The sequence below is a fragment of the Ranitomeya imitator genome, chromosome 4 (assembly GCF_032444005.1).
Source record: "Ranitomeya imitator isolate aRanImi1 chromosome 4, aRanImi1.pri, whole genome shotgun sequence".
Taxonomy (NCBI): domain Eukaryota; kingdom Metazoa; phylum Chordata; class Amphibia; order Anura; family Dendrobatidae; genus Ranitomeya; species Ranitomeya imitator.
In genome coordinates this window covers 581,842,949-581,987,127 of record NC_091285.1, presented here as the reverse complement: position 1 = coordinate 581,987,127, position 144,179 = coordinate 581,842,949, and the positions used below count along the sequence as shown (strand labels likewise).

At 44.0% G+C, this 144,179-nt stretch overlaps 1 protein-coding gene across 1 annotated transcript; it reads right to left on the bottom strand.

The window, feature by feature from the left end:
• Positions 1 to 43,443: 43,443 nt before the first annotated feature.
• NOX5 (NADPH oxidase 5) lies at positions 43,444 to 105,645 on the bottom strand. The gene is made up of 16 exons (XM_069762420.1): positions 105,526 to 105,645; positions 100,214 to 100,364; positions 90,507 to 90,717; positions 84,666 to 84,900; positions 84,408 to 84,561; positions 84,152 to 84,327; positions 80,922 to 81,104; positions 80,701 to 80,833; positions 78,468 to 78,607; positions 71,295 to 71,438; positions 68,600 to 68,680; positions 63,570 to 63,694; positions 49,756 to 49,840; positions 48,700 to 48,799; positions 43,665 to 43,831; positions 43,444 to 43,588 (listed from the first exon to the last, which is right to left on the bottom strand). Exons 1-16 carry the CDS (start codon positions 105,643 to 105,645, stop codon positions 43,457 to 43,459), a joined length of 2,337 nt encoding a protein of 778 aa, XP_069618521.1. The 3' UTR covers positions 43,444 to 43,456.
• Between the last annotated feature and the right edge of the window lie 38,534 nt (positions 105,646 to 144,179).

The following is a 144,179-nucleotide window of genomic DNA, read 5'->3' as shown; positions in this document are numbered from 1 at the left end:
CCGCTGACATCAAGCCCATGGGTTAGTAATGGAGAGGCATCTATAAGACGTCCCCATTATTAACACCATAGTCAAATTGTAAAAAAAAAACCAGCCTGAATAAAGTCCTTTATTTGAAATAAATGCTTCCCCACTATTTTACCCATTTAATTAAAAAAAATAAAAAGGCAGATTTAGGCCTGTCCATGAGAAGATAATCCACTGATGCCCATGTCTCCTGTGTAATGACTCTGTTGTCGGGTGACTCTGTTGTCGGTGACCAGTGGCTTCTTCCCTGTCTCTAACGCTAGGGGGCGTGTTGTGAATTCTGCTTTTGGGCTCCCTCCGGTGGTTGTAGGTGGTAATGCAGTTGTCTCTGGACTGCAGTCCTGGACAGGTGTATCTGCTGATTGCAGTTCTGACTGGAGTATTTAGGTTTGCAGGACTCATTAGTCCTTGCCAGTTGTCAATGTTTCTTGGGAAGTATTTGATCTGTCTGGCTTCTCCTGCTTAGCTGCCAATTCAGCAAAGATAAGTGTCTGTTTCTTTTTCTATGGCACACAAGCTGTGTGCTTGTTTTTTTATTGTATTCCTGCTGTGAGTTTGGTAGTCTCTGGAGTTGCAGATATACATTCCACGTCTTTAGTTAGATGAAGGAATTTTTGTATAATCTGCTGTGGATATTTTTGGAAGGGTTTTAATACTGACCGCACAGAACTCTGTCCTATCCTTTCCTATTTTAGCTAGAGCGGCCTCTTGTGCTAAATCCTGTTTTCTGACTGTGTGTGTCTTTCCTCTCCTACTCACAGCCAATTTTTGTGGGGGGCTGCCTATCCTTTGGGGTTCTGCTCTGAGGCAAGATAGTATTCCTATTTCCATCTTTAGGGGTATTTAGTCCTCCGGCTGTAACGAAGTGTCTAGGGCTTGTTAGGTACACCCCACGGCTACTTCTAGTTGCGGTGTTAAGATCAGGATTTGCGGTCAGTATAGTTACCACCTACTCCAGTGAGAGTTTTCATGCTGCTCCAAGGTCACCGGATCATAACAGGGGCGCCCTAGCTCACCCTGTTCCCCGGGTCACTTCTGAAACTGAAGATGTCGAGGGCATGTACCTTGCCTTAGTGCCTAAATTCACCCTCAGTCTGTACCCTTCCCCCAATCAGGGAAGAGAAGAGTAGTAGTGTACCGTAATACAGCAACCAGACTAACAGGGTAATACGAACAGGGTAACGAAAAATACCAAGCATACAAATATACTCATACAAATAACAGAGGAATGCACCAGGGAGTGGAGGATGAGGTTAAACCAAAGTAGGAGAAGAAAGGGTATTATCACACTCACAAAGCCAAGCAACTGTCACAGATAAATCAACCAACCGGCTGCTAAAATAGCCACCAACATCTGTCCTCCTAGCCATGCAGCATAAGCTAGCTCAGACGATGTGTGTTAGTCAGGACCCAGATTATATAGGGTATGGAAGTGACTAACAGTGCACAGCTGAGAGCCTTAGCTCCAAGAGCTCTCAACAGAGCAGATTAACCCCTGCACTGCCTAAAGAAATTTACACCATTTAATAAGAAGGTGAAGTGCTTCTATTCAGCACAGGAATAGGAGAAATCAGACACTTCGTTCTTCTGGCTGCACTCTGTCGCGGTAAACCCATGACACCCTGTAAAAGGCAAAAAAATAATAAACCACCATATTCCTCACCGGTCCGACAGGAAGATAATCCATGTTGTCCCGCGACGAGTCTAGCTCTGCAACATCTAGATGTCATGCTGAACATTGACATGATGCGAATATTCAGCTGGACATCCAGCAGAGACACTGAATTGCGCGTGATAGCGCTACATCAGTGTCTCACAGTGATGTTAATAAGGTGAGCAGAGTTCATTGGCTATGAACTCGTCAGTGAGGTAAAAGGATGCTAAGAGGAAGTAGAAATTAGGATTGAATAATATGGTTTACTTTCCAGTAGGTTTCCTTGAAGGGATACATTTTGAAGGATGGTTGACAGTCTTATGATGTGGAGGATATTAACCCCTTCATGACCTTGGGATTTGCCGTTTTTCCGTGTTCGTTTTTCGCTCCCCTCCTTCCCAGAGCCATAACTTTTTTATTTTTCTGTCAATATGGCCATGTGAGGGCTTATTTTTTGCGAAACAAGTTGTACTTTTGAACGACATCATTGGTTTTAGCATGTCGTGTACTAGAAAATGGGAAAAAAAAAACAAGTGCGGTGAAATTGCAATAAAAGTGCAATCCCACACTTGTTTTTTTGATTGGCTTTTTTGCTAGCTTCACTAAATGCTAAAACTGACCTGCCATTATGATTATAAAGGTCATTACGAGTTCATAGACACCAAACATTTCTAGGTTCTCTTTTATCTAAGTGGTGAAAAAAATACCAAACTTTGCTAAAAAAATAAAATAAAATTGCGCCAGTTTCCCCTACCCACAGCATCTACATTTTTCATGATCTGGGGTTGGTTGAGGGCTTATTTTTTGCGTGCCGAGCTGGCATTTTTATTACTACTATTTTGGTGCAGATACGTTCTTTTAATTGCCCGTTATTGCATTTTAATGCAATGTCACGGCGACCAAACAAACATAATTCTAGCATTTCAATTTTTTTTCGCTACGCCGTTTAGCGATCAGGTTAATCCTTTTTTTATTGATAGATCGGGCAATTCTGAACGCAGCAATACCAAATATGTGTAGGTTTCATTTTTTTTTATTGATTTATTTTGGATGGGGCGAAAGGGGGGTGATTTGAACATTTATATTTTTTTATTTTTTTTTTACATTTTTTTTTACTTTTCTTTTTACTTTTGCCATGCTTCAATAGCCTCCATGGGAGTCTAGAAGCTGGCACAACTCGATCGCCTCTGCTACATAGTAGCGATCATCAGATCGCTGCTATGCAGCTGAATTGCAGGTGTGCTATGAGCGCCGACCACAGAGTGGCGCTCACAGCAAGCCGGGATCAGTAACCATAGAGGTCTCAAGGACCTCTATGGTTACCATTCTGATGCATCGCTGACCCCCGATCATGTGACGGGGGTCAGCGGTGCACTTGTTTCCGTCCGGAAGCGCCGCTGTCAGCGCTTGACAGCGGCATTTAACTAGTTAATAGCGGCGGGTGAATTGCGATTTCACCCGCTGCTATTGCGGGCACATGTCAGCTGTTCAAAACAGCTGACATGTCCCGGCTTTGATGCGGGCTCACCGCCGAAGCCCTGCATCAAAGGGGGGGGATCTGACCTCGGACGTACTATCCCGTCTGAGGTCAGAAAGGGGTTAAAAAAAATGGAGCAGTACGGGTAAAGTACGAGGACGAGGAGTGGGAGTTAGTTACCATAAATGAAGACAGCAGTGGATCCAATCTTAGTGTATTTTTAGGCACATGAGGAGATGTTAGAGGCAACAGATTCATAGTTGTTAGCAGAGATGGGCTAAACCCAAAAGTTAAAGTTCAGGGTTCGCACTTGACATCAAGTGTCTGTGCGCGGACCCCAAACAAGGACTTTTCATGGAAGTCCATGTTACTGTTCGGATCGACAGCCAATCAACAAGCTTTTCCTGTGTGGGTATTTCTGGCCCCATCACAGCCATGTCAAGTATTGGCATGGCTGAGATTGGCCGGAGAGCCATGTAAAAATAAAAGTAATAAAAAAAAAAAAAAGATGTGGGATCTCCTCTCTCTTTGATAACCAGTGCAGGTTAAGCAGACAGCTGCGGGGTGCAGCGCTCAGCTGTCTGCCTTATTTCGGCTGGTTATCAAAAATAGAGGGGTCCCACACCGTTTTTTAAAATTATTGAAATAAACAATAAAAGCAGCTTGGGGTCCCCCCATTTTTTTAACCAGTCAAGCTAAAGCAGACAGCAGGGAGCTGGTATTCTCAGTCCAGGAATGCCCATGGTTATTGGACCCTTCCTAGCCTAAAAATATCAGACTGCAGCCCCCCCAGAAAAGGCACATGCATTAGATGCGACCCATCATCAGTCCAGCACTCCTGCTGCCCCGTGAGAACCAACATCTGTGAACTCAGATAACTTTAATGACGTCACCTCAGTTCACAGCAGCCGAGTTCTTGCAGAGCACAGCACGAGACCTGGAGTAGCTGCTGCTCCAGTATATGGAGCTGCGCTCTCTAGATGAAGTTCCATAGGCTGGATGATGAAAACTGGGACCAGTGTGTTTTTTTTGTTTATTTATCTATATATTTAAAAAAAAATTGGGGAAAGAGGGAAATTGTTAGAGAGATTTTTTTTTCAAATAAGGATTTTTTCCTCTGTTTTTTTCCTGATAGACGCCACCCCATTACTAACCTCTGGGCTTGATGTCAGTGGACATTACACAGCTGACATCAACCCCAAAATATTACCTGGCTTGCCAACGCACCAGGGCAAGCCAGAAGAGCAGAGTCTAAGGTCCAGAATTGGGGCATCTAATGTATGTGCCATTTCTGGGGCAGCTGGCGGCTGGTCTTATTAGCCTGGGAAGGGGCCAATATCCATGGTCCTTCGCTGCCTATTAAAATCAGGCCTTAGCTGGTTATTAAAATAGGGAGGACACCATGTCATTTTCTTTTAAAGGTTCCCCACTATTTGTAACAACCAGTAAAGGCAGACAGCTGGGGTCTGATATTAATAAGCTGGGAAGGGCCATGGATAATGACCTTTTCCCAGCATAATAAGACTGGATCACAGCTGTCTGCTCTCCCTTGGCTAGTTATTGAATATAAGGGGGACCAAAATGTTTTTTAAATGTATTTATTTATTAGTATCATTTATTAGTAATAAATAAATGGAAAAAAAACCAACAAAGTGGGGTCCCCCTTATTTTTAATAACCAGCTAAGGAAAGCAGAGAGCTGTGGGCTAATATTAATAGGCTGAAAATATCCATGTTTATTAGGCCATTCCCAGCCTACAAATATCAACCTGCAGCCACCCCAGAAGTGGTGCATCATACTTGATGCTCCAATTCTGATGCTTACCCTCAACTCTTCCCAATTGCCCTAGTACTGTGGCAATCGGGGTAATTGTTTTTGGGGTTAGGAATGGAGAGGTGTCAGTCAGACACCACTATTACTAACCCAGTAGTAAAAAGAAATAAACACACACAGAAGAAAAAACTTTATTTGAATAAAGACTCCCCCACACTAGCCCTCGTTCACCCATTTATTAATTAAATGATCCCACAAAGTAATTCACATTCATCTTCTTCTTTGTCTATGGTACCAGCACATGGCAGTAGAGCTCCACTATGCACAGGCACTTGCTGATAAGTACTCTCATCAGCATAGCCTGCTCTCACTGCTATCAGCGAGACCAGGCGTTGGCTGATAAGAGTAATAGTCATCAGCCGTCGCTTGACTGGGGGTAAACTTGTCACCACCAGCGCGGGAACCGTGATACCCAGTGGCTGTGACCAACTGTGACTTCAGTAAGGTTACCGCCAGTCAAAACCGCCGTTTCCCACTCTCACACAACCATCGGATGTTTGGACCTCCGGTTCTTTTGAATGGGGTTCGGATTCAAGTTTGGGTATTAATCTGGTAAGGATGGACCGGAACATCCACAGGTTCGCCCATCCCTATTTGTTAGACAATGGTGGAAAAGCAGGGCATATGATAAAATATATAAAATATCGTAACTTAAAGGGGTTGTCCCACATGCATAGCCCACTTTAATCTACAGAGTTTGGACTAAAGGTACCGTCACACTAGACGATATCGCTAGCGATCCGTGACGTTGCAGCGTCCTCGCTAGCGATATCGTCCAGTGTGACAGGCAGCAGCGATCAGGCCCCTGCTGTGCTGTCGCTGGTCGGGGAAGAAAGTCCAGAACTTTATTTCGTCGCTGGATCTCCCGTGGACATCGTTGGATCGGCGTGTGTGACACCGATCCAGCGATGTCTTCACTGGTAACCAGGGTAAACATCGGGTAACTAAACGCAGGGCCGCGCTTAGTAACCCGATGTTTACCCTGGTTACCATCCTAAAAGTAAAAAAAACAACCACTACATACTTACCTACAGCCGTCTGTCCTCCAGCGCTGTGCTCTGCACTCCTCCTGTACTGGCTGTGAGCGTCGGTCAGCCGGAAAGCAGAGCGGTGACGTCACCGCTCTGCTTTCCGGCCGCTGTGCTCACACAGACAGTACAGGAGGAGTGCAGAGCACAGCGCTGGAGGACAGACGGCTGTAGGTAAGTATGTAGTGGTTGTTTTTTTTACTTTTAGGATGGTAACCAGGGTAAACATCGGGTTACTAAGCGCGGTGTTGTGAATTCTGTGGCTGAGTTCACTTCTGTGGTCACAAGTGGTATTGCAGTCTCTGGGCTTCCTCCCTCAGGTGTTTTGGTGAGCTCGTTGGCTGCCTTGCTATTTAGCTCCACCTGAGTCTGTCTTCCTTGCTCCTTGTCAATGTTCCAGTGTTGGATCTGAGCTACTGCATCTTTCCTTGGGCCTGCTGCTCTGCTAGATAAGTGCTTCTAGTTTGTTTTCTGTTTTTTCTGTCCAGCTTGCTATTAACTTTTGCTGGAAGCTCTGAGAAGCAAAGGGGTGCACCGCCGTGCTGTTAGTTCGGCACGGTGGGTCTTTTTGCCCCTTTGCGTGGTTTTCGTTTTAGGGTTTTTTGTAGACTGCATAGTTCTCTTTGCTATCCTCGCTCTGTCTAGAATATCGGGCCTCACTTTGCTGAATCTATTTCATTCCTACGTTTGTCTTTTCATCTTGCTAACAGTCATTATATGTGGGGGGCTGCCTATTCCTTTGGGGTATTTCTCTGAGGTAAGTCAGGCTTGTATTTCTATCTTCAGGCTAGTCAGCTCCTCAGGCAGTGTCGAGTTGCATAGGTAGTGATAGGCGCAATCCACTGCTGCTTATAGTTGTGTGAGGATAGATCAGGTACTGCAGTCTACAGAGATTCCACGTCTCAGAGCTCGTCCTATTGTTTTTGGTTATTGCCAGATCTCTGTATGTGCGCTGATTACTGCACGCTGTGTTGCCTGATTGCCAGCCATAACAGTACAAGGAGCCACACCAATGATTCCCAATAGAGGGAAAAAAGAAATCCTGACATCATTTTTTTTTCTTAGCTCTGTCTTCAGTCTTTTTTTTCCCCTAGACATTAGAGTGCTTCAGGACACAGCTGTGGACATGGATATTCAGGCTCTGTGCTCCTCAATGGATAATCTCGTTGTAAATGTACAAAAGATTCAAGATACTATTGATCAGAAATCGATGCTAGAACCAAGAATTCCGATTCCTGATTTGTTTTTTGGTGACAGAACTAAGTTCCTGAGCTTCAGAAATAATTGTAAGCTATTTTTGGCCTTGAAACCTCATTCTTCTGGTAATCCTATTCAACAGGTTTTGATTATTATTTCTTTTTTGCGCGGCGACCCACAGGACTGGGCGTTTTCTCTTGCACCAGGAGATTCTGCATTGAGTAATGTTGATGCATTTTTCCAGGCGCTGGGATTGCTTTACGATGAGCCTAATTCAGTGGATCAGGCTGAGAAAAATCTGCTGGCTTTATGCCAGGGTCAGGATGATGTAGAAGTATATTGTCAGAAATTTAGGAAGTGGTCAGTACTCACTCTGTGGAATGAATCTGCACTAGCGGCTTTGTTCAGAAAGGGTCTCTCTGAAGCTCTTAAGGATGTAATGGTGGGATTTCCTATGCCTGCTGGTTTGAATGAGTCTATGTCCTTGGCCATTCAGATCGGTCGTCGCTTGCGCGAGCGTAAATCTGTGCACCATCTGGCGGTATTGTCTGAGAGTAAACCTGAGCCTATGCAGTGCGACAGGACTATGACTAAAGTTGAACGGCAAGAACACAGACGTCTGAACAGACTGTGTTTCTATTGTGGTGATTCTACTCATGCTATTTCTAATTGTCCTAAACGCACTAGGCGGTTCGATAGCTCTGCCGTTATTGGTACTGTACAGTCCAAATTCCTTTTGTCCATTACCTTAATGTGCTCTTTGTCATCGTATTCTGTCATGGCGTTTGTGGATTCAGGCGCTGCCCTGAATCTGATGGATTTGGATTATGCTAAACGTTGTGGATTTTTCTTGGAGCCTTTGCGGTGTCCTATTCCGTTGAGAGGAATTGATGCTACACCTTTGGCCAAGAATAAGCCTCAGTACTGGGCCCAGCTGACCATGTGCATGGCTCCTGCACATCAGGAAGTTATTCGCTTTCTGGTACTGCATAATTTGCATGATGTGGTCGTGTTGGGGTTGCCATGGCTACAAACCCATAATCCAGTATTGGATTGGAACTCTATGTCGGTAACCAGCTGGGGTTGTCAGGGAGTACATGGTGATGTTCCATTTTTGTCTATTTCGTCATCCATTCCTTCTGACATCCCAGAGTTCTTGTCTGACTTTCAGGATGTATTTGAAGAGTCCAAGTCTGATGCCCTACCTCCGCATAGGAATTGTGATTGTGCTATCGATTTGATTCCTGGTAGTAAATTCCCTAAGGGTCGTTTATTTAATTTGTCCGTACCTGAACACACCGCTATGCGCAGTTATGTGAAGGAGTCCCTGGAGAAGGGACATATTCGCCCATCGTCGTCACCATTGGGAGCAGGGTTCTTTTTTGTAGCCAAGAAGGATGGTTCGCTAAGACCGTGTATTGATTACCGCCTTCTTAATAAGATCACTGTTAAGTTTCAGTATCCCTTGCCATTGATTTCTGACTTGTTTGCTCGGATTAAGGGGGCTAGTTGGTTTACTAAGATTGATCTTCGTGGTGCGTATAATCTGGTGAGAATCAGGCAGGGAGATGAATGGAAAACGGCATTTAATACGCCCGAGGGTCATTTTGAGTATCTGGTGATGCCGTTCGGACTTGCCAATGCTCCATCTGTTTTTCAGTCTTTTATGCATGACATTTTCCGTGAGTATCTGGATAAGTTCTTGATTGTTTACTTGGATGACATTTTGATCTTCTCAGATGATTGGGAGTCTCATGTGAAGCAAGTCAGAATGGTTTTCCAGGTACTGCGGGCTAATTCCTTGTTCGTGAAGGGATCAAAGTGTCTCTTCGGTGTGCAGAAAGTTTCATTTTTGGGGTTCATCTTTTCCCCTTCTACTATCGAGATGGATCCGGTTAAGGTTCAGGCCATCCAGGATTGGACTCAGCCGACATCTCTAAAAAGTCTGCAGAAATTCCTGGGCTTTGCTAATTTTTATCGTCGCTTCATCTGTAATTTTTCTAGCATTGCCAGACCATTGACCGATTTGACCAAGAAGGGTGCTGATTTGGTTAATTGGTCTTCTGCTGCCGTGGAAGCTTTTCAGGAGTTGAAGCGTCGTTTTTGCTGTGCCCCTGTGTTGTGTCAACCTGATGTTTCTCTTCCGTTCCAGGTCGAGGTTGATGCTTCTGAGATTGGTGCAGGGGCGGTTTTGTCACAGAGAGGTTCTGGTTGCTCAGTGTTCAAACCATGTGCTTTCTTTTCCAGGAAATTTTCTGCTGCTGAGCGTAATTATGATGTGGGCAACCGAGAGTTGCTGGCCATGAAGTGGGCATTCGAGGAGTGGCGTCATTGGCTTGAGGGAGCTAAGCATCGCGTGGTGGTATTGACTGATCATAAGAATCTTACTTATCTCGAGTCTGCCAAGCGCTTGAATCCTAGACAGGCCCGTTGGTCGTTATTTTTTGCTCGTTTTGATTTTGTGATTTCATACCTTCCGGGCTCTAAAAATGTGAAGGCGGATGCTCTGTCTAGGAGTTTTGTGCCCGACTCTCCGGGGTTATCTGAGCCGGCGAGTATCCTCAAGGAAGGAGTCATTGTGTCTGCCATCTCCCCTGATTTGCGGAGAGTGTTGCAGAAATTTCAGGCTAATAAACCTGATCGTTGTCCGGCCGAGAAACTGTTCGTCCCTGATAGGTGGACTAGTAAAGTTATCTCTGAACTTCATTGTTCGGTGCTGGCCGGTCATCCAGGAATCTTTGGTACCAGGGAGTTGGTTGCTAGATCCTTCTGGTGGCCATCTCTGTCACGGGATGTGCGTGCTTTTGTGCAGTCCTGTGGAATTTGTGCTAGGGCTAAGCCCTGCTGTTCACGTGCCAGTGGGTTGCTTTTGCCCTTGCCGGTCCCGAAGAGGCCTTGGACACATATTTCGATGGATTTCATTTCTGACCTTCCCGTTTCTCAAAAAATGTCGGTCATTTGGGTGGTCTGTGATCGCTTTTCTAAAATGGTCCATCTGGTGCCCTTGGTTAAATTGCCTTCCTCCTCTGATTTGGTGCCTTTGTTCTTCCAGCATGTGGTTCGTTTACATGGCATTCCTGAGAATATTGTTTCTGACAGAGGTTCCCAGTTTGTCTCGAGGTTCTGGCGAGCCTTTTGTGGTAGGATGGGCATTGACCTATCTTTCTCCTCGGCCTTCCATCCTCAGACTAATGGCCAGACCGAACGAACCAATCAGACCTTGGAAACATATCTGAGATGTTTTGTTTCCGCTGACCAGGATGATTGGGTGTCATTTTTGCCGTTGGCTGAGTTCGCCCTTAATAATCGGGCCAGCTCGGCTACCTTAGTCTCTCCATTTTTCTGCAATTCTGGGTTCCATCCTCGTTTCTCTTCAGGACAGGTTGAGTCTTCGGACTGTCCTGGTGTGGATTCTGTGGTGGACAGGTTGCAGCAGATCTGGACTCAGGTAGTGGACAATTTGACCTTGTCCCAGGAGAAGGCTCAGCTTTTCGCTAATCGCAGACGCCGTGTGGGACCCCGACTTCGTGTTGGGGATCTGGTTTGGTTATCTTCTCGTCATATTCCTATGAAGGTTTCCTCTCCTAAATTTAAACCTCGTTTTATTGGTCCGTATAGGATTTCTGAGATTCTCAATCCGGTGTCTTTTCGTCTGACCCTCCCAGACTCCTTTTCCATACATAATGTATTCCATAGGTCGTTGTTGAGGAGATACGTGGCACCTATGGTTCCATCTGTGGAGCCTCCTGCCCCTGTTTTGGTGGAGGGGGAATTGGAGTATATTGTGGAGAAGATTTTGGATTCTCGTGTCTCTAGACGGAAACTCCAGTATCTGGTCAAATGGAAGGGTTATGCTCAGGAAGATAATTCCTGGGTTTTTGCCTCTGATGTCCATGCCCCAGATCTTGTTCGTGCCTTTCATGTGGCTCATCCTGGTCGGCCTGGGGGTTCTGGTGAGGGTTCGGTGACCCCTCCTCAAGGGGGGGGTACTGTTGTGAATTCTGTGGCTGAGTTCACTTCTGTGGTCACAAGTGGTATTGCAGTCTCTGGGCTTCCTCCCTCAGGTGTTTTGGTGAGCTCGTTGGCTGCCTTGCTATTTAGCTCCACCTGAGTCTGTCTTCCTTGCTCCTTGTCAATGTTCCAGTGTTGGATCTGAGCTACTGCATCTTTCCTTGGGCCTGCTGCTCTGCTAGATAAGTGCTTCTAGTTTGTTTTCTGTTTTTTCTGTCCAGCTTGCTATTAACTTTTGCTGGAAGCTCTGAGAAGCAAAGGGGTGCACCGCCGTGCTGTTAGTTCGGCACGGTGGGTCTTTTTGCCCCTTTGCATGGTTTTCGTTTTAGGGTTTTTTGTAGACTGCATAGTTCTCTTTGCTATCCTCGCTCTGTCTAGAATATCGGGCCTCACTTTGCTGAATCTATTTCATTCCTACGTTTGTCTTTTCATCTTGCTAACAGTCATTATATGTGGGGGGCTGCCTATTCCTTTGGGGTATTTCTCTGAGGTAAGTCAGGCTTGTATTTCTATCTTCAGGCTAGTCAGCTCCTCAGGCAGTGTCGAGTTGCATAGGTAGTGATAGGCGCAATCCACTGCTGCTTATAGTTGTGTGAGGATAGATCAGGTACTGCAGTCTACAGAGATTCCACGTCTCAGAGCTCGTCCTATTGTTTTTGGTTATTGCCAGATCTCTGTATGTGCGCTGATTACTGCACGCTGTGTTGCCTGATTGCCAGCCATAACAGCGCGGCCCTGCGCTTAGTTACCCGATGTTTACCCTGGTTACCGGCATCGTTGGTCGCTGGAGAGCGGTCTGTGTGACAGCTCTCCAGCGACCAAACAGCGACGCTGCAGCGATCCGGATCGTTGTCGGTATCGCTGCAGCGTCGCTAAGTGTGACGGTACCTTTACAATATGTTTCACAACTGGATGTGTTAAAAGATAATGTTCCTGTGCTGAGATAATCTTATAAATGTGTCCCTGCTGTGTACTGTGTAATGGCAGTGTCTGACCGTACAGGAACATGGTCTCATCATACCACATCTCCTGGGCAGGGAGGAAGCAAAAGAGTATAAAGATCGTACAGCAGGGGATCACAGCTGCTGATTTATACGAGGTAAAAAATTTCCCATTTTGTTTAAAAACTTGTTTTACTTCACCGAAAGAATGAGCTGTGATCTCGTGCTGTAATGTCTGTATATGCTCTTTTGCATCCTCCCCTGCCCAGGAGCTGTGGTATATCCGACCATGTTCCTGCATGAGTGGACAGATCCATTACACAGTACACAGCAGGGACACATTTATAAGATTATCTCAGGACAGGAACATTTTTTCTTAACACATCCAATTGTGAAACTTACTTTTATTCTAAGATGTATTAATTAAATACTAAAATGAACTTTGTTCACGGGACAACCCCATTAAGGCCTATTTACATTGGCCAATGATAATGAACTGTTTGTCTGATTATCACCTGACGAATGAGGTCATTTGTTTGATGAAATTATTTTTAAAGTTCTTTGTATCTTCTGAATCTTTGTATCCAACATATTCTCAATAATAAGACATCTTCATTACTTGAAATCTCCAAAGATATCATCCCATACATAACCACTAACCTTCCATATCTTCCGGAGCCCCATTTTCAATAAGACACTTATTAATAATAATAATAATAATAATCTTTATTTTTATATAGCGCTAACTTATTACGCAGTGCTTTACAGTTTTGCACACATTATCATCGCTGTCCCTGATAGGGCTCACAATCTATTTTCCCTATCAGTATGTCTTCGGAATGTGGGAGGAAACAGGAGTATCCGGAGGAAACCCACGCAAACACGGGGAGAACATACAAATTTCTTGCAGATGTTGTCCAAGGTGGGATTATAACCCAGGACTCCAGCGCTGCAAGGCTGCAGTGCTATCCACTGAGCCACCGTGCTGCCCTTCATCTTCTTCCATTTTCCTAATCACTTGTGAAAAATATGTTGGATAGAATAGAATACTACCTTTCTTACTAGTCCATGTGTAATAGTATGCAGGTACTGAGTATGTCACCATGGAACAGACAGACCAACAGTTGAGGGGTTTAATAACAGGAATCAGGTTAGCAATAAAACAGTGCAAAAATATGGGAGTCAAACAGTGTAACAGAAGTAAGCAGGATTTCTTGAGAAAAGAACATCAGTCTGCTGAGGACCTGCTTGAAGGGTCATCTTCTCCAACGTCGGCGCCGAAAAACAGCGGCACTTGTCATCCCTCTGTTGTCCGTGGGCTCAGTAGTCTCTAGGAGCCCGCTGCCTGGGGTTTCGAGAGTTTATGTGATATGTACACGTTCTGAGTCTTTAGCTTTTACAGCACAGCCTATCCCAGGAAAACGATGGTCAGTCTATTATTAAGTCTCTCACCAGGAATCAGGGGCTCTGCACTTTTACCGTGGGTACCAGGGGTCACAGTCTCTGTACTGATACCGCGGGTACCAGGAGATCGCAGTCTCTATACGGGCCAATGTCTCTACACGGGTCTCAAAGCGCCCCTCTCCAGTCACCGCAGAGTCCGCTTTCATGTACTCACAAGATGCAGTCTTTCTGGGGAATTTCCCTGTATTTCTCCTCTGACCGGGAGCTCTCTCTCTCTCTCCCGGAGCGCAGCTGCACCCTGCTCTGACCGCTGCTCACGCTGCTCTGTTCCTTGCGCGCGTGCCTTTCCCGTTCCATACCCGGCTTCCTTCCTGTCCCAGTCTCTAAGTCTGCCTCCTGGGGAACCTGTAGCACAGCTCAATGGTTCCAGGCACAGAGCCGAGAAGGTACCCGCCCCCGGACTCTTCTTGTGCTTCACCTCCTTACACATGGATGAAGGCCATACAATAGCCTAAAAAGATTTCTAAAGGAGTGGCCACTTGGGAAACTGAAGAAAAAAAAATAGTTTCATTGTTTTGCTGATTTCTTACTCCACCATATAGTCATAAATCAGGCCCTTCCTTACTCTGACTCCTCTTGCAGAAATTTTGGAAAAAGAAGCTCCCTGCTTCATATGTGGTGGCTATGTGCATGCTCTTGACAAAGCCGGATGGGCGAAACTTTGGGTCGGAAAAGATGCATGAAGTGTACTTTTTTTTAGGACTTGTAGATAATCTTAAAGTGCTGTTTTATCTACATTACACTTAATAAATCAGTCCTTACTGTTTTACACTGTGGTTGGATGTCTGTTGGTTCTACAGAAGTAGCGCTGGATTCACCTGGATGCGTTGTATTCTGAAGGAGCTGACACCAATCCATGGTGGTTTAAATGGAGACATATATCTTATGAGACCTCTGAACAGACGATCGGAAAACCTAACTGTGGTTGTGAGTGAATACTGAATCTGTATTACCTTATGTGGTCCAACATTATATTTACGGTGAATTCTCTTCTAGGCCTTTTAATGACTTTCTGCCTTGTTGTTGCGTATATGTTGCACAAGAAACTATTTTGAATGAGGTTAATTTTACACTCTCTTGGGATATTAATTGTTTATCGTCTAAGCATTTAAAATTTTGTGTTAGCTGAAAACCATAGTAGTTTTTCTGTAGGTACCGGGTCAGCTCCAGGTTTATCTGGGCCTTGTGGTAATTGCATTCCCAGCGATTATTTACCTTTAGAAAACACGTTGATACAGCAGGGGTCCTGAGAACCCGAGATGGGTCTCATACAGGTACAGTTTCAGTGCATAATTAACAGGAGCAAATGTTCCTAGTATCTTAGGATAATAATGTTGTGTAATTAGGCTTCCATTCACAGAATAACAAGCAAAGTGGTTGTTCGTCGGGTGAAATTATCTTTTACTTTGCATAAAGATCTTCATTCTCGGCAGCACATCGTCTTGTGTAGACAGAACATGTGCTGCCCAGAACAATGAGAGCCTATGAGCCCAGAATGATCAATTTTTGTTTGAACTATATATTAATTGTGGCCTGTCTAAACAGACTAATAAATGACTGAAGAACGGTAACATAGGCGGTTGTGGAGTAAACCTACTCTCCACGTCCGGGAGACTGTCTGGGTGTGTAGATCTGCAAAGATCAGGAATCTGTGAAGAAATCATTAAGACGTATAGATAAGATACAGAAGATAGCAGACTTTATCATAGTATAAGTGGTCACGGATTTGTAGGCATTTTTTAATTGTCTCCTTGTCTGTAAATGAATGCTCAGCGTTATCTCTCCGTACGCTGGAGCTGATGGCAGAATACCTGAGCAATGTTTAGGTCACGTCTCCATGGAAACATGTACATGTCTTCTCACTTGCACTCTCAGACCTGACAGATTAATAAGCAGGCCTTCTGCACCAGCACATGGGTTATAATTACTATGTCTGCCTATGCTGGAAGTGGCAGCTTCCCAAGCTGCTGGGACCCTGAGAGTCATCGAGATCATCCGCCTGCACAGCTGTCATGTAGTGTATCACTGCAGCCAAGCTTGGGGCGGGTTAAGCTCCCGCCATCTATAGTGTTCATTTGGAAGATGACATAAAAGTCCTAGTACGACCTTTCTAAGAATAACACATATTGAAGCTGCTCTGTTACTTTTTTTTTTAATTAAGTATAACTTTGTGATGGATAAAATATCTGTTCTCTTTGGGGGTATATATTTTTTGTGCCAAGAGAAGTATTTGTTGTGGGTTACAAGAATATCTTAATTTCTGGGATCATTCTGTGTGCAGCGGGTAGCCAAATTGTTTTTAAGTGCAATTGCTCCCCCTTTTTACAAGCTCTGCCCTCACAACTTAATTATTGTCCCTTTAATTTGCAATGGAAGCCAAGGCTCCAGCTCATGACAAGCCATCCTACCATAACGCAGAAGACGCCTTCTAGTAGTGCTGCTTTTCTCTCAGTTTTGGGAGCATTTGGTGGCGTGTGAAAAATTTGCCAACTTTTCCGCAGATCCAGGAGGCATCCCCCTTTTTCTGGACATTCCAGACATACAGGAGTTAAACATGGATGTAGCATGCCCTTCTACATGAGATTTTAGCAAACAATGAGCAGAGCTTGGTCCCTATTAACTATGTTCTCTGATCTAGCGAAAACTACAGTACTACCACTGTGAATTGTGGACTGTTGTGAAGGAGTACGAGGAGACGTACCAAGTCTCCTGGCATCATGGCTGTAAAAAATGTCTCTTGCCCGTATCACATCTCATCCTACACCACCTGTGGTGATGATACCTTAATTGTACAGACTATGCATTTTGAGATACAATTAACCACTTCAGACTACACATTTTGGTTGAATTAATCCCTTCATCATCATCCTAATGGCCCATTTTTTAATGAGCCGATCCAGGCCAACAAAAGACAAGCCAATCAGTGGTGTCCACCAAGCTATGTACGCAGACTGGCGAACATTCTCCATGCACAGGACAATCACTAAGGCTGGTTTCACATTTGCGTTTAAATCTGCAGCATTTAAAACGCATCCGCAAGTGGTGAAAAAAACGCATGTAAACGCGTACAAATGCTGCGTTTTTTAGACGCATGCATTGTCGCATGCGGTTAAAAAAATGCCGCTTTTGTACGCGTTTACATGTGTTTTTTCCTGCGTTTGCGCTTTTGGTACGCATGATGAGAAATTTCACAAGCTGGTTTTTGTTCATTCTGCTTCACAAAAATCGGAAAAGCAATCAAAAATGTCACGTGCCCGAAAATGTTACCAATAAAAATGTCAACTCGTCCCGCAAAAAACAAGACCTCACATGACTCTGTGGACCAAAATATGGAAAAATTGTAGCTCTCAAAATGTGGTAACGCAAGAAATATTTTTTGGAATAAAAAGCGTCTTTCAGTGTGTGACAGCTGCCAATCATAAAAATCCACTAGAAAACCCCTTATAAATAGAAATCAAACCCCCTTCATAAACTCCTTAGTTAGGGAAAAATTAAATTTTTTAAAAAATGTATGTATTTCCATTTTCCCATTAGGGTTAGGGCTAGGGTTAGGGTTTGGATCCCTTTATCACCTTGATGGTGGCTTAGGGTTAGGGTTAGGGTTAGGGCTAGGGTTAGGGTTTGGATCCCTTTATCACCTTGATGGTGGGAGGTGGCTTATCAGTGTCTAGACTTGTTTTTCTCTATTGAAACGCATGCGTTCAAAAACGCAACCAAACGCATGTGCTTAAAAACGCATGCGTTTACATAGACAGCAATGCTTTTTTTTACGCAAACCGTGCGCAATCGAACGCATGCGTTTCCTGGCGGCAAATAGACGCCTCTAAAAATACTTACTACATGTTGCATTTCCGCGCCAAGCCGCAAGCGACAAAAAGACGCATGCGTCGTCAAACGCGGCAAAACGTTCTGGGTCCGAAACGCGCGTTGGGGTGCACTTCCTCATACATTTGGCGGTCCTGGTGATATCCCCCCAGTCTTTGATAGTAAGTAGCAGCTGTCCATTCATATATTTATCACTGTCCTGGATGGATAGTGCTCGGTGTATCTGGCATATTTCATTATTACTGGCACATTATAACTAGCACACTGCACTTTCCTTTACAACATTGGCCTTATGTGAATCTTCACACTATATTGTTTACCAGCACATTGCACTTTTTTATAGGGTTTTCCTATATATGTTTACACCTAGCACTTTGTAGCCAGTTAGACCAGGTAAGGATATATATTTTTTTACCATCTATACCTTTTAATACACTTTTTATATATATTACTTACTATTCTTTTACTGGGTATCCAGAGTATATATAATTTTTACTATTATTTTGTGACCTGCCCATTTGATTCATATATTGAGGTTTTTATGTGCCCATAAATTAATACGAATACACATGTACTATATACATATATATATATATATATATATATATGTATGTATGGTTATATATATCTATGTAATATTTTAATTTCTATTTTTTGTCTTGGCTGCTATTGCACAATAATAAAATAATATATTTTAATATTCCCGGTTATCCTTTGTATCCTTTGGTCTTATCCATATTTGGTATATGCTTTTTCTGTTCATGTAGTGGTGTCACTACATTTTTTGACACAGGTGGCACTGGGTATAGCAGTGATACTATACATAGGGTATACATACTACTGGTAATAATCTGTATATATATATATACCTGGTATTTACTCCTGTGTTTCTTTTATAAATGTGAAACCAGCCTAATACCTTCCTTCTGTATAAACAGAATATCATGTTATCAGCAGCACATCACCTACTCACCCAGGGCGATGCACTGCGGAGAATGTTGGTTTTTCTGGCATAAAATTCATCATACTCAAAAAACTAGCATATAATAATAATAATAATAATTATTATTATTATTTTTATATAGCGCTAACATATTAAGCAGCACTTTACAGATTGCACACATTATCATCGCTGTCCCCGATGGGGCTCACAATCTAAATTCCCTATCAGTATGTCTTTGGAATGTGGAAGGAAACCGGAGAACCTGGAGGAAACACACGCAAACACGGAGAGAACATACAAACCGTAGTTCGTTGTTTTATTGCTGGCTTGCTTAGATGGGATGATGGTCAGGAACAAGCGATCCTACAAATGCTTCAACGATTGGCCTATCTAAATCTGCCGTAGTTCTGCAGGCATGTGTAAGGACCTTTTTAGGTGGGGGTGAGAAATTGGTCAAACTTGTTCAGATTGACGTTACTGGTTCCAATATGTGAATTTCGGTGTTGCAAAGGTCAGATTTTTTTTTCATTGTTTTGATCTATTCTTTGATGATTTGTGCCCCTTCTGTGATGCTTTCTCCAAGACTAATTATTCACATAGTTTTTCCTGGGAGGGTCTGGGCTGGGTCTCGACCACCTGGTAGCTGCCATGTCTGTTGCTACCCTTATTACTCAAGTGCGCAGATGATGACTTATTCTGAAAACACACTTGGACTGAGAGGGACTTTAATTTGATAGCTTTAGCCGCTGCTGCAATTCTCTATGTGATATGTGCTGTATAAGTGCAGATGTACAATGTTTCCACAATCCTATCTGTGTTTATGTATATAGCCACAACGCATTTTATACATAGAAATTATCCTAAATACCGTGCATAAATACACCTCTGTTGTATCGAGAATTATACAGCAGGCTCTGCCATAAATTGATAGTTTTCACACCTAAATGATAGATTCATATGTTACGAGAATTCAGAAGAAACAAACAGATGGGAGAGATATTACTCATTATTTTGTTGTCTTACTTCCAAAACGGCTCCTGGTGACAGATTACGGCATTGTCTCACATGTGCCTGTGTCAGTGCACGTCCCGAATGCCAATCTTGTAGAAAATGTGTTATTACTATCATAGAAGCAAAGCTCTGTGCAAAAATAGTCACTAATTTGATATAGATCTGTGACCTGTTTAGTAAAATGTCATGTGTAGGTCATTATAAATATTTATAATAATAATAAAATCCCCCTATATACATTTCGCTGGGTTCACATAGTGTTTAATCAGAGCTTACATCCAAACCCCCATAAATCGTGATCCGTACGTTATTTTGGGCTGTATACACCTATTGGAGGAGGGCAGCAGGTCGTAGTCGACCATATCTTGCTGTTCACCTTAAGTAGGAATTTACAGCTGAAAATGATGCACGACAGAGCATATTGTGATTCCATCAGCATCATTATAGAGTTGTGTAGACAAGACACCTACTTGAATGGATATTTCAGTTTTTGAATCTATTCACCAAGAATGCCATTGGATCATGTTTGAAGAAAACAGAGAAATACTTCAGAAAGCAATCCCTGATTTGCTCTGATGGCATCTGACTTTGTTCTTGCCACAAATGTCTTACTTTGGTCTCTTTAGCCTTTTAGATAGTGTCCAATAAAGTGGGTTAAAGAAGTGTTTTTGTAAAATACATCAGATTTGCTAAAGGAGTACTCCAGATTTTATTTTTGCTTACACAATAATTGAATTGTCAGATCTCAGTGGACATTATTACACATATGTGTACACCACGAAAAGACTATAGAATAGTGGTTAAAGGGAAAGAGAAAAGGATGTGTAAATAAAAATTTACCTTAGAAAAAGCCGGTATTCTGGCGAAACGGGCATCAAGGAAACATGTCCCAGCCCTTTGCTAGATGTAGAAATGATAGAGTCCAGATGATAGTAACTATGATAGGGAAATGGATGTCTGTGTGCGCTGCTACAGTGTAGCAAGCCGCAGACATACTGACAGTTTGCCTGCAAAAGCGCGCTGGTGATTCTTTTGTGCTGGCGTGGCTGCTGATCTAGGCCGACCTCACCTGCAGCTGCTATATCAACATGCGGTCACTAGTGGTGGATAACTCACGTGGTAGATAAAGCACTGGCGTGCTTGGTATTAGAGCAGTGGTGCAGCCATATTGCTCTACAGCAGGGGTCCCCAACTCCAGTCCTCAAGGCCCACCAACATGTCATGTTTTCAGGATTTCCTTAGTCTTGCCCAGGTAATAATTGCATCACCTGTGCAATGCAAAGGAAATCCTTAAAACATGACCTGTTGGTGGGCCTTGAGGACTGGAGTTGGGGACCCCTGCTCTACAGCACTGCCTATATTCACAGTGGTCTCCTACATGGGCAGCACATATATAGACTGCTATTTGTGTGCTGGATGCAATTGCGGTGTGCCGGCAACCATGATAGCGGCGGAGTGTGCTGTCTAAGATTTAACATACATTGTGCAGTTTTACCAGCCAGTATATAGAACTTTCTTTATTACATTGGATGATACAACCTTTTACTGACTGTCATCGTGCAGCAGTGCAAATAAATATCTAATAATAGGAATTTATAAGTTATCACCTACAGTCTAACCGGAGACAAGCAGATATTTATGTCTCCCATTTAGTTTTAATAATCCATGAATCTATACATTCTTAATATGGAGGTTAATTAATTTATAAGTGACAACAGTCAGGAATCCAATCAAAAATGTATACTATATCTAAATTCTAGCATTACAATTGGGACCTAGTGGGTTACAGCTGTATTAATTACACAACTTTATAACTGTGACCCAATATACAGTACATCCTCAAATGGATGTATGTGGATTTAATGGCTTTTAACAATTATTATTAATATAGAAATAAAAGTTGGTCTATTTTTTGCTTAAAAAAGTGGTCTAAATGTAAGCCAACTGATAGGTAGTATAAGCTTATTCTGGATTAAGACGGGTTGATAATTGGGGAACGAGCATTCCTAGAAACACGCAGGTAAGTACCAGGAGACTAGGTCACAGATGTATGGAGGAGACAGGCTGTGGATGGTTTTTAAACCATGGTTAGGGTTTTGAATTGGAGTCTCTGGGTAATGAGGAGCCAGTGAAGGGTTTGACAGAGAGGAGAGGCTGGGAAATAGCGGGGGCATTGGTGGATTAGTTGAGCTGTGTAGTCTAGGATAGATTGGTGGGCTGGGAAAAAAAAATGAAAAAAGCATATACAGAATGGGAGGAATTGGGCTAAGCAACAGCACATGTGAAAAAGACCTGGGTATACTAATAATACGTAAACTAAACATGAGTCAACAGTGTGATGCAGCAGCAAAAAAGGCAAATGCAATTCTGGGATGTATTAACAGAAGCATCCAGTCTAGATCATGCAAAGTCATTATTGCCCTCTACTCCTCTTTGGTCAGACTTCATCTGGAATACTGTGTCCAGTTTTGGGCACCACATTTAAAAAAGACATCAACAAAACTGGATCAAGTTCAGAGAAGAGCGACCAGGTGACCGGTCTGCAAACCATGTCCTATGAGTAACGGTTACAGGATTTGTGAATGTTTAGCTTGCAAACAAGAAGACAGAGGAGACTTGGCTATCTACAAATATCTCAAGGGCTATCACACTGTAGAAGGATTATCTTTATTCTCATTTGCACAAGAAAAGACTAGAAGGAATGGGATGAAACTGAATGGGAGGATACACAGATTAGATATTAGAAAAAACTTTTTGACAGGGTGATCAATGAGTGGAACAGGCTGCCACCAGAGGTGGTGAGTTCTCCTTCCATGGAAGTCTTCAAACAGAGGCTGGACAGACATCTGTCTGGGATGATTTAGTGAATCCTGATTTGAGCAGGGGGTTGGATCAGATGACCCAGGAGGTCCCTTCCAACTCTACCATTCTATGATTAGAGGAGAGGCCACTAAGAAGGAGATTGCAGTAATTGAGGTGGGAGATGATGAGGTCATGCACTAGTGTTTTTGCAGAGTCTTGGTTGAGGAATGTGCAGATCTGAGAGGTATTTTTGAGTTTGAGTCGGCAGGAAGTGGAAAGGGCTTGGATGTGTGGTTTGAAGGAGAGATCAGAGTTACCCCGAGACAGCGAGCTTGTGGGACTGGGAAGCGTGGGCAGCCATTGAGTACTAGTATTATTTCTGGCCACACCAAGTTTAGGGTTACACAGCGACATGGGTCGAGCAATACTGAAATTGCAGTGTCATATAACAAGTTACATCTAATGATTTCCTATGGTGTTGCATTGCGACCTCGTCTCAGAGTCACAAATATTTCCAAAATAATTGGATTTTTTATCGCTGGTCGCATAACGCACCTGACTGACTTGCCATAGACTTCGGTGCAAACCGCATTCAACATGCAACTTGACTGATTTATTTACAGCAAAATCAGAGCTGTAACATAGTCTTTTCTAGTTTTTTTTTTAAATAAAATTGCTGTAGTGTAAAATATATCACCATGTAGCCCCAGTTTTATTAGAGCTTGGGGTGACCCAGCTGGATTCTTTGTTGCGCTGATGTATAATCCCAAACCACAGGTGTTTGTGTTCTGCTTAATCCTTGCTTGTAAATTTATGGGGAGACATTTGAGAAAGCCCCTTACCAGAAATGTGTTTGGTTTACGGTGTACACTATATAACTGTTACATAGAGAAAGAATTTTACCTTTTCATATAATCTCCTCGCTTGGATCAGGATAGCTTTTGCCCTAATGTCAATGGCCACTTTAGTTGTGTCACTTCCTGATCCTAATACTTTTAGCAATGTGCAAACAGTTCTACCCACAAAGGCTGATCACATTAATGCTGATAATGATCACCGCCATTATACTGCCAGCATTATTTCACTGCCAAGCATTCCAGGAGAGAAGTTGGCAGATATGTAGATGCTTGACTCAGGGTCATAAATATTATAGCCTCTGAATGAGAAGGGTTAATTACAGATGAATCCTGGTGCATTAGCACATACAGCCATTGTAAATCAGAGCCTGCAGGGGAACATTTCCTTTAAACAATTGTTCCCTGTAGATCAATTGATAAGAAAACAAGAGACTTCACCATGAAGGTTATTGTGTGAGAATCCCAGAGGTTTTCAGAATTGTATTCCTGTGCATTTATATCATTAACACTGCGTTCCGCTCAACTGTTGACCTTGATTTCTGTCGTTCTGATTTCCCCCCCTGGACCATGTTTGCCGTGATATGTGACTGTGACCCAAACTTAGTTCATGCTGTAATTCTTCATATTGTAATTGTAAGGGTAACTTATGCTATAAGCAGGACCCGTGAATCTGTGCTTGTTGAAAAGAAGAAGTGGTGGACATTAGCTGAGTCAGTAATGATCTGCCATGCGCTGTTCTGTGCAGCTTTGGGAGTTGTTTCCCAGTAGTAACAACATTAGATAAGGTTAATAACCTAACAGGCTATAAGATACACATTAATGAAGCGGAACATTTAAAGCAACCCTCCATTCTACCACTGAACATTGCTATACAATTGGCACCCATAGTTGCCCTTTCGGCTGACCTCCATTTTCTTCCCACTGCCCCCTTTACTTAGATCGGTGTTGCGGTTCTCTTGTTGTAGTGGCATGGTGGTGAAGGGCGTAATAGTGATAAGTCTGATCTATGCTTTCCCTGCTTCACCTGTGCTGTGGCTCATACTTATCACTAAGCTCCACGTGCCACTGGAATGACCATCTTGTAACCGAAACACCAGTCTTAGAGGAGTATTCAGCAGGAAGCAAATAGAGTTCACCAAGTAGTTGTACATGAGAAATGTATACTTTTCAGTGCCAGGATGAAGGGTATTTTAACACATATTAAACTTCCGCCAATAACGATGAATCTGAATCCAGATGTGGCTGTCGTATCTCTGCCTACCGGGAGGCTGTGTGTCGCCACAAACCAACTCAAGATCGACCAACTCTGTGTCCCCATTTTTTCCTCTCAGCACTACTGTTAGAGCGCATGCTTGTGGACCCTTTGACTTGTAGAACAGGGACCTCCATTCTCCATATAATTTGTCAACCCATTTATATCATGGGCATGTCATAAAAGTCTAAGGCTATGTGCCCACGTTGCAGAAATGCTGCGGAAACGTCCGCAGCATTTCCGCAACTCCTGCCGCGGGTAAAACGCATGCGGAATTTGCTTGCATTTTCCCGCAAAACACAAGCATTTTGCAAGCGTTTTTAGCTTGCAGAATGCTTGCGTTTTGCAAGCGATTTAAAGCATCGCTTGGAAAAGTGATTGACAGGTTGGTCACCTATGCAGCATCAATAGTAAAAGATAGAATGTTAAAAAAAAAATAAAAAAAAATGGTTATTCTCACCTTCCGATGGCCCCCGATCTCCTCAGCGGCGCTCCCAGTACGTTCCGTTCCCAGGGATGCTTTGTGCAAAGGACCTTTGTGACGTCATGGTGGCGTGACCGTGACGTCATCTCATGTGATTCGCGCAATGCATCCCTGGGAATGGAAGCCGCTGCGTGCACCGCTGAGAGGCGGGAGGACTCCGGGGGCCATCAGATGGTAAGTATATCCCTATTTTTATATTCTTTTTTTTTTTACAGAAATATTGTACCCAGGGCCTGAAGGAGAGTCTCCTCTCCTCCAGACCCGGGTACAATCCGCATATGAAGCGCTCACTTTACGCATGTGGTCATAGCCCAATGCGTAAAGTGAGCGTTTCAAAGCAACCCTATGGTGGCGGAATCGCCGCGATTCCACAGAAATAATGAACATGCTGCTGATTTTACCGCTGTGCGATTCCGCAGCGGGAAAATACACAGCATGTGCACAGCAACTGCAGAATCCCATAGGATTGCATGGGAATGCGTTTTTTAATCAGTTTTATGCATTTCCGCTGCTGCAGAGACACATAAAAAATGCAGTGAATCAAAAGACGTGTGCACAGCTACTAAGGTGCACGGGTAGGTTCCCAAGCCGTATATATAGATAAAAAGAACCCGGCACTCAACTTTAGTCAAATTGATGGTTTTTTATTTCGTAGTACGAAAAACGTTTCGGCCTGGTCTGGCCTTCGTCAGTTACTACAATGTTGTAAAGAAAATAGATAATAAGTACATCTGTGACTACATCTGTAAATACATCAGTGGATACATACAGTGTAAGATAAATAAATAAACGGAATAAAGAAAATGAACAGAACAAACAGAAGCAAACAAAAGTATATACAGTGTGTCAAAAGGTCCTGGTATGGCGATGTTAGGAACCAACAATATGAGGAGTACACTAGTAAATCCCAGCCCCCCTGGTGGTGAAAGGGTATGGAGAGTAAAGTGCCCCGTATCGTACCGTACTGAGAGGTGTCTGGGAGAATGTTGAGGGAATACTCCAAAAGGCGTGGTGAACTCCAAGGAGATCCCTAGGAAGGAGAAAAACCCCGTGGTAGGAGCTACTGTCAATCAGCTATAGTAAGTCCGTACCGGAAATATGAGAGGCCCCAGTGAGTGCTAATACCTTGAAAAATGTAAGCCTCCGGTCAAAAGACGCGGCTGCAGATACTGCTGCAGGCTGTGGAGAAGGAAGGAGTGAAGTCAGGGTACATGTCAGATGGCGAAGTAGCCAAGTGGTGTCGCCACCCAGCATGTCACATCACTTGGCTACTTCGCCATCTGACATGTACCCTGACTTCACTCCTTCCTTCTCCACAGCCTGCAGCAGTATCTGCAGCCGCGTCTTTTGACCGGAGGCTTACATTTTTCAAGGTATTAGCACTCACTGGGGCCTCTCATATTTCCGGTACGGACTTACTATAGCTGATTGACAGTAGCTCCTACCACGGGGTTTTTCTCCTTCCTAGGGATCTCCTTGGAGTTCACCACGCCTTTTGGAGTATTCCCTCAACATTCTCCCAGACACCTCTCAGTACGGTACGATACGGGGCACTTTACTCTCCATACCCTTTCACCACCAGGGGGGCTGGGATTTACTAGTGTACTCCTCATATTGTTGGTTCCTAACATCGCCATACCAGGACCTTTTGACACACTGTATATACTTTTGTTTGCTTCTGTTTGTTCTGTTCATTTTCTTTATTCCGTTTATTTATTTATCTTACACTGTATGTATCCACTGATGTATTTACAGATGTAGTCACAGATGTACTTATTATCTATTTTCTTTACAACATTGTAGTAACTGACGAAGGCCAGACCAGGCCGAAACGTTTTTCGTACTACGAAATAAAAAACCATCAATTTGACTAAAGTTGAGTGCCGGGTTCTTTTTATCTACATAAAAAATGCAACGTGGGCACACAGCTATCAGTGGGAAAATACCTTTAATATTAAAAAAAGTATTGAAGCTCCAGTGTCACAATTAGGCCTCTTTCAGACATTGGATTTTCTCACGTATGAGGAAACAGACCAATTAGTTTGATCAGAGTGTGGTCTGAATGTCATCAGTTTTTATTCGGACTCCCATGACAGCACCACGAGAGAGGGGATCCGCCCTTCAGGAAAAGGAAACCTACAGATACAAAAGGGCGGCACATCTCCCACGTATCAGTTGGTTCCCTGTTCCTGTAGGGACAGGATCCTACAGAAGAATCCTATTGATCCCAGGCCGGCTAGCTGAATCAGGTAGCGAGGGGGGTCTCCTACCTCAGCCGGTGCAGGGGTTCGTGGAGACATCACGGTGGTCCTGGCTGGGCTGCACGGTGGTGGCGTTCCCAGTAGGGAGCAGAGTCCGGAGGATTCCTGTCTCCAGGGAGGCCAGCGCTAGGTGAGTATCCCCAGGCTCTCTGTTCCGGTGGGTGTGCGGTGCAGCGGGGTGCCAATTTAATGAGGTGGGCGCTGTCCGGAGCACCGCTGGCCGGCCTGGCGTACCGCGCCGCTCTGAACGCAGGCTGGAAGCGTTTGAAAAGATGCTGTTTGAAAACTGTTTCATGGTAGTTGTAGATTTAAAAGACGCATATTATCATGTACCTAGCCATGCATAATTCCAACAATTCCTAAGAGTGGCGGTTCTTATGGGAGGAGTAGTTCGCCATTTTCGTTCTATCAGCTGCCCCTAGGGTGTTCCCAAAGATAGTTGCTGAAGTCATGGTGCATTTACGGGAATCCAATATTCTTATTATCCCCTATTTAGATGATTTTCTTATAGTGGGGAATTCAGCAGACCATTGCCTATCACAAGTAGGAACGACTAGGGCCAGACTAGAACGCCTAGGCTGGATAATAAATTATGAGAAATCCTGGTTACAGCCCCTTCAAAATACAGAGATTCCTAGGTCTACTGTTAGATTCGGAGGCCCAGCAATGTTGTCTTCCGCCAGATAAGTTATTACATATTCAACAACAGGCGTTAAGGGCAATCGATAGACTCTTCATGACCCTTAGGCAGGCTATGTCCCTGTTAGGGTCCCTGACTTCTTGTATCCCAGCTGTCCGGTGGGCTCAATTTCACACTAGGCCTTTACAGTTAGATGTGCTGGTTAATGATAGAGCCTTGGAAGGGTCCTTGCAGGGTCAGATAACATTGAGTCCGTTAACCCTTACGTCTTAGAAGGTGGCTAAATAAAGACAACTTATCTGCAGGTGTTCCCTGGGTGACACATGTAACTCATGTAATAACCACAGATGCTAGTGGGGGGCCCATATGGGTGACATTGTGGTTCAGTGACAATGGGACTCCCAGGAGAGAGCTTCATCTAACCAGAGGGAGTTGATGGCTATTGAATTATCAGTTAAAAAACAACTCGTATATCTACAGGGTCACCATGTCAAGATCCTCTCGGACAACCAGGTGGCAGTGGCTTATGTAAATCACCAAGATGGAACGCATTCCGAGACTCTGATGCAAGTGGAGTATCGCCTATTCCAAACAGCAGAAAAACATTTTCAATCTTTAACTGCACTTTATATCAGGGGGAAGGAAAAAGTAAAGGCAGACTTTCTGAGCCGCAATACCCTAAAGGTACCTTCACACTGAACAACATTACAACGATATCGCTAGCGATCCGTGATGTTGCAGAATCCTGGATGGCGATCTTGTTGTGTTTGACATGCAGCAGCGATCAGGATCCTGCTGTGACATCGCTGGTCGGAGCTAGAAGGCCAGAACTTTATTTCGTCGCTGGATCACCAGCTGACATCGCTGAATCGGCGTGTGTGACGCCGATCCAGCGATGTCTTCACTTGTAACCAGGGTAAATATCGGGTTACTAAGCGCAGGGCCGTGCTTAGTAACCCGATATTTACCCTGGTTACTATTGTAAATGTAAAAAAAAACCAAACACATACTCACATTCTGGTGCCTGTCACGTCCCCCGGCGTCCGCTTCCCTGCACTCCTCCTGCATCCTGTGTCAGCGCCGGCCGGCCGTAAAGCAGAGCACAGCGGTGCTCTGCTTTGCGGCCGGCGCTTACACAGGATGCAGGACGAGGGCAGGGAAGCGGACGCCGGGGACGTGACAGGCACCGGAATGTGAGTGTTTTTTTTTTTTTTTACATTTACATTGGTAACCAGGGTAAACATCGGGTTACTAAGCACGGCCCTGCGCTTACCCTGGTTACCCGGGGACTTCGGCATCGTTGGTCGCTGGAGAGCTGTCTGTGTGACAGCTCTTCAGCAACCACACAATGACTTTTCAACGATCACGGCCAGGTCGTATCGCTGGTCGTGATCGTTGGAAAGTTGCTGAGTGTGACGGTACCTTAAGGCTAGGAGAATGGTCTCTAAACAGAGGCATATTCGATCAGATTGTCCGCAAATGGGGTCACCCAGAGGTGGACCTCTTTGCTACCAGAGACAAGAGAAAAGCGAGAAAATGAATTCCCTAAATCCCAGGGAGAATCCTCTGGTAATGGACGCCTTTTTGATAAGATGGGATTTTTCTTTGGCTTACGCGTTCCCACCATTGACCCTGTTGCCTCTAGTAGTGAGAAAAATCAGGGAGGATCGGGCAAGAGTCATACTAATTGCCCCGTTCTAGCCCAGGAGGACTTGGTTCGTGTGGCTCAGGACTATGTCGGTAGGCAATCCTTGAGTGCTTCCAGACATTCCGGACTTACTCTACCAGGGACCGATCAACCATCCACAAGTGAAGGGACTCCATTTAACGGCATGGAGTTTGAGAGGTCATTGTTAAAAAAACAGAGGCTTCTCCCCAAACCTAGTAGATACCCTTCTGAAGAGTAGAAAACAAATCACAACAAGGATCTACTCTAGAACCTGGAAGAAGTTCCTGGCCACTTCAGATTTTAACATTAATGAAGGGGTTCCGATATGTCAGATTTTAGAATTTCTGCAGAGGGGTTTGGAGTTAAATCTTTCTACATGTACACTAAAAGTACAGGTCTCAGCCCTGGGTGCCCTGTTGTCTTGTAACATTGCCAATAACTATTGGGTTTAGAGGTTTATTAAGGCAGCTAGTAGAGCTAGACCCATACACAAAAAAACCCCATACCATGGGATCTTAACCTAGTCCTTTCAGCTTTGACAAAGGAACCGTTTGAACCCTTACAATCAGCTTCAAATAAGATGCTATCCCTTAAAACAGCTTTCCTGGTAGTAATAACATCTGCTTGTAGAGTAGGAGACATCCAGGCACTTTCCAGATTTCCCCCTTATACAGAATTCTTACAGGATAGAGTAGTCCTCAAGCCGGACCCAGCCTACTTACCGAAAGTACCATCCCATTTAAACAGGTTGCAGGAGATAGTTCTACCATCATTTCTCCCTAATCCTTCTAACCCTAAGGAAGAAAAACTCCATTCATTAGATATTAGAAGATGCCTTCTAGAATATATTTCAGTCACTGATGCTTGGAAGAAGGCTAATGGCTTATTTTTATCGTTCCAAGGTCCTAGGAAAGGGCTTAGATTATCGAAATGCACACTAGCCAAATGGATTAGGGAGGCTATTTCTCTGGCTTATACAACAGGTGGGGGTCCGGCTCCACAGAATCTGAGGGCGCATTCCACTAGGGCCATGGCATCATCCTGGGCGGAAAGATCTGGATTGTCAATCGACCAAATATGTAAGGCGGCCACATGGATGTAATGTATAAGAATTAGATCTGTCTCTTTAAGAAAGCGAGGGCGGGAGTTGAGAGGAGTTTCAGTTTCAGTTCTGGCCTGAGGAGGAAATCTTATGCTGCTGTTATGTTGTGTGCTGGAGGAAGAAGAGGAGAATAAAATACAGTTAAAGCTTACTCTCTCTTAAATTCCTTACAACGTGTGGACATTACAACTGGCGACGAGGATGGGATTGAATCACCTGCTACTGTGAGTACTGACCCCTGCTTTACTGCTTCACACGCCAGCGCCACTGAGAGACTCCAACATGGCTGAATACTTGCACATGTTCCCACAGTTTGATATGACTGATGTCACTAATCTCTCTCATAACTGGAGAAAATGGTTAAATCGATTTGAGAATTTCCTGGAAGCAATAGATATAAAAGAGAAGAACAGAAAAAAAGCCGTGCTCCTGCATTGTGCGGGCACAGGAGTCTATGACATATACAGCACATTACCAGCAGCGGAGACAGACACGTACAGCAAATGCTCCAAAGCTCTCACTGACTACTTCAACCCTAAACAAAACATCAGATATGAAAGATACAAGTTCAGGATTGCTAAGCAGCTTCCAGAAGAATCCATAGACACCTATGTCACCCGGCTAAAAGAACTAGCACATGGGTGTGCATTTACTGACGTAGATGATGAAATCCTAACTCAAGTAATTGTCACCTGCTCGTCTAATACCATAAGGCGTAAAGCTCTCCAGCAGGATCTCTCTCTGCATGATTTACTCAAGATGGCCCGTGCTATAGAGATAGCAGATCATCAGGCAAGTGCAATGGAGAGTGGGGATAATTTACATGTGCATAATCTCAAACATAACAGTGCACAAGGCAAGCAGGCCCTGCAACAGAAGAAATGTTATAGATGTGGACAAGATTTCCCTCACCACATGAACAAATGTCCAGCTATAGGACAAACTTGCAGTAAATGTGGAAAAGGGAACCATTTTGCAGTTGTCTGCAAATCAGCGCCCAACAAGTCTCCTCTGCCAATTACAAAGCCTGCAAATATAAAAATGGTAAATCAGGATATAGAAGAAATGTCTGTGGCTGAGAACTATGTGTTCACGACGTCTGCCACTGGCTCAGTGCAGTCTCCATGTATTACACTCACCATCTGCAACACGGATATCACCTTTACAATAGATACAGGAGCTTTGGTGGATATCATAGACAGCAATACTTATGAACAGTTGAAAACAAAGCCAGTCTTACAGCAAGTGCATACTAAAATCTTCCCATATGGATCTAAAACACCTCTAGTTACAATGGGACAATTTGATGCTGAACTTAGCTATAAAGAAAATAGGCAGAAAACCACTTTTCACACATTACAAGGATCAGGAGGCTGTCTTCTCAGCTATCACACTGCCTTGAAGCTAGGACTCATCCAGATTGTTCATACCATAACCGACCCTGCGGACCTGGATGTACAAGCCATGGTGAACAGTTTTCCCCCCCTATTTAGTGGATTGGGGAAATTAAAGGACTCTCAAGTGCATCTTCATGTGGATGACAGTGTCCGTCCAGTAGCCCAGGCTCACAGGCGTATTCCATTTCACCTGAGAAAGAAGGTAGAAAAGGAACTCCAATTACTCATGGATGATGATGTCATTGAAACTGTTTCTGGTCCCACTCCGTGGGTCTCTCCACTTGTGGTAGTTCCAAAACCAAAGACTCCAGAGCAGGTAAGACTGTGTGTTGACATGCACCTGCCCAACACTGCTATTCAAAGGGAAAGACACATCTCACCCACAATTGATGACATTATTAATTTATTAAATGGAGCAACTGTTTTTTCAAAGCTCGACCTCAATAAGGGCTATCATCAATTAGAATTGAGTCCAGAATCCAGATACTTAACAACATTTTCCACCCATGTGGGTCTCAGAAGATACAAAAGATTGACGTGTGGGGTCTGCTCAGCAGCAGAAATTTTTCAAGATACGATAAGGAGCGTCATTCAACATATTCCAAATGCCTTTAATTACAGTGATGACATACTGGTTTTTGGGAAAACTCAAGCTGAACATAATCGTGCTCTATATGCTATCTTTGAATGTCTGCTCTTTGCTGGACTCACTTTAAACAAAGAAAAATGCGAATTTGATAAAAATTCATTGGAGTTCTATGGTCACATTTTCTCGGCGGAAGGAGTACGACCTGATCCCAAGAAAGTGGAATCCATCAGAGCAGCTTCAATTCCACAGGAAGCCAGTGAAGTGCGCTCTTTTCTTGGAATGGCAAGTTACTGTGCTAGATATATTCCAAATTTTTCGACAATCAGCACTCCATTAAGGGAACCTACAAAACAAAATTGTGTTTTTCAATGGTCCCAAGACTGTCAGGCCTCTTTTGAAACAATCAAAAATGAACTCTGCTCAACAACCACCATGGCCTATTTTGATCCAGCTCTTCGAACCGAACTGATTGTGGATGCTAGTCCCGTGGGACTGGGTGCAATTTTAGCACAATACAAGGATGACAATCAAAGTCCCCACATCATTTCCTATGCAAGTAAAAGCTTAACAAGCACTGAAAGAAAGTATTCACAACCTGAAAAAGAAAGCTTGGCAGTCGTCTGGGGATGTGAACACTTTCACTTATTTCTCTGTGGCGCTCCCTTCACTATTGTCACAGATCATCAAGCTCTCCTTACAATTTTTGGAAATCCCCGAGCTAAAATGCCAGCACGGATTGAACGATGGGGTCTACGTCTACAGGACTATAATTACAAAATTGTTCACAAACCTGGAAAATACAGCAATCCGGCTGATTATCTCTCAAGACATCCCACCAATGATGATTTACCTGTGCATTCCTCCATTGAAGAATACATCCACTTTGTTGCAGCTCACGCCGTGCCAAAAGCACTTTCTGTTGATCAGTTTGTGAATACAACAACAAGTGACAAGACACTCTGTGCCTTAATACAAATTATCCAAAATAGAAGGTGGCATGAAATTCAAAAGAAAAAATTTCCTGAAGATGGGATTGATCTGAAAGAGTTAAAACTATTTTCAAATGTACGTGAGGAATTATCAGTCACTGAAGATCAACTCATCCTTCGTGGTACCAAACTGGTTGTACCTAAGGCCTTGCGCAACCTAGTCATACAGATAGCACACGAAGGTCATCTAGGAATTGTTGGCACAAAAAAGTTACTCAGAGAAAAAGTGTGGTTCCCAAATATGGATAAATTGGTGGAAGAGAAGATTGGACATTGCTCCACTTGTCAATTAATTACTCCATCATCAACTCTAGAGCCATTACAAATGTCTCCGTTACCCACTGCTGTATGGGAGGAAGTGGCAGTCGACATATATGGACCATTACCAAATGGCCAATACATTCTAGTAACAATTGATGAATATTCTAGATACCCTGTCATTTCATTCATCTCTTCAACGTCTCCTAATTGTGTTATACCAGAACTGGACGACATATTCTCTGCATATGGCATTCCAAGAGTGGTCAAAACAGATAATGGACCTCCATTCAATGGACATGTGTTTGCACAGTTTTCTGAATACTTGGGGTTCAGCCACAGAAAAATCACACCTTGCTGGCCGCAAGCCAATGGAATCGTAGAACGTTTCATGCGCACCATGGGGAAACGAATCAAGGCAGCTAGCCTGGAGCACACCCCACTGAAACAGTCACTATACAAATTCCTGCGCAATTACCGCAACACGCCACATTCCACCACTAATGCTGCGCCATCTCATCTAATGTTCAGCAGAACTCTTCGTACACGGATCCCTGATGTGACCAGTCATCCCTTACCAAATGACTCTTCAGTGCGATCAACGGATTTCTTTAACAAGCAAGCCATGAAACATTATGCAGACAGAAGGCGACGGGCACAGCCATGTGCCATTAAAAGAGGTGATATGGTTGTTGTGCGTCAAAAATCAACCAACAAAACCTCAGCTGTATATAGTCCTGCAAAATATAATGTTACTGAGAGAAAAGGCAGTATGGTCACGGCTGAGCGAGACGGACACTCCATCACTCGAAATTCCTCACATTTTAAAATCATACCGCAGAACAATGATAATGAACTCCCACCAGTGGAAGATTTGATACCCGACGGTGGAGAGGACCAACAAGAGGTGACTGATCCGTCAGCACTGGACACCCCCAATGAACCCAGACATTACCCTACACGGGAAAGAAGGGCTCCATCGAGACTTATTGAAGAGATATAGTTTGGTGTGATTTTTGAATTTTTACCTCACAGCAAGTTTCTACTGCGTGGAGGCGGGCCCAGTGACGTTGCTCTTCAAGCTCCTGCCGAATTTCGTCAAAAAAATGATAATACCATTTACCAAAACTATATATATTTAGTTGTGAAGTGGTTCAGTGACATTTTCACACCAATTTTGAACTTTTGTCAAGAGCTGGTGAGTGCAGCCATTTTTTGTTCTTTCTTACTATTATTTATTAATTGTATTATTATTACATTTGAATAAATAAAGTATATATGGATTCTAGACTCCCGATTCTTTAGAATCGGGCTGCCATCCAGTATATATATAAAAAAAATTAAAAAAAAGGGGATGATGTAATGTATAAGAATTAGATCTGTCTCTTTAAGAAAGCGAGGGCAGGAGTTGAGAGGAGTTTCAGTTTCAGTTCTGGCCTGAGGAGGAAATCTTATGCTGCTGTTATGTTGTGTGCTGGAGGAAGAAGAGGAGAATAAAATACAGTTAAAGCTTACTCTCTCTTAAATTCCTTACAACGTGTGGACATAACAATGGTCATCCCCTTCCACCTTTTTCAAACACTATTGGTTGGACTTGAGGTTCTCCTCAGATCTCACCTTCGGGTTAAGGGTGCTGCAGGCTATAGTCCCTCCCTAAGGTAGCTTACATCTCTGTAAATCTCTCGTGGTGCTGTCATGGGAGTCCGAATAAAGCATTAAGTTACTTACTGGTAACAGCGTTTTTCGGAGGCCCATGACAGCACTCTTAGTTCCCTCCCTTTTCACTTGGGGGTTGCACTTCCTTAAAAAAAAAAGGGGGTTTTCAGGTGTGGTAACTAGTTACAGTTGAAATAAGATGTTGTATATAACTGTATATAATGTATATTTGTGTACCATTAACTCTTTTACCCCCAAGGGTGGTTTGCACGTTAATGACCTGGCCAATTTTTGCAATTCTGACCACTGTTCCTTTATGAGGTTATAACTCTGGAATGCTTCAACGGATCCTGATTATTCTGACATTGTTTTCTCGTGATATATTGTACTTCATGATAGTGGTAAAATTTCTTTGATATTACCTGCGTTTATTTGTGAAAAAATGGAAATTTGGCAAACATTTTGAAAATTTGGCAATTTTCCAACTTTGAATTTTTATGCCCTTAAATCACAGAGAAATGTCACACAAAATACTTAATAAGTAACATTTCCCACATGTCTACTTTACATCAGCACAATTTTGGAACCAAAAATTTTTTTGTTAGGGAGTTATAAGGGTTAAAAGTTGACCAGCAATTTCTGACTTTTACAACACCATTTTTTCTTAGGGACCACATCACATTTGAAGTCACTTTGAGGGGTCTATATGATAGAAAACACCCAAGTTTGACACCATTCTAAAAACTGCACATCTCAAGGTTTATTTTACCAAGGGTAACAGGGGAAATTGTATCCCAAAAGTTGTCCAATTTGTCCTGAGTACGCTGATACTCCATATGTTGGGGTGAACCCCTGTTTGGGCGCACGGGAGCGCTCGGAAGGGAAGGAGCACTGTTTTAGCTTTTCAACGCAGAATTGGCTGGAATTTCAGATCGGACGCCATGTCATGTTTGGAGAGCCCCTGATGTGCCTAAACAGTGGAAACCCCCAATTCTAACTGAAACCCTAACCCAAACACACCCCTAACCCTAATCCCAACCATAACCCTAACCACACCCCTAACCCTAATCCCAACCCAACCGTAAATGTAATCCAAACCCTAACTTTAGCCCCAACCCTAACCCTAACTTTAGCCCCAACCCTAACCCTAACTTTAGCCTTAACCCTAACATTAGCCCCAACCCTAAATATAGCCCCAACCCTAACCCTGACCATAACTTTAGCCCCAACCCTAACCCTGACCCCAACCCTAACCCTAACTCCAACCCTAACTTTAGCCCCAACCCTAACTTTAGCCCCACCCCTAACCCTACCTTTAGCCTCAACCCTACCTTTAGCCCCAACCCTAGCCCTAACTTTAGCCCCAACCCTAACCCTAACTCCAAACCTAACTTTAGCCCTAACCCCAACCCTAACCCTAAGGGGGTTGGATTAACTTTTTTAGTGGATTTTTATGATTGGCAGCCGTCACACACTAAAAGACACTTTTTATTGCAAAAAAAGTTTTTGCGTCTCCACATTTTGAGAGCTATAATTTTTCCATATTTTGGTGCACAGAGTCATGCGAGGTCTTGTTTTTTGCGGGATGAATTGACGTTTTTATTGGTACCATTTTCGGGCATGTGACATTTTTTGATTGCTTTTTATTTGTAAGGTAGAATGAACAAAAACCAGCTATTCAACCAGCTATTCGTGAATTTCTTTTGGGTTGGGGTGCTTATACCGTTCCACGTTTGGTAAAATTGATAAAGCAGTTTTATTCTTCGGGTCAGAACAATTACAGCAATATCTCATTTATATCATTTTTTAATGTTTTGGCGCTTTTATACGATAAAAAATATTTTACATAAAAAATAATTATTTTTGCATCGCTTTATTCTGAGGACTATAACTTTTTATTTTTTCGTTGATGACGCTGTATGGCAACTCGTTTTTTGTGGGACAAGATGACGTTTTCAGCGGTACCATGGTTATTTATATCTGTCTTTTTGATCGCGTGTTATTCCACTTTTTGTTTGGCGGTATGATAATAAAGCCTCATTTTTTGCCTCGTTTTTTTTTACGGTGTTCACTGAAGGGGTTAACTAGTGGTACAGTTTTATAGGTTGGGTCGTTACGGACGTGGCGATACTAAATATGTGTACTTTTTTTAATTTAGATAAAAAATGTATTTATTGAAACAATATATATTTTTTCTTTATTTAGGAATTTTATTTATTTTACACATGTGTGTATATATATATATATATATATATATATATATAATTATTTTTTTTCACTTTTTTACATTGCCCCAGGGAGGGACATCACATTAGAGTGATAGATCGCTGATCTGACACTTTGCAGTGCAGTGTGTCAGATCAGCGATCACACAGGCACTGCAGGAGGCTTGCCGGCGCCTGCTCTGAGCAGGCGCTTGCAAGCCACATCCCTGCAGGATCCAGAAGACCCCCGTGGCCATTTTGGATCCAAGCCTGCAGGGAGGAGGAGGTAGGAGACCCTCGGAGCAACGCGATCACATTGCGTTGCTCCGAGGGTCTCAGGGAAGAGCGCAGGGAGCCCCCTCCCTGCGCGATGCTTCCCTGTGCCGCCGGAACGCTGCGATCATCTTTGATCGCAGAGTGCCGGGGGTTAATGTGCCAGGAGCGGTCCGTGACCACTCCTGGCACATAGTGCCGGATGTCAGCTGCGATAGTTGTCACCCGGCCCCGATCGGCCGCGCTCCCCCCGAGACGTACTGACGTACTATCCCGTCGGTGGTCATACGGGCCCATACCACCTCGACGGGATAGTACGTCATATGTCAGAAAGGGGTTAACTGCGGTAGTCCTCTCAGGCTCTGAAATACAACCGATACGTGGGAGAGGTGCCGCCCTTTTGTATCGTGGTGCTGTCATGGGACTCCGAAAAACGCCGTTACCGGTAAGTAACTTAATGCTTTCTCTTACAGTGGGTACGGAAAGTATTCAGACCCCTTTAATTTTTTCACTCTTTGTTTCATTTCAGCCATTTGGTAAATTCAAAAAAGTTCATTTTTGTTCTCATTAGTGTACCCTCTGTACCCCATCTTGGCTGAAAAATAAACAGAAATGTAGAAATTTGTGCAAATTTATTAAAAAAGAAAAACTGAAATATCACATGGTCACAAGTATTCAGACCCTTTGCTCAGTATTAAGTAGAAGCACCTTTTGAGCTAGTACAGCCATGAGTCTTCTTGGGAATGATGCAACAAGTTTTTCACACTGGATTTGGGGATCCTCTGCCATTCTTCCTTGCGGATCCTCTCCAGTTCCGTCAGGTTGGATGGTGAACATTGGTGGACAGCCATTTTTAGGTCTCTCCAGAGATGATCAATTGGGTTTAGGTCAGGGCTCTGGCTGGACAAGTCAAGAATGGTCACAGAGCTGTTCTGAAACCACTCCTTTGTTATTTTAGCTGTGTGATAAGGATCATTGTCTTGTCAGGCTACGTTCACATTCGCGTTGTTGGGTGCAGCGTTGGCAACGCAACCAACAATGCATGTACACAACGCAGCGTTTTGCGATGCATGCGTTGTCTTAAGATCGTACAGAGCAGGAATTTTGGCGCAGGGAAATTGCTACAAGTAGCGTCCTCTGCGCCCTGTCTGTGCGTCAATATGACGCATGCGTCGTAAAACGCAATACAACGCATACCGGCGCATGTCCATGCGCCCCCCATGTTACAGATAGGGGAGCATGACGCATGCGTCGGTATGCGTCGACAACGCTGTGCCCATCAACGCAAATGTGAACGTAGCCTTAGAAGGTGAACCTTTGGCCAAGTCTGAGGTCCAGAGCACTCTGGATAAGGTTTTCATTCAGGAAGGATATCTCTGTACTTGGCCCCATTAATGTTTCCTTCAATGGCAACCAGTCGTCCTGTCCCTGCAGCTGAAAAACACCCCCATAGCATGATGCTGCCACCACGTTTCACTGTTGGGATTGTATTGGGCAGGTAATGAGCAGTGCCTGGTTTTCTCCACACATACCGCTTGGAATACTTATGACCATGTGATATTTCAGTTTTTATTTTTTATTAGATTTGCAAAAATTTCTACATTTCTGTTTTTTTCAGTCAAGATGGGGTGCAGAGTGTACATTAATGTGAAAAAAATGAACTTTTTTGAATTTACCAAATGGCTGTGGTGAAACAAAGAGTGAGAAAATTATAGGGGTCTGAATACTTTCCATACCCACTGTAAGGCTAGGTTCACATCACGTTAGCGCATTCCATTTATCGGATTTGTTTCAAAGCGGCATTATTGCTATGTAATGGATCCATTAACGCACCCATAGACTTCAATTAGTGGAATGCATCCTAACGCATGTCAAAATCGGCATGCATTAGCGATGGTCCTTTGAACATGGACTACCATGTTTTCGGGTACGTTACGGCTAACGCACAGCGAACAGAAGCGTTTGCTGTGCATTGAACTCTATTGCTAATGCATACCAACGCAATGCAACCTTTCGTTAGAGCGATCGCAAAAATAAAGACAATTTGGGACACATTGTAAGCGCATCCGTTTAACGGAATGCCCTAACGCGATGTGAACCTAGACTTAGTCCTCTCTCCCACTTGCGTATGAATACACAGTGAAATGCGACAAAAAATCGGATTGCACTCGAACCGATATTATTCAATGAGGCAATGCAGAACTGCATATTTTGTTCTTAGGTGTATTCGGCATGTTGATATTTCCCACCAAAATCAGTACAGCGCCCCTGCTCACAACCCACAACCTATTTTCTGCTCTGTGCGCACAGGACCTGTGATGAGGTCACAGGAGGGGAGGAGTCAGGGGTCACATGATCGGGACCTCCATGGATTGCAGGACTCTGCTGTGATGGTTGCCATGGTAAGCTACCTTATGTGTGGGGTCAGGAGAGGTTTACAGTGTGGATGTAGCAGAGCGGTGTGTGTACAAAGTGTACGGAGCAGAACTGAATGTGTATGAGGTGTACGGAGCTGAGCCGTGTGTGTATGAGGTGTATGGAGCGGAGCCGTGTGTGTATGAGCTGTATGGAGTGGAGCTGAATGTGTATGCAGCGGAGCCGAATGTGTACGAGGTGTATGGAGCGGAGCTGAATGTGTACAGAGTGGAGCCGTGTGTGTATGAGGTGTGCGGAGCAGAGCCGCTTGTGTATGAGGTGTACGGAGCGGAGCCGCTTGTGTATGAGGTGTATGGAGCAGAGCCGGGTGTGTATGAGATGTATGGATTAGAGCCGCGTGTGTGCGGAGCAGAGCCGTGTGTGCAAGGTGTACGGAGTGCAGCCGCGTGTGTATGAGTAACTATGTGTGGCCATTATACGGTACGCAGTATCATGTGCGGCCATTATACAGTATGTAGCATCATGTGTGGCCATTATACATTATGGAGCATCATGTGGGGCCATTATACAGTATGGAGCATCACGTGTGGCCAATATACAGTATGGAGCATCATGCGTGGCCATTATACAGCATCCAGCATCATGTGTGGCCATTATACTGTATGGAGCAATATATGGGGCTCATTATTCTGTATGGAGCACTGTGGTGCCCAGAATACTGTATAGAGGACTATACTGTCTGATTTATGACCTACTGTAGAATGTACAATAGTTATGAAGGGACTGTATTTGAGATGGGAGCCTCATAGGGGGGCTGTACTGTATATGTGTTTGGGGGGGCGCCGTTTTGAAGTTCGCCTCAGGCAGCAGTGTGGCTAGGTTCACACCTGAGTGTGAGAAAAAAAATCGCATGCCATGTGGACCATCAATATGGCATGCAATTATTAAATCCAAAATTCCGGTGTATGTGTCATCTTATTTTTGAAGGTGCTATGGGTATTTGTAATTGGGACTTGTGATCCCATGGGACTGATATTTTATACGCTAGTGCTAGCGAGGCCTCCCAGCAATTATACTCACTCCCTGAAAGTCCCTAAGGTAGGCAGGATAGGCAGCACATGCAATCTAGTTCTGTTCATTGCTACAATGCCCCTTTAACAGTAAGCCAGAATTTGCTTTATGGAGATTTAAATGCCTTTATAAATGGCTTCCCATTTAACATTACTTTTTTTGTCTAATATAAACAAAGGCGCTTTTGGTTATGGACGCCCCTGAGAGACAGATTTGCAATCCGGAGAGTCTGTGTGAGCAGATAAGAAACACATGAAATGACGAGCCATGCCTTGTAAATTAGATTGTTAGCAGTAACTTGTTATTCTTCTTTCTAAATGAAGATATTGAAGGGGACCGCTGGGAAGACGAGAGTGAAAGACATCAGCAATTGTCAGGACACTCAGGTTTTCACTGCTCATTCACCAGAGTGCATGCTGGCGCATCTGCCAATGGGCAAGCAATAAGCGGCAGCTACAGGCATAGGGGATTCATGGACAGCATATTACAATGATAATTCAGATATCACACCGTAATAAAGACACGAGCAGCTGGAGAGCTTGCTGGATTATGGAGACGACTGCCAATATCAAGTATACAAGTAGTCTACATGGAGGCAGAGCTGGGTAGCCACTACAGGGGCATTTTCCCAATGTTTACAAATAAATGTATTTTGTTCATTGATATGAATAATTAAACTAGCCCCGGTGTATTAATAACTTTTGGTACAACAAAAACAATATTTTTAGTCAATTGACCATGAGTCCAGAAATCTTGATGGTTCAGTAGTATGCAAAATTATCCTGCAAGTCTATAAATCCAGCGGGTAGAAAAAACTATGAAAAAAGCTGAGCGCAAAGAATGTGGCTGACATCCTTTGTCCAACAATAACCTGATGCTATAACCAATGTACATGGACAGATTGTTGTTGCTGATCTTTGTCATCTAGGATGCCTCCTTTCGTCTTTCAAATGGGGGACTATTAATATTCCACATTGGATAAACTGAGAGGTGTATTTAAACCTAAAATGGCCTCTATAGAGAAGACACTACCAAATCCATGATGTTCCAGATCAAGGATGTTGGAGGGGCTTCACCTACTTTTAGAATGTAATGCAGGTGCAACTTTCTTCTTTTTTTTGTGATACCATAAAGTTATTCTTCTACTTAAGATGCAGAGGATCCTGCTCTCAGTACTGTAATAGTATGGCTGCTTCACCATTAGCACTAATGGTGCCCATACCTATGAGATAGCTATAGTTATGGGGTCCATCTAGGTTCTGGGGTTTTTGTAGAATGGAAGAAAATGTTCTACAGTATATGCAGGTCTATTTTACCCCATTCTACAAAACAGACACCAAATAGACATCATAATAATCAAAAGTACTGCTCTGCTTTTGTTTGACAAGAATTGATGCAGATCGTTTAGTCTATCCGTTCCTAAAATGAGCACGTGAACAGAGCCTCAGATGAAGGCTCATTCAGCCAACAGCTATCTCCCTTGATCCCCATTTACACGAATGCTGGTCCTAGTAATCATGTTCTTTCAGTGGAGAGGGGGAAGAAAACCACTGGCAAACTTCTTATCTCCCTGGAGAACAAAATTATCAGGTGTTTCCATATACACTGCCCAATCCTTCACTACCTTGCCATCTGTTGGGTGAGTCAGGAAGTCTGCCTAGTTTTTGTTTTTTAACTTCAGTCCATTTGGCCACATTTACATTTTATGAGAATACACTTACCATCCGGAGCTACCGCCTCCCCAACACCCCGGAGCTACCGCCTCCCCAACACCGGAGCTGCCGCCTCATCACTATCGAAGCTACCGCCTCACCAACACCGGAGCTACCGCCTCACCAACACCGGAGCTACCGCCTCACCAACACCGGAGCTACCGCCTCACCAACACCGGAGCTCCTGCAACCCTCAACCTACTGTCTCCTTCCCCATAATCCTGTAGAATGTAAGCCCGCAAGGGCAGGGTCCTCGCCCCTCTGTATCAGTCTGTCATTGTTAGTTTGTTTACTGTATGTGATATTTGTAACTTGTATGTAACCCCTTCTCATGTACAGCACCATGGAATCAATGGTGCTATATAAATAAATAATAATAATAATAATAATAATACAATGATCGTACTGATTAATTTATTTGGCGTTATATAACAATTCAAAGCAAACCAAGTGCTAGAAATTCTCTTTAAAAAATTTGAAGTTGAAGTGTTCACAATGAGCCTTGATCACTTTAGCCAGGGCTGGAGATCCACAGAAGAAGACCTGCACTTTTCCCTTGTTCTCTGCTTCAATTTTCTGGAAAACCTAAAAAATGAAACAAAATTATTGCAATAATAAGAAAGACCAGAATCCACAGGACAAAAGAAAATATTAATATTACCTTATTCCAGTCTGGACGCCCTGGCTGGGTTCGGGTCTTTAGCCCTGTAATAGAGTCTCTTTCTTCTTTTTTAGCGAGAAGGTCCAGAGCCATCTGTAGTCCAATGGCTTTCATGTCATTCTTGCCAAGAGCTGATGTCATATACATATGCATCTCGAGAAATCTACCTGGGAGAATTAAATGGGTGCATATTTTCTAAATTAGAGCTCCTAAATTAGAGCTCAGATTTAGTATTGGCTTTTGTGTATGTCACCACTCACAGTGTCCTGTATACATTTTTTTTTTTTGCCAATATGGATCCTATTCACACGCTTTATGATCAGGTGACGAATCTCACCCAAATGATTCAGGATCTTGTTAAAGAGCACAAGAACCTTGAATCATCACAGTTCCATTTACAGAGACAGGTGTCTAGCTTTATGAAAGTCCCCTATAGCTTTTCAGTGGTGGCAGTGACTGTGATGTCTGTACCTTCAGCTGCGCAGTTATCCTTTTCCGAATCTGCAGTGGGCCTTCCTGATAAAGTTTTGGGAGAGAAGAATCGGTTTAGGGTATTCAGGGAGAGGTGTAGGTTATTTTTTACCCTGCGACCTTGGTCTTCAGGGGATGAGCCCCATGGGTAGGAATAATTATGTCCCTCCTTTCCACAAGCCCCGAACGAGTTTCTGTTGATGCCTTCTTTGATGCCTTAGGATTTATGAATAATAATAATAATCTTTATCATCTTTATTTTTATATAGCGCTAACATATTCCGCAGCGCTTTACAGTTTGCACACATTATCATCGCTGTCCCCGATGGGGCTCACAATCTAGAATCCCTATCAGTATTTTTTGGAATGTGGGAGGAAACCGGAGTACCCGGAGGCAACCCACGCAAACACGGGGAGAACATACAAATGCCTCGCAGATGTTGTCCTTGTTGGGATTTAAACCCAGGACTCCAGCGCTGCAAGGCTGCAGTGCTAACCACTGAGCCATCATGCTGCCCTGACAGGAACCTGACAGAATCCAAGTCGCTGAGGCTAAAATCATGAACCTGATGCAGGGGAGCCGCACCGCTGAGGATTATTGTACCATATTTCGACAATGATCTACCGAAGTTCAGTGGAACGACATAGCCCCCACATGTCAATTCCATAGAGGTCTGTCCGATTCTTTTAAAGATGCCCTGGCTCTTCATGTTCCCCCTTGCTCTAGCCCTATCCCAGGCTATATGGATGAACTGCAGAATTCGTGACAAGCGTGGTGGATTGCAGGATGCTTTGTATATTCCTCTTAAGCATGTCCATTTATGCAAGGAGGAGCCAATGGAGGTTGGAGTTGCCAGTTTCTGTGCTGTGGAGAAAAATGTAGACTCTGTTTATACTGTTGTTTTCTGTGGATTTAGAGATCTGCAAAGTACAGTGCTTGTCTCCGTCAACCAAACTATTTGTACCTGTGTAAGTACGTTTGCGTCTGTTTCAGGAGTTTCATGATTCCATATTGAGTGGTCATCCTGAGTTCACAGCTGCACAGATAGCTATTGCTAGCCTCTTTTGGTGGTCGTCTATGAATAATAATATTAAAGATTTTGTATCTGCTTGTAAAGTTTTTGTATGTGCTAAGGTCTGTCATAACCGGCCGGCGAATTGGCTCCATTTCCAATGCCAGATAGATCGTGGACTCATCTGTCCATGGATTTCATCATGAATTTGAGTGTGTCTGGTGAGAAAACTGTTATTTGAGTGATGGTGGACCGATTCAGTAAACAGGCTAATTTTATTCCTTTGCCAAGGTTGCCTAATGCAGAAAACACTTTCCAGGTTCTTTATCTGTCATGTCGTGAGATTGCATGGAATTCCTTTTAATATTGTGTCAGATACAGAAGTGCAACTTGCATTCAAATTCTAGAGATCTTTTTTTGTAACCACTGGGAATTAACTTGTCATTTTCCTCTACTTACCACCCTAAAACCAATGTTCATACAGAAAGGACTAATCAATCTTTGGAAAAATTTTTTTACAGTGTTTTGTTGCAGGTCAGCAGGAGAACTGGTCTTCATTTGTATCTGTTGCTGAGTTCGCTTTTAATAGTTGGGTCAATCAGTCCACTGGAACTTCGCAGTTTTTTGTAATTATGGTTTTCTTCCTCGTTTTGGTGAATTTTCTAGGATAAGTTCTGAATGTTCTGGAGTGGAGGTCACCATACAGAAGCTTGGGGATGTCTGGTGGGAGGTTCAAAACATTATTCAGGCCGCTCAGCTTCGCCAAAAACAGAAGGCTGATTAAAAAAAAAATGTTTGGCGGGTCCAGTGCTTAAGTTTAATATTTTTGGATGGCAACCAAACCTTATCACCTACTTTAAAGTACAGACGGTGAAGTTGGGTATAAAGATTTTGTTCCCTATGAAATTGTGGAAGTTGTCAATCTATCTGGTAGCTTTTAGGCTGAAGCTTCCTCCATCTCTTTGCATCCCTAACGTCTTCCTTCCCTGTTAAAGGAATTTGTCCCTTTGATTTTATCTCCCTCATTCCCACCTCCTTCAGTTTCAGTCTATGGTAATTTAGAGAACGAGGTTCAGAAAATCATGGATTCTCGGAAGGCCCTCCAGTACCTCATCCATTGGAAGGATTATGGATTGGAGGGGGGTTCCAGGCCTATCTGTGAAGGCCTATTGTCTTGTCAGGGCTTTCCATTCTAGGTTCCCTGAGAAACTGGGGGGCCACTGGCCCACATTAGAAAAGCAGGTAGTGTCACGATTCAACACTCATGGTGTCCTAAGGACACTGTGAGTGACAGCTCAGCCACTGTATAGGATGAAGGGCATGCTGGGCTGTCAGTATTGTGAGTGACAGCCTAGCTATCCATTCAGTCTTGGCCTGTGGGGTTTCCTCCAGGTGTCACCTGCTCAGGGTGATTACTGGCTATTTAGCTGGCTGGAAATGGTCAGACCATTGCCAGTTGTAGCCTTGCTTAGTGGTGTTTTGCTCTGTACTTTGTGTTCTAAGTTTCTGATCTTTGCTGCTGGACTTTAGATATGCCTTTTGTCTACTAGTTTGTATTAACCCCTTTGCCTTTGATACACTCTGACCTTAGTTATCTGACCCATAACTTTGCCTCTGAATATCTGTTTGTCTAATCCCTTGTCCTTGACATACCCTCCTGACTTTTGACCTCAGGCTCCATGACTTCCCCTCCTCACGGCTTGCCCGTGAGAAGTGATGTCACAGTGTAACCCATTTTAGCAATCAGGCAAAAATCCAAAGCCAACTCCAGTGAGACAGTACTGCATTACTGTATAATAATAAGTCTATTTCTGTGTGCATTATACATGACATTGTATAGATGCCAAAAATACTTTAAACTATAGAAGCAGATTGATTGATTTGTAGTGTGTAATGTCATGGCTACCCTGTACATAGCATTCTTTTCTTCATGTTTTCTGTGTATCTGGTTGCTGTGTAACTGATTGGCACATATACATTGGGGTGACGCACTATTTGTAGAAAGATTTTAAGGCTTTTTTTGTCTTAAATCTGCATGCTGACACTTGATCAGTATGGGGCTGAGAAAGGATCTGTAAATTGAATACAGCCATTGGGAAAAAATATACATGTGTATTGCTGAACATTTTATTCTTGAATCATGGAACAGAGTATCATGTCATGTCTGTATATTGGGAGCCAAATTATTTTCATCACCTCTGTGCGCCAAGCAAAATAAAAGAGCAGACCCTATTTCGATGCAGCAGTGAGGCATCTGCAAAAGGTATATAACTGTAGGGTGATTAAAGTAAAATCATACTATCTCTAGACAGATGCTAAGTTAATGGGGTTTTCCCATGAACAAATTATATTTTAATTAATAAATCTCATAATAAAAATAAGTTCCACAATTGGATGTGTTAAAAAAATGTTCCTGTGCTGAGATAATCTTATAAATGTGCCCCTGCTGTGTACTGTCTAATGTCTGTGTCTGACCGTACAGGGACATGGTCTGATCATATCACATCTCCTGGGTGAGTGAGGAAGCAAAAGAAAGTATACAGACATTACAGCACGGGATCACAGCTGGTTCTTTCTGTGTGGTAAAACATTTCCTGACTGTTTAAAAACAGTGTTTTACCTCAGAGAAAAAAAAGTTTTATCTCACAGAAAAATATGTTTTACCTCACAGAAAGAACCATTTGTGATCCCATGCTGTAATGTCTGGTTCTTTCTGTGTGGTAAAACATTTCCCTGGCTGTTTAAAAACAGTGTTTTACCTCAGGGAAAAAGTTTTATCTCACAGAAAGAACCAGTTATGATCCCGTTCTATAATATCTGTATACTTTCTTTTGTTTCCTTCCCTGCCCAGGAGATGTGATCTCCTGCCCATGTCCCTGTACAGTCAGACACAGCCATTACACAGTATACAGCAGGGGCACATTTATAAAATTATCTCAGCACAGGAACATTTTATTTAAACACGTGCAATTGTGGAAATTATTATTATTCCAAGATCTATTGATTAAAATGTACTTTGTTCATGAAACAATCCCTTTAAGTCCCATTAGAGAGGTCACCTGATCATGAGGCAATATGGCACTACTCTTGGGTCAAGAGTATTATGGGCGGCCATAGAATAACCCTTCAAAATTGCACCATTTATCTTTATGGTAGATCAAAGCTTTTTTTTTTTATATTAAGCCCCCAAATATCTGCTTCCCAAAATCTAGTTACATATTAAAATTATGGCTACCTGCAGTCGCTTCTAGGTAGAGGTGACTGTATACAGATTTCTAGCCCCTTTTTTGTAAGAATGGCAGGGTTTTTGGGATATCCAATCTAAGACCCAGTGAACTCCTTTAAATGAATGAAGCATGGAAAAATAATTAAACCATGAAGGCGCCCATGAACACTTTTGCCCAGGAGGACACACAATTCTCAGTTAACTGCAAAGAAACCTAGAATGAGAGCTATGTATTACATCATGTGACAATCTGCACAACATAGGTCATCCATAGATAGTCTTTATAGCAGAACTAGTCTATCCAGTCATAGAGAAAACTACTTACCCTCAGGTTCCTCATCAGCTTGGTCCAGCTCTAGCTTGGTTAGCAGGCTGACAAACCATTCAAAAAATTTCTGATCTCTGTTAATCCAGATGAAATCCACCTAGCAAACATGACATGATATTTACTAATGTGCAGAGTACATTCGTTATGTATTCCTGTTGTACTTGAGTGTAGATTATATGTCAGAGGGATTTTACATGACTTTATATGCAACAGATAGGCCATAAGCATGAGATAGCTGTAGGTTGAACATTCATTCCCCCGACTGCTATCTCTCCGGACTCCTACATTCACGAGCGCTTGGCTGAGCCTTCATATGTTCTCAAACGGGGAGAGGAACCACTGCAAAATGTACAAAGCTGTGCCTGATAAAGAAAGGCTTTCAACCCATTCAATCACCAGATCAATATTACCTACTAGATATACATGCTACAGTGGTATAATAATATATGCCATGCATCAAAACATATCTAGCCGCAGAAGTCAGTCAGCCACCCTGCAATGGCCACTGGACAATTGTGGTTTTACATGGCCACAATTCCAATATATTGATCAACTGAGTAAATACAGTCTATACTTGTTTATAATACCAGCCATACACATGAGATACACATGATATAGCCATATACACGATTGTTCTTCAGACTGCTGCCTCTGATGACTTCCCCATACACATGAATGTTTGGCTTTGTAGAGTGCTCAACACTTTCTTCAGTGAGGAGAGAGGAAAAAGCTACTGCCTAACATCTCCTAAAAAAAAACAACAAAATTCCACCTGCCAGATCCTTTTACTCTCCGAAAGGGGACATTTAGGAGGTCACCATACACATCAGATGGTCAACTGATTCCGTTGAATTTGTTAGGTTCAGCTGACTTTCATCTAATGTATATGGGGGCTTTAGTCCTCTACAAATGGAGCTAGAAGATGGAAGTCCCAGTCAGCCCACCCCCTCTATGACATCTATATAGGACTTATGGAGAGGGGTAGTCCAATTTATTGCATATGTTTAGCCAAGTTTACTTAGCAGTTGCTGCATATTTCATGTAGCCGCTTACCTTTCTTAGCTTCATATCATTGTCTTTCAGTGTCTCACACCAAGAGTACATGCAGTTGGGACAATTCTGTTTCCTCATTCGATATCTGATAGATAAAAAAAATTACAAAATAGCACAAATCTAAGCACAATTCAAGCCTCAATTAACCCCAGCACCTCTAAGGTCCGCAGGAAAGGTAATTATTGCTTCTTTCTCCACTTATAAGCCCCTAACTCTCAGCCTACGGACAAAGCATCTCAATTCAGTCTTGCTCAAGACAATTCACACTGCCAGGTCAGCGAGGTTTCAGGTTACACCACTTAGAAATGGAAGAAGGGTCCATGAGGACTGAACTCCAGAACCAATCAGAAAATGTTAAAACATAACTTTTACTGTGCAATTAAAAACATAGAATCCTAGAATGTTAGAGTTGGAAGGGACCTCCAGGGTCATCGTGTCCATCCCCCTGCTCAATGCAGGATTCACCAAACTATCTCACATGGTGAGAAAAAGCAAAATAGATCAAAAAGGTTAAGGATCCATAAGCTCATACAATTTGGGTTAGCAGCCCTTATACACAGCTATGAATAAGGGGTTTTAACCCGAAACGCGTAAGCTTATTGTTTCTTAATCTTTTGAATCATTTTTTTACTTTTTCTCTCCATGTTTTTAATTGCTCAGAGAGAGCCTGTATGTTGTGACTGCCACACAGCCGCGACACATGCAGCTGCAGCGCCGGACATCTGATTAGCTCCAGTTAGCCGGGTTCCCACTGCAGCTTCTTCGGTAAGCACTATAGCTTGCCGAATAAGGAGGGAGTTGACGATGTTCGCTCATCTCTACTCATGAACCCATCTTCCATTTCTGAGCTGGATACCAGCCTGGTGTGTTCCTACACTGCTTGTGTGGTGCCCAAGGGTCCTGGTCGTCACAGTAATGTCGCTTTCCTCACGGGGAGAGTGATGCTACGTTTGGAGGCAAGAAAGGATAACTGTAACCAGGTACCAAAAACATGCAATACATTCACACTCCAGGCCACCAGGGGGAGCTTTTGATCCTATTTACTAGGTGAATCCCCATATATATATATATATATATATATATATATATATATATATATATATATATATATATAACTGGTAGTCTATAGGGAAAGTGAGTGAGTTCCAGACAGCAGTCTGAGGAGGACAGAGGGTTTACGGAGCCGTGTAGGCCACAGTGCTACAGCTCCTGGAAAGAGACATTTAGAAAGCCGAATTGATTGCAGTCAGTGTGCAGGAGAGTATACCAGAGGGAGACCAGCCCCGAGCAGGCTGCCTCCTTCTGAGGCGCAGAAATCCAGTAGCCAGACACCGAGGTTGTAAGGACCTCCACGCCTTACATCAGAGACCGGCAGGACAGCTGAACATCAAGTTCCCTGTCCGACCCAACATCCAGGAGGCACGGTGACACCCTTCAGAGCTGGGTCATCTAAGAGATCCTATAAACAGGCTCAAGTCACCAGTCATACGGGTTATGTCCTATCCTACCCGGGGGACACAGAGTGAGAGAGATAACATCTGTGAGGACCTTATGTGAAGCTTCTAGCAGTAAGAGACTACACCACTACAGCGCAAAGGAAGGCTTCTATTTTCCACCTGGATAAGGGGACTCTGGACTTGCCTCCAATTCGGCCGGACCCTACCTGCCCTGTGATCCAGTGCACTGGACTGCGGCTGCCGAAGTTCCTTACTGCACCCCTCACCATTCTACCATCTTCACACTGTAAAGCTCTGGGGATCTACTTCACCTGTGGGAAGGTATACCATCTAGCTGCCATAGCATCACCCCAGGGGGGGCCCTTAAAGCAGCATTGGTCACCCTGACCGAATACCACAGGTGGCGTCACGAACATAAACCTTATTTCCTTAATATACCTTTCCCCTTACATGGGCACCCAGGGCCACGGACCGGGTCGCAGCCTTTGTGACATTCCCCTATGAACACCGGACCCGGTACCGAGTACCCCACGGCCCTGGACCGGGCGCTCCACTTGCACCCCACCCTGACTAAACAAGGTCTACCAGGATTCCTGTTATGACCTGGTGGTTAGGAGCACCCGGAATGACCTGATAGTTAAACCTCATACAGGACGAGCTCTGGGATGTGGGAGCTCTGCTGACCGCAAGCCCTAATCCTATCACACACACTAGAAATAGCCGTGGAGCGCTCCTGACCAGACCTAGGCGCCTCTTCACAGCCTAAGAACTATCTAGCCCTAGAGATAGAAAATAAAGCCTACCTTGCCTCAGAGAAATTCCCCAAAGGTAAAGGAAGCCCCCCACATATATTGACTGTGAGTAAAGATGAAAGTCACAAACGCAGAAGTGAAACAGGTTTCAGCAAAGGGAGGCCAGACTTACTAAATAGACAGAGGATAGGAAAGGTAACATTGCGATCAGCACAAAAACCTACAAAAGACCACGCAGAGTGTGCAAAAAAGACCTCCGCACCGACTCACGGTGCGGAGGGGCCACTCTGCATCCCAGAGCTTCCAGCTAGCAAGACAAAATCATGAAAACCAGCTGGACAAGAAAACAATGAACAAATAATGACTATCAGGAACTTAGCTTCTGCAGGAGAAGGCAGGTCACCATAGAGATCCAGGAGCGAACTGAACCAATGCAAAAACATTGACAGCTGGCATGGAGTAACGATCTGAGAGGAGTTAAATAGAGCAGTCAACCAAAGGATAAACCACGTCACCTGTGTAAGGAACCTCAGAAGCAGCAGCTTCACTCACAGCCACCAGAGGGAGCCCATAGACAGAACTCGCCGAAGTACCATTCACGACCACAGGAGGGAGTTCGACAACAGAATTCACAACAGTACCCCCCCCTTGAGGAGGGGTCACCGAACCCTCACCAGAGCCCCCAGGCCGATCAGGATGAGCCAAATGAAAGGCACGAACAAGATCGGCAACATGAACATCAGAGGCAAAAACCCAGGAATTATCTTCCTGACCATAACCCTTCCACTTGACCAGGTACTGGAGTTTCCGTCTCGAAACACGAGAATCCAAAATCTTCTCCACCACATACTCCAACTCCCCCTCGACCAACACCGGGGCAGGAGGATCAACGGAGGGAACCATAGGCGCCACGTATCTCCGCAACAACGACCTATGGAACACATTATGGATGGCAAAAGAAGCTGGAAGATCCAAACGAAATGACACAGGATTAAGAACTTCAGAAATCTTATATGGTCCAAAGAAACGAGGCTTAAACTTAGGAGAGGAAACCTTCATAGGAACGTGACGAGATGACAACCAAACCAAATCCCCAACACGAAGTCGGGGACCAACACAACGCCGGCGGTTAGCGAAACGTTGAGCCTTCTCCTGGGACAATGTCAAATTGTCCACCACATGAGTCCAAATCTGCTGCAACCTGTCCACCACCGCATCCACACCAGGACAGTCCGAAGGCTCAACCTGTCCTGAAGAGAAACGAGGATGGAAACCAGAATTACAGAAAAAAGGAGAAACTAAAGTAGCCGAGCTGGCCCGATTATTAAGGGCGAACTCAGCCAAAGGCAAGAAAGACACCCAATCATCCTGATCAGCAGAAACAAAGCATCTCAGATATGTCTCCAAAGTCTGATTAGTTCGTTCGGTTTGGCCATTAGTCTGAGGATGGAAAGCCGAAGAGAAAGACAAATCAATGCCCATCTTAGCGCAAAAGGACCGCCAAAACCTCGAAACAAACTGGGAACCTCTGTCCGAGACGATGTTCTCTGGAATGCCATGCAAACGAACCACATGCTGGAAAAACAATGGCACCAAATCAGAGGAGGAAGGCAGTTTAGATAAGGGTACCAAATGGACCATCTTAGAGAAGCGATCACAAACCACCCAAATGACGGACATCTTTTGAGAAACAGGGAGATCAGAAATAAAATCCATGGAAATATGCGTCCAGGGCCTCTTTGGGATCGGCAAGGGCAAAAGCAACCCACTGGCACGAGAACAGCAGGGCTTAGCCCGAGCACAAATCCCACAGGACTGCACAAAAGAACGCACATCCCGTGACAAAGAAGGCCACCAAAAGGATCTAGCCACCAAATCTCTGGTACCAAAGATTCCAGGATGACCAGCTAATACTGAACAATGAATCTCCGAGATAACTCTACTAGTCCATCTATCAGGGACAAACAGTTTCTCCGTAGGACAACGGTCAGGTCTATCAGCCTGAAACTTTTGCAGCACACGCCGCAAATCAGTGGAAATGGCAGACAAAATTACCCCTTCTTTAAGAATACCCGCCGGCTCCGGAACACCCGGAGAGTCAGGCACAAAACTCCTTGACAGGGCGTCAGCCTTCACATTCTTAGATCCCGGAAGGTATGAAACCACAAAATCAAAACGGGAGAAAAAGAGCGACCATCGAGCCTGTCTAGGATTCAACCGTTTGGCAGACTCGTGATAAGTTAAATTCTTGTGATCCGTCAAGACCACCACGCGATGTTTAGCTCCTTCAAGCCAATGTCGCCACTCCTCGAATGCCCACTTCATAATTGCGCTCAGCAGGCGAGAATTTTCTAGAAAAGAAGGCACAGGGTTTCATCACCGAGCCATCAGAACTTCTTTTCGACAAAACAGCCCCTGCTCCAATTTCAGAAGCATCAACCTCCACCTGAAAAGGGAGTGAAACATCTGGCTGGCACAACACAGGGGCAGAAGAAAAACGACGCTTCAACTCCTGAAAAGCCTCTACAGCCGCAGAGGACCAATTGACCACATCAGCACCTTTCTTAGTCAAATCAGTCAACGGCTTAGCAACACTGGAAAAGTTAGCGATGAAGCGACGATAAAAATTAGCAAAGCCCAGGAACTTCTGCAAGCTCTTCACAGATGTCGGCTGAGACCAATCGTAAATGGCCTGAACTTTAACAGGGTCCATCTCGATAGTAGAAGGGGAAAAAATGAAACCCAAAAATGAAACCTTCTGAACTCCAAAGAGACACTTTGACCCCTTCACAAACAAGGAATTCGCACGAAGGACCTGGAACACCATTCTGACCTGCTTCACATGAGATTTCCAATCATCCGAAAAGACCAAAATGTCATCCAAATATACAATCATGAATCTATCCAGGTACTCTCGGAAGATGTCATGCATAAAGGACTGAAACTGTTGTGAATTCTGTGGCTGAATTCACTCCTGTGGTCACAAGTGGTTTGGTTATCTTCTCGTCATATTCCTATGAAGGTTTCCTCTCCTAAATTTAAACCTCGTTTTATTGGTCCGTATAGGATTTCTGAGATTCTCAATCCTGTGTCTTTTCGTCTGACCCTCCCAGACTCCTTTTCCATACATAATGTATTCCATAGGTCGTTGTTGCGGAGATACGTGGCACCTATGGTTCCATCTGTTGAGCCTCCTGCCCCGGTTTTGGTGGAGGGGGAATTGGAGTATATTGTGGAGAAAATTTTGGATTCTCGTGTTTCTAGACGGAGACTCCAGTATCTGGTTAAATGGAAGGGTTATGCTCAGGAAGATAATTCCTGGGTTTTTGCCTCTGATGTCCATGCTCCAGATCTTGTTCGTGCCTTTCATGTGGCTCATCCTGGTCGGCCTGGGGGCTCTGGTGAGGTTTCGGTGACCCCTCCTCAAGGGGGGGGTACTGTTGTGAATTCTGTGGCTGAATTCACTCCTGTGGTCACAAGTGGTACTGCAGCTTCTGAGCTTCCTCCCTCAGGTATTCTGGTGAGCTCGTTGGCTGCTTTGTTATTTAACTCCGCCTGATTCTTTCTTCCTTGCTCCTTGTCAATGTTCCAGTGTTGGATCTGAGCTTCTGGATCTTTCCTGTGGCCTGCTGCTCTGCTTAGATAAGTGCTTCTTTGCTTTTGTTGCTACTTTTTCTGTCCAGCTTGTCAATTCGTTTTGCTGGAAGCTTTGAGACGCAAAGGGTGTACCGCCGTGCCGTTAGTTCGGCACGGTGGGTATTTTTGCCCCCTTTGCGTGGTTTTTTGCTTTAGGGTTTTTTGTAGACTGCAAAGTTCTCTTTGCTATCCTCGCTCTATCTAGAATATCGGGCCTCACTTTGCTGAATCTATTTCATCCCTACGTTTGTCTTTTCATCTTGCTAACAGTCATTATATGTGGGGGGCTGCCTTTTCCTTTGGGGTATTTCTCTGAGGCAAGTCAGGCTTGTTTTTCTATCTTCAGGCTAGTCAGCTCCTCAGGCTGTGCCGAGTTGCATAGGTATTGTCAGGCGCAATCCACAGCTGCCTTTAGTTGTGTTTAGGATAGGTTCAGGTATTGCGGTCTACAGAGATTCCACGTCTCAGAGCTCGTTCTATTGTTTTTGGGTTATTGTCAGATCACTGTATGTGCTCTGATTGCTGGCACACTGTGTCACTGGATTGCCTACATAACATGAAACACAGATGGAGCATTAGAAAGCCCGAATGGCATAACCAGGTACTCAAAATGGCCCTCGGGCGTATTAAATGCCGTCTTCCATTCATCACCCTGTTTAATTCGCACAAGATTATACGCACCATGAAGATCTATCTTGGCGAACCAACTAGCCCCCTTAATCCGAGCAAATAAATCAGACAGCAGCGGCAAAGGATACTGAAATTTGACTGTGATCTTATTAAGAAGGCGGTAATCAATACAAGGTCTCAAAGAACCATGCTTCTTGGCCACAAAAAAGAACCCTGTTCCCAATGGTGACGACGACGGACGAATATGACCCTTCTCCAAGGATTCCTTGATATAACTCCGCATAGCGGCGTGCTCTGGCACAGATAAATTAAACAGACGGCCCTTAGGAAACTTACTACCGGGAATCAAATCAATAGCACAGTCGCAATCCCTATGAGGAGGTAGGGCACCAGATTTGGGCTCTTCAAATACATCCCGGTAATCTGATAAAAACTCAGGGACTTCAGAAGGAGTGGAAGGTGAAATTGAGAGCAATGGAACATCACCATGTACCCCCTGACAACCCCAGCTGGACACAGACATAGATTTCCAATCCAACACTGGATTATGGACCTGTAGCCATGGCAACCCCAAAACGACCACATCATGCAGATTATGCAACACCAAAAAGCGAATATCCTCCTGATGTGCAGGAGCCATGCACATGGTCAATTGAGTCCAGTACTGAGGCCTATTCTTGGCCAAAGGCGTAGCATCAATTCCTCTCAATGGAATAGGATACTGCAAGGGCTCCAAGAAAAAACCACAGCGCCTGGCAAACTCCAAGTCCATCAAATTCAGGGCAGCGCCTGAATCCACAAACGCCATTACAGAATAGGACGACAGAGAGCAAATCAGAGTAACGGACAAAAGAAATTTTGACTGTACCGTACCAATAGTGGCAGACCTAGCGAACCGCTTAGTGCGCTTAGGACAATCAGAGATAGCATGAGTGGATTCACCACAGTAAAAACACAGCCCATTCCGACGTCTGTGTTCTTGCCGTTCAGCTCTGGTCAAAGTCCTATCACACTGCATAGGCTCAGGCCTATGCTCAGAGAATACCGCCAGATGGTGCACAGCTTTGCGCTCACGCATGCGCCGATCGATCTGAATGGCCAAAGACATAGACTCATTCAGACCAGCAGGCGTGGGAAATCCCACCATGGCATCCTTAACCCTCCGTCACATACAATATTCGGACTAACGAGTTCACATACAATGTGCCTGTCAGGCGCCTGCTGGAAAAATACCTATAATATTTAATGTTTGCAATTTCAGAGCTCTAAAAGTGATCAGTGACCTTCATAGGGATGTAATAAAAGAGACTACACATAATCAGTTGCAAAAAAAAACATTTACTTAACATAAAACTAATAACTATGAAATACAAACTTTTCAAAACTCCCGCCAAATAGTCCCCTGTTCGACTCTCTCAAAAAAATGTACAAAGAAAATTTTTGAACACAAACTTAATTTTAAGGTACCTTAAGTACTATTAAAAACATATTCAATCAGAAGTAGATGCTGAGGTTTCCCCAGAAAAGTCACACTTGCAGAGCAAATAGCAAGAATTACACACCATTTTTGCATGTGTCAGGCAAATTGCTTTATGACATTTGAGACATTCATAATTTGAAAGCCTTCTGGTTCCGCTTTCCGTTTGGCAGGTGGTGCATCTCCTTCTTTTGTGAGGTGGTGCAGATGGTGACTTTTCACCATCATCTTCTGGGCGGAACCTTTTGAGCTGAACTTGAAGGCGAGAGGGGATACCGATTGTTTTCACGCTTCTCCTGCGTAGCTCTCCAAGTACTAGTTCATGGGCCAATTTTTTCAGATACAATCGTCTACGGAGTGGTTCAAGCTTGTTTTCAAGATAAATTACTTGTGAATTTATACCACCCAAATTCAACATAGCAAAAAATATGACCATTGGCCAGCGTTTGATGTTTCTGCTGACGTTGAAAGTGGAGCACATCTGATCTGCTGTATCCACACCCCCTTTGGTGGCATTGTAAAATGTAATTATCTCCGGTTTCTTTTCTGCCCCAATCCCAGGATCGATGGCAGCATCATCATGAAGTGTTGATAGAAGAAGTACGATTTTTTTGGCATGTGGTACATAGGAAACTAAAGCCTTTCCATTATGGAATGCAAACATACTGCTGTACTGTTGTCTCTCTTTCACACTTACAAACTGTGGCGGCAATTCCTTTTTGTTTTTTCTTACAGTTCCCACATATGACAGCTTCTGAATTTTCAGATAATCAATCAGATCACAACTTGTAAACCAATTGTCAGCTGTAATATTGCGACCCGATCCAAATAAGGGTTCAGCCAGTCTTTTTACAACATCAATGGGTTTGTTGCTCACACAGTAAGGACCTTCTGGTTGTTTTCCTGCATAAACTTCCAGGTTGTAAGTGTAGGTCTTACTGGCATCAACAAGGGCATAAATTTTTATTCCATATTTGTTTGGCTTTGATGGAATATATTGACGAAAGGCACATCTACCACGAAAACCAGGGAGCATTTCGTCAATAGTGAGATTCTCTCCAGGGTAATAACTTTGTTTACAGTTTACAACAAATCTTTGAAATATATCACGAATTGGAGCAAGTCGGTCATGTGTTTTGCGTTCGGTTAGGGTAGTTCTGTCGTCAAACCGAAGGCAACGAATTAGAATCTTGAATCTGTTTATGGACATAACAAGGCTAAATTTTTCAACTCCATCCCCATCTTTACCCCAAAGTTCCTCCAAACTTTGTCTATTTGCCCTATAAGCTCCTGCAAGGTACAGTAATCCAAAAAAAGCACGCAGTTCTATTTCATCTGTGGGCTTGATGGTTCTGTTGCAGATGTACTTGTCCTTTATAATGTCTATATATTGGTTGGTATATGTGACAATAGAGTCCAGAATGTCATCTGTAAATATACTGTTCCAGCATTCAACTGCAGTTTTTGCATTATGTGCAGTTCCTATTACTGCAGGAAGGTGAGTAATAATGTTTAAAGGTTCCCTACGTTTTTTCTGGAATGGCTTCTTGTTCCATTTAGTATTTTTATCTTTTCCAATATAATATGATTCAACTTCTTCATCCTCACCACTGTCACCATCTTGCTCTGTTTCAGAATCCAGGACACATTCTTCCACCTCATCATGAGAATCAATGTCACTTTCCTCTCCTAAATCCTCATTCAGTGTGAGGTCTCTATCATCTAACAGCATGTTTGTTACTTCCTCAACATCAAGTTGTTTGGATAAATTGTACATTTTCCTCTCCATTTCAGCAGATAATCTGAAGCAAGAGAAGGAATATGTTAGGGAACTACTGTATATGCCTGAGCAGCACACTTTCTTTTATAAAATCTCCCTTATTTCTATGAAATATCCTCACATTTTGTGCTATACATTCATAAAACAAGCTAAATAAACTATTGTGATGAATAAAAACATAAAATACCAACCTTACTGAATGTGACGTATTCACATACAATGAGCCTGAGAGATCTGTGCAGCTATATCCTCTCCCCTGAAGCTCTGAAATCCAACTGTGATATCAGGTTTCACAGACCTTCAAGAGACAGGAGACTACCTGGAGGGAGGGGGTTTCCTCACAATCTGGTGAGGAAGGAGAAATGAAAGTAAAAGAGAAGCGCCTGTCAGATCAGTTGTATGTGACGGAGGGTTAAGGGCTTCAGAAAGACCCTTTCTGAAAATTGCCGCCAGGGCACATTCATTCCACTGAGTAAGCACAGACCACTTTCTAAACTTGTGACAGTACACCTCCGCTTCATCCTGACCCTGACACAAAGCCAGCAAGATTTTCTCTGCCTGATCCACTGAATTTGGTTCATCATAAAGCAACCCAAGCGCCAGAAAAAACGCATCAACATCACGCAATGCCGGATCTCCTGGCGCAAGGGAAAATGCCCAGTCTTGAGGGTCACCACGTAACAAAGAAATAATGATTTTTACCTGTTGAACGGGGTCACCAGAGGAGCGAGGTTTCAAAGCTAGAAACAGTTTACAATTATTTTTGAAATTCAAGAACCTAGATCTATCCCCAGAAAATAAGTCAGGAATAGGAATTTTAGGCTCTAACATAGGATTCTGAACCACAAAATCTTGAATGTTTTGTACCCTTGCAGAGAGATGATCCATACAAGAGGACAGACCTTGAATGTCCATATCTACACCTGTGTCCTGAACCACCCAAAGGTCTAGGGGAAAAGAAAGACAAAACACAGTGCAAAGAAAAAAAAAATGGTCTCAGAAGTTCTCTTATCCCTCTATTGAGATGCATTAATACTTTGGGCCAGCTGTACTGTTATGACCTGGTGGTTAGGAGCACCCGGAATGACCTGATAGTTAAACCTCATACAGGACGAGCTCTGGGATGTGGGAGCTCTGCTGACCGCAAGCCCTAATCCTATAACACACACTAGAAATAGCCGTGGAGCGCTCCTGACCAGACCTAGGCGCCTCGTCACAGCCTAAGAACTATCTAGCCCTAGAGATAGAAAATAAAGCCTACCTTGCCTCAGAGAAATTCCCCAAAGGTAAAGGAAGCCCCCCACATATATTGACTGTGAGTAAAGATGAAAGTCACAAACGCAGAAATGAAACAGGTTTCAGCAAAGGGAGGCCAGACTTACTAAATAGACAGAGGATAGGAAAGGTAACTTTGCGATCAGCACAAAAACCTACAAAAGACCACGCAGAGTGTGCAAAAAAGACCTCCGCACCGACTCACGGTGCGGAGGGGCCACTCTGCATCCCAGAGCTTCCAGCTAGCAAGACAAAATCATGAAAACCAGCTGGACAAGAAAACAATGAACAAATAATGACTATCAGGAACTTAGCTTCTGCAGGAGAAGGCAGGTCACCAGAGAGATCCAGGAGCGAACTGAACCAATGCAAAAACATTGACAGCTGGCATGGAGTAACGATCTGAGAGGAGTTAAATAGAGCAGTCAACCAAAGGATAAACCACGTCACCTTTGTAAGGAACCTCAGAAGCAGCAGCTTCACTCACAGCCACCAGAGGGAGCCCATAGACAGAACTCGCCGAAGTACCATTCAGGACCACAGGAGGGAGTACGACAACAGAATTCACAACAGATTCCTATGTGAATACAAGTAGTTTTCCCACTGAATTGTCCTTCCTGGAAGGTGAGCGGATTTCCATTTTTTCCATACCTTCAGATTACACAGCCTATTATACTTTTGGGAGAAAGGACAGGGGAGAATGAGTGAGGAGCAGAGTGAGAAAACAAGCAGAGGGAGACAAAGTGAGATTGTGCTGAGTTTTCAAACAAGGGTTTTACTTTACCCAAGAGCTAAATTCCCACCTAAAGTAATCAGCACCCAGTGCATAATCTCCTCCATGCTGCTTCTGTCTGTGTCCTAACTATGGACTGAAAAGCGGGAATCCCTTTCTGTGTACTGTGCTGTGTGTAAGAAAGATCACATCAGCTAGTCTCTTCCCACCAGCTCAGAGTCAATTAAGAGATAGAAGAGCCTGCGGACGAGAAAACTGCAGGATACAAGTCATAGATAATCTTATTCCTCATGATCACACTAAATAGCTTATAATGAAAAGTTACTTGGATGGACAGTTACCCTTTAATACTTTTTTTCACACCAGCATTTGCAAGATAAAGAATTTTTGGCATCCGGGGCTAAAAAATGTGCAGCTCTTCCCTCAGGGCCTCAAAACAAGGGACAATTGTATAAAACAGCTTTTATAAGCTCTAATAGTGCTCTAATGGCATTACATTATTTTAGGAAGCCATGTAAAGAAATATAGTGTTCTTTGTTGAGGGTTTATAGGACAAACTAACACAAAAGTCTTGGAGCACGGCCAAACCAAACTCTCAGAAGCAAAACCTCCACGATAGCATTTAGTACCATTTAGTTTTTAATATTTTTAAACAGATTTGGACTCGTCATCTGGATTAAAGTTACCACAATGGTAGGAAATTTAAAACTGAAAAGAAAAAAAACAGATAAAGTTTCCTCTTATCCAAGTAAAAGGAAATCTGTTATGGCATATGAGTTCCCTAATCTGCCACCACAGAGCTGTAAAGTAGCGTGTGATACTTGTGAATAGTCGTGTCTGAGCAGTCCAGGCGTAGTCATCCAGTCCTTGCAATATCTGGCACCGTGCATAGATGAAGCGCTTCACTACAGATGTTCTGTTGGCACTTGACTTGACCACTCCTGACTCAAGGACCGCCCACATGACTAATCACACGTCATGCTACTTTCTAACTTTGTTTTTCCTTTATTCTAAAAGAAAACCAAACACCTGATCTATGCTGCCAAATCCATGGACAACATGTATCAAGCCCTGGCTGTATTATCTCAGCTAGGTAGGTATGACTCCGGGCGTTTCAGAGAAAAACACACTATAAAACCCGCCAGGGACTGAAATTGTGCTATAAACTAGTCTGATAGGTGAGTTCCCCATCGGCTCCTTCCTGCCTTCTGCCCTGGAAACAGGTTTCTGCCTATGTACGATTATAGCCAGACACCTGTTAATCCAGGGCAGTGGGCAAGGAGAAGCCGCCGAAGACCTGCATATCTGATTAGCCTGTAGCGCGGACTCTGTCCCCAGAGGCTATTAATGTATGTTTTTCTCTTAAAGGCTGCAAAATTTCAGAATGACACATACCTGACTAACAGCCAGTGCCTGATACATGCGGCCCACGGATTGTACGCCATGTATCAGCTGTCCGGTTCTCTTTAAAAGAGTTGCCCGATGAAAACAAGTTATCACTAGTATGCTCGTTACTTGAGTTTCTCCGAGCTTGTTTGGGTGGTCTCCGAATATTTCTGTTTAGAGATTTAGTTTGTCGATGCAGCTGCATGATTTGCGGCTGCTAAACAGCTTGAGTACATGTGGGGGTCGCCTGTTTGTTAGGGAATCCCCACACGTATTCAAAGCTGTCTGTCAGCTGTAAATCATGCAGCTGAGGCAACGAAAACTAAATCTCCGAGCACGCCAAAATACTCGGAGACAACCTGAACATGCTCGGAGAAACTCAAGTAACGATAGGTGATAACTTGTTTTCACCAGAAGACTCCTTTAAGGAGACATCACTTCATAAAATATCTTTCAAACCTTTAATTTTTCTGATGGTTGTAGGTCAGGGGCTTTATATGTGGTGATTGTTTCCCATAACTATTTTGTTATTTGTGAGTTATCTTATTAACTCAAAATACATTTGCTTTGGTGGATTACGAATAAATATCATACCCATAATTAGTATAGCAGTTATACCCCATAATAAGCCGTAATCTATTATTTTTACAGGCATAAATAAGCACTTGACACTTTATTGCATATGAACCTGTACATGATGCTTTGTAGAATTGAAGCAAATGGAGTTATGCCTATCCCTGCCCCAATCAGCACCGCATGGTCTGAAGTGAAGATCCTCCGGCTTGGCGTACCAAATGGACCATCAATGTAACACTGAAAACATAAGAAACATGAAACAACATACTAACCACACTGTATGATATAACACATGTATGCCTGTCCAATCCACAAGAGCGGAGATCTGTTATCGCACAGTTTGCACCAGAATTGTGGAGTAAACATTTTTGAGCACCCGGTAGTTGCATAAAAATGTTACAACTTTTGGATTTTTTTATGCCAGTTCCCTTTACTTTTTGGGAAAGTGGGTAAAGCTTTGAAGGAGGGGCGAGTTATAGTGCGGCCTGACAAATTCATCATAACGTAATCCACTAAAGTGGTGGAAATCATGGCAGAAATATATTATAATCCAGCCCAAGAGTGGAGAACATTTCTAGCTCTGGCACATGGCAGCTGAGAGATATGTCAAACTCCTTGAGAAAGCAACACAAGCGAAACGCAGAGGACCTCATATTAAGCACACTATGATTAAGCATTAGACATCCCCTTCATATATCTGCTACCAATTACTATTCTGCCCCTTTGGAAATATTGGAAATACTGACATCTTATTTTGATATAAATGGGAGAAGCTTATACAGGTCCTTCTCAAAAAATTAGCATATAGTGTTAAATTTCATTATTTACCATAATGTAATGATTACAATTAAACTTTCATATATTATAGATTCATTATCCACCAACTGAAATTTGTCAGGTCTTTTATTGTTTTAATACTGATGATTTTGGCATACAACTCCTGATAACCCAAAAAACCTGTCTCAATAAATTAGCATATCAAGAAAAGGTTCTCTAAACGACCTATTACCCTAATCTTCTGAATCAACTAATTAACTCTAAACACATGCAAAAGATACCTGAGGCTTTTATAAACTCCCTGCCTGGTTCATTACTCAAAACCCCCATCATGGGTAAGACTAGCGACCTGACAGATGTCAAGAAGGCCATCATTGACACCCTCAAGCAAGAGGGTAAGACCCAGAAAGAAATTTCTCAACAAATAGGCTGTTCCCAGAGTGCTGTATCAAGGCACCTCAATGGTAAGTCTGTTGGAAGGAAACAATGTGGCAGAAAACGCTGTACAACGAGAAGAGGAGACCGGACCCTGAGGAAGATTGTGGAGAAGGACCGATTCCAGACCTTGGGGAACCTGAGGAAGCAGTGGACTGAGTCTGGTGTGGAAACATCCAGAGCCACCGTGCACAGGCATGTGCAGGAAATGGGCTACAGGTGCCGCATTCCCCAGGTAAAGCCACTTTTGAGCTACAGAGAAGCAGCACTGGACTGTTGCTAAGTGGTCCCAAGTACTTTTTTCTGATGAAAGCAAATTTTGCATGTCATTCGGAAATCAAGGTGCCAGAGTCTGGAGGAAGACTGGGGAGAAGGAAATGCCAAAATGCCTGAAGTCCAGTGTCAAGTACCCACAGTCAGTGATGGTGTGGGGTGCCATGTCAGCTGCTGGTGTTGGTCCACTGTGTTTCATCAAGGGCAGGGTCAATGCAGCTAGCTATCAGGAGATTTTGGAGCACTTCATGCTTCCATCGGCTGAAATGCTTTATGGAGATGAAGATTTCATTTTTCAGCACGACCTGGCACCTGCTCACAGTGCCAAAACCACTGGTAAATGGTTTACTGACCATGGTATTACTGTGCTCAATTGGCCTGCCAACTCTCCTGACCTGAACCCCATAGAGAATCTGTGGGATATTGTGAAGAGAAAGTTGAGAGACGCAAGACCCAACACTCTGGATGAGCTTAAGGCCGCTATTGAAGCATCCTGGGCCTCCATAACATCTCAGCAGTGTCACAGGCTGATTGCCTCCATGCCACGCCGCATTGAAGCAGTCATTTCTGCCAAAGGATTCCCGACCAAGTATTGAGTGCATAACTGAACATTATTATTTGTTGTTTTTTTTGTTTGTTATTAAAAAACACTTTTATTTGATTGGATGGGTGAAATATGCTAATTTATTGAGACAGGTTTTTTGGGTTATCAGGAGTTGTATGCCAAAATCATCAGTATTAAAACAATAAAAGACCTGACAAATTTCAGTTGGTGGATAATGAATCTATAATATATGAAAGTTTAATTGTAATCATTACATTATGGTAAATAATGAAATTTAACACTATATGCTAATTTTTTGAGAAGGACCTGTATTTTGTGTATATACAGTGAGGAAAATAAGTATTTGATACACTGCTGATTTTGTGAGTTTTCCCACCTAGAGAGAACAGAGAGGTCTGTAATTTTTTATCGTAGGTACTCTTCAACTGTGAAAGACAGAATCTAAAAATAAAAACTGGAAAATCACATTGTATGATTTTTACATAATTAATTTGCATTTTATTGCCTGAAATAAGTATTTGATACAGTAGAAAAACAGAACTTAATATTTCGTACAGAAACCTCTGCAATTACAGAGGTCAGATGTTTCCAGTAATTCTTGACCAAGTTTGCACACACTGCAGTAGGGATTTTGGCCCATTCCTCCATACAGATCTTCTCCAGATCTTTCAGGTTTCGGGGCTGTCACTGGGCAACACTGACTTTCAGCTCCCTCCAAAGATTATCTATTGGGTTCAGGTCTGGAGACTGGCTAGGCCAGTCCAAGACCTTCAAATGCTTCTTATGGAGCCACTCCTTAGTTGCCCTGGCTGTGTGTTTTGGGTCATTATCATGCTGGAAGGCCCAGCCCTGACCCATCTTCAATGCTCTTGCTGAGGGAAGCAGGTTTTTAGCCAAAATCTTGCGATACATGACCCCATCCATCAGATGGAAAAAACATGTCTGTGCTCTATGAATATTTTTGTAGAATATTTTTTTATATTCTAACTATATGCTTTAAACAGCTAATATCTTCTCCGGCAGCATGAATCAGACCGTGGCTGCACAATTGCAGTAAGTATGTTTTATTCTCCGGCATTATAGAGAAAACATAGTTTGAAAGGCCAGCAGCATTCCGGTTGATTGACAGTTCTCTCCGTATCTACACAAATGGGAGACACATGTCAATGGCCTGGAGCAATGGGGGGGTGAAACCGGCTGGGTCTTCATCTGACTAATCCGATCTCTCCCTATAGTCCTCGGATGGATTTTCCATCTGTTTTTCCTGAAACTCTGCAGTATTTCAGCATAAGACAAAACTGCTGCAATCGTGCAGACAGGTTCCTCTGGTTGATGTCGCCTGTAGTTGGGGCAGCAGGAATCTAGTGTCAGGTTCCCTTAAAATGTGTACAGTGATAACAGCCCTTCTGTAGTGCTGGTACAGCGAACATTATCTTAGAGCACATGGGAAAAAGAAAGGATCCAGTGACTGCATGGCCTTCAGGACGCTAGATGTTCAGGATTTGTATAGATATGCCACCGGGCAGAACTAGCATGAATGTATTCATTGGTGACAACAAGTGTAGGACCTGCGGGAGTCTGTCACCCCAAAATTCGTCTATAAGCTAAAGGTACCTTCACACTGAGCGACGCTGCAGCGATACCGACAACGATGTCGATCGCTGCAGCGTCGCTGTTTGGTCGCTGGAGAGCTGTCACACAGACAGCTCTCCAGCGACCAACGATCCCGAGGTCCCCGGTAACCAGGGTAAACATCAGGTTACTAAGCGCAGGGCCGCGCTTAGTAACCCGATGTTTACCATGGTTACCAGCGTAAACGTTAAAAAAACCAAACACTACATACTTACCTACCGCTGTCTGTCCTCCGGCGCTCTGCTTTCCTCTGCACTGTCAGCGCCGGTCAGCCGGAAAGCAGAGCGGTGACGTCACCGCTGTGCTTTCCGGCTGGCCGGCGCTGACACAGGATGCAGGAGGAGTGCAGAGAAGCAGAGCGCCGGGGACAGACAGCGGAATGTAAGTATGTAGTGTTTGTTTTTTTAACGTTTACGATGGTAACCAGGGTAAACATCGGGTTACTAAGCGCGGCCCTGCGCTTAGTAACCCGATGTTTACCCTGGTTACCAGTGAAGACATCCCTGGATCGGTGTCACACACGCCGATCCAGCGATGTCAGCGGGAGATCCAGCGACGAAATAAAGTTCTGGACTTTCCTCAGCGACCAGCGATCTCCCAGCAGGGGCCTGATCGTTGGTCGCTGTCACACATAACGATTTCCTTAACAATATCGTTGCTACGTCACAAAAAGCAACGATATCGTTAACGATATCGTTATGTGTGACGGTACCTTAAGACCACCAGCACCAGGGGCTTATCTATAGCATTCTGTAATGCTGTAGATAAGCCCCCCCCCCATGTATCCTGAAAGATAAGAAAAACAGGTTAGATTATACTCACCCAGGGGCGGTCCCGGTAAGGTCCGTTCTGATGGCCGTTGTGGTCCGGGCCCGGCACCTCTCATCTTCATACGATGACGTCGTCTTCTTTGCTTCCTGTCGCGGCTCTGGCGCAGGCGTACTTTGTCTGTCCTGTTGAGGGCAGCGTAAAGTACTGCAGTGCGCGGGCGCCGGGCCTCTCTGACCTTTTGGGGTGACAGATTCATTTTCAAACTTTTCTAAATTATTACTGATAATCCTATGACTTCAGTGTTTATAAAATGGGGCATGGCAATAAGAGCTGTGGGGTTAGCGGATGTGTCTGGCTTGTGGTATGTGAGGAGGCAGCCCCAAGACCCCTCTACTATATAATAGCCCACCAGTATTATAATTGGGACATTGCAGATAGGAAGGAAAGAGGGCATAAAAAAAAAGAAAACACAAATGTTCATGGTGTGAAAAATTGGATTGGACTATAACATTTATTATACCAAAAAGCAATCAGCCTAATAAACGGCACTTCCAATCAATAAAATGTATAGAATGGAAATATGGATGACTCATGTGATCTATAACCCAGGCATTCCCACCAGTAAGTATTCCTCAAGCAGGAAAGTCTGGCAGAAAGTAGTAAAAAGTTAGTGATTTCATGATACTTGCCTTAATGTTACATATCTGATGATTTTCAACACCCTGAAAAGGGATTACAGACATTATTCGCACCAGTAAAACCAAACTCAACTATAAAGAAACATTTTTAGCATTTATCGAGTACACTATAGGGGGAGACGTGTGAATGTCCGTATTGGTGATACCTGTATCTGACAAAGGGCATCATGTATTATCTGTACCAGTAATTCCCAATCTTTTTAGCATGGAGGAATCTCTGAAATAAATTTTCTTCCTGAAGATGGTTCTACTGTTTTCATACAACCCTCATCTGACTGTGACCCAAAACCTGATGCCTGGAAGTCAGCGAGAACAAATCAGACTTATGTCCCTATGAACACATTTTAATTTATATGTTATAGGAGTATAATATTAGCATTATTCATCAGGCAGTGCTAGGATTATACAGTATGTTGCCCATCCTGGTATATATACGTTCCCAATCCTGGGAACCTTCTGGTATATACGGTATATGTTGCCCATCCTGGTATATATATGTTGCCCATCCTGGTATACATATGTTGCCCATCCTGGTATATATATATATATGTTGCCCAGCCATACAAGGGAAATAAACATGAGTAATTGCAGTCATTTTGTAACAACTCTGCTGGCATCACAGCATGGCCTCACATCTCTCACACAATCTTACCCACTGCTCCAGGTCATGATGTGCTTTCTCTTTAATGCCAGCTCCATGTTCTGTGTCTCTGCTCTCTGCATGCCTCATGGCTATGTGTATAGGGGGCCGGCGCCTGAACTCTCTGGTTCTTACAGGAATCAGGTGCACCTGTTCAATCAGTTCCTGACCAATTACCAAGAGGCCTCCTGTATATAGTGCAGCTCTACCCTGTGGTCTGGGCCTGTGCAATGTGTTAGCTCAGTTAGTGTTTAGCTGCTGAGTTTGCCTGGCCTTGCTCTGAGTTACTCCTCTGAGCTTTTCTCTGTGCTTTTGCCTTGTTCTTGTAGTCCGCCTTCCAGGAGGCAGAATATCCTGGTCCCTGTGTCTTTGTCCCTGTGTCTTGTTCTATTGCCTTGTCTGTACTTTGTCTTTTCTCGGTCTCCTTGTCTGTGGCTTCCTTCCCTGCTTTCTTTCCTTGTGTTTTCTGTTTGCTTACACTCCGCACTCTTGCGGCTCTGCACTCAGACTTTGCTTCGCACTCTCTGGCTTTGCTCTGTGGCTCCGCTCTTTGCGGTTCTATCTGGCTCTGCTCTTTGCGGTACTATCTGGCTCTGCCTCCTGTGTTTCTGCACTTGGCTCCGTCTCTGCTCTTGGCTCCGCCTCCAGCGTCTCTGCTCTTGGCTCCGCCTCCAGCGTCTCCGCTCTTGGCTCCGCCTCCAGCGTCTCCGCTCTTGGCTCTGCCTCCAGCGTCTCTGCTCTTGGCTCCGCCTCCAGCGTCTCCGCTCTTGGCTCCGCCTCCAGCATCTCCGCTCTTGGCTCTGCCTCCAGCGTCTCCGCTCTTGGCTCTGCCTCCAGCGTCTCCGCTCTTGGCTCCGCCTCCAGCGTCTCCGCTCTTGGCTCCGCCTCCAGCGTCTCCGCTCTTGGCTCCGCCTCTAGCGTCTCCGCTCTTGGCTCCGCCTCCAGCGTCTCCGCTCTTGGCTCCGCCTCCAGCGTCTCCGCTCTTGGCTCCGCCTCCAGCGTCTCCGCTCTTGGCTCCGCCTCCAGCGTCTCCGCCCTTGGCTCCGCCTCTTGCGGCTCCGTCCTTGGCTCTGCCTTCTCCTTCTCTTCTCTTAGTTCCACCTTCTACTTGTTATTTGGTCCTCCTGTGTGAACAGGTCCCTACCTGTTTCTTCATACCTCATTCCTTTCTGCTTGTTTCCTTTCCTGCACCTCCTGTGTGATCAGGTCCCTACCTGTTCCTTCATTCTCCTTTCCTTCTGGCTTGTTTCCGTACCTGCATCTTCTGTGTGTACAGGTCCCTACCTGTTCCTTCATCACACTCACAATAGGACTGCACTCGGGTGTCTTCTGAGTGCAGCCTGATTCATACACCACATCAACCAGTCCTGTGTATCCTGTGTTCCTGCCAGTCCTGCCGTTCCTGCCCTGCCTTCCAGTCCTGTGTTCTCTGCAGTGCCTCCCAATCCTGTGTTCCTGCCAGTCCTGCCGTTCCTGCCCTGCCTCCCAATCCTGTGTTCCTGCCAGTCCTGCCGTTCCTGCCCTGCCTTCCAGTCCTGTGTTCCTGCTGTCCTAGCCAGTCCTGTTTCCTGCCGTGTCTCTGCCAGCCCTGAGTTCTCTGCCAGCCCTGTCTCAGCCGTGCCAGCCTACTCGTCTGTGTTCCAGCCGTGCTCTTCTGCCAGTCCTGCCTAATGCCCGCACCAATCCTGGTGTTCCTGTCTCCCAAGTGGGATCAGCAGCCACAGCCAGACACCACCCTGGAGTAGCACCTGGCAGCTGCCTGCTGCACAAGCCTGTCCTCACCATCAGAGGCTCCAGTGAAAACCCAGGCAGCTGTCATAGTCACGCCCCTTCCAGGGTAGTCTGGTTTGTGGCACAGTGGGGCCACAAACCCCCCGATCTCACGCCCACCAGTCAGGGCGTGAGCGTGACACATTTTCTGGGAGAAATATTTCATATTCTGGAACAATTTCATGGGGTTCAAGTAAATGATAAAGTATCAGTGTGTATGCTCAGTATTCGCATTGTGGACCATCAGAGTTTGTGCGGGGAATCTGACATTCTTACATTTCGAATCTGGGTACTGCCACGTTTCTCCAAGCTGACGCAGAGCTCATCTCCTGGTTGGCTTCTACGTGGTTTATATGAAGTCAGCTCAATTTGGTCATCAATGTTATTGGCAATTGCTCCACTGAGGCTGACGAGATGTTCCTAAATGAAGTAATAGATAATATAAAGGTTTCTAAGGTGCAGAAACCTGTCCGATCATTATATTTGGCATTGCAGATTAGCTCCATTAGGTAGAGCTGCAATCCCATACTCGTCCGGTCATCAGGTATGGAGCAGTTTTTAAAAGAAAGCAGCCACATTCTTTAAATGACACCCAGCCATGTTTTGCCAATCCTACTGCATAAGGCCCCCATCACATGTACGTGTCACTGGTACTTGTAGCATCCGTAGACACGTATCCACATGTACCTATTAAATCTTATGAGCAACAAAAGGAAAAAGTGAGCAGCACAGCCTAAAGGTACTGTCACACTGACCAACTTCACAACGATATCGCTAGCGATCCGTGACGTTGCAGCGTCCTGGATAGCGATATCGTTGTGTTTGACACGCAGCAGCGATCTGGATCCTGCTGTGACATCGTTGGTCGGAGCAGAAAGTCCAGAACTTTATTTCGTCACTGGATCACCCGCTAACATCGCTGAATCGGCGTGTGTGACGCCGATCCAGCGATGTCTTCACTGGTAACCAGGGTAAATATCGGGTTACTAAGCACAGGGCCGCGCTTAGTAACCCGATGTTTACCCTGGTTACCAGTGTAAATGTAAAAAAAAAAAAAAACACTACATACTCACATTCCGGTGTCTGTGGCGTCCCCCAGCGTTCTGCTTCCCTGCACTCCTCCTGCATCCTGTGTCAGCGCTGGCCAGCCGTAAAGCAATTACAGCGGTGACGTCACCGCTCTGCTTTTACGGCCAGCACTTACACAGTGCAGGGAAGCAGAAAGCCGGGGGACGCGACAGGAATGTAAGTATGTAGTGTTTGTTTTTTTTACATTTACACTGGTAACCAGGGTAAACATCGGGTTACTAAGCGCGGCCCTGCGCTTAGTAACCCGATGTTTACCCTGGTTACCCGGGGACTTCGGGATCGTTGGTCGCTGGAGAGCTGTCTGTGTGACAGCTCTCCAGCGACCAAACAGCGACGCTGCAGCGATCAGCATCGTTGTCGGTATCGCTGCAGCGTCGCTAAATGTGACGGTACCTTAACTGTCCAGAGATTACCAACGGTGTGTGATTAACACAACAACAGGTCGTCCGATGATAAGAGGAGGTGCTTGCGTGGAATGAACTGTGAATCATACGAACATGGAAGAAAAAACGCGGCAGCACTCACCACTCTTGCAGTTCAAGTGTCCTTTATTGAAACACACGGAACACATCTTCACGGCTCGGGGGAGTGAAACAGACAAGGAGTGCGGCAGACGGGACGACGGCCGTTTCGCGCTGAACAAGAGCGCTTCTACGGGTCCCCGTGGACCCGTAGAAGCGCTCTTGTTCAGCGCGAAACGGTCGTCGTCCCGTCTGCCGCACTCCTTGTCTGTTTCACTCCCCCGAGCCGTGAAGATGTGTTCCGTGTGTTTCAATAAAGGACACTTGAACTGCAAGAGTGGTGAGTGCTGCCGCGTTTTTTCTTCCATGTTCCTATTAAATCTTATGATGGTCTTCCCATGTCCGTGTTTTTACACGAACCGTGTACCACACAGAGACATGTGCGTTATCTTCCCGCAGCATAGATGACAATGGAACAATACAAGTCAATGGGTCTGTGTACAGCACACGGGTGACATCCGTGTGCCGTCCATGTGACACGTACTAGAATAGAATACAGAATAGAAATTACAGATTTTTATGTGCTAAACATGTGCAAAGAAAATAGATCAATGTATAGATAGATAATAAATAGATATCCATCACATAGTGCCTTGCATGTGCAGCTTACAGTAGATCTGCAGGTGCTTCTCACAAAAGTAGAATATCATCAAAAAGTTAATTTAGTTCAGTTCTTCAATATAAAAAGTGAAACTCATCTATTATATAGAGTCATTACAAACAGAGTGATCTATTTCAAGTGTTTATTTCTGTTAATGTTGATGATTATGGCTTACAGCCAATGAAAACCCAAAAGTCATTATCTCAGTAAATTAGAATAATTAACAAAAAACACCTGCAAAGGCTTCCTAAGCATTTAAAAAGGTCCCTTAGTCTGTTTCAGTAGGCTCCACAATCATGGGGAAGACTACTGACCTGACAGATGCACCAGGGCATTGGGATGAGCCAGGTAAGGCGCCACAATTGGAGCATCTCATGTGATGTTCCACTTCTGAGGCAGCTGTGGGCTTCTGTTATTAGGCTGGGAAGGGACCAATAACCATGAACCTTCCCAGCTCTCAGCTATCTGCTTTATCTTTGCTGGCTACAAAGAATGGGGGGACCCCATGTCATTTGTTTCATTCATTACTTAGGTTAATACAAAGATGTACAGTAAACTCCACATGCAAGGCACGGGTCATACTAACATATGGCAACTGATGCGAGAGCATCAGATGCGATATGCTACTGACCCTCAGCTCCTACTCTGCTGCGAGCGGGAGCAGAGTGTCCTGCTACTGTGGTCCGATCCCCTTGCAGAGAGAATCGGAGTACAGCTGTAGAGGAGGCGGAGAGGGTAATTTCTCCATCTCCTCTACTGCCGGCGTCAGCATATATCGAATGATGTGCGCTGTCTCACTCACACCCATAGACTGCTGCGATTGTTCTAGCATGCCGATTCGGCATGAGAAAATAATCGCAAACGTGGTCTGCCCCATAGATTAACACTTGTCCAAATGCTATGCGATATTTTCTCGCCTAGCACTCGTCCGTATTCTACGCTGGTGTGACTCCGGCCTAAGGGTGCAATTTTATGTGTGGTGGTGTTGTGAAATTTATATATCTGACGGATAATTATCTATCTATCTATCTATCTATCATCTATCTATCTCTATTATCTAACATATATCTGTTCATCTATTTGCACAACTTTAAAACATAAAAAAACAAGAATTTCTTGAATACTTTTTTTCTCTACATGTCACACGGACAGCACACGTTGGTACACACGAACGCATGGATATCACACAAATGGCCAACAAAAAACCGGGTTGTCTCATGCGTACTTTGTTTATGTGGACGTGTGAAGGGGGCCTGACATCCAGCCTGAAATTCCTTGTTTAAGATTAAAGCCAGGCTCGGACTGGCCCACAGGGGAACAGGTGAATCTCCCGGTGGGCCCCAGTGCAGGAGTTGGTGCCCCACTTCTTTAGATGAGCAGTAATTGTCACAATACACTATATTCACCATGTACAGACAAGGGCAACAGCTCATCATTCATTTAACAAACTACCAAGTTTATTATTACCTAGAAGCATAAATTTGTGAATATGGGTAATGTAATAATTGGGCCCTTAGAGTCATTGTTACTAGTGGGCACTTGACACAGCAGTCAGACACTCATTATAGCTTAATTATCCACACGCACTGAAAATGCAGATTAAGGTTATTTTTAAAGGGTTATTCCAAATAAAATAAAAAAATCACAAGTTCAAAGGTGATAAAATATGGCTTGGTGGAGGTCTGAATGCTGGGCTCCCCCACTGATCCAAAAATTAAGTGTTGTCAAAATGGGTTTTCTGTGCGACTTCAGGAAATAACTAATTAGAGCTCTCGGCTATCTCCAGCAGTTTTTTTGCAGCCTCCTTGTGATTGAATAGTACCTAGTTTGAAGCAGATTCTATCAGGAACTTCTTCAAAGAGATGATAAGCTCTTTTATTTTTCCTCAAGGTGTTTTTCACAACCTCTTGAGGGAAAAAAATTATTAAAAAAAGCCTTGTCGTATAAAAGTGGATTTAACTTCGAAATGTATAGGATTCGCTTTAAGAAAACAAAAAACCCTCAAAGAACTCAATGTGGACATAGTCTTAGAAATAGTCTCTGTGACTTTACTGATCATCTGTTCTGTTTGAAAAATGATAATTTTATCAAGTGCCATTGAAAACAGGCATACACAGGTTACGTATAGATGGAGAGTGGTCCCTTATTAGTGGTACTCTGGTCACAAAATATCACTTGAAAAAGATAAAATCCATATCAGTGGATCCCATCTTGATATGTTTTATCCTTTTATACAATACCTTGAAAAAGTATTCAACCCCATGAACTTTTCCACATTTTTTACTTTACATCCACAAAATTAAATGTACGGTATTTGATTGGGATATTATGTGATATACCAAAACAAAATAGAAACTATTTGTAAAGTGTAAAGGAACATATACTTGGCTTTCTAATTGTTTTAAAAAATATAAATCTGAAAATTGTGATTTATATTCAGCCCCCTGTTGTCTGATACCCCTAAATAAAAACCTAAGTGACACAAAAGTCATTTCTTCTCAGTATAACTGCAACTGTTCTGTGAAGGCCTCAGAGGTTTTGTTTGAGAACATTAGGGATCAGACAATATCATGTGTAACACCTGCACTGGGAACCGTCAGGGCAGCTACTGGTATACTGGGACTTACAGACACTAAGAAGAGCTTTGCAGCTGCTGTTAAACAGGGACCTACAGACATTAGCAGATTTTCCCCTGAGCTGCAGTGGACTACAATTCCCAGGGACCCTTGTTTCAGTCAGATGACACAGCCTGCCTTGGATGAGGAGGGACTTGGAGGGAGGAGCTGTGCAGAAAGTGAAAGCAAGAGTTCAGAGAAAGGAAAGAGCGTGGCAACTTGCTGGGAAAGACTGAGCATGGCGGATTTGCATCCCTCTACGCTGCAGTGTTGATGTCCCCTCGGATATACCCGCGCTGCTGGAGAGAGCGCGGCTTTTGTTTACCCTCTGAAGCAAGTTACATCAAGAACTTGGAGAGTTCTGCGGGCACTCCCACCGTATAAAGGACTGAATCCGGCCGCCCCCAGCTGGTGTCCAGAGACCCATCCGACCATTGGAGAAGCGCAGTGAGTGCCCTTCTGAGACTTGTGGTTCTACCAGCACTATTTACAGTGAATACGCTACAGCCCAGACTATTGCCCTTAATATTCATCTAAGTGCACCAACTGTTCTAATTTGTGCTTCAACATCCGTGGCAACTGGGCCCCAACGATTGGACTGAGTTAAACCAGAAGAGACAATAAAAACCCTGCTACGTTATACTTGCAGGATGGAAGTAGAATTAGAGTGTGATGTGTATATGACTTTGACAGAACACAGTTACTTGTATTGCATGTTATTCTTTTAAATCCATCTCATTTATGCTGCATAGCAAAAAATCCTGTTAAACTGTTTTACTCCTGATCCCTGTGAGTGTGTACTAAGTGTGGCAGGGGCTTCCAGAGTCAGCCCCTGGCAGAAGATAATAGTCCTTCTGCAGTCCCAGAGAGGGCTCCAATCAAGATTCAGGTGGAGGCACTGCGCCCTGGAGAGGTGAGACCCCCCATAACACCCAGTGTACCGTAGTAGCCCTAAAGGGGTGTTACACATGAAATCCAAGGAACACACCAGACAGGTTAGGATAAAGTTGTGGAGAAGAATAAAGCAGGGTTAGGTTATAAAAACATCTCATGGAGGACTGTTCAATCCATCATACTGTGGGAGAATATGTCCATAGGACAACTATCTTAGGCTAAGGTCACACGACGATATAAAAAAATCGACACGAGTGGTAAGAATTTTATCGCCAAGTGTTTTCCGATATATATAAGGATAGTACATTGTATACGCTGCTGCGAGGAAGCCCTTAGGCTGGGGTCACACAAACATAGTTTCTCTCATGCGAGAGAATCAGATCGATTATATAAATAGCACTTGGATCAAATGCTGATCAGAGTTTGAGCCAATTGTAAGCTTTTTGTGATCCGATTCTCTCTGATGATAGAATCGTAGCACAGGTGAGGAGAACATGGAGAACAAGATTTCTCCATCTTCCCCATTCTGTGAGTCCACAAAAATCAGACCGCACTCAGATGTCATCAAATGAGCAGTCCAATGATTTCCCACACACCCATAAACTTGAATGGGTGAGTGCCGTATGATTTGCCCTGCAAATTGCAGCATGCTAAGATTTTTTTTCTCATGCCATATCAGCATCAGAAAAAAATGCTGATCAGCCCTGCCCCATAGGACAACATTAGTCCAAGTGCTATCTGATGAAACATGGGATAGCACTCGTGCGAGTTATACTCTCGTGTGAGCGAGCCCTTAGTCGTATACTAAACAAATCTAGCCTTTATGGAAAAGTGGCAAGGAAAAAGCCATTTTTGAAAGCAAACCATAGGAAGTCCTTTTTGAAGTTTACAAATAGCCATGTAGGGGACACAGCTAGCATGTGGAAGAAGATGCTTGGGGCATCAGCAGACCAGACCAGGACAACTGGAGACCAATGTAGAACTTTTTGGTATAATTGCAAAACATTGTGTGCAGTGGAAAAATAACACTGCAGATTGCCCTGAAAACATGGTGGTGACAACATCATGCTGTCGAGATGCTTTTCTTCATCAGAGGAAGGGAATCTGGTCAAAGTTGCTGGGAAGATGGATGGAGCTAAATACAGGGCAATACTGGAGGAAAACCTGTTAGAGGCTGCAAAAGACTTGAGCCTGGGGTGTAGGTTCACCTTCCAGCAGGATGACACTTAACACTGTCAGTGCCACAATGGAATGGTTGAGATCAAAGCATATTCATGTGTGTGAATGTCTCAGACCTAAATCCCATTGAGAATCTGTGATAAGACTTGAAAACTGCTGTTCACAGACGCCTCCATCCAATCTCACTGAACTACGGTAGATGTGCAAAGCTGGGAGAGACATACCCCAAAGGACTTGCAGCAGTAAATGCAGCGAAATGTGGTCCTACAAAGTATTGACTCAGGGGACTGAATACAAATGCACGCTGCAATTTTCAGATTTATTTTTTTTTAAATAAAAAAAAAAAGTATAATTTCCTTTATGCTTCACAAATACCTGCTATTTTGTTTTTTTTATATCACATGAAACCCAAATATAAAACATTTAAGTTTGTGCCTAAAACGTGAAAAACTTATGGGTAAGTTCACCGGGTATGATTACTTTTTTTTAAGGCACTGTGTATCCAGTGTGATGTAAAGTTACATTATCTTTATAAAGTACTTGATCATACCTGGCTTTGATGGTTTTTCTTCTTTATATTTTGGGTCAGTCTTTTAGTATTATGTTTCTTAGCAGACTCTGGGGAACAGAAGTAGTCATACAAACTGCTTGTCCATTGTCCCAGAGAACGGATATGAAGCCAAAGTGTTTCTGCAGGGAAAAAAGTGGCAGGAAGCTTGGCAAAAAAAGGAAAGAGACCTTACTCTTGGTTGTGAAATAAGAATTAAGACCCACAGATATTGATAGTTATCAAAGTGTGCATTAGTATCCTCCAATATATTAGCATAATAAATATAGCAGTAAGTTGCTTTTAAACATTCTAGATATTACATGTTTAGGTGGGGGGATTGTGGAGGAGGGTGGAAGAGAGCTCTCCTCAACAGAGGAGGTTTTTTGTAAATACATTGTTTTGTGTTATACTTGTATGTTCACTTGTGTGTCTTTTTCATTGGATTTTTATCCATACACACGTGCAGGCTAATTCTCAGCCAGACTGAGATTGTGTATCCAGTGGGACAAATGAGTATTTGATAGACTGCCGATTTTGCAAGTTTCCCCACCTACAAAGAATAGAGAGGTATGTAATTTTAATCATAGGTACACTTCAACTGTGAGAGACAGAATCTAAAAATAAAAGCCAGAAAATCACACTGTAAGATTTTTAAATAATTAAAGTGCATTTTATTGCATGAAATCAGTATTTGATCACCTACCAACTAGTAAGAATTCTGGCTCTCACAGACCTGTTAGTTTTTCTTTAAAAAAAACCCCTACTCTGCACTTACGGTATTACCTGAATTAATTGCACATGTTTGAACTCGTTACCTGTATAAAAGACACCTGTCCACACACTCAATCAATCACACTCTAACCTCTCCACCATGACCAAGACCAAAGAACTGTCTAAGGACACCAGGGACAAAATTGTAGACCTGCACAAGGCTGGGATGGGCTACAGAACAATAGGCAAGCAGCTTTGTAAGAAGGCAACAACTTATGGAAAAATTATTAGAAAATGGATGAAACACAAGATGACTGTCAATCCTCCTTGCTCTTGGGCTCCATGCAACATCTCGCCTCATAGGGTAAGGATGATTCTGAGAAAGGTCAGAAATCAGTCTAGAACTGCACGGGAGGTCCAGGTCAATGACCTGAAGAGAGCTGGGACCACAGTCTCAAACTTTACCATTAGTAACACACTAAGCTGTGTTGCAAGGCATGCAAGGTCCCCCTTCTAATGCCAGAACATGTCGAGGGCCATTTTGAAGTTTGCCAATGACCATCTGGGTGATCCAGACCAGGCATGGGAAGAGGTCATGTGGTCAGATGAAATCAAAATAGAACATTTTATTATCAACTCTACTCACCATGTTTGGAGGAAGAAGAAGGATGAGTACAACCCCAAGAACACCATCCCAACCGTGAAGCATGGTGGGGGAAGCATACTTTGTGAATGCTTTTCTGCAACGGGATAGGAACACTGCCAAATACTGAAGGGAGTATAGATGGGGTAATGTATCTCGAGATTTTGGCCAACAACCTCCTTCTCTCAGTAAGAGCATTGAAGATGGATCGTGACTGGGTCTTCCAGCATGACAATGACCCGAAACACACAGCCAGGGCTGTTTTCTATTGTACCAAATACTTATTTCAATGCAAATTAATTATGTAAAAATCATACAATTTTCTGGATTTTTTTGTTAAGATTCTGTCTCTCACAGTTGAAGTGTACCTACGATAAAAATTACAGGCCTTTCCATTCTTTGTAGGTGGGAAAACTTGCAAAAGCAGCAGTGTATCAAATATTTATTTTCCCCACTGTAGTTGTGTGATCTCGGGTGAACATTTAGGCAGTGATTAAGAACCACAAAGGTCAGAAACGCGCATTGCCTTATCTTTTTATGGTTTCCCTCTATGCCTCATGGAGCACTGCTGAATGAACTATTCTTGATTTTATCTTTATTGGAATAAAAACCTTTTTTATGGATGAAGCGAGTGCTGGTCTTTTTCTGGACAGTATAAGGGCCAAAATAATACATGTCATAAGTACAACTTGTCCTGCAAGACCCCATATTGTTATATTAATACAAAGAGAAAAAAAAATATTAGTCCCAGAATGAAGAGATAAAAGTACTAAAACATTGAGTGGTCCTAAAAACATGAAATAGCCTGTCCTTATGTGGTTATACTGTCCATACACCTGGGATAACTCCTGTATGTAGACCTAGTATTGATGATCTTACCTTCTTGCTCAGGGGCACTGCTAATGGTGAATGGGTGCCATTCATACTTGGCAATAAGGGGTATATTCAGGTATATGTAGTCTCCAGGTTTGTACTGAAAGGATGGAGGCCTCTTAACAACAAGATGTGTCACCTACATTTAGAACAAAAAATTCATGACGTACAGTGTGAATGATTCAGCGTATAACATAGATATAGAGACATAATTGAGGACAAAGCACCTTTGACGGTAACAAGTTCACTTCTACGATGTACAGGCCGCCCATGCGTGATGCCGCCATTCCAAACACTTTCTCCATTATAAATAAGAATCCTGGGACTAGAAACCATTTCCAGAATTTGGGAGTATGGAGGAATAACAGAATCCAGATCCAGATGTAAGACAGGTGTGTCCAGTAAAATACCTAAAGCAGAAATCCTTATGATATTGATCAATGGTAAAACCTCCAGAACTGTTTGTATAACTATCTAAGAGTCACATGTTGACCTTATGAAGGGGAAATCTCTATTTGAAGATACTAGTTGCATTAATATAATTTTTCATTTTTTTCATGGACACTTTAGGCATGCAACATACTGTCACGAGGATCACATAGAATAGTGATTGTAACATGCCTTTTGTTTCTGCTTCTATCGCGGGATGTACCGCACCTTTATTGTGGAAGTAACAGGTGCACAATGTAAGAGTTTTGCTTAGCATTCAGGGCCTTGCGGTACCACCCAGGCAGGGCGCTTGTGGGTTAACTCCTCACATTGTTGTCTCATTAACTCCATGGCTGGAGCCTTGGGTGTGGCCTTAAAATATTTAAACCCTTAGCTGGCAGCTTTCAATGCCATTTATAATGTTTTGTTATCCTGGTTTACGGTTGTACTCTGCTCTGGCTCAATTAGTTTGTTTCCCGTTACTGACGTGTTTTGACTATTCTACTGCCTAATGACTTCATATTTATCCTGACCTCTTGGTATTGACCTGGCGTTCTGAACATCATCTACAAACCCTCTTCACCGGCCAGCAGCCACTCTACGGACTCAACTCAGGGCTCTCCAACGGTGGCCACACATAACATGCACAGAGCTTATATTGTAGGCATTGCCTTGGGGCCAGGTTAGGATCTGATAGTCCATTTCCCATTCTTGGCCACCTTCTTTCAGCCCCACAGAACTTCCACTGCTACTGAAGAAAGCAGGCTAAAAGTTAATTTTAATCAATAATAATAACTTCCACAATTGGATATGATTAATTAAAATGTTCCTGTGCTGAGAAAATCCTATAAATGTGCCCCTGCTGTTTACTGTGTAATGGCCATGTCTGACCATACAGGAACATGGTCTGATCATACCACAGCTCCTGGGCAGGGGAGGAAGCAAACAGACATTACAGCAGAGGATCGCAAATGATTCTTTCTTTGAAGTAAAACACTGTTTAAAAACAGGCAGTGAAATGTTTTACCTCACAAAAAGAATCAGCTACTATCCCCATGCAGTAATGTCTGTATACTATTTTGCTTCCTCCCCTGCCCAGGAGATGTGGTATGATCAGACCATGTTCCTTTACGGTCAGTCACAACCATTACACAGTACACAGCAGGGGCACATTTATAAGATTATCTCAGCACAGGAACATTTTATTTAAACACATCCAATTGTGGAACTTATTATTATTCCAAGATCTATTGATTAAAATTACCGAATATACTTGAGTATAAGCCGAGATTTTTAGCCCAAATTTTTGGGCTGAAAGTGCCCCTCTCGGCTTATACTCGAGTCACGGTCGGCGGCAGGGTCGGCGGGTGAGGGGGAGAGAGGTCTGAGGCATACTTACCTGCTTCCGAGGCTCCTGGCGCTGTCCCTGCAGTCCCACGGTCTTCGGGTGCTGCAGCTCTTCCCATGTTCAGCGGTCACGTGGGACCGCTCATTAAAGGTATGAATATGGATTCCACTCCCATAGGGGTGGAGCCGCATATTAATTTCTCTAATGAGCGGTAACGGTGACCGCTGAACAGGGGAAGAGGCTGCAGCACCCGGAGACCAACTGTCCGGGGGAAGGAGCCAGGGACGCCGGGAGCAGGTAAGTATGTCATAGTTACCTGTCCACGTTCCACCCGCCGGGCGCCGCTCTGTCTTCGCGTCCTCTTGCAGTGACTGTTCAGGTCAGAGGGCGCGATGATGTAGTAGTGTGCGCGCCACCCTCTGCCTGAACAGTCAGTGCGGAGAGACGCCGAGACGGGACGCTGAGGAGCTGCAAGCAAGAGAGGTGAGTATGGCATTTTTTTTTTATTGCAGCAGCAGCATTATATATTGCACAGCTTTATATGGAGCATCTATGGGGCAATAATCAACGGTGCAGAGCATTCTATATGGCAGGGCACTATATGGCACAGCTTTCTATGGCACATCTATGGGGCAATAATGAACGGTGCAGAGCACTATATGGCACAGCTTTCTATGGCACATCTATGGGGCAATAATGAACGGTGCAGAGCACTATATGGCACAGCTTTATATGGCACATCTATGGGGCAATAATGAACAGTGCAGAGCACTATATGGCACAGCTTTCTATGGCACATCTATGGGGCAATAATGAACGGTGCAGAGCATTCTATATGGCACAGCTTTATATGGAGCATCTATGGGGCCATAATGAACGGTGCAGAGCATTATATGTGGCACAGTTTTATATGGAGCATCTATGGGGCAATAATGAACGGTGCAGAGTATTATAAATGGCACAGCTTTATACGGAGCATCTATGGGGCCATAATGAACGGTGCAGAGCATTATATATGGCACAGCTTTATACGGAGCATCTATGGGGCCATAATGAATGGTGCAGACCATTATATGTGGCACAGCTTTATATGGAGCATCTATGGGGCAATAATGAATGGTATGGAGCATCTATTTTTATTTTTGAAATTCACCGGTAGCTGCTGCATTTTCCACCCTAGGCTTATACTCGAGTCAATAAGTTTTCCCAGTTTTTTGTGGCAAAATTAGGGGGGTCGGCTTATACTCGGGTCGGCTTATACTCGAGTATATACGGTAACTTTTTTTGGTGGGAAACCCCCTTTAATTGTAATTTAGCAGCTCATCAATGCGACCTTATGGAGCACAACTACCGTTTGCTGTGTAGTCCAAGCCTAACTCTGCAAGTAGTCATTAAATTTCATGCAGACTTCTTTCGCTTAGTATTTCCCCCCTTTCCTGTTCCAACTACTATTTCACCACTAAAACATTTAGGACATGCACAACATACACGATTAAAGATGAACATGGTCAACATGACTGATTTAGACAAAACCAGATGACCAACTAATTTGTATGGAGGTGTCCTCACTCTTCCCAAAGGGTTGATGTTAGTTAAGAGAAGGAACGGGCCCACATGGGTAATTCTGTTGTATAGCAATTACTTGCTGATTAGTCTACTTTGTTCATTTACAATACTCACCTCAAAGTGTCCTCCTTTCCTTACAAAGGTGCTGGAGCACACCTGCATAAGGCAGATGAGAAGTTGTAGCCAGATTCCAGTGATGGAGGCACTGCCATACACCCACCCAATGCCAGGCCGCAGTGTCAGGAAATATTCCCAGAATGTATATGAACCTGGGTCTATGGCCTTGTTTACTACAGGAAAACACAGGTGTTAATTGCAGGACTAACAAAAACTTCCTTCATGTTATTCTGCAAAGTGCCTTTCCACTTACTGAAATTGATAATATGGGCAGCAGTGTGAACCACAGTGAGGATGACAACGGTATATCCAACCATCTCATGCAGAATAACATTCTGATCCAATGGAAGAAAATTCACAAGGAAGGTGGCACGTAGCCATGTCAGACAGCGACGGAGCATCAAGACCTGACAGCAGAGGAAAGACTATACATGAGGCATTGGAACTGCTATGAACACCAGGGGTACAGAACACGGGCCAACAATTGAAAATGTCTGACTTAACCACCTACCACAATAAATGTGCAGTTAAAGTTTAGGCACTGACCACAGCCCTTGGCCACCATGATCCAGCCTCCAAGACTAGAATGATTGACGGCTGCCAGCGTGAAGAGCAGTATGTTAACACAGCCATAGGAGAACATGAAGAGAACCTTGCTGCGATTGTTGTGCCAGTAAGCTCGGGTCAGGTAGCGGGGGGTGTGATTCTTCTTTTTTAGTGTTGGAGGCTTCAGCCAGTTGGCAGCACTGAAATGGATGTGGAAAACAGAGAAGGAGAACACAAATAACATGTTGTTCCCACAATTAGCAATAATGTGGGTGGCCTTGAGCCTCTGGGGGGATCATGGTTCAACTAACAGGTTTGGATTTATAAAAAGTAATTTTAAAAGATATTTTTTGCTTAAGGCCAGCTTCACACTTGCGAGTTTTACGGACGTAAGAGCGCAGAAACTACGTCCGTAAAACTCGCAAAAAATACGGCACAATTATTCTCTATGCCTCTGCTCCTATCTGACGTATTTTACTGATCAGTATTATACGGCTTTCTACGGCCGTACAAAATCGCAGCATGCTGCGTTTGTCACCGTACTGCGCAAGAAATACGCCAATGAAAGTCTATGGAAGCGTGAAAAATACGGATTACACACGGACAAGCAGTGTGACTTGCGAGAAATACGCAGCGCTGTTAGAGAGAAAAGCCGGCAATTCAGTGCGTTGTACAGTAAAATCACACTGACAGCTTACAGTAGAATAGGTAGAATAAATGTGTACACATAGAATAGGTATATATATATATATATATATATATATATATATATATGTCAGTGAGACACATATATGTATATATATTAATATTTTTTCCAGCGCTATACAGCTTGAAAGCCGGTAATTCAATTACCGGCTTTTTCTTTCTCCTTCCTAAAACCCGACATGATTTGAGACATGGTTTACATACAGTAAACCAGGTCTTCTCTCCATTTTTTTTGCAGATTCCACACTACTAATGTCAGTAGTGTGTATCTGCAAAATTTGGCCGTTCTAGCTCTTAAAATAAAGGGTTAAATGGCGGAAAAAATTGGCGTGAGCTCCCGCGCAATTTTCTCCGCCAGAGTAGTAAAGCCAGTGACTGAGGGCAGATATTAATAGCCTGGAGAGGGTCTATGGTTATTGGCCCCCCCTTGGCTACAAATATCTGCCCCCAGCCACCCCAGAAAAGGCACATCTGGAAGATGCGCCTATTCTGGCACTTGGCCACTCTCTTCCCATTCCCGTGTAGCGGTGGGATATGGGGTAATGAAGGGTTAATGTCACCTTGCTATTGTAAGGTGACATTAAGCCTAATTAATAATGGAGAGGCGTCAATTTTGACACCTATCCATTATTAATCCAATTGTAGTAAAGGGTTAAATAAAAGACAAACACATTATTTAAAATTATTTTAATGAAATAAAAACAATGGTTGTTGGAGTATTTTATTCTACGCCCAATTCAGTCACTGAAGACCCTCGTTCTGTGAACGAAAAAACATAATAAACCAACAATATACTTACCCTCCGCAGATCTGTAACGTCCAACGATGTAAATCCTTCTGAAGGGGTTAAAACATTTTGCAGCAAGGAGCTTTGCTAATGCAATGCTACTCCTCGCTGCAAAACCCAGGGAATGAGTCTAAATATAGATCAATGAGCTATATTTAGCTTCATTTGCGGTGAGGCGCCCTCTGCTGGCTGTTTATAGATCGTGGGAACTTGCCTAGAAAGCCTGGGAGCTTTCTATGAAATTTCCCACGATCTATGAACATCCAGCAGAGGGCGCCTCACGCAAATGAAGCTAAATATAGCTCATTGATCTATATTTAGACTCATTCCCCGGGGTTTTGCAGCGAGGAGCAGCCTGCATTAGCAAAGCTCCTTGCTGCAAAATGTTTTAACCCCTTCAGAAGGATTTACATCGTTGGACGTTACAGATCTGCGGAGGGTAAGTATATTGTTGGTTTATTATGTTTTTTCGTTCACAGAACGAGGGTCTTCAGTGACTGGATTGGGCGTAGAATAAAATACTCCAACAACCATTGTTTTTATTTCATTAAAATAATTTTAAATAATGTGTTTGTCTTTTATTTAACCCTTTACTACAATTGGATTAATAATGGATAGGTGTCAAAATTGACGCCTCTCCATTATTAATTAGGCTTAATGTCACCTTACAATAGCAAGGTGACATTAACCCTTCATTACCCCATATCCCACCGCTACACGGGAATGGGAAGAGAGTGGCCAAGTGCCAGAATAGGCGCATCTTCCAGATGTGCCTTTTCTGGGGTGGCTGGGGGCAGATATTTTTAGCCAGGGGGGGGCCAATAACCGTGGACCCTCTCCAGGCTATTAATATCTGCCCTCAGTCACTGGCTTTACTACTCTGGCGGAGAAAATTGCGCGGGAGCCCACGCCAATTTTTTCCGCCATTTAACCCTTTATTTTAAGAGCTAGAACGGCCAAATTTTGCAGATACACACTACTGACATTAGTAGTGTGGAATCTGCAAAAAAAATGGAGAGAAGACATGGTTTACTATATGTAAACCATGTCTCAAATCATGTCGGGTTTTAGGAAGGAGAAAGAAAAAGCCGGTAATTGAATTACCGGTTTTCAAGCTGTATAGCGCTGGAAAAAATATTAATATATATACATATATGTGTCTAATGACATATATATATATATATATATATATATATATATATATATATAGACAGTATATATATATATTTTGTTCTTTTTGGGACACATGGATCATTTCTATAGCGGTATGTTGGTTTTGCAAGCCTGCGAGAAAACCACGCAGTACGGATGCCATACGGATTACATACGGAGGATGCCATGCGCAAAAAACGCTGACACACCATGCCTACGGAGGAGCTACGGACCACTATTTTCGGGACATTTCAGCGTATTACGGCCGTAATATACGGACAGTATTTTCATACGCTGAGTGTGAAGCCGGCCTCATACATAATTCCCCATCGCCGGTGTCTGCTGTGTTAGGCCGGCTTCACACTTGCGAGTTTTACGGACGTAAGAGCGCAGAAACTACGTCCGTAAAACTCGCAAAAAATACGGCACAATTATTCTCTATGCCCCTGCTCCTATCTGCCGTATTTTACTGATCAGTATTATACGGCTTTCTACGGCCGTACAAAATCGCAGCATGCTGCGTTTGTCACCGTACTGCGCAAGAAATACGCCAATGAAAGTCTATGGAAGCGTGAAAAATGCGGATTTCACACGGACAAGCAGTGTGACTTGCGAGAAATACGCAGCGCTGTTAGAGAGAAAAGCCGGTAATTCAGTGCGGTGTACAGTAAAATCACACTGACAGCTTACAGTCCAATAGGTAGAATAAATGTGTACACATAGAATAGGTATATATATATATATGTCAGTGAGACACATATATGTACATATATTAATATTTATTCCAGCGCTATACAGCTTGAAAGCCGGTAATTCAATTACCGGCTTTTTCTTTCTCCTTCCTAAAACCCGACATGATTTGAGACATGGTTTACATACAGTAAACCATGTCTTCTCTCCATTTTTTTTGCAGATTCCACACTACTAATGTCAGTAGTGTGTATCTGCAAAATTTGGCCGTTCTAGCTCTTAAAATAAAGGGTTAAATGGCGGAAAAAATTGGCGTGAGCTCCCGCGCAATTTTCTCCGCCAGAGTAGTAAAGCCAGTGACTGAGGGCAGATATTAATAGCCTGGAGAGGGTCCATGGTTATTGGCCCCCCCCCTGGCTAAAAATATCTGCCCCCAGCCACCCCAGAAAAGGCACATCTGGAAGATGCGCCTATTCTGGCACTTGGCCACTCTCTTCCCATTCCCGTGTAGCGGTGGGATATGGGGTAATGAAGGGTTAATGCCACCTTGCTATTGTAAGGTGACATTAAGCCTAATTAATAATGGAGAGGCGTCAATTATGACACCTATCCATTATTAATCCAATTGAATGAAAGGGTTAAATAAAACACAAACACATTATTTAAAATTATTTTAATGAAATAAAAACAATGGTTGTTGGAGTATTTTATTCTACGCCCAATCCAATCACTGAAGACCCTCGTTCTGTGAAAGAAAAAACATAATAAACCAACAATATACTTACCCTCCGCAGATCTGTAACGTCCAACGATGTAAATCCTTCTGAAGGGGTTAAAACATTTTGCAGCAAGGAGCTTTGCTAATGCAGGCTGCTCCTCGCTGCAAAACCCCGGGGAATGAGTCTAAATATAGATCAATGAGCTATATTTAGCTTCATTTGCGGTGAGGCGCCCTTTGCTGGCTGTTTATAGATCGTGGGAACTTGCCTAGAAAGCCTGGGAGCTTTCTAGGAAATTTCCCACGATCTATGAACATCCAGCAGAGGGCGCCTCACCGCAAATGAAGCTAAATATAGCTCATTGATCTATATTTAGACTCATTCCCCAGGGTTTTGCAGCGAGGAGCAGCCTGCATTAGCAAAGCTCCTTGCTGCAAAATGTTTTAACCCCTTCAGAAGGATTTACATCGTTGGACGTTACAGATCTGCGGAGGGTAAGTATATTGTTGGTTTATTATGTTTTTTCTTTCACAGAACGAGGGTCTTCAGTGATTGGATTGGGCGTAGAATAAAATACTCCAACAACCATTGTTTTTATTTCATTAAAATAATTTTAAATAATGTGTTTGTGTTTTATTTAACCCTTTCATTCAATTGGATTAATAATGGATAGGTGTCATAATTGACGCCTCTCCATTATTAATTAGGCTTAATGTCACCTTACAATAGCAAGGTGGCATTAACCCTTCATTACCCCATATCCCACCGCTACACGGGAATGGGAAGAGAGTGGCCAAGTGCCAGAATAGGCGCATCTTCCAGATGTGCCTTTTCTGGGGTGGCTGGGGGCAGATATTTTTAGCCAGGGGGGGGCCAATAACCATGGACCCTCTCCAGGCTATTAATATCTGCCCTCAGTCACTGGCTTTACTACTCTGGCGGAGAAAATTGCGCGGGAGCCCACGCCAATTTTTTCCGCCATTTAACCCTTTATTTTAAGAGCTAGAACGGCCAAATTTTGCAGATACACACTACTGACATTAGTAGTGTGGAATCTGCAAAAAAAATGGAGAGAAGACATGGTTTACTGTATGTAAACCATGTCTCAAATCATGTCGGGTTTTAAGAAGGAGAAAGAAAAAGCCGGTAATTGAATTACCGGCTTTCAAGCTGTATAGCGCTGGAATAAATATTAATATATATACATATATGTGTCTAATGACATATATATATATATATATATATATATATATATATATAGACAGTATATATATATATTTTTTTCTTTTTGGGACACATGGATCATTTCTATAGCGGTATGTTGGTTTTGCAAGCCTGCGAGAAAACCACGCAGTACGGATGCCATACGGATTACATACGGAGGATGCCATGCGCAAAAAACGCTGACACACCCTGCCTACGGAGGAGCTACGGACCACTATTTTCGGGACATTTCAGCGTATTACGGCCGTAATATACGGACCGTATTTTCATACGCTGAGTGTGAAGCCGGCCTTACTGTAGAGATTGCAGCCAGTCAATGGCCTCATAGGTCACATAAATGTGGGGCACGGGATTGCGGCAGGAAGTAAGCGGAGACTGGAGCTCTGGTGGGTGTGGTGGTGTGGAACAGAAGAGATAAGTAAAGGGGATTTTTAACCTATTTCCTGGTTTGGCCATGTTTTTTTTTTTAGAAGTCCTTTTTAATTTAGCAGACGCATGAAAGGAAATTACTGATTCCAAATCCAACTACCTGATGGTAAGATTTTCCATGACTTCTGGGAAACGCTCCAGTTCTTCCTTTAGTTCTTGAAAAGTGATGGATCCACTGTTGTCCTTGTCGGCGGACTGGAAAAGTACAAGAGTTAAGTCATCCAACTTCTCTTCTGGCAGTGAGATGGCATTTTCCAGCAGGCAGGAGCTCAGCACTGTGCGCAGCTCATCTGGGTCAATGGAACCACTGCCTAAATTATACAGAAGTCAATGTTACCGCTTTTAGGAGACAGTCATATCGATTTATAGTGGGGCAAAAAAGTATTTAGTCAGTCAGCAATAGTGCAAGTTCCACCACTTAAAAAGATGAGAGGCGCCTGTAATTGACATCATAGGTAGACCTCAACTATGGGAGACAAACTGAGAAAAAAAATCCAGAAAATCACATTGTCTGTTTTTTTAACATTTTATTTGCATATTATGGTGGAAAATAAGTATTTGGTCAGAAACAAAATTTCATCTCAATACTTTGTAATATATCCTTTGTTGGCAATGACAGAGGTCAAACGTTTTCTGTAAGTCTTCACAAGGTTGCCACACACTGTTGTTGGTATGTTGGCCCATTCCTCCATGCAGATCTCCTCTAGAGCAGTGATGTTTTTGGCTTTTCGCTTGGCAACACGGATTTTCAACTCCCTCCAAAGGTTTTCTATAGGGTTGAGATCTGGAGACTGGCTAGGCCACTCCAGGACCTTGAAATGCTTCTTACGAAGCCACTCCTTCGTTGCCCTGGCGGTGTGCTTTGGATCATTGTCATGTTGGATGCCAGCCACGTTTCATCTTCAATGCCCTTGCTGATGGAAGGAGGTTTGCACTCAAAATCTCACGATACATGGCCCCATTCATTCTTTCATGTACCCGGATCAGTCATCCTGGCCCCTTTGCAGAGAAACAGCCCCAAAGCATGATGTTTCCACCACCATGCTTTACAGTAGGTATGGTGTTTGATGGATGCAACTCAGTATTCTTTTTCCTCCAAACACGACAAGTTGTGTTTCTACCAAACAGTTTCAGTTTGGTTTCATCAGACCATAGGACATTCTCCCAAAACTCCTCTGGATCATCCAAATGCTCTCTAGCAAACTTCAGACGGGCCCGGACATGTACTGGCTTAAGCAGTGGGACACGTCTGGCACTGCAGGATCTGAGTCCATGGTGGCGTAGTGTGTTACTTATGGTAGGCCTTGTTACATTGGTCCCAGCTCTCTGCAGTTCATTCACTAGGGCCCCCTGCGTGGTTCTGGGATTTTTGCTCACCGTTCTTGTGATCATTCTGACCCCACGGGGTGGGATTTTGCGTGAAGCCCCAGATCGAGGGAGATTATCAGTGGTCTTGTATGTCTTCCATTTTCTAATTATTGCTCCCACTGTTGATTTCTTCACTCCAAGCTGGTTGGCTATTGCAGATTCAGTCTTCCCAGCCTGGTGCAGGGCTACAATTTTGTTTCTGGTGTCCTTTGACAGCTCTTTGGTCTTCACCATAGTGGAGTTTGGAGTCAGACTGTTTGAGGGTGTGCACAGGTGTCTTTTTATACTGATAACAAATTTAAACAGGTGCCATTACTACAGGTAATGAGTGGAGGAAAGAGGAGACTCTTAAAGAAGAAGTTACAGGTCTGTGAGAGCTAGAAATCTTGATTGTTTGTTTCTGACCAAATACTTATTTTCCACCATAATATGCAAAAAAAAATGATAAAAAAACAGACAATGTGATTTTCTGGATTTTTTTTCCTCACTTTGTCTCCCATAGTTGAGGTCTACCTATGATGTAAATTACAGACGCCTCTCATCTTTTTAAGTGGTGGAACTTGCACTATTGCTGACTGACTAAATACTTTTTTGCCCCACTGTATATAAATGTATTCACAAGTACTATGATTAAGTTCATTTCTACTGTTAAATAGGACCTGTCACTTGCTCAAAAAAATTTGGTTAAAGTGGACCTGAGCTTTTTGCTCTTGGTTTATTCCCACTGTTCCCCTGAGTATTCTGAGTATTTATTTATCTTTTTCAAATATGCCATATGGTTCCAGAGATCTGGGCCTTTTTTACTTAGTGCTCATTTTTTTGATCTTTCCAAGGGGGCGTTGCTCACGGAGGAGAGAATCTTAGAGACACGCTGTTAGGACTGGCGGAACGCACCAAGAGAGATGATATAGATGCGTTCGCAGTCCGGGGTCCACCGTGCAGGTGAAACCTGCTGCTAGGAAATGACAGACAATATGGCGGTATTCAAAAGTATACACGCGTGGGTTAAACCTCACCCAGCGTGAAGAAAGCGATCCTGTTGCGTCACAGGACCGCGGTACCGCACATAGAGCGCGAGCAAGTGGTCAGCGAACTAAACCCCAACAGGGATTGTAGTCCGATTAGACCCTTGCTGGCACTACACCGCTACTGGGTGTGAAAGGAATTATATAATTAAGGCACCGAAGTGCAAACTGTGCCGTGCTGGCAGGCACCACTAAGCACCCAGACGTGGGTCAGGAAGCGCACACTGGCGTGTGGCACTGCACTGGCGGTCACAGCAGTAGACGCTGACACGTGTGTGACACGTTGAGTGATAAGCTAGATAGCAGCCATACTCCATATGCGAACAATCATACAATAGGGTAGGGGTAATTAAAGAACGACTTGCACTCACAACAAACACACGTATTAAATTGTACACTAGCGCATGGCCGTGCGGTCATGCGCAGTTTATATAGTTGCAGGACAGGAAGCGGCCACAGAAACTTTGCCCTTCCAAGACCTGCCAAGAGGACCAATAGAATGCGCTGCAGAGTCTGAGCACATGACCCTCGATCTCCAACGGGAGATCTTGCCCTGGGCATGCTCAGTGTGCGCAGACAAGGACTTAGTCCCAGAGAAGTCCACTCGCTGCTGACCAGTATAGGCTTTACAGGCAGAAGCTGGAGAAGCAGCAGTAACTCTTCTCACAGAGTCAGACTGAGCGAGACGCTGGGATCGACGTCCCTGCTGAGCAGGCTCCACTGCGGCTGGAGGAGAATGGGAGACCGCAGCGGAGACGGATCGAGATTCCCCCTGTGCAGCAGAGGAAACTCGACTCCTAACATTACCCCCCCTCCTAGGGCCCCCCCCTCCTTGGGCCTCGCTACGTTCGAAGGCAGCAATGAGCTGTGGGGCCCGAATGTTTTCAGCAGGCTCCCATGACCTGTTCTCTGGACCATAACCCTTCCAATCCACCAGATAGAACTTTTTGCCGCGTACCACCTTACACCCCAAAATAGCGTTCACCTCGTAATCGTCCGTAGACGAACCCGATGTCCCGGCAGATGACTCGGAAAACCGGGACATGTATACGGGTTTCAAGAGGGACACATGAAAGGTGTCGGTGATACCCAAGCGTGGAGGAAGAGCCAGGCGGTAGACCACAGGATTAACCTGTTCGAGAACCTTGAAGGGACCCAAGTAGCGAGGCGCAAACTTAGTGGACTCAACTCGCAGCCTGATGTTACGGGCGGAGAGCCACACCAAGTCGCCAGGAGCAAAGGTCGGAGCAGGGCGCCGATGAACATCGGCGGAGGACCTCATTCTCTCCTTGGAAGCCCGAATGGCATCCTGAGTGCGATCCCAAATGTCCCGTGCCTCCACAGCTCAGTCTGCCACCCTGGAATCGGCGGAAGACACGGGCAAGGGCACAGGTACCCGCGGATGCTGACCATAGTTAAGGAGGAATGGGGTCTGTCCAGTGGAGTCAGCTACAGCATTGTTAAGAGCAAACTCCGCCCACGGTAGCAAAGATGCCCAGTCATCTTGTTTAGCAGAGACAAAATGTCGCAGATATGTGACCAAGGTCTGGTTGGCTCTCTCCACCAACCCATTCGTCTCGGGATGATATGCCGAAGAGAGATTCAACTCGATACTGAGAAGGCGACAAAGCTCTCTCCAGAACCGAGACGCAAACTGGGGACCCCGGTCACTGACAATTTTGTCTGGCATACCGTGAAGACGGAAGATGTGTTTAACAAACAATGCTGCCAAGGCCCGTGCAGAAGGTAGCCGGGGAAGCGGCACCAAATGCACCATTTTAGAAAAATGGTCGGTGATAACCCAAATGACAGTACAGCCACGTGACTTGGGCAAACCCACCACAAAGTCCATCCCGACCATCTCCCAGGGCCTGTCTGCCACCGGCAGAGGGTATAACAACCCAGCTGGCTGTTGACGGAGAGACTTATTTTTGGCACAAGAGACACATGCCCGAACGTAGTCTCCAATGTCACGAACCATATGTGGCCACCAATACATTCTCGCCAACAACTCAGATGTCCTCTTTGCCCCAAAGTGTCCACCCACTCTGGACGAATGAGCCCACGAGAGAACCTCCGGACGCAAATTGATGGGGACAAAAGTCTTGCCCGGAGGCACAGACTCCCGCGAAACCGGAGCTACGGTTCTCAGACTCTCTGAAGGGACAATGAGCCGAGGCTCGTCCTCCTCCTCCACAGTTGACACCAGGGAGCGAGAGAGAGCGTCAGCACGAATGTTCTTCTCCCCGGCGAGATAATTTAGAGTGAAGTGGAACCGGGAGAAAAACAAGGACCATCTGGCCTGACGAGAATTCAGCCGCTGGGCTGTCTGTAAATAGACCAAATTCTTTTGGTCCGTGAAGACTTGGAATGGGAACCGAGCACCCTCCAAGAGATGTCTCCATTCCGAAAAGGCCAACTTCATTGCCAGCAACTCCCTATCCCCGATGGAGTAATTTCTCTCCGCTGGTGAGAAGGTTTTTGAGAAGAAGAAGCATGGATGCTTCCGACCTTGAGCATCCTTTTGATAGAGGACTGCTCCTTCACCAATGGAAGAGGCATCCACCTCCATTAGGAATGGCTTATCCACATCGGGACGATGTAAGATGGGAGTGCTAGCAAAGTGGGACTTAATAGAAGTGAAGGCCTTGGAGACCTCTTCGGACCACGATTTAGGATTCGCTCCCTTCTTGGTGAGGGATACCAAGGGAGCTATCAGGGTTGAGAAGTGGGGGATGAACTGACGATAGTAATTTATGAACCCCATAAAGCGCTGCACCGCTTTCAGAGAATGGGGTTCCTGCCAGTCCATCACTGCCTGTAGTTTGGCAGGATCCATAGCCAATCCCTGGGCCGAGATGATGTAGCCCAGGAAAGGTAAAGACTCCTGCTCAAACATACACTTCTCCAATTTGGCATAGAGGAAGTTTGCCCGTAGGAGGTCGAAGACTTTGCAAACATCTCTCCGGTGGGAGTCAATATCTGGAGAGTAGATAAGAATATCATCCAGATAGACTACGACCGAGGTGGAAAGCATATCCCGGAAGATATCGTTCACAAAGTCTTGGAAAACGGCTGGGGCATTACAGAGCCCGAAGGGCATCACCAGATATTCATAGTGCCCATCCCTGGTGTTAAAGGCCGTCTTCCATTCGTCCCCCTCACGGATGCGAATCAGGTTGTAAGCACCCCGCAAATCTAATTTAGTAAATACCCTTGCTCCCCGAAGTCTATCGAATAACTCAGATATCAAGGGCAAAGGATACTTATTCTTAACGGTGATGGCGTTAAGACCCCTGTAGTCTATGCATGGGCGCAATTCCCCATTCTTCTTCTGCACGAAGAAGAACCCTGCCCCAGCAGGTGACACTGACTTCCTAATGAATCCTCTTGCCAGATTTTCCTGGATGTACTGTGACATTGCCTCCGTCTCCGGGAGAGATAGCGGATAAACTCGACCCCGGGGAGGCTCAGCACCAGGCAAGAGATCAATAGGACAGTCATAGGGGCGATGAGGCGGAAGGACCTCCGCCGCCTTTTTGGAGAACACGTCTGCATAAGACCAATACTGCTTGGGGAGAGAGGATAGATCTGCGGGTACCTCAGTAGTAGCAACCTGAACGCACTCCCTCTGACACCTACCCCCACAAGATTCACCCCAACCCAGAATTCTGCCTGAGGACCACTCAATATGAGGAGAGTGGTACCGTAGCCAAGGTATTCCCAACAGGACCTCATCAATTCCTTCCGGAATGACGAGCAGAGAAATTATCTCCTGATGAGATGGCGACATGGTGTGTTATCTGTGAGGGCAATGTCGACCCATTCACCACTCGCACCGTTACTGGTTGAGCAAGCAAAACCAGGGGTATTGCGTGACGTTGGGCAAAGGCAGAAGACATAAAATTGCCCTCCGCCCCAGAATCCACGCAGAGCTCTACCGAGTGGGAGAATGAGCCAATAGTAATTGTCCCCTTAAAGGACAACTTAGAGGCAAACGTCGCCGTGTCTAGTGTACCTCCACCTACTACCACTAGACGCTGACGTTTCCTCGACCGCTGAGGACATCTGGTGGCTAGATGTCCTGACTGCTGGCAAACATGACAGACCCTGAGTGCACAAGCGGTCCGGGACTTAGATCCTGCTTGTGACACTTCCCTGGCCTCATGTGACTCAGGAACCAGGACCGGAAATTCCAGAGGTTTGGCGAAAGTAGGAGCCAGCCGAAACCTCTGCCTACACTGGGCTCGCTCTAACCTCCGCTCGTTAAAACGGAGGTCAATTCGAGTGGAGACAGTTATTAACTCCTCCAGTGTGGCAGGAATCTCCCTAGTGGCCAGAGCGTCCTTTACGTGGTCAGCCAAGCCCCTCCAAAATATGGGGATAAGAGCTTTATCCGACCAATCCAGCTCAGATGCTAAGGTGCGGAATTGGACGGCAAAATGACTGACCAAGGACTCACCCTGAGTTAATGCCAGCAATTGGAGCGCAGTATCATGGGTGACTTGAGGTCCTAAAAAGACCTGTTTCAGAGCGCTCAGAAACAGCGGAGCACTCTGCACCACATGATCGCCACGCTCCCACAGCGACGTAGCCCATTCCAACGCCCTGTCCGACAATAGAGACAGAATAAATCCCACCTTAGCCCGCTCTGTGGGAAAACGTGTAGCCAGGAGCTCAAGGTGAATAGAGCACTGACTCACAAATCCCCTACAAAACTTGCTATCACCAGAAAATTTTTCTGGCAGCGGGAGGCGAGATAATGTCGGAACAGGGGTGGCAATGGACATAGTAGCTGCAGCCACGCTGGCAGCCTGTACAGCTACTGCAGTAACATCCACAGCTGAGGTCGCGCTCTCGAGAGCCGCCAACCTACCCTCCAGCTGCTGGATATGCCGCAGAGATTGCTGTTTGTCTGTCATCACTAGCCAGACCCTGGCGCTAGTGTAATGTTAGGACTGGCGGAACGCACCAAGAGAGATGATATAGATGCGTTCGCAGTCCGGGGTCCACCGTGCAGGTGAAACCTGCTGCTAGGAAATGACAGACAATATGGCGGTATTCAAAAGTATACACGCGTGGGTTAAACCTCACCCAGCGTGAAGAAAGCGATCCTGTTGCGTCACAGGACCGCGGTACCGCACATAGAGCGCGAGCAAGTGGTCAGCGAACTAAACCCCAACAGGGATTGTAGTCCGATTAGACCCTTGCTGGCACTACACCGCTACTGGGTGTGAAAGGAATTATATAATTAAGGCACCGAAGTGCGAACTGTGCCGTGCTGGCAGGCACCACTAAGCACCCAGACGTGGGTCAGGAAGCGCACACTGGCGCGTGGCACCGCACTGGCGGTCACAGCAGTAGACGCTGACACGTGTGTGACACGTTGAGTGATAAGTCGGGCGCTAGATAGCAGCCATACTCCATACGCGAACAATCATACAATAGGGTAGGGGTAATTAAAGAACGACTTGCACTCACAACAAACACACGTATTAAATTGTACACTAGCGCATGGCCGTGCGGTCATGCGCAGTTTATATAGTTGCAGGACAGGAAGCGGCCACAGAAACTTTGCCCTTCCAAGACCTGCCAAGAGGACCAATAGAATGCGCTGCAGAGTCTGAGCACATGACCCTCGATCTCCAACGGGAGATCTTGCCCTGGGCATGCTCAGTGTGCGCAGACAAGGACTTAGTCCCAGAGAAGTCCACTCGCTGCTGACCAGTATAGGCTTTACAGGCAGAAGCTGGAGAAGCAGCAGTAACTCTTCTCACAGAGTCAGACTGAGCGAGACGCTGGGATCGACGTCCCTGCTGAGCAGGCTCCACTGCGGCTGGAGGAGAATGGGAGACCGCAGCGGAGACGGATCGAGATTCCCCCTGTGCAGCAGAGGAAACTCGACTCCTAACACACGCCCACACAGAATCCTGTGAGCCACACCCCTTAGTAATGAGTATAACAATTAGCGCAAAATAAAAAGGCCCATATCTCTGGAACCATTTTTTTTTTTAAATCTAGTAATCAGGGGAGCAGCAGAAATAAAATAAGAGCAAAATCTGACCACTTTTGACCTGGTGACAGGTTTTATTTAAATATCTTGTTAAAAAAAAACTAGGCTTCCCCGATTCTACCTCTTCTTTTATTTTGCGCTGCGTCACTCCATTGCAAAGATCTGTTGCTTTTGGAGTGCAATATGTGAAATTTCAGCTTGCAGACTAACTGGGCTTTTCTTCAGAACCTACCCTTTGGGAGTGCGCTTTCTTGTGTCCCAGACAATGACATTCACGGTTCGGCAGCTGATCTAGCAGGCTCAGACACTGCTGAGTAGTGATTGGCAGCATTGGGGAGGGAGATATGAAAGCTCACACCACCAGACTCAAAAGAAGCATCCAGGTGGTCTGCAAGCAGAGATTTCACATACTGAACTCCAAAGTAAAGAAATGTGAATATTTCTGCAATGGAGTGAAGCAGCTCAAACACAAAGGAGCAGCAGAATCAGGGGACATCAGGGATTTTTAAAAGGTATTTAATTAACATTTTTTGAGCAAGTGACTGGTCCTATTTAAGCATTCAACCAGCAGCCCAAGTGGGAATAAACAGTGTCACCAAACTACTACTTCCTGCCTTATGTAGTGGAAGACAGCTTGTTCTTTTGGTTCATCCCTCACATGAGCAATAGAATATTCCTAGGCACACAAATTCAGGTTATTTTAGAAATTTATAAATTCTTTTGACACATGAAGTGATTTTTTTCAGGACGACAACCCCTTTCCATATTGACATCATAATGAAAGTCCTTCATCTGGGCTGCCCTTTTTTTTTTAGCCAATAACGAATGTGGCATGCCCAACCATCCATGCATACATGCCTGGCCACACAGCTTATACTGAAGCTTTTAAAAATCTATTTATTCCAGTATTTGAAATTTGTCATATAGAGGTAATTCCAAGGACTGGGATAAAAGGGTTGACTCAAGATAGACATTGGTGAACACAGGTTATTCCATTCAATTAGGTGGGGTCCGACTTCTGTGAGCGAAGTGACAGTGGCTGTAGAAAATGCCTTTCTACTTTGGCCCCACTTTCCATGGAGGATCACTGGAGACACAGCAGTTGGACATTTGGCATTTGGACATAGATGGCCAATTGTAGCAGTGAGCCTCTACAAGGTCGCATGCTTTAAATTGACCATATCAAAAAGTCTTTGTTGCCAACAGCCAAGAAATCTGTCTTTATGATTCCATTTCAAAACTACTTTGAAAAAAAGTATCTCTGGTGTTGAGAGGAGAAGGACCCTTCCAGTTTTGATACATGAGGTCCATAGATTCAAGTGTACAGATCTTGTTATGTTCAGTTGTGATCACAGTATGTTGTTGACACAGACAGGAATCCCAAAAGCCCCATACAATTACCATCAACGTCATATACTTGGAATAGGAATCGCAGTTTGTCGGTATCACTTCCATGGATTAGGAGGTTAAAAGCCTTTAGTAACTCATCCAGGCTAATGGAGCCACTGCCATCTGAATCAAATAAGGCAAAGAAACGCTCTGCGAAGAAAGACTGAAGCAAAGATGGAATTAGATGAAAGCCATCGATGTGTCTTGTTATACTGTTATAAAGTCATATACATCATGGGCCATATAGAACTGCTCTGTAAACGTTCCACCAGGACCGTTCTACTATACGCCCCAACACGTCCGTAGCTTATCTGCCCACACCATGCCATGTAGGTGTATGCTCCTCTTAATAGTTTCAATCAAGTACCATCATAAGGCGGTGTTCACACATTCCGGATCCTGCCGGACTGTAGGTAAGCAATAAATGTCTTATTCCACTGCTCCTGAGAACTGGGGTCTAATCCCCAGATCCTTCTCACTGCAGGAGCATTGAAAGCCGTGGCATGGTCGCACAGGACTGCTGCCCTCCATTTATGTCTATGAGGGCAGGTGCTGACGATCATTTTCTCCACATCCGAGAAAATCGGTCCGATTATGCTAATCACAACTTTGAGAACCAATTTCCTCAGATGTAGAGAATTAAAAAAAAAAAGTTTCTCCCTTCATGTCATCTGAGTGCGGTCCGATGTTTTCCACAAAGCCACAGACCTGAACAGGCAAGTGCCATCCGATCGGAGGCAAATCGTGTATGCTGTGATTTTTTTAAGGGACCACATAAAAAATTGGACATGTGCCCAGCCCCATGGAATAACATGGGGGCGAGTGCCAAAGCCACAGATAGCACTGAATTGTACGGTCGTCTGCACAAGCCCTCAGACTGATGGCGGTGACGAGCGCTGCACTGTTATTTCCATCAGTCCAATACACGCTGAAGTTAGCGAGCACCTTTTTAAAGGGAACCTGTCACCTGAATTTGGTGGGACCGGTTTTCGGTCATATGGGCAGAGTTTTCAGGTGTTTGATTCACCCTTTCCTTACCCGCTGGCTGCATGCTGGCCGCAATATTGAAGTTCATTCTCTGTCCTCCGTAGTACACGCCTGCGCAAGGCTGCATGCTGGCCGCAATATTGAAGTTCATTCTCTGTCCTCCGTAGTACACGCCTGCGCAAGGCTGCATGCTGGCCGCAATATTGAAGTTCATTCTCTGTCCTCCGTAGTACACGCCTGCGCAAGGCTGCATGCTGGCCGCAATATTGGATTGAAGTTCATTCTCTGTCCTCCGTAGTACACGCCTGCGCAAGGCAATCTTGCCTTGCGCAGGCGTGTACTACGGAGGACAGAGAATGAACTTCAATCCAATATTGCGGCCAGCATGCAGCCAGCGGGTAAGGAAAGGGTGAATCAAACACCTGAAAACTCCGCCCATATGACCAAAAACCGGTCCCGCCAAATTCAGGTGACAGGTTCCCTTTAATATATTTTTGTAACTTATAGATTATCATCATTTTTGCAATTACGACCTGACGTAAACGAAAACAACTTCACCATTTTTCTTTCGTAGTTATGTTCTTATATTACCTTCATCCCTCTCCCCATACTTACACAGCGACCAAAAGTTGTGCTAAACTGCATCAACATCAGTGTTTTTTCTTCAAGTTTGCAAATGCATTGGATTTCATATACATTTTACAAATCAATCCATTCCTGTAGAGATAAAAGTGCAATGGGCTGCAGGGTGGCTCGGTGGTTAGCACTGTTACTTTTGGGGTCCTGGGTTCAAATCCCACCAAGGACATAAATCGTAATTGCCATCCAAGATCAATCATCTACAAAGCTTTATTTGATAACCTACCAGACTCTGTAACACACCCCCTCTTCCAGGCGGTGGCTAAAGGTACCGTCACACTTAACGATATCGTTAATGATATCGTTGCTTTTTGTGACGTAGCAACGATATCGTTAAGGAAATCGTTATGTGTGACAGCGACCAACGATCAGGCCCCTGCTGGGAGATCGTTGGTCGCTGAACAAAGTCCAGAACTTTATTTCGTCGCTGGATCTCCCGTGGACATCGCTGGATCGGCGTGTGTGACACCGATCCAGCGATGTCTTCACTGGTAACCAGGGTAAACATCGGGTAACTAAGCGCAGGGCCGCGCTTAGTAACCCGATGTTTACCCTGGTTACCAGCGTAAAAGTAAAAAAAAAACAAACACTACATACTTACCTACCGCTGTCTGTCCCCGGCGCTGTGCTCTGCACTACTCCTGTACTGGCTGTGAGCGTCGGTCAGCCGTAAAGCAGAGCGGTGACGTCACCGCTCTGCTTTCCGGCTGCTGTGCTCACAGCCAGTACAGGAGGAGTGCAGAGAAGCTGAGCGCCGGGGACAGACAGCGGTAGGTAAGTATGTAGTGTTTGTTTTTTTTACTTTTACGCTGGTAACCAGGGTAAACATCGGGTTACTAAGCGCGGCCCTGCGCTTAGTAACCCGATGTTTACCCTGGTTACCCGGGGACTTCGGAATCGTTGGTCGCTGGAGAGCTGTCTGTGTGACAGCTCTCCAGCGACCAAACAGCGACGCTGCAGCGATCCGGATCGTTGTCGGTATCGCTGCAGCGTCGCTTAATGTGAAGGGGCCTTTAGGCTTGGCATAAATTATCCCATAAAAAAAAAAGGCTTAAAACAATCAGATATTTTAAAAGAAATGCCCATCTCACTTGTATACTCTATAATCAACCAAACTCTGCCTAAGCTATGGGCAGACTCAAAAATTAAAAAAATAGGGGACATTTACACGGGTCAGACATTTGTGAGCTTTCAAACCCTGAAAAACAAGTTTGGCATTCACCCATCCTCCTTTATGGAATTCCTGATCCTCAAAAAGAACATCGGGTCTTTCATAGGGAATAAACCAAAACTCTCAGAATCATCAATTAAATTATTAAACAACATTGGACACCATATATTTTGGAGTCATAAATTTATCTACAATAACTTTAATTTTGACTTCAATCTCTCCAAAAGCCCTCCAATGATAAAATGGGAACAAGACCTAAAAAACTCACATAACATCGAAGACTGGGAAGAGGCCATAACCATTTCCTATCAATCAACTCTCTCTATGTCCCTCCAAGAAACCCATTTTAAGGTGTTGTCGCGATGGTATTACACTCCAAGCAGACTAGCACACATTAGATCCATAAATTCCTCCCAATGTTGGAGAGGATGCGGCCAAAGAGGCGACATGATGCATGTTTTCTGGAGTTGCCCAATGGTAAATTCTCTTTGGACAAAAATTTCCAATGATATTCTTAGCAAACTCATCAACGCTCCCTACACTTTACGACCTCAAACTGCCCTACTATCATTAGGGCTTGAACAACTAGACCATAATCTGAAATTAATTATAATCCACATATGCCTAGTGGTAAAAAACAGTATTGCATTCCATTGGAAGAGTCAACACATTCCATCAACAAAAGATATAATACTAAGAATTTCCCAACACAGATCACATGAATCTCAATTTGCAATATCAAATAACCAATTTACAAAATTCACGAAAAAATGGTCTAGATGGGATCAGATATTCCCTACCCCGATTACGTGAAGAGTCAGACAAGTTCATGCTCCATTCAATAATTATAAAGTTATAAATTTGATCCATGTTTCCAAATTGCTCTAATTTCCTTTCTTGGTTATACACCAAGATGTTTAGTGTTTCTCTTAAAGTACTAATGATACCAACAATATGTTTGATTGTACTTTATTCTATTTACTTTCTTTCCCTCTTTTCCCTCCCCCCCCCTCTACTTTCCATCCCTCCCATTTGATTTGCTTGTTTGTTAAAATTTCAATAAAATATTTTGAAACCAAATCCCACCAAGGACGACATCTGCAGGAAATTTGTATATTTCCAACCACACTCCAAAGGCATACCGATAGGAACCAATGGGGACAGTGATGACAATGTTCATAAAGGACTGCGGAATATGATGGTGTTATACAAGAGAGTAAAATAAATAATAAGTGCTGCGTGAAGCAGTGTAGAGCTTTAGGCTGTTTTCACATTGAATTTTTTTTCCCCCTAACTTAAATAGTGATAAATACATGAGTGAAATTGTACCTGGCCCTGCAGGCCTGATCTACCACTGGGGCAGAATGACAGACCTGTCACAGATTTTGCATCACTCACCATTGCAGCCCATGCGATCATTTGCTTTTGAGGACCATAGTGGGACAATGCTGCCATCTTCTGGTCTTAAAGGGAACTGTCATTAGATTTCACAGTACAAACTAATTCATTACTTAATAGGTCAGAGAGGCTAAGACTGGCCTCAAGGGGAACAGCTGAATTCCCCTGTGGGCCCCCTGTGCAGGAGTGGGACCAGCAAACTCTATTTGAGGAGAGTTTGGCACACTCCACTTAATGCAGGGGGAATCTCATCATTCATTTAAAGGGGTTATCTGAAACTATTGTTTTCAATAGGCCTAAGAACCATAGACAAGCAGTTGCTATGCTAAACACCTGCCTGTTCTACGCCGCGCTCGCTCAGAGTGCCAGCGATTCTGCTGCATCACTTCTGGACTGTTGATGGGGTGTGACTGCCGATGTCGTGCTGAATGACAACCAGCTTCCCGCAGGTAGGCAGCGAGGATACGACTGGCAATCAGCATGACAGCGGCAGACATGACGTCTCAATGCGGACAGCCAAGGACACAGCCTCTTGGGCTAGGCCACGTGAGGCCTTATTTCTGAGGACTTAGAGAAGCCCTGCGTTGGAGAGATCGGCATTCTCTAAAAGCTTTAAGTCAGCGTTTCTGATTATTTGAGACTCAGCCATGCAAGCACCTTTCTACTTCAATATCAGGATGTACCGCTACCATCTTACATCTGAATATATATGCGCATATATAAATAACTTTATAGAGGTCTAGTTAGTTAGGAGACAAGGCCTCTTCTGTAAGAGACTTCAAAAACTGCTCTGAGCAGGCGATTACTAAAGTACTGGCACAACACTACCGTTTTTTTTATTTATGCATAGAAAGGGTTAATCACGTGTATTTTGCTTACATATAACTTAATTCTGCTAACTGTACCTGTATATTCTCTTAGTCGGAATTATTTAGAGTCACTGCTGTCCTCGTCTTTGTTATTTCTACACTGTTTACCTACCATCCTTTCCTTGGTTTTTATAAACTGGTTAGTGAATATTCAGATTATCTCATCTTTGTGCACGTCTGCTGATTGCTGCAGTACCTCTCATCCTATCTTATATCCAATTGTCGAAGTAATAATATTATCTGTAAAGCTCCACACCAACCTCTTTAACCTTCAGGGCTGTCTTGAATTCTTCTAGATCAATTTCTTTGTCTTCTCCAGCAATGCTCTCAAACTGCTTGGTTACCCAATCCAGCCACTTTGCATCCTCATCTGTGGTCATGATGCTAGAATAAGAAATAATATGTAACAAAACTACACCACAAAGATGCTTTGACTCTATGACATTCTGGCGGACCAGACTTCTTGTACAATGTGACAGTGTCAAACTGGCGGGTGTAGACCCTCTGCGTGATGAACTAGGCTTTAATCGGAAGGTTATTACCCGGGGCATAGTGCCTACTGGGCATTAACCTGCTCTCTGATGGCAAAGTGAGACTTGGCTGCCGGCAGACACCAAACATGTCTCCATGGTAGTCCTTGGATGCCAAGCTCCACCAAGAAGCCAGACGGTGCATGGCGATGGGAAGGGGAGCACTGCTACTAGGGAAAGATAAGAGGTGCAACCCCTGAAACTTTCCCTGCGTAACCTTGAGCTCGCTGACATCGCTCGATGGGCTATTTCACCCCGTGTGGCGATCGCGCTCCTATAACTGTCTCACCTTACCCTAAGAACGGCCCTGCAGCAGGAACACTAGTCCTGCTCTACAATCTAAACAGAAAGGGAAAGAGACAAGGGTCAGGCTATGTGCACACGTCAGGATTTCTGGCAGAAACTTTCCTGACAAAAAAACCTGACATTTCTGCCAGAAATCCGCATGCGTTTTTTTTCGCGGTTTTGAAGCTTTTTTGCGCGTTTTTTATGCGTTTTTGATGCGTTTTTTCTTGCGTTTTTTTTCAAATGCATAGAATAGCAGGAAAAACGCGAAAAAAATGCAAAATTAATGAACATGCTGCTTTTTTTACCGCAATGCGTTTTTTTCACGGAAAAAAACGCATCATGTGCACAAAAATTGCAAAATGCATTCTAAATAATAGAATGCATAATGTATGCGTTTTAATGAGTTTTTAACGTGTTTTTATCGCGATAAAATGCGAAAAAAAACGCAAAGAAACCTGAACGTGTGCACATACCCTTAAAGAAACAGCAATAAATCAATGCGCACCCAGACTACAGAAAGGTATAAAGGAAAGGAAGGATTATCCAAACCAAAAGGGAGATAAAGTAAAGGAAGACACCAAACAAACTTCCAAACAGCAATCTCTGAAGACGAACTCATGCGTTCCGTGAGTCGGGGGGGGGGGGGGGCCCAGTGCCAGATTCATACTTTAAACTGTAGTGGCATCCTACTCCTGGATGCTGATATAATTGAAAACAATGATGGGAGAGGGAGCCATCAATTGACCCTCCCCCGTCCATCATTCCGCCTTTGTGTCTGAGCTCTGTGATGTCTCTGCGCAGAGGGTGTGATGGCGTCACTACAGCAGCTCTTTGTGCCAAACAGTGCAGAGGGTTAGAAGACGCGCTGCAGAGACCAGAGCATTGGGGAAACTGGGAGAGGTGAGTATTTATTTTTTTATTTTTAATATGGGGCCCATTATACTTTTTGGAAGACTACATGGGATCCTTAATAATGTATGGGGCACTATATGGAGTTCGAAATAAAATGGAGGACTATCTGGGGCCCATTATACTGTATAGAAAAATATACCATTATACCAGTGTGGAGGAATATGTGGGGCCCATAATACTGTATGGAGGAGTATATACTATTTTGAGGGCTACGTGAGGGCCATTATACTATATGGAGGGCTATGTGAGGACCATTATACCATTTGGAGGGCTAAGTGGGTGTTACGCACGCTGGTGGCGCACATGGTTTCACAAACCCACTGTGCCATGGGTATAGCCTTACCTAGAAGGGGTGTAGCTCAGTGCGTTCACTGGAGCTCCTGATGGTGTAGTCAGGCTTGGCTGAAGGTAGCCACCAGGTACCACTCCTCACAGTCCCTAGTACTGCAGCTGCTGAACCCAGGAGTCAGGATCGCAGAAACGGATAGGACTAGAGCTCCGTTCAGACTAAGTTCTGGATCCTCTGGCAGAATGGTTACTGACATGGACACTGCCAGCCCTGTGTCTCTGCCATACCTTCCAGCCCTGTGTTTCTGCCGTACCTGCCAGCCCTGTGTCTCTGCCGTACCTGCCAGCCCTGTGTCTCTGCCAGCCCTGTGTCTCAGCTGTGCCAGCCTACTCATCTGAGCTTCAGCCGTGCTCTTCTGCCAGTCCTGCCTGATGCCCACACCTGTCCTAGTGTTCCTGTTCTCCAAGTGGGATCAGCAGCCACAGCCAGACACCACCCTGAAGTAGCACTTAGCAGCTGCCTGCTGCACAAGCCTTACCTCACCATCAGAGGCTCCAGTGAAGACCAAGGCAGCTGTCATAGTCACGCCCCTTCCAGGGTAGTCTGGTTTGTGGCACAGTAGGGCCACAAACCCCCCCCCCCCCCCCGAGCTCACACCCACCAGTCAGGGCGTGAGCGTGACAGTGCCCCTCTTTCCCACAGGGGGTTTAGCCATGAAAGGGTATCTCCTGCTAAGTAGGACATCAGGAATCCCACCCATGGTACAATCGGAGGAAAATTGCTGACTGAAAACTTCACAGTGCCGCATGCACAGCTCGGGGAACCCATGGCACTGCTTCAGTTCCCCATAGTACCAATGCGAATCAGACAGGACAGGTTCTACTCCAGATACATAAGTTTCAGGTTAAATAAGCACAGCCATAGGTTCTGCAACTTAGGCTGGCGCAACTGACATCAGGACTTCCAATTGGGCATCTAATGTCAGCAGATAAAAACATTCTTTCATGACCTCCTGACGAAGCCACAGGCGTGGTGAAACGTGCGTCGAGGTGATTTAGTGCGGGTCGGACACTTGGGCAAATATGACCGCAGGTAATATATACTATTCGATGCTCTAAGGCCGTTATTTATATTCTCTTGGTTATACTGGCTTATGGATTCAGTGCAATACTAACAGCGGTAGCTTGGGCTGATAGGCGCTTTTTGTGCCACCCATTTGCTTGGGCACTAATAGTGGAGCGCTGTTATATACATATATAGTATCCTGTGCCATCTCTCAGGTCTATCCCTGCCCTGGTGTTCTGTTCCCGTTATGTCTCTTTCTTTGCTGACACCATTTTACAGATGGTTTGTTTCCGTCTGACATGTACTCTCTTTCATGTGGATTATTGTATTTAATGATTTTTGTATTGTTATTTTAACTAATAAATGATATTTATATTGGAAATCTCACCTCCAACTGTTCCTTAATTGCTTGATATGCATATGTGGAGGATTCTATTTCCCCTCTTTATCTTGGATGTTTTTGATCTGTATATGAGGTGTTCTCTTTCAGTGTATAAATAAGCACAGCCGTAGGTTCTGCAACTTAGGCTGGCGCAACTGACATCAGGACTTCCAATTGGGCATCTAGTGTCAGCAGATAAAAACATTCTTTCATGACTTTCTTGCTGGTAGCTCAGCTGCTGACACAGCTCAGAGCGCAGAGTTTACTGGGGATCAGCAGTGCCCATGGCCGAGGAAACTGTTACAAACACAGGTTTGCGCACATGGTTTCGTGAACCTACTGTGCCACGGGGCCAGGCTTACCTAGGAGGGGCCTAGCTAAGCAGCTACCAAGTGTTTACTAGCTACCAGATACCACTTCTATGCAGTTCCCGATACTGTGTTCACTAGCTACCAGGTACCACTTCTATGCAGTCCCCGGTACTGTAGCTGCTGACCTCAGGGGTCAGTTACTGAGACACAGAGAGGAATAGGGCTCCATTCAGACTACTAAGCTCTGATTCATCTGCCAGAACGGTTAATGACATGGGCACGGACTCGGACTCCATTCAGACTACTAGGTTCAGGATCCTCAGGCAGAACTGTTACTGACACGAAGGGACAGGACTTTTTGCAGGTCTATGTAGGGAGGCCATTATACTGTTTTCAGAAATACATGGGGTGACATTACACTGTTTGCATATCTATGTGGGGGGGCATTATACTGTTTGGAGAGCTATGTGGGGGCCATTATTCTGTTTGGAGGGCTGTGTGGGGGCCAGTATGCTGTTCAGCGGGCTGGGTGAGGGCCATTATACAGTTTGGAGGCCTAGGGGGGTCATTATACAGTGTGGATTGTTGTGTTGGGGCCATCATGCTGAATGGAAGGGTGTGGAGACCATTATACTGTATTGAGGCCCATTATAATGTATGGAGGGCTGTGTGTCGATCACAGTTAGGGCATCATACTTTGCCAGGGGAGGGTTGAAGGGGAGTACAGTAGGGTCATCATACCATGTGTGTGTGGAGGGTACTGTGGAAGAATTCACTGTGGGGGTATCACACTCTGCTTCGGGGGACACTATTGTTGGCATCATGGTAGCTATTAAAGGGCAATCTAGGGGCTTCTATAGCAGGAAAATTACTATGCAAGGGCTGCAAAGTTGTGAGATATCCGCTTCTGACAAAATATTACGTTTTCATTTTGGAAGAAAGGCCAATTAGAATTTCTGCTATGGGGGCTCATGATTTCTATGTAATGTGGGTTGGGGAACACTCGCTTGGCACAGGATTTAAGCACTCAGGCACGATTTCTCTAGTTAAACAGTCTATTTGTCACGGGGCTACCGCGACAGAGAGGTTCCAGGGAACCGCAGCAATCTGGGCCTCGTTCACACACAGTGAACAGAAGCTCTTCTCCTGTATTTTGACCTGGCTGCTTTGTGCCAGCAGTGCAGGAGTTAACCTTATTATTATTCCTCTATATAGACCCAGCCTTGTCTACAGCTAGTGTCAGTGATCAGTTCTGCTGCCTGGCTTGGAGGTTGAAGGAAAGTGATATTTGGAACTTGGAGGTTTATTACAGAGATTGGTGACTGTTGTTTTGGTTGCTTGTTAAACCTGTTTTCCTTCCTAGTTTTCTCCTTCTCTTCCCTTCTATGTGTACCCTCTGTGGTTGTGTGAGCATTTGTTGAGTTTGAGACTTTCAGTTACCTTGTCTGTATACCCTGTTTATTGTTGTGTTTATGCACTGGTGCAGTCCTCCTCCCTGGGGGGGAGAGGGGGCCACTTATAGGGCCTGTACAGGAGACAGGGAGACGCTGGCGGCTCGGGCCTCCTAACCATCATAGGTACCCCCGAGATAAGGGAAAGCCAGTACCCTATTAAGGTGGTAGGGACAGGTGCGGGTCCCAGTACGCCCTCCTGGCCCTTTAACGCCGCTTACGACGTGACACTATTCCGGTTTATTAAACATCATAAACCACATGACATACAGTCTATTTCATTACATCCATGAACTAATCATGACCACCAGTCTGTTCATGCAGCAGATAAACTTCTCTGCTATATATTACAATCCCCTTTGTCTGGGGATACCTTTCAGGAGCTCCAGCTCCACACACTGGCTCCTGCCAGTGCTGGTTCACAGGGAAAAGCTGCCTCACTGGGATCACCGTCCTTGTGACCAGGGCACCTCGGATACTCCAGACCCACAGTAGGAACTGTAGCTTCCCCAACACAGAAACCGTCTCAGGCTCTGTAGATGCAGCCTCTCCATGCGCTTCCAGGAAGTCCAATCACAGGCACTTCCAACACACAGGCCATCAGTCCATGGTCTCACCAGGCGCTTGCAAGACTCCAGTCCATCCCAGGACAATCCATCACCCTAAGCATTCAGGTTCACGGTCTCTCAGGTGCTTCCAGGAAGACTCCACTCACAGGAGCTTCCAACACCGACCGTCCAGGACCTTGCACATGGACCAAACAGATCGACACACTCTGACCATGTGACCAGACCTCAGTCACATTATATGGTTGTAACCACTCCCCTAGATGGAAGTGTGTGTGGTTAGCCAGTCCCGCCCAGCTCACCAGCTAACCCTATAAGCCCGCCCTTATACGTAAACACAACAAACTCTTGTGGAACTATAAGTCCCAGCATAACCATATCATTTTGGGCTTACAGCGCAGAGCACCTCTGAGACACATACCGGCCATTAACAATCCTGCCGGACTTTGTCTCATCACCGTAATTATGCCTCCAAGCGCATCCTGAAGCACACATACAGCGTCCCCTGGCTGTAACATGGGTTACCGCACCACAGTAGGCTCCTGAACACTGCCTCTGCAAAACAGACCTGAGAGTTGTAAACACTTTCTGAAGGTCAGTGATTTCAAAAATTAATTCTTGATGAGGCATACCTGTTCATTGAAAGGCATACTGGGTGATTACCTTATGAAGCTGCTTAACCCCTTAGTGACAGAGCCAATTTGGTACTTAATAACCAGGCCAATTTTTGCAATTCTGACCACTGTCACTTTATGAGGTTATAACTCTGGAACGCTTCAACGGATCCCGCTGATTCTGAGATTGTTTTTTCGTGACATATTGTACTTCATGTTAGTGGTAACATTTCTTCGATATTACTTGCGATTATTTATGAAAAAAACGGAAATATGGCGAAAATTTTTAAAATTTAGCAATTTTCAAACTTTGTATTTTTATGCCCTTAAATCAGAGAGATATGTCACGAAAAATAGTTAATAAATAACATTTCCCACATGTCTACTTTACATCAGCACAATTTTGGAAACAAAATTTTTTTTTTTTAGGGAGTTATAAGGGTTAAAAGTTGACCAGCAATTTCTCATTTTTACAACACCATTTTTTTTTAGGGACCACATCACATTTGAAGTCATTTTGAGGGGTCTATATGATAGAAAATAATGAAGTGTGACACCATTCTAAAAACTACACCCCTCAAGAAGTTTATTAACCCTTTACGTGCTTCACAGGAACTGAAACAATGTGGAAGGAAAAAATGAACATTTAACTTTTTTTTGCAAACATCTTAATTCAGAACCATTTTTTTTATTTTCACAAGTGTAAAAACAGAAATGTAACCATAAATTTTGTTATGCAATTTCTCCTGAATACGCCAATACCCCATATGTGGGGGTAAACCACTGTTAGGGCGCACCGCAGAACTTAGAAGTGAAGGAGCGCCGTTTGACTTTTTCAATGCAGAATTGGCTGGAATTGAGATCGGACGCCATGTCACGTTTAGAGAGCCCCTGATGTGCCTAAACAGTGGAAACTCCCCACAAGTGACACCATTTTGGAAACTAGACCCCTTAAGGAACTTATCTAGATGTGTGGTGAGCACTTTGAACCCCCAAGTGCTTCACAGAAGTTTATAACGTAGAGCCGTGAAAATAAAAAATCGCTTTTGTTTACACAAAAATGATCTTTTCGCCCACAAATTCTTATTTTCACAAGGGTAACAGGAGAAATTAGACAACAAAAGTTGTTGTGAGATTTCTCCTGAATACGTCGATACCCCATATGTGAGGGTAAACCACTGTTTGGGCGCACCGCAGAGCTTGGAATTGAAGGAGCGCCGTTTTACTTTTTCAATGTAGAATTGGCTGGAATTGAGATTGGACGCCATGTCGCGTTTGGAGAGCCTCTGATGTGCCTAAACAGTGGAAACCCCCCACAAGTGACCCCATTTTGGAAACTAGACCCCTTAAGGAACATATCTAGATGTGTGGTGAGCACTTTGAACCCCCATGTGCTTCACAGAAGTTTATAATGTAGAGCCGTGAAAAAAAAAAATCTCTTTTTTTCTACAAAAATGATCTTTTTGCCCACAAATTCTTATTTTCACAAGGGTAACAGGAGAAATTAGACCACAAAAGTTGTTGTGCAATTTCTCCTGAGTACGCTGATACCCAATATGTGGGGGTAAACCACTGTTTGGGCGCACCGCAGAGCTTGGAAGAGAAGGAGTGCCGTTTTACTTTTTCAATGTAGAATTGGCTGGAATTGAGATTGGACGCCATGTCGCGTTTGGAGAGCCCCTGATGTGCCTAAACAGTGGAAACCCCCCACAAGTGACACCATTTTGGAAACTAGACCCCTTAAGGAACTTATCTAGAGGTGTGGCGAGCACTTTGAACCCCCATGTGCTTCACAGAAGTTTATAACGTAGAGCCGTGAAAAAAAAATTGCATTTTTTCTACAAAAATGATCTTTTTGCCCACAAATTTTTATTTTCACAAGGGTAACAGGAGAAATTAGACCACTAAAGTTGTTGTGCAATTTCTCCTGAGTATGTCGATACCCAATATGTGGGGGTAAACCACTGTGTGGGCGCACCGCAGAGCTTGGAAGAGAAAGAGTGCCGTTTTACTTTTTCAATGTAGAATGGCTGGAATTGAGATGGGACGCCATGTCGCGTTTGGAGAGCCCCTGATGTGCCTAAACAGTATAAATCCCCCACAAGTGACCCCATTTTGGAAACTAGACCCCCCATGGAACTTATCTAGATGTGTGGTGAGAACCTTGAATGCCCAAGTGCTTCACAGAAGTTTATAATGCAGAGCCGTGAAAATAAAAAATATTTTTTTTTTCCACAAAAAAGATTTTTTAGCCCCCAAGTTTTTATTTTCACAAGGGTAACAAGAGAAATTGGACCCCAAAAGTTGTTGTCCAATTTGTCCTGAGTATGCTGGTACCCCATATGTGGGGGTAAACCACTGTTTGGGCGCACGGCAGAGCTCGGAAGGAAGGAGCGCCGTTTTGGAATGCAGACTTTGATAGAATGGTCTGCGGGTATTATGTTGCGTTTGCAGAGGCCCTTATGTACCTAACCAGTAGAAACCCTCCACAAGTGACCCCATTTTGGAAACTAGACCCCCCAAGGAACTTATCTAGATGTGTGGTGAGAACTTTGAATGCCCAAGTGCTTCACAGAAGTTTAGAATGCAGAGTCGTGAAAATAAAAAATATTTTTTTTTTCCACAAAAAAGATATTGTAGCCCCCAAGTTTTTATTTTCACAAGGGTAACAGGAGAAATTGGACTGCAATAGTTGTTGTCCAATTTATCCCGAGTACGCTGATGCCCCATATGTGGGGGTAACCCACTGTTTGGGCGCACGGCAGAGCTCAGAAGGGAGGGAGCACCATTTGACTTTTTGAGCGCAAAATTGGCTGTCGTGTTTGGAGACCCCCGATGTACCTAAACAGTGGAAACCCCCCAATTCTAGCTCCAACCCTAACCCCAACACACCTCTAACCCTAATCCCAACCTGATCCATAATCCTAATCACTAACCCTAACCATAATCACAACCCTTACCCCAAAACAACCCTAATGTCAACCCTAACCATAACCCTAATCAAAACCCTAAATCCAACACACCCCTAATCCTAATCTCAACCCTAACCTCAAATCTAACCCTAATCCCAATACACCCCTAATCACAACCCTAACCTTAACCCTAATCCCAAACCTAACCCTAATCCCAAGCGTAACCCTAATGCCAACCCTAACCCTAATACCAACCCTAATCCAAACCCTAATCCCAGCTCTAACCCTAACTTTAGCCCCAACCCTAGCCCTAACTTTAGCCCCAACCCTAACCCTAGCCCTAAGGCTACTTTCACACTTGCGTCGTTTGGCATTCCGTCGCAATCCGTCGTTTTGGACAAGAAACGGATCCTGCAAATGTGCCCGTAGGATGCGTTTTTTGCCCATAGACTTGTATTGCCGACGGATCAAGACAGATGGCCACACGTCGCGTCCGTCGTGCACTGGATCAGTTGTGTTTTGGTGGAGCGTCGGCACAAAAAAACGTTCAATGAAACTTTTTTTGTACATCGCATCCGCCATTTCTGACCGCACATGCGTGGCCGTAACTCCGCCCCCTCCTCCCCAGGACATAGATTGGGCAGCGGATGCGTTGAAAAACTACAGCTGCTGCCCACGTTGTGCACAATTTTCACAACGTGCGTCGGTATGTCGGGCCGACGCATTGCGACGGCCCTGTACCGACGTAAGTGTGAAAGAAGCCTAACCCTAAATTTAGCCCCAACCCTAACCCTAAATTTAGCCCCAACCCTAACCCTAAATTTAGCCCCAACCCTAGCCCTAACCCTAGCCCTAACCCTACCCCTAACCCTACCCCTAACCCTACCCCTAACCCTACCCCTAACCCTACCCCTACCCCTAACCCTACCCCTAACCCTAACCCTACCCCTAACCCTACCCCTAACCCTAACCCTACCCCTAACCCTAACCCTAATTTTAGCCCCAACTGCTGTTCTCCTGCCGGCCGGCAGATGGAGACAGATGGCGGGCGCACTGGGCATGCGCCCGCCATTTTCTTCTGCCGGCGGCCAGGAGGAGCAGCAAGAGGATCCAGGGACCTAGGTGAGTATGCTAGGGTCCCCGAATCCCCCTATTTCTCTGTCCTCTGATGTGCGATCACATCAGAGTACAGAGAATTACACTTTATCTTTTTTTTTTTTTTGCGGTCGCCGGTAAACAGTTAATTACCGGCGATCGCAAAACAGGGGTCGGTAATACCGACCCCGATCATGCTCTTTGGGGTCTCGGCTACCCCCGGCAGCCGAGACCCCAAAGATTCTCCCGGTGCCGGCCGGCGGGCGCACTGCGCATGCGCCCGCCATTTTGAAGATGGCGGCGCCCACCGGGAGACACGAGGAGCATCGGGGGAGCTAGGTGAGTATTGGGGGGCCACCTGGGACCCCTTTTCTCTGTCCTCCGATGTGCGATCACATCGGAGGACAGAGAAATTAAAAAGAGATCGCGTTTTTTTTTGTTTTTTTTGCGATCGCCGGTAAACGGTTAATTACTGGCGATCGCAAATGCGGGGTGGGTTAAAAACCCCCCGAATCATGTTCTCTGGGGTCTCGGCTACCCTTGGCAGCCGAGACCCCGGAGAAAATCGGCCTCTGGGGGCGCTATTGACTTTTTCCACAGCGCCGTTAATTAACGGCGCTGTGGTTTAAGTACCCTTAGCGGCCGCCGTTAAAAGGCGTATCGGCGGTCGCTAAGGGGTTAAACCTGTCACACAAAAAACGCCATTAACCTGCAGACACGGGTTTAATCTGCAGGTTAATAGCTTTATTAACCTGGTCAGCGCCCGCACTAAGGCTAAGTTCACACTTGCGTGTGGCTGGTCTGCGGATGGCTCCGTACATCCTCCCTTAAGCTACTTCCGCATGCATCCTACGTCATCCTGCGTACCTATCTTTAACATTGGGTACACAGGGACATGCGTTTTATGCGAATGCGGCATTTTGACGTGCCCGCTGACCGCATGGGGATGCAAAAAGTATAATGCACTCCCCATAGGCCTCCATATTGTATAATGCACTCCCATTAGGTAGACTATACAGTATAATGTACTCCCCATAGCAAACTCTATATAGTATAATGCACTTCCCATAGGCAGACGCTATATAGTATAATGCACTCCCCATAGGCAGACTTTATATAGTATAATGCACACTCTATAGACAGACTCTATATAGTATAATGCACCACCCATACGCAGACTCTATATAGGATACTGCACCACCATAGGCAGACTCTATATAGTATAATGCACCCCCATAAGCAGATTCTATATGGTATAATGCACCCCCCATAGGCAGGCTCTATAGTATAATCCTGGCCCCCATAAGCAGACTCTATATATTATAATGCAGCCCCCCATTATACTATATAGTATAATGCAGCCACCCATAGGCAGACTATAATATAATGCAACCCCCCATAGGCAGACTCTAATATCTTGCAGCTCCCATAGGCAGACTTTAATATAATGCAACCCCCATAGGCAGACTCTAATATAATTCAGCTCCCCATAGGCAAACTCAAAATGCAGCCCCCCCAGAGGAAGACTCTAATATAATGCAATCCCCCATAGGCAGACTAATATCTTGCAGCCCCTCATAGACAGACTAATATAAAGCAACCCCCATAGGCAGACTCTAATATCTTGCAGCCCCCCAGAGACAGACTCTAATATAAAACAACCCCCCATAGGCAGACTAATATAATGCAACCCCCATAGGCAGACTCTAATATCTTGCAGCCCCTCATAGGCAGACTCTAAAATAATGCACCCCCCATAGGCAGACTCTAATATAATACATAATAAATATATATGTATATATGTACATATATATATATATATATATATATATATATATACAGTGGGGCAAAAAAGTATTTAGTCAGTCAGCAATAGTGCAAGTTCCACCACTTAAAAAGATGAGAGGCGTCTGTAATTTACATCATAGGTAGACCTCAACTATGAGAGACAAACTGAGAAAAAAAAATCCAGAAAATCACTTTGTCTGTTTTTTTAACATTTTATTTGCATATTATGGTGGAAAATAAGTATTTGGTCAGAAACAAAATTTCATCTCAATACTTTGTAATATATCCTTTGTTGGCAATGACAGAGGTCAAACATTTTCTGTAAGTCTTCACAAGGTTGCCACACACTGTTGTTGGTATGTTGGCCCATTCCTCCATGCAGATCTCCTCTAGAGCAGTGATGTTTTTGGCTTTTCGCTTGGCAACACGGACTTTCAACTCCCTCCAAAGGTTTTCTATAGGGTTGAGATCTGGAGACTGGCTAGGCCACTCCAGGACCTTGAAATGCTTCTTACAAAGCCACTCCTTCGTTGCCCTGGCGGTGTGCTTTGGATCATTGTCATGTTGAAAGACCCAGCCACGTTTCATCTTCAATGCCCTTGCTGATGGAAGGAGGTTTGCATTCAAAATCTCACGATACATGGCCCCATTCATTCTTTTATGTACCCGGATCAGTCGTCCTGGCCCCTTTGCAGAGAAACAGCCCCAAAGCATGATGTTTCCACCACCATGCTTTACAGTAGGTATGGTGTTTGATGGATGCAACTCAGTATTCTTTTTCCTCCAAACACGACAAGTTGTGTTTCTACCAAACAGTTCCAGTTTGGTTTCATCAGACCATAGGACATTCTCCCAAAACTCCTCTGGATCATCCAAATGCTCTCTAGCAAACTTCAGACGGGCCCGGACATGTACTGGCTTAAGCATTGGGACACGTCTGGCACTGCAGGATCTGAGTCCATGTTGGCGTAGTGTGTTACTTATGGTAGGCCTTGTTACATTGGTCCCAGCTCTCTGCAGTTCATTCACTAGGTCCCCCCGCGTGGTTCTGGGATTTTTGCTCACCGTTCTTGTGATCATTCTGACCCCACGGGGTGGGATTTTGCGTGGAGCCCCAGATCGAGGGAGATTATCAGTGGTCTTGTATGTCTTCCATTTTCTAATTATTGCTCCCACTGTTGATTTCTTCACTCCAAGCTGGTTGGCTATTGCAGATTCAGTCTTCCCAGCCTGGTGCAGGGCTACAATTTTGTTTCTGGTGTCCTTTGACAGCTCTTTGGTCTTCACCATAGTGGAGTTTGGAGTCAGACTGTTTGAGGGTGTGCACAGGTGTCTTTTTATACTGATAACAAGTTTAAACAGGTGCCATTACTACAGGTAATGAGTGGAGGAAAGAGGAGACTCTTAAAGAAGAAGTTACAGGTCTGTGAGAGCCAGAAATCTTGATTGTTTGTTTCTGACCAAATACTTATTTTCCACCATAATATGCAAATAAATTGTTAAAAAAACAGACAATGTGATTTTCTGGATTTTTATTTCTCAGTTTGTCTCCCATAGTTGAGGTCTACCTATGATGTAAATTACAGACGCCTCTCATCTTTTTAAGTGGTGGAACTTGCACTATTGCTGACTGACTAAATACTTTTTTGCCCCACTGTATATATATATACAGTGCCTTGCGAAAGTATTCGGCTCCCTGGAACTTTTCAACCTTTTCCCACGTATCATGCTTCAAACATAAAGATACCAAATGTAAATGTTTGGTGAAGAATCAACAACAAGTGGAACACAATTGTGAAGTTGAACGAAATTTATTGGTTATTTTAAATTTTTGTGGAAATTAAAAAACTGTAAAGTGCGACGTCTGCGCCTCAAATGGTTGATGGTTGGAGACATAAGGGGGTCAGGATGAGAGGACATATATTGAGGCAGGATAGAGACATGTTGGGGAAAAATTGGGGAATGTGTTATGACCTGGTGGTTAGGAGCACCCGGCACGACCTGATAGTTAAACTCACACAGGACAAGCTCTGGGATGTGGGAGCTCTGCTGACCGCAACCCCTAATCCTATAACACACACTAGAAATAGCCGTGGAGCGTTCCTGACTCTCCGTAGACGCCTCTTCACAGCCTCAGAGCTAGCTAGCCCTAGAGATAGAAAATAAAGCCTACCTTGCCTCAGAGAAATTCCCCAAAGGAAAAGGCAGCCCCCCACATATATTGACTGTGAGTAAAGATGAAGTCACAAACGCAGAAATGAAACAGGTTTCAGCAAAGGGAGGCCAGACTTACTAAACAGACAGAGGATAGGAAAGGTATCTTTGCGGTCAGCACAAAAACTACAAAAGACCACGCAGAGTGTGCAAAAAGACCTCCGCACCGACTCACGGTGCGGAGATGCCACTCTGCATCCCAGAGCTTCCAGCTAGCAAGACAAAATAATGATAACCAGCTGGACAAGGAAACAATGAACAAATAATAACTATCAGGAACTTAGCTTCTGCTGGAGAAGACAGGTCACCAGAAAGATCCAAGAGCGAACTGAACCAATGCAGGAACATTGACAGCTGGCATGGAGTAACGATCTGAGTGGAGTTAAATAGAGCAGCCAACCAAAGGATAAACCACGTCACCTGTGCAAGGAACCTCAGAAGCAGCAGCTTCACTCACAGCCACCAGAGGGCGTCTATGGACAGAACTCGCCGAAGTACCATTCACGACCACAGGAGGGAGTTCGACAACAGAATTCACAACAGGAATGTGCTCTAGATAACTTTGTTATTTTCTGCAGATACGAGTCCTGGCCGGTAGAAGTTATGGCGGTCTGCACTGGATGAAGAAGAAAAGTGAAGATGAATATCTTCAATTAGAGACATCACTGGTAAGTCAGTGTGTTACCTGTACACTTGCACTATACAGTATATACAGAGCTTCTGTGTATAATGTCACCGGTAATCCCTGTATTACTATACACTAAAACACTATATACAAAGGTACTGTGTATAATGTCACCAGCGAGTCACTGTATGTAACACTGTATGTTCCCCTCAGGATGCGCACGGAGGCACATTGAGGCCATGAGAGTGCATTGCAGTCACAGACATAGCTGTAAACTGGAGGATATGGTTCCCAGCTGCGATCCAGAGGATATTGATGTTTTGCTTTGAACTTTGCTGGGTCACTGCCTCATCACTACACAGGGTGCTACCGCAGCACTACAGGTAGTCTTCGGTCACTATGTGGTGGTAATATTTGGTCTGGTCATGGTGTGGCGATATTTGTCCCTTGAATGTGGTAGTATTGGTCGTTTTAAAAAAAATGTATGTCACACTTTCCCTTAAAGAAAAATAAATAAAAAATACACGTAAAAGAGTATTGGATATTGTAAGAAATGTTTAACAGGTTAGGGTTTGCTGCCAAAAGAGTCTACCTAGTCGTGATGTCGACCTAAAAAATCTTTTGGCCAAAATAAAAGCTGCTGGTTGTGTATGTGATCTGGTGTTAGATGAGAACTGTTAATGTATCATTTGTGAGAATGTGGTGCAGATGTGGAGTTTTTCCAATAGTGGGCGGTGGGACTGTGGAGGGTTGAGGGGTGAAGGCGGAGCTGGCATGGAGCCTGGGTGGTCCACTATGGGGCCATAAAATTCCTGGTGACAGCCCTGAGAATGAGCAGCATGTTGTTGTATTGAAAATCGTCTGTAAAGTTCAAGTCCTCTTCCTCTATAAATTATCTATTTAGATATTTGAGTCAATTAACCCTTTTCCGATATCGGGTGTACATTTATGCCGATGTCGGACTCCCTCCCTTTGATGTGGGCTCCGGTGCTCAAAAGATCGTATCTGCACCAAAATGGTATAATTAAAAACATCAGCTCGGCGCGCAAAAAATAATTCCTCTCCCAACCCGAGATGGAGACGCTACAGGTATTGGAAAATGGCACAATTTTTTTTAACAAAGTTTGGAATTTTTTTCACCACTTAGATAAAAAAGAACCTAGGCATGTTTGGTGTCTATGAACTCGTAATGGAGAATCATAATGGCAGGTCAGTTTTAGCATTTAGTGAGCCTAGTAAAAAAAGCCAAACAAAAAAACAGCGTGGGATTGCACTTTTTTTTGCAATTTCACTGCACTTGGATTTTTTTTCCTGATTTCCAGTACACGACATGGTTAAACCAATGGTGAAGTTCAAAAGTACAACTCGTCCCGCAAAAAACAAGCCCTCACATGGCCTAAAAAAGTTACGGCTCTCTGAAGAAGAGGAGCGAAAAATGAAAATGCAAAACCAAAAAAGCTTCGGGGGTGAAGAGGTTTAAAGGAAGTTTGGCTGTGTGACATGTAGGTAGTGACTTGTGCCTGCTCTAACTTGACCTTGTGAGGCCTAAACTACAGAAGGAATTGCACATGGTATGCTGCAGCAGTGCTGATCGTCAGATAGTTGGTATGCTGCTGGGATGTCTGAGGTACCTTTCACTTTTGAAGAGGAACAGTAACTAGGTTAAAAGTGGCCAGTGTTTGCTCCTATTTTATTCCTGCTGTTCCCCTGTGTATTGTGTTTTTTCTTGTTTTTGTTTTTTGTTAGTAAATCCGACAGTTTTGGAAATATGGATCTTTTTTATTTAGTGCTAATTTTTATGGTATTTACTAACAGGGTGTGTCTCACAGATTCCCTGTGGGCATATTATTAGTCTGCCCTGCATAATTGCCCTGTGAGCCACGCTCCCTCAGACCATAAGATTATCACTAAATGATTAAGGGCTATATCTCTGCAACTGTTTGGCAGATATAAGAAAATCAATAAACAGAATAATCAACGGAACAGAACAAAAACTGGACGCTTTTCACCAGGTGATCTATACTCTTCAACCGTTTCTAGACATTTTTAGTCTTTTGATCATCCAGTACACTTGTCTGAGAGCCTAAAATAAAAACAGCAGGGATGTGAGGACTCTAGATAGTTTTGAAGGATGACTTATTATTATGGAAGGACAGATATAGCACATAACTTGTTCTGCTCCTTGTCAGATGCACCTGTGGATTGGGCTGAGGGTCCTCTGGTCGTGACAGTTCTGATAGAGAGAGGTAAAGTAAAAAAAAACAATAGAGACCATCATGTCTGCTCTTCGTAGAGACAGCTGCTTTCGAGGATGGTGTCAGCCTGTTACTTGTGCATATGACAATCACATCCCACCAACCCAGATATTTCATGTGGTCAGAAAGGACCTCGTGTGCTCTTGTTTGTGAGGAAACTTATTTCCTGCATTGCTATAGATAAAACTGTGGTTGAAACAATTAATAATCCCAATATCACCACTTCATTGAACTCCAAAAACTCTTCAAGGGAAGGATAATATCAGACGTTTTTCCACCAGTGAGCTAGATTGGATTTTCATCGGTTTTTGATCGGTTTGTTGCCTTTTTTTCTTCACTTCAAAAAATAAATGGAGGTTTCTGAAGCTTCTTCTAGCAAGCTGTCAGGGAAACATGACAGCAGTAGGGTGCAACATAGATGGCATCTGGGTGCTGTTTGTTTTTTTCACTAACGCATTAATTTGAATAGACAAGCTTGGTCTGGAAATTGGACTAGTCTTGATGTTTCAGAGAAACATATACCTGGCTACAATCATGCAGCCAGGCTCTGATTCATGCTGCCCTCAGTTTGGGCAGAATAATTCAGCTATTTCCCTTCAATGGCGTATTTCCACATTAGAAATCTATGATATATTCACTTCAGATAGCAAAAATGTCAGATAATCTTGGCTCCATCCCTGAATCCTCCCCTAACTCCACAAGAAGAGTTCACTAAACCTTTCATGTTACCGACGGCCAAATCTGGCCAGAGGGTGAATAGAAAGTCTGTCAGACATGCTGTGGTGTACCGCTAGTAGTGGCAGACCACGCACTAAGGTGACTATGAGTCAAGGGGGCAACAGCTCTCCCCTGACTGCCAACTGTATCCGCATACTGGACACAGATACAGCTGAAAGTAATGGTGGAGGAGATAGCCGTCAGCTGACGCTCCCTCCTCCATCATTCTCCCTGTTCGCCTGACATCTCAGCACAGTGGGCACGATGGCATCATTACATCACGACTGCTGTGATGAGTAGCGCAGACCACTCGCTGCAGAGACCGGAGCAGCGGGGGAACGGGAGAGGTTATTGTTTGCTTGTTTTTTAACCCCTTGACCGGGCTAAATTTTTAAAATCTGACCAGTGTCACTTTATGTCGTAATAACGCTGGAATGTTTCAACATATCCCGTTCATTTAGAGAATATTTTGTTTCATGACACATTATACTCTATGATGGTGGTAAATTTAGGTTGATATGTTTTGTGTTTATTTATTAAAAAAAATCAGAAATTTGACAAAAATGTAAAAAAAGATAGCAAATTTCAAACTTTGAATGATTATCTCTTTAATCCAGATAGTCATACCATAGCAAAACATTAACAAATAACATTTCCCACATGTCAGCTTTACATCAGCACCATTTGAAAAATGTTATTTTATTTTGATAGCATTTTAGGAGGTTCAAAAATGTAGCAGCAATTTTTTTATTTTTCCAAGGAAATTTACTAAATTATTTTTTAGGGACCTATCCAGGTTTGAAATGACTTTGAGGGCCCTATAAGTTGGAAAACCTGCAAAAGTTATACCATTTTAAAAACAGCACCCCCTTACATATTGAAAACTGCTGTCAGGTAGTTTATTAACCCTTCAGGTGATGTTAAGGAATGAATGCAAAGTGGCATGATAGGAATGAAAAAGTGTATTTTTACCACTTAAATGTCGCTGACTTCTGAACAGGTTACTACAGCCGGCAGACTCTAAGGCCGCTATTTGGTCGTGAATTGCCAGGGCAAACATCAGGACCACAGAATCATGATCTCTGGGTGCCGATGGGGATAAAAAGGGAGAAGCCACACTCTGTTAACCAGTTATATGATGTAGTTACTATTGACAGCAGCATCTAAGGGGTTAAACAGATATGGACGGTGCCAACGCTGATCGTGGCTGATGCAGCAAGTTGTCAGCTATAGAAGACAGCTGCTTGATTGTCACCTGTGTGAGGATGCTATTCTTTTATATCTCAGGTCAGTAGAAAGACGTATTGGTGGTCATTAAGGGGTTAAATCAATGAGTACTTTTGTGGTGGCCATATTACTAAGTGGAGGGCTATTTATGGGGCCAGCATATTAAGCGGAGGATCATTTGTGGGAGCCATCAAAGTATGCAGAGGGCTATTTATGGGACATCAGGTGGAGGACTATTTGTGGGACCATCATACTATGTGGAGAGCTATTTGTGGGACCATCATACTAAGTGGAGGACTATTTGTGGGGCCATCATACTAAGTGGAGGGCTTTTTGTGGGGCCATCATACTATGTGGAGGGCTATTTGAGGGGGCCATCATACTATGTGGAGGGCTATTTGTGGGGGCCATCATATTATGTGGAGGGCTATTTGTGGGGGCCATCATAATATGTGGAGCACTGTTTGTGAGGTCATCATACTATGTGGAGGACTATTTGTGGGGCCTTCATACTATGTGGAGGACTATTTTTGGGGCCTTCACACTATGTAGATGACTGTTTGTGGGACCTTCATACTATGTAAAGGGCTGTATGTGGGGCCATCATACTATTTGAAGTGCTATGTGGAGGCCATCATACTATTTGAAGTGCAATGTGGGGGCCATTATGTTTCAGGGAAAAACATGGTTTAATAACTGCATGGGAGATTAGTCAGACAGACGGGACACCGGCGGCTTCTCCCTACCCGCTGGGCTGGATTGATAGGTTTCTCCCTATGCACGCACACAGAGAGAGCGATCTGTCATTCCAGGACAGTGGGTGAAGCCGCTAGGGACCCGCCTGTTCGACTGGTCTCTTATGTGGCTCAGTCCCCAAGGTCTATTAAACTATGTCCTACTCTGAAACACTGCGGCATTTTTCATAATTAAACATATATTGCTGAGATCATGCAGCCGAGGATCAGGCAGCAAATATCAGCTGTGATTTTCCCTTTAAAGAGGAGCTATACAAGTCAACAAGTTGTAACACTTAACACAACATCTGATTTCTGGTCAAAGCAATATGACAGTATAAGCCTGCAGCTGTTGTATACTCCAACAGTGGCATGGATGCCAGTCAGGTCATCTGTGGTGTCCCCATCAACAGGGCTGCATAGGTGTCAAACCTTTTGGTATATGATCAGCCAGATGATGATATATAAATATATATATAATTCTAATTACAGTAGGTCTCGTAACTGCATATAGTGTTAACTAACAAAATAAAGTTGCACTCTGTTGCGCTATAGCATGCAAACATGAAATTTGCACTCTATTACTGCTCTAGAAAATTGGTAAAATTGAGAATACCTAGCGAAAAAATTGGCCAATTCTTGTCTGCCCGGCAGCCACAATTAGGCAATTTTTGTTGCTGGGAACCTGTCTAATGTGAATAGTCTCTTAGGCATCTGTAGTCTACATTTATATGGGAAGCTAATTAAAAATGCATGAGGCTGAGGGGTTTTGATATTTGCATGAGTAAAGGGTACTGTACATGTGCGGCAATCAGTGAGGGTCACAGTGCACAGACCTCACCAATAAAATCTTCTATAATGTCTAGTAAAGGTGAACCTTAACTTTACATATTGCTCATTGCCTATAATTCCATCCTGAAACATTACTAACAAGATACATCAGAAAAAAACAAACTCAAATTAGTGAAGAATAAAATCACTTACAGAAGAAATGAGGTCCCTCTGCTCCACTGTCAGTCCCGTGTAATTGGGAGTCTATACTTAGAGGTGCAGGGCTCTTCTTATATAGGAGTAATCTTCATGATTAATTACATGAGGATAATACAATGATTGTGTGCATGACAAGCGGGTGAGTGTGAACAAGACGTCTGGTCATGACAGGAGAGCACCCAACGTATCCTGAGACCTAACAATTCTATTTATGACACTAAATGGAGAACATTTAGATATATTCAAAGGAAACCGGTCAGGCCATTTATGCTTCCCAACCGGCGGTCCGCATGAGCCGCAGCCTTGCTGTATGATTGCATTCCAGAGAAGATGTACTTTGAAGATCCAGACTAGTATTGTGCTGCCCTGGCTGGCATTTCCCAGCGCTGCTGTAGGTGATTGATAGGTCTCTCCGTTGTGAGCACACAGACCTGTCAATCACTTATAGCAGCACATAGAAGAGCCAGCCAAGGCGGTGCTACACTAGTGTCGTCTCTGACAAAATTGACAGTGAGGGTGATCAATGAGTGGAACAGGCTGCCACGAGAAGTGGCGAGTTCTCCTTCAATGGAAGTCTTCAAACAGAGGCTGGACAGACATCTGTCTGAGATGGTTTAGTGAATCCTGCATTGAGCAGGGGGTTAGACACGATGACCCTGGATGTCCCTTCTAACGCTGACATTCTAGGATTCTATGACAGCCCATTATGTCTTTGAGGCTGTTGAATTTGGGTTGTGAGTCCTGTGGTCAGTCCGTCACACAGTAGCGGTATGTTTTGCAACTTAGAGGATTTGGACACCTTTAGGGGAATTTTTTAAAGTAAATGCATGTAAGTATCTTTGCTAAAAATCATTTTTGGATTTTTGTTATCGGGTTTAATTTGCACTGTCTTTGGCTGGCTGCTGATTTACTTATCCGAGGGACCATCAGTGAGCTCATTCTGATGGGAACGTTTAGAACTCCTACCTGCCTTCTGAGCTCCTTTCAGATGATTATATCACAAAACAAAATAGGAGCTTAGAGGAATAAAGATGAGTTATAAACCCTCCTCAGAACGGATGTCAGACGGATTCTCACATAAATCATCTTACAGCCAGAGGCTATAGGACACAAAAGGTGCAAGATCTTTAACAAATTTTCATTTTTGCACCTTCATATTTTACTCCTCTTCTTTATGGTGCCGTCGCTTTTTTATTTTTTCCTTGACATAGCTGTTTGAGGGCTTTTTTTTTTAAGAGAAATTGTATGTAATGCTAGTGGATCCCCCCCCCGTGTAGGGCAATGGGGTACTCGGAGCCGGGCCCTTTGGTTCTCATCAGGGATGTCACGGTGGCTGACCCGGTCCGTGGCCCTAGGGGACATCCGTTGTTAATTGGGAAAAGGTCTTTAAAGGGATAATGTTCGTGACGCCACCTGTGGTATTCGGTCAGGGTGACCGCCGCTGCTTAGGGGTCCTCTGGGGTGATGTTATGGTAGCTAGATGGTATACCATCCCACAGGTGAAGTATGTCCCCAGGGCTTTCCAGAGTGAAGATGATGAATGGTGTAAGGCGCAGTGAAGAACGAGGACACAAGGTTGCAGTCTCTTTACCTTTACTGAAGGCTGCAGTGTCCACAGTCCAGGGTACCAGACCACAGGGCAGGCAGAGTCCGGCCGGTCTGAAGGCAATTCCAGAGTCCCCCTTATCCAGGTGAAAATCAGTAGCCTTCCTCTAGCGCCTGAGTGTTGTAGTTCCTCCCTGCTGAGCTTGTCGGTGAGGTCCTCACAACTATCGTGGATGGAATGTCTCTTTCTCTCTGTCCCCCGGATAGGATAGGACAAACCCGTATGACTGATGGCCTGAGGCTTTTTACAGGGACCCTACGACGCCCCAGCCCCCACAAGTTGCCACGGTGCCTCCTGGGTATAAGCTCGGGCAGCCAATGTGGAATCAAATATCCTGCCAGTCTCTGAAGTAAAGCATATAGATCCTTACTCCCTCAGTGTTCTGGCTACCGGCTTCTGCGCTTCAGAAGGAAGCAGCCTGCTTCTGGCTGGTCTCCCTCTGATGTTCCTCTCCTTTGCTATGACTTCGTTTCTCACTCACTACAAGACAATTCCCTTCAAATGTCTCTTTCTTTGGATGCTGCCGCACGTGGGGCAGGCGCAGCTCCGTGGACCCTTGTCCTCTGCAGACCTCAGTCTGCATCTGGCTCCCTCTCACTCCAGCCAGCTTCTGTCTCACTTCCTATCCAGACTACCAGTTTTACCTAATTGTGAGGAGTGCCCTAATAGATAGAAGCATGGCTCCCCCTGGCGGCCTGGAGTGTGAAGTGTGTTGTGTGGTTAGTGATACCTGGTAAGGTGATCTCCTTTATTGCCTTCAGACGTAACATCACTCCCCCTGGTGGAAGAATAACATTACTGCAACGACCAGGACTCTGGGGCGCTGCACTAGTCACTTCTCACGGCCAAGCCATGAGTCAGAATAGTCAAGTAGTCCAAGGTCAGAAGCCATGGTACGTCATAAACAGAAATAGGAGACTAAAGCATGGTCAGGTAACGTTCAGAGGTCAGAATAAAAAGAGGATAACAGATCAGAGCAGAAGGGGTTAAACAGACGGATGGTCAGAACGAGGTCCATGGTCAGGCAACGAAAGATCAAGCACACAGAACTAAAGGCAGAGAAAGAACAAACCTCACTTAGCTGAATACACGTCTGGCAGAAACAGCTCAGTTAAGTAGCATGGCAATCACCTGGGATAATGAACACTTGGAGACAGCCAGCACCTCCCAGTCTCAAATTGGATAGTAGAGCTGTCACTCAACACACTGACAGTTCAGCACGCTCTTGTACCAGATTGAATGGCTGAAATATCAGTAACTGCATTCCAGACACACTGAGGGGTGGAACCATGACACTGTAGTCTTAATTGACATCTTTCATTTTACTACATAGTGTACTGAGAAATGTGAAAAAGAATCCAAGTCAGGTGAAGTAGTGAAAAAGAAAACAACATAATTCTCTCTTAATTTTTTTGGGGGGAGGGAGGGGTAGTAGGTTCTTTTACAGAAGGGGTATGTGGTTATACAGAGTTTATTAATACGTAGGACTACCTGGCAGCAGGTTGCTAGCCCTCAAGTGGTAATCTACAGAAAACAGCCCAGTGAGAAATTGCTGGAATCAGGGTATCCATTTCTACATTATGCTGCTCTACTAGGTGGAAAAAAACTGGAGACAGATTCCCATCAAGATGACAATGGAAACTCCTTAACTATTGGTCCCTGTATAGCTTCCCAGGTTGTGCGTATACAGTTAAAGCCATAAGTTTAAATACACTATATAAAAAGACACATCTGCATGTTTTTCACAACATCTGACATGAAATGAGAATAAACCTTTCCCGTTTTAGGTTGATTAGGATTACCACAATTATTAATATTTTCCAAATGATAGAATAATGAGAGAGAATGTTTTAAGGCCTTTTTATTACTGACTGCAAAGTCAAACATTTACATACATTTCATTAGCATTTGGTACCGTTGCCCTTAAACAGAATGACTTGGGTCAATCGTTTGTGATATCCTTCCACAAGCTTCTCACAATAGTTGGTTGGAATTTGGGCCCATTCCTCCTGACAAAACTGGTGTAACTGATGCAGGTTTGTCGGTCGCCTTGCTGGCACCGGCCTTTTCAGCTTTGCCCATAAATTTTCAATAGGATTGAGATCAGGGCTTTGTGATGACCACTCCAAAACGTTGACTTTGTTATCCTTAACCCCTTAGTGACCAGGCCAAATTTTACAATTCTGACCACTGTCACTTTATGAGGTAATAACTCTGGAACACTTCAACAGATCCCACTGATTCTGAGAATGTTTTTTCGTGACATATTGTACTTCATGTTAGTGGTAAAATTTATTCGCTATGGCTTGCGTTTATAAAAAAAATGGAAATTTTGCAAAAATTTTAAAAATGTTGCAATTTTAAAACTTTTAATTTTTGTGCCCTTAACCCCTTTACCCCCAAGGGTGGTTTGCACAGTAATGACCAGGCCAATTTTTACAATTCTGACCACTGTCCCTTTATGAGGTTATAACTCTGGAACGCTTCAACGGATCCCGGTGATTCTGACATTGTTTTCTCGTGACATATTGTACTTCATGGTAATGGTAAAAGTTCTTTGATATTACCTGCGTTTATTTGTGAAAAAAACCTGAAATTTGGCGAAAATTTTGAAAATTACACAATTTTCCAACTTTTAATTTTTATGCAATTAAATCACAGAGATATGTGTTGTGAAGTCCGCTCTTGGACTCCCTCCGGTGGTTGTAAGTGGCACTTTTGTGAGTTCTGCTCTTGGGCTCCCTCCGGTGGTTTTAAGTGGAATGGCTGCTCCTTGGATTTAGCAGTCAGCAGCTGCTTCCACTGATTGTCTATTCTGCTTGGCTATTTAGCCACTTGTCTATGGTTCCTGGTTGGATTCACATCTCTTTGGATTTCCCTGTTATCCTGACCAGTTCAGCAAAGCTAAGTCCTTGCTTGCTCTTTTCTGTCCACAGGTTGTGGACTTTGTTGTGAATTCTGTGGCTGAATTCACTCCTGTGGTAACAAGTGGTACTGCAGCTTCTGAGCTTCCTCCCTCAGGTGTTCTGGTGAGCTCGTTAACTGCTTCATTACTTAACTCCGCCTGATGCTGCTATCCTTGCTCCTTGTCAATGTTTCAGTGTTGGATCTGAGCTTCTCCTGATTGTTCCTGTGACCTGCTGCTCTGTATAGCTAAGTGCTTTTTGCTTTTTTGTTGCTTTTTTTCTGTCCAGCTTGTCTTTTGTTTTGCTGGAAGCTCTGAGACGCAAAGGGTGTACCGCCGTGCCGTTAGTTCGGCATGGTGGGTTTTTTTTGCCCCCTTTGCGTGGTTTTGCTTTAGGGTTTTTTGTAGACTGCAAAGTTCGCTTTACTATCCTCGCTCTGTCCTAGAATATCGGGCCCCACTTTGCTGAATCTATTTCATCCCTACATTTTGTCTTTTCATCTTACTCACAGTCATTATATGTGGGGGGCTGCCTTTTCCTTTGGGGAATTTCTCTGGGGCAAGTCAGGCCTATTTTTCTATCTCCAGGCTAGCTAGTTTCTTAGGCTGTGCCGAGTTGCCTAGGTAGTTGTTAGGCGCAATCCACAGCCGCTTTTAGTTGTGTTTAGGATAGGATCAGGTGTGCAGTCTACAGAGTTTCCACGTCTCAGAGCTCGTTCTTGTATTTTTGGGTATTTGTCAGATCACTGTGTGCGCTCTGATCGCTAAGCACACTGTGTTTCTGGATTGCCTTCATAACACCTGTCATTAGCAAACATAACAGTACAAGGAGCCAAACTAATGATTCTCAATAGAGGGAAAGGAAAAGTTCTGACATCATTTTTTTTTTTTTTTTTTTGCTGCTCTGTGTTCACTTTTTTTTTTTCCCCTAGACATTTGGGTGATTCTGGACACAGGTGTGGACTTGGATATTCAGGATCTGTGCTCTTCAATGGATAATCTCGTTATAAATGTACAAAAAATTCAAGATACTATTGATCAGAAATCTATGTTAGAACCAAGAATTCCTATTCCTGATTTGTTTTTTTGGAGATAGAACTAAGTTTCTAAGTTTCAAAAATAATTGTAAGCTATTTCTGGCCTTGAAACCTCATTCTTCTGGTAATCCTATTCAACAGGTTTTGATTATTATTTCTTTTTTGCGCGGCGACCCTCAAGACTGGGCATTTTCTCTTGCGCCAGGAGACCCTGCATTGAGTAGTGTCGATGCGTTTTTCCTGGCGCTCGGACTGCTGTACGATGAGCCTAATTCAGTGGATCAGGCTGAGAAAAATTTGCTGGCTTTGTGCCAGGGTCAGGATGATATAGAAGTATATTGTCAGAAATTTAGGAAATGGTCAGTACTCACTCAGTGGAATGAATCTGCGCTGGCAGCTTTGTTCAGAAAGGGTCTCTCTGAGGCTCTTAAGGATGTCATGGTGGGATTTCCTATGCCTGCTGGTTTGAATGAGTCTTTGTCTTTGGCCATTCAGATCGGTCGACGCTTGCGCGCGCGTAAATCTGTGCACCATTTGGCGGTACTGCCTGAGGTTAAACCTGAGCCTATGCAGTGCGATAGGACTATGACTAGAGTTGAACGGCAGGAATACAGACGTCTGAATGGTCTGTGTTTCTACTGTGGTGATTCCACTCATGCTATTTCTGATTGTCCTAAGCGCACTAAGCGGTCCGCTAGGTCTGCCGTCATTGGTACTGTACAGTCCAAATTCCTTCTGTCCATTACCTTGATATGCTCTTTGTCGTCGTTTTCTGTCATGGCGTTTGTGGATTCGGGCGCTGCCCTGAATCTGATGGATTTGGATTATGCTAAACGTTGTGGGTTTTTCTTGGAGTCTTTGCGGTGCCCTATTCCATTGAGAGGAATTGATGCTACACCTTTGGCCAAGAATAAACCTCAATACTGGGCCCAGCTGACCATGTGCATGGCTCCTGCACATCAGGAAGTTATTCGCTTTCTGGTGTTGCATAATCTGCATGATGTGGTCGTGTTGGGGTTGCCATGGCTACAAACCCATAATCCAGTATTGGATTGGAATTCCATGTCGGTATCCAGCTGGGGTTGTCAGGGGGTACATGGTGATGTTCCATTTTTGTCGATTTCGTCATCCACCCCTTCTGAGGTCCCAGAGTTCTTGTCTGATTATCAGGATGTATTTGAAGAGCCCAAGTCCGATGCTCTACCTCCGCATAGGGATTGTGATTGTGCTATCAATTTGATTCCTGGTAGTAAATTCCCTAAAGGTCGATTATTTAATTTATCCGTGCCCGAACACGCCGCTATGTGCAGTTATGTGAAGGAATCCCTGGAGAAGGGACATATTCGCCCATCGTCATCACCACTGGGAGCAGGGTTCTTCTTTGTAGCCAAGAAGGATGGTTCGCTGAGACCGTGTATTGATTACCGCCTTCTTAATAAGATCACTGTTAAATTTCAGTATCCCTTGCCATTGTTATCTGACTTGTTTGCTCGGATTAAGGGGGCTAGTTGGTTCACTAAGATAGATCTTCGTGGTGCGTATAATCTTGTGCGTATTAAGCGAGGCGATGAGTGGAAAACTGCATTTAATACGCCCGAGGGTCATTTTGAGTATCTAGTGATGCCGTTCGGACTTGCCAATGCTCCATCTGTGTTTCAGTCTTTTATGCATGACATCTTCCGTGAGTATCTGGATAAATTCCTGATTGTTTACTTGGATGACATTTTGATCTTCTCAGATGATTGGGAGTCTCATGTGAAGCAGGTCAGAATGGTTTTTCAGGTCCTGCGTGCTAACTCTTTGTTTGTGACGGGATCAAAGTGTCTCTTCGGTGTGCAGAAAGTTTCATTTTTGGGGTTCATCTTTACCCCTTCTACTATCGAGATGGATCCAGTTAAGGTCCAAGCCATCCAGGATTGGATTCAGCCGACATCTCTGAAAAGTCTGCAAAAGTTCCTGGGCTTTGCTAATTTTTATCGTCGCTTCATCTGTAATTTTTCTAGCATTGCCAAACCATTGACCGATTTGACCAAGAAGGGTGCTGATTTGGTTAATTGGTCTTCTGCTGCTGTGGAAGCTTTTCAGGAGTTGAAGCGTCGTTTTTGTTCTGCCCCTGTGTTGTGTCAGCCAGATGTTTCTCTTCCGTTCCAGGTCGAGGTTGATGCTTCTGAGATTGGAGCAGGGGCGGTTTTGTCACAGAGAGGTTCTGATTGCTCAGTGATGAAACCATGTGCTTTCTTTTCCAGGAAGTTTTCGCCCGCTGAGCGTAATTATGATGTGGGCAATCGAGAGTTGCTGGCCATGAAGTGGGCATTCGAGGAGTGGCGTCATTGGCTTGAAGGAGCTAAGCATCGCGTGGTGGTATTGACTGATCATAAGAACTTGACTTATCTCGAGTCTGCCAAGCGCTTGAATCCTAGACAGGCCCGTTGGTCGTTATTTTTTGCCCGCTTCGACTTTGTGATTTCGTACCTTCCGGGGTCTAAAAATGTGAAGGCGGATGCTCTGTCTAGGAGTTTTGTGCCCGACTCTCCGGGTTTATCTGAGCCAGCGGGTATCCTCAAGGAAGGAGTCATTGTGTCTGCCATCTCCCCTGATTTGCGGCGGGTGCTGCAAAAATTTCAGGCGAATAAACCTGATCGTTGTCCAGCAGAGAAACTGTTCGTCCCTGATAGGTGGACTAATAAACTTATCTCTGAACTTCATTGTTCGGTGTTGGCTGGTCATCCTGGAATCTTTGGTACCAGAGAGTTAGTGGCTAGATCCTTCTGGTGGCCATCTCTGTCACGGGATGTACGTACTTTTGTGCAGTCCTGTGGGATTTGTGCTAGGGCTAAGCCCTGCTGTTCTCGTGCCAGTGGGTTGCTTTTGCCCTTGCCGGTCCCAAAGAGGCCTTGGACACATATTTCGATGGATTTCATTTCTGACCTTCCCGTTTCTCAAAAGATGTCAGTCATTTGGGTGGTCTGTGATCGCTTTTCTAAAATGGTCCATCTGGTGCCCTTGGCTAAATTGCCTTCCTCCTCTGATTTGGTACCTTTGTTCTTTCAGCATGTGGTTCGGTTGCATGGCATTCCTGAGAATATTGTTTCTGACAGAGGTTCCCAGTTTGTTTCAAGGTTCTGGCGAGCCTTTTGTGGTAGGATGGGCATTGACCTATCCTTTTCCTCGGCTTTCCATCCTCAGACTAATGGCCAGACCGAACGAACCAATCAGACCTTGGAAACATATCTGAGATGTTTTGTTTCTGCAGACCAGGATGATTGGGTGTCCTTTTTGCCGTTGGCTGAGTTCGCCCTTAATAATCGGGCCAGCTCGGCTACCTTGGTTTCTCCATTTTTTTGCAATTCTGGGTTCCATCCTCGTTTCTCTTCAGGACAGGTTGAGTCTTCGGACTGTCCTGGTGTGGATTCTGTGGTGGATAGGTTGCAGCAGATCTGGACTGGTTTGGTTATCTTCTCGTCATATTCCTATGAAGGTTTCCTCTCCTAAATTTAAACCTTGTTTTATTGGTCCGTATAGGATTTCTGAGGTTCTCAATCCTGTGTCTTTTCGTTTGACCCTCCCAGACTCCTTTTCCATACATAATGTATTCCATAGGTCGTTGTTGCGGAGATACGTGGCACCTATGGTTCCATCTGTTGAGCCTCCTGCCCCGGTTTTGGTGGAGGGGGAATTGGAGTATATTGTGGAGAAGATTTTGGATTCTCGTGTTTCTAGACGGAAACTCCAGTATCTGGTTAAATGGAAGGGTTATGCTCAGGAAGATAATTCCTTGGTTTTTGCCTCTGATGTTCATGCTTCCGATCTTGTTCGTGCCTTTCATGCGGCTCATCCTGGTCGGCCTGGGGGCTCTGGTGAGGGTTCGGTGACCCCTCCTCAAGGGGGGGGTACTGTTGTGAATTCTGTGGCTGAATTCACTCCTGTGGTCACAAGTGGTACTGCAGCTTCTGAGCTTCCTCCCTCAGGTGTTCTGGTGAGCTCGTTAACTGCTTCATTACTTAACTCCGCCTGATGCTGCTATCCTTGCTCCTTGTCAATGTTTCAGTGTTGGATCTGAGCTTCTCCTGATTGTTCCTGTGACCTGCTGCTCTGTATAGCTAAGTGCTTTTTGCTTTTTTGTTGCTTTTTTTCTGTCCAGCTTGTCTTTTGTTTTGCTGGAAGCTCTGAGACGCAAAGGGTGTACCGCCGTGCCGTTAGTTCGGCACGGTGGGTTTTTTTTGCCCCCTTTGCGTGGTTTTGCTTTAGGGTTTTTTGTAGACTGCAAAGTTCGCTTTACTATCCTCGGTCTGTCCTAGAATATCGGGCCCCACTTTGCTGAATCTATTTCATCCCTACGTTTTGTCTTTTCATCTTACTCACAGTCATTATATGTGGGGGGCTGCCTTTTCCTTTGGGGAATTTCTCTGGGGCAAGTCAGGCCTATTTTTCTATCTCCAGGCTAGCTAGTTTCTTAGGCTGTGCCGAGTTGCCTAGGTAGTTGTTAGGCGCAATCCACAGCCGCTTTTAGTTGTGTTTAGGATAGGATCAGGTGTGCAGTCTACAGAGTTTCCACGTCTCAGAGCTCGTTCTTGTATTTTTGGGTATTTGTCAGATCACTGTGTGCGCTCTGATCGCTAAGCACACTGTGTTTCTGGATTGCCTTCATAACACCTGTCATTAGCAAACATAACAGGACTTATCCGTTCTGTGCTTTCTATGTTTGTCCAGCTTGTCAGTATGAATTAATTCTGTGTAGCTGGAAGCTCTGGGAAGCAGATTTACCCTCCACACCTTTAGTCAGGTGTGGAGATTTTTGTAAACTCTGTGTGGATTTTTTGTAGTGTTTTATACTGACCGCACAGTATTCCATCCTGTCCTATCTATCTAGCTAGACTGGCCTCCTGTGCTCATCCTGGTTTCATTCTGTGTATGTCTTTTCCCTCTCCACTCACAGTCATTACTTGTGGGGGGCTATCTATCCTTTGGGGATTTTCTCTGAGGCAAGATAGTTTTCCTGTTTCTATCTTTAGGGGTAGTTAGTTCTCAGGCTGTGACGAGGTGCCTAGGGAGTGTCAGGAGCATCCCACGGCTACTTCTTGTGTTGTGTTGAGCTTAGGGACTGCGGTCAGTACAGGTACCACTTCCTTCAGAGCTCGTCCCATGTTGCTCCTAAACCACCAGATCATAACAGATATGTCACACAAAATACTTAATAAGTAACATTTCCCACATGTCTACTTTACATCAGCACAATTTTGGAACCAACATTTTTTTGTTAGGGAGTTATAAGGCTTAAAAGTTGACCAGCAATTTCTCATTTTTACAACGCCATTTTTTTTTAGGGACCACATCTCATTTGAAGTCATTTTGAGGGGTCTATATGATAGAAAATAAACAAGTGTGACAGCATTCTAAAAACTGCACCCCTCAAGGTGCTCAAAACCACATTCAAGAAGTTTATTAACCATTCAGGTGTTTCACAGGAATTTTTGGAATGTTTAAATAAAAATGAACATTTAACTTTTTTTCACAAAAAATTTACTTCAGCTCCAATTTGTTTTATTTTACCAAGGGTAACAGGAGAAAATGGACCACAAAAGTTGTTGTACAATTTGTCCTGAGTACACCGATATCCCATATGTGGGGGTAAACCACTATTTGGGCGCATGGCAGAGCTCGGAAGCGAAGGAGCGCCATTTGACTTTTCAATGCAAAATTGACTGGAATTGAGATGGGACGCCATGTTGCGTTTGGAGATCCCCTGAAGTGCCTAAACATTGAAACCCCCCACAAGTGACACCATTTTGGAAAGTAGACCCCTTAAGGAACTTATCTAGATGTGTGGTGAGCACTTTGACCCATCAAGTGCTTCACAGAAGTTTATAATATAGAACCGTAAAAATAAAAAATCATATTTTTTCACAAAAATGAAATTTTCGCCCCCAATTTTTTGTTTTCCCAAGAGTACCAGAAGAAATTGGACCCCAAAAGTTGTTGTAAAATTTGTCTTGAGTACGCCGATACCCAATATGTGGGGGTAAACCACTGTTTGGGCGCATGGCAGAGCTCGGAAGGGAAGGAGCGCCATTTGACTTTTCAATGCAAAATTGACTGGAATTGAGATGGGACGCCATGTTGCGTTTAGAGAGCCACTGATGTGCCTAAACATTGAAACCCCCCACAAGTGACACCATTTTGGAAAGTAGACCCCCTAAGGAACTCATCTAGATGTGTTGTGAGAGCTTTGAACCCCCAAGTGTTTCACTATAGTTTATAATGCAGAGCCGTGAAAATAAAAAATCTTTTGTTTTCCACAAAAATTATTTTTAGCCCCCAGTTTTGTATTTTTCCAAGGATAACAGTTGAAATTGGACCCCAAAAGTTGTTGTCCAATTTGTCCTGAGTACGCTGATACCCCATATGTGGGGGGGGGGACCACCGTTTGAGCGTATGTCAGAGCTTGGAAGGGAAGGAGCATCATTTGGAATGCAGACTTAGATGGATTGGTCTGCAGGTGTCACATTGCATTTGCAGAGTCCCAATGTACCTAACAGTAGAAACCCCCCACAAGTGACCCCATATTGGAAACTAGACCCCCCCAAGGAACTTATCTAGATGTGTTGTGAGATCTTTGAACCCCCAAGTGTTTCACTACAGTTTATAACGCAGAACCATGAAAATAAAAAATCCTTTTTTTTCCACAAAAATTATATTTAGCCCCCAGTTTTGTATTTTTCCAAGGGCAACAGTTGAAATTGGACCCTAAAAGTTGTTGTCCAATGTGTTCTGAGTACGCTGATACCCCATATGTTGGGGTAAACTCCTGTTTGGGCGCACGGGAGAGCTCGGAAGGGAAGGAGCACTGTTTTACTTTTTCAATGCAGAATTGGCTGGAATTGAGATCGGACGCCATGTCGCGTTTGGAAAGCCCCTGATGTGCCTAAACAGTGGAAACCCCCCAATTATAACTGAAACCCTAATCCAAACACACCCCTAACCCTAACCACAACGGTAACCCTAACCACACTCCTAACCCTGACACACCCCTAGCCCTAATCCTAACCCTATTCCCAACCGTAAATGTAGCCTTAACCCTAGCCCCAACCCTAACCCTAACCCTAGCCCTAGCCCTAACCCTAGCCCTAACCCTAATGGGAAAATGGAAATAAATACATTTTTTCTGACCAACAGAGGGGGAACTGAGCGGCACTAGGTGTAACCAGTCTTCACAGGCAGTGAAAGCATAGGAGGTGTCCCGGCATAAACTTCAAGCGACAAGCATATATACTAGCAATGCTGGGTGGTGCTTTACATATGAAGTAGAAAGTAATCCAGAAATATCGAAATATAAAAGATGCAGCACTCACCCAAATCTTGCTGAAAGTGGTGTCCTTTATTCGCTTTATACGATATTAGACATTTTGCGGAAAGGCGGCAGGAGAGAGGAATGGGTGCGGGGGAGAGAAGTAATGGGCTACGGCCGTTTCACGCAAGTGCGCTTCCACGGGTCCAGGTGCACAATCAAGTGTGTCATTTCCTTTTTATAGGAACCGACAAGTAAGTGAACAAAAAAGTGAGTGAAAAAACTGCATACAATTGCAGACAAGAATTAAAATCATATTGTGCTGAGGAAATGCATAAGATACAACATTGGAATAAATCATTATTACATTCATAAAAATATTGACATGTCAAGTTTGTCATTTAGTCCTATTGGACCTTGAGCATTCGTTTTTATGATCCACTGTTGTGAATTCTGTGGCAGAGCTCCCTCCTGTGGTCACAAGTGGTACTTCGGCTGATTCTCTCTGGGAGCTTCCGTTTGTGGAGGAAAGTGGTACTGCGGCTTCTGAGTTTCCTCCCTCAGGTGATCTGGTGAGGTCGTTAGGTGCTTCTCTACTTAACTCCACCTAATGCTTTGATCCATGCTTCCTGTCAATGTTCCAGTGTTGGACTTGTTTTTCCCTGGATCATTCCTGTGGCCTGCTGCTCTGCATAGCTAAGTTCTTCTTTGCTATTTGTTTGCTATTTTTTCTGTCCAGCTTGTCTAATTGTTTTGCTGGAAGCTCTGGGACGCAAAGGGTGTACCTCCGTGCCGTTAGTTCGGTACGGAGGGTCTTTTTGCCCCCTTTGCGTGGTTTTCTTTAGGGTTTTGTGTAGACCGCAAAGTTATCTTTCCTATCGTCGCTCTGTTAAGAAAGTCGGGCCTCACTTTGCTGAATCTATTTCATCCCTACGTTTGTCTTTTCATCTTAACTCACAGTCATTATATGTGGGGGGCTGCCTTTTCCTTTGGGGTATTTCTCTGAGGCAAGGTAGGCTTATTTTCTATCTTCAGGCTAGTTAGTTTCTCAGGCTGTGCAGAGTTGCATAGGCAGAGTTAGGCGCAATCCACGGCTGCCTCTAGTGTTGTTTGGAGAGGATTAGGGATTGCGGTCTGCAGAGTTCCCACGTCTCAGAGCTCGTTCTATTATTTTGGGTTATTGTCAGATCACTGTATGTGCTCTGACCGCTATGTCCATTGTGATACTGAATTGCCTATCACAACAATCCACCTTGCTTCATGTTGAAGGAAAATTTTATTTCGGTCGCCGCCTTGGGGTGGATTTTTAACCACCTCCAAGCCGGCAAAGCGTAATACATTGGGATCTGCATTATGACTTTCTTGTATGTGCTTAATGAAACGCAAAGATCCCTTGCCTGTGGGTACTGATCTATAATGCTCTCTAAATCTCGTTGTCATTGGGCGGATGGTTTTGCCAATATAATAAAATAAGCATGGACAAAAAATAACATAAACCACATATTTGCTTTTACATAAAATGAAATCTTGTAGTGTATGTGTTATGGGACCTATTCGTAAAAAACTACCCACTCACCGAAGATGACAAAAGTTACAGTTACCGCATTTATAATTGCCACTCGGCAATGATTTCTCCAGCCAATTTTGATTTTCTGGCAACATTCGATTATGGACAAGTAAGTTGCCCAGATTTTTCGTGCGTTTGTAAGCAAATTGGGGGTGTTTATTCACAATTTTTGATAGATCCCTATCATTTTGTAAAACATGCCAATTTTTTCTTATCGCGGCGTACACTTCATTGTCCATAGGACTATGCGTAAAGGTAAACGTGAACCTCTGTTGTTCTTGTTGTTTTAATCTAGACCGTTTGTCTTTTTTGCGTTTTTTTAATATATCATTTTGTGAGAGTTTAAGAGCTCTTGATTCAGCTGCCGCTAATATCTGGGGAGGGTAATTTCTATGCAAAAAGCATGATTTAAGATCCTCAATTTGTTCCCTAAAAATTTCTTCATTATTATTTATTTTTCTAAGGCGCACCATCTGGCTATATGGTATGCTTTGCTTTGTGTGTAGTGGATGGGCACTGTTAAAATGAAGTAAATTATTAGTAGCCGTCGGCTTTTTATACACTTTCGTGACTAGTTTATCTTCCAATATTGGTATTTGCACATCTAGAAATTCACGAGTATTATTGCCAAAACAGGATGTGAAGCGCATATTGACCTCGTTAACCTCATTCAAATCAGAGACAAAATTGTCAAAATCACTTTTCCTGCCATCCCAGACGATAAAAATATCATCCGCGAATCGCAGATAAAGTCGCATATGCTTTAAAAACAGATTTCTTGCAGCCGTAATATATTCTTCTTCGAAGACTGCTAAAAATAGGTTGGCAAAAACACATGCAACGGGCGTACCCATTGCAGTACCAACACATTGCAAAAACCATTTATCTATGAATTTAAACGCATTATGCGAAAGGACAAAATCCAAACTCTCCACCACAAACGAAATGAAATCAGGATCTTTCTCGGTATTTAACAAGATTTTTCGTATCGCTTCAATGCCTTTAGCCTGCAGGATTCTTGTGTATAAATTCACAATGTCAATAGAGGCCAATGAAAAGCTAGGCTGCAAGTCTATCGATTGCAACGCAGATAAAAAAACTTCCTGTATCTTTAACAAACGACGGGATCTTCTGCAGCAGTGGTTTAAGAAGCCAGTCCAGGAATTGGGACAAGGGTTCCGTTAAGGAATCAATCCCGGAAATTATGGGGCGTCTCGGGGGATGAGTTGCGTTCTTATGAATTTTAGGAATGCTATACCAATGTGGTATTTTAGGGTGCTCTGGAAGAAGTTTTTCTGCTCTATTTTTTGTTAATATACCTTTTACCACATATTTATTTAATAAAGATCTTAGTTTATCTTTAAATTTAGATGTAGGGTTTTTGTCCAACGGGATATATGTGTCACTATCGTTAAGTTGCGACAAAGCTTCATTAATATAATAATCTTTATCAAGTATTACTAAATTCCCACCCTTGTCCGCCTTTCTTATGACCACATCTTTCCACTGTTGCATTTCCCTAAGGGCTCTCTCTTCATTCGGCAATACATTTTTTGGGGGTTTTCGATATAGCAATGCCTCAACATCTTTCAAAACTAAATCCTGAAATAATTCAATAGAATTTCCCGGAACAATTGGTGGCATAAAGCTAGATCGAACTCCTCCCTTGAAAGAATCCACAACAGGTTCGGTAATAAAACTTGCTTCTTGTTGACCTGGATTGGAAGTCTCATCGCTTAAATTAGTTAGAAGCCACATAACTTCAATATCCTTCTGATTATCCGGAGGAAAAGCCATAAAGCTGAGATTACCTATAGAGACAGGAATCTCAGTTGTTGGTAATAATGAGGTTTCATTTGTATTTCTTTGAGACACAAAATATTTATGCAGATGCAATTTCCGCGTGCATTTAAAAAGATCTACTTTAAATTCGGTAAGATCGAATTCTTCTGGCAAGCAGAAGTTTAAACCAAGCGACAATACTTTCCTTTGATCTGCAGAAAGTTTTTTATTGGATAAATTTATAATTTGAAGCTTATTATCAACTGGTGTTATTTCCTCCACGATACTTGCTTGCGTTTCTTCTGCATTCCTATTTTTCCAGCCCCCTCATCTGGTTTTCCTCCTAAAGGGATGTTATCTCTCTGCGATGTCGTTGCCATATTGATATTTTCCACCTGCTCCTCAACCCCACTGGAATCGGAATCAGTAATCCAACCGTCTCTCTGTGACTTTTTCCTGTTCTGAGTTCTTACTTGACGGTTTCTTTGAAAAAATCTCCTCTTGTTTTTATTCCACGAGAAGATTTGCCCTGATTCGAAATCGTTCTTGTCTCTTAAGAATTTTTCTTTTTTCTTTTGTTTGGTATCTATTTGAATCACCACCAATTTCTTCTCTAATTTTTTGAGAAAAATATTGTATTGCGTTTCCGCTATCCTTGACAACAGTTCTTTTTAGCTTTCTCTAATTGCTCACATAAATATCCATACTCTACATTTTTTAATTTTTTTAATTTTTCCCTAACTAAGGGGGTGATGAAGGGGGGTTTGATTTACTGTTATAGCGGTTTTTTTAGCGGATTTTTATGATTGGCAGCTGTTACACACTAAAAGACGCTTTTTATTGCAAAAAATATTTTTTGCGTTACCACATTTTGAGAGATATACATTTTCCATATTTGCGTCCACAGAGTCATGTGAGGTCTTGTTTTTTGCGGGACGAGTTGATGTTTTTATTGGTAACATTTTCGGGCACGTGACATTTTTTGATCGCTTTTTATTCCGATTTTTGTGAGGCAGAATGACCAAAAACCAGCTATTCATGAATTTCTTTTGGGGGAGACGTTTATACCGTTCTGCGTTTGGTAAAATGGATAAAGCAGTTTTATTCTTCGGGTCAGTTAGTAAATACCTCATTTATATCATTTTTTTATGTTTTGGCGCTTTTATACGATAAAAACTATTTTATAGAAAAAATAATTATTTTTGCATCGCTTTATTCTGAGGACTATAACATTTTTAATTTTTCTTTGACGCCGTATCGTGGCTCGTTTTTTGAAGGACAAGATGACGTTTCAGGCGGTACCATGATTATTTATATCCGTCTTTTTGATCACGTGTTATTCCACTTTTCGTTTGGCGGTATGATAATAAAGCGTTGTGTTTGCTTCGTTTTTTAATTTTTTTTACGGTGTTCATTGAAGGGTTAACTAGTGGGACAGTTTTATAGGTTGGGTCGTTACGGACGCGGCGATGCTAAATATGTGTACTTTTATTGTTTTTTTTTATTTAGATAAAGAAATGTATTTGTAGAAACAATATTTTTTTTTTTTTAGGAATTTTTTTTAATTTTTTTTTTACACATGTGAATATTTTTTATTTTTACACTATAACATTGCCCCAGGGGGGGGGCATCATGTTATAGTGTAAGATCGCTGATCTGACACTTTGCTGTGCACTGTGTCAGATCAGCGATCTGATGTGCACTCATAGAGGCTTCCCGGCGCCTGCTCTGAGCAGGCGCTGTGAAGCCACCTCCCTGCAGGACCCG

Bases quoted from the DNA above. Each gene is read 5' to 3' on its own strand.
- NOX5 (XM_069762420.1), bottom strand. From the start codon at position 105,645: ATGACCACAGATGAGGATGCAAAGTGGCTGGATTGGGTAACCAAGCAG. The intron at 84,328-84,407 runs GTAAGTGGAAAG...GTTTTCCTGTAG, and splicing joins TGCCCATATTATCAATTTCA to TAAACAAGGCCATAGACCCA. The intron at 80,834-80,921 runs GTGCTTTGTCCT...TTCTAAATGTAG, and splicing joins TGAACTTGTTACCGTCAAAG to GTGACACATCTTGTTGTTAA.